This window comes from Anomalospiza imberbis, chromosome 6 (genome assembly GCF_031753505.1).
Source record: "Anomalospiza imberbis isolate Cuckoo-Finch-1a 21T00152 chromosome 6, ASM3175350v1, whole genome shotgun sequence".
NCBI lineage: Eukaryota > Metazoa > Chordata > Aves > Passeriformes > Viduidae > Anomalospiza > Anomalospiza imberbis.
Window position 1 is genome coordinate 15045168 of NC_089686.1, and position 121896 is coordinate 15167063.

General features: G+C 39.7%; 5 protein-coding genes and 1 long non-coding RNA gene across 9 annotated transcripts; 5 read left to right on the forward strand and 1 right to left on the reverse strand.

Annotated features, from left to right (window-relative positions):
- The first annotated feature begins 39617 nt into the window (after window positions 1-39617).
- On the forward strand, window positions 39618-55096 carry LOC137475329 (serpin A3-4-like). Of its 4 annotated transcripts, none has more exons than XM_068192519.1 (6): window positions 39618-39910; window positions 40331-40398; window positions 42248-42893; window positions 49116-49386; window positions 51670-51817; window positions 53033-55096. In XM_068192519.1, the coding sequence occupies exons 3-6, from the start codon at window positions 42260-42262 to the stop codon at window positions 53219-53221; spliced, it is 1242 nt and encodes a 413-aa protein (XP_068048620.1). In that variant the 5' UTR covers window positions 39618-39910; window positions 40331-40398; window positions 42248-42259; the 3' UTR covers window positions 53222-55096. The 4 variants fall into 4 exon arrangements, with proteins under 4 accessions (XP_068048620.1, XP_068048621.1, XP_068048617.1 ...); XM_068192520.1 differs by having other exon boundaries at window positions 40334-40398; XM_068192516.1 differs by lacking the exon at window positions 40331-40398.
- Window positions 55097-64959: 9863 nt separating this feature from the next.
- LOC137475338 (alpha-1-antitrypsin-like) lies at window positions 64960-72211 on the forward strand. Its single transcript, XM_068192531.1, has 5 exons — window positions 64960-65208; window positions 67943-68605; window positions 69476-69746; window positions 70390-70537; window positions 71360-72211. Exons 2-5 carry the CDS (start codon window positions 67960-67962, stop codon window positions 71552-71554), a joined length of 1260 nt encoding a protein of 419 aa, XP_068048632.1. The 5' UTR covers window positions 64960-65208; window positions 67943-67959; the 3' UTR covers window positions 71555-72211.
- Window positions 72212-79944: 7733 nt separating this feature from the next.
- On the forward strand, window positions 79945-84847 carry LOC137475330 (alpha-1-antitrypsin-like). The gene is made up of 5 exons (XM_068192521.1): window positions 79945-80139; window positions 80876-81565; window positions 82015-82285; window positions 83017-83164; window positions 83897-84847. The coding sequence occupies exons 2-5, from the start codon at window positions 80893-80895 to the stop codon at window positions 84101-84103; spliced, it is 1299 nt and encodes a 432-aa protein (XP_068048622.1). The 5' UTR covers window positions 79945-80139; window positions 80876-80892; the 3' UTR covers window positions 84104-84847.
- Window positions 84848-98231: 13384 nt separating this feature from the next.
- Window positions 98232-104468, forward strand: LOC137475331 (alpha-1-antitrypsin-like). The gene is made up of 5 exons (XM_068192522.1): window positions 98232-98364; window positions 100000-100669; window positions 102112-102382; window positions 103043-103190; window positions 104174-104468. The coding sequence occupies exons 2-5, from the start codon at window positions 100012-100014 to the stop codon at window positions 104363-104365; spliced, it is 1269 nt and encodes a 422-aa protein (XP_068048623.1). The 5' UTR covers window positions 98232-98364; window positions 100000-100011; the 3' UTR covers window positions 104366-104468.
- Window positions 98629-100102, reverse strand: LOC137475332 (uncharacterized). Its single transcript, XR_010999823.1, has 2 exons — window positions 99962-100102; window positions 98629-99386 (listed from the first exon to the last, which is right to left on the reverse strand). It is a non-coding gene; the product is annotated as an uncharacterized lncRNA (long non-coding RNA).
- A 7227-nt stretch (window positions 104469-111695) lies between the features above and the next one.
- LOC137475333 (alpha-1-antitrypsin-like) lies at window positions 111696-116001 on the forward strand. Its single transcript, XM_068192523.1, has 4 exons — window positions 111696-112357; window positions 113000-113270; window positions 113814-113961; window positions 115678-116001. Exons 1-4 carry the CDS (start codon window positions 111730-111732, stop codon window positions 115885-115887), a joined length of 1257 nt encoding a protein of 418 aa, XP_068048624.1. The 5' UTR covers window positions 111696-111729; the 3' UTR covers window positions 115888-116001.
- The last annotated feature ends 5895 nt before the right edge of the window (window positions 116002-121896 follow it).

The window sequence follows — 121896 nt, forward strand, 5'->3', positions numbered from 1 at the left end:
TTATTCAGAGTTGTACACGAACTTAATCTTAATTTTTTGGTCTTTTTATCCAGCTATTTACCAAAAAGTTCCCTTTGAAAGAGTTCTTCTGCCTTTTTATGTTTTTTCTTTACTGTTGACATACATGAAATTATGTTGTCTTCTAATAGTGGTTCAGGTCTTACAGTATTTGTAACTAATATGTATTAAACTTCTGAAACTTATAAAAATCCATTATCCTTAAAATTAGCTGTTCTAAATTTCAATAGCTTTGTCTCTAGTATGATGGCCATTTTCAGCAGAAGATGGTTTCTTATTATTGTGAATGTCTCATTAGGAACTAATTCCTGTTTCACTGTAAATATGTAGTACTTTATTAATGATTTTGCAAGGCTGTGTGAAGAAATGAAAAGCAGGGCAGGTAGAGTGGGGAGGTGGCTCTATAAGGATATCAGCAGGACTCTGAGGACCCTGTTCTTGTGTAAAGCAACCAAATGTTGGAACACTCTATTCAGTTTCAAAACTACTGTAATATAGTAATAGGTAAACACTCATCAGTATTTCATTGGCATAAAATATGTTTGCTCAGAAGTCATTACGAACAATTAAAACTGATTTTTAATTGATCTTGACTTCACATCTGTCTGGCCTTCTATGGTAGCCACTTTGCTTTCACACACTCACAGGATTTCATAAAGTGTTTGGGCTGAAGCAAGGCCATGCTGCCAACAACATCCATGCCCAGCTTTGCCCTTGCCATTTGCTCCTGCCTCTGGCTTTACATCATTTCCACCTCTCAGGAGCCGTGGGAAAAGCTGAAAGCTCATCCAGAAGAAATTTAACTGAAAATTAAGAAGTTATTTAAATTACAGATATGATCTGATATGCATTGAAATCGAATAATTGCTAGGGCTGAGACAAAGTATGGGCCAGGACTGCAATAGGACCTGTAGAAAAGGGTGGGACTGACCCGTTTGCAGTAGCCTGCAGGCAGATCAATTTAAGAGTTGTCATTTTATTATGCCTATGTTGTGCTTAGCGATTTGCGTAATACACTTGGTAAATGACAAAAATTCTGTTTGAATTTCCTTTGCATGTGGGTGATTTAATTGCTGAGTTCCTCTGAAGGGTTTACATGCTTTTATAATATTAACCTTGCAATTTGTAAATAATGTTGATGGTTGGTTTTCATCAGGTAGGTACATCTCTTACCATACTTAAGTCTATCTTGTTTTGAATCTCACTTCCTTCCCTTTTATTCCTATTACTTGTTTAATAACTTAATGGATTAATGCTGTTTTATCAGGTATCAATGAAACTTAAGAGGTTGTATGAGGAATTGCTCATAACCATCACGTAAGAAGTTGGTGCATAACCCACCATTGTTTCTTCTCTTTTTGGTTATGACAAGTAGGATTCATTGCTTGGTCTAGAAAGAAAATGCATCACAGCTTATGTCTATCATGATTTCCTTCTGTTCTAAATAGCTGTGCTGCAGACAAGCACCAAAACAGAGGCGACTAAAGTACTGTGTAAGGTCTTGGAAACTTCTGAATTCTAGTTGTGGTGTAATATGTAAGTAACCTAGTGACTGAAATTTATTCCAGCTCCCTCTTCTACGTTGTGTGTTAGACTCAATGATTTTATTTATTTACCTGCTATACCTGCTTTCTCAGCAGCTAAAAATGTTGACACTATGAAGTGTTTTAAAGATGAAAAATGCAGTTATTGCCAGTCTTTTTTTTTTTTTTTGCTTTTTAAAGTTTAAAAATCTGTAATTGTTGACATAAATATTTTCTTTTCTCTATAAGTTCTTACATACAAATTTTTTTTCTTATCTTAGACCAAAGGTGCAACATAAACAAAAATTTAAGTCCTACTAGTATTGGTAACACCAGGGCAGGTATATAAGTGCTTGGCTTAGAAAGATCTCAGCTCAATTTTTGTAATTCAGCCATAGAAGTGCTTATGGGGTAGAAAGTCCCTTAGCAAGGGTCTGGGAAACATCACACTGAATTCCTCAGCCAGGCAATTAAGCCAGCCTAGAAAGCTCCAGACGAGAACAGCGTGCTTAACAGAATGCAAATTGCATTTCACAGATCTGGTTATTTTAATTCAGAGCAAGGCCATCAGTGTGAGTGTTTCCTTCAGCACACTGATAACTAGATGTCATTGCCTGTTGAACTGTGACTGGCATTCACCATTTGTGGTTTTAACCAAATTACTTTTTTTATATATCTGTCTTCCTTTTTTGTCAAATATTACAGCAGAAATATTTTAGTGGCAATATCTGCTCACTTAGAAGAAGGAAGGCCCAGGAAACTTTGAAAGGAAAAATACAGGCTCATTTTCGTATCTACTTTCCAACTTTCAGCAAGCCTAGTAAAACATGTGGATTATTAGGTATGTAATTGTACTAAAGCATCCTCTGGTATCCATGTGGCACCTCATTTCATGGCAATCATTTAAAATAACTGTTAATAGAAATCAGATGAAATTAAGCTAGTTTTTAAAGACATCCAATCTTAAGGCCAGGAACCCCGTGAATCTTGATTGTTATGCTGGTCTTTAAGTGAGAATATGAGTGAAGCTGAATGGCAATAATTATGTTATTTGGAAATATTATAATGTACTTGGATCTGTATGATTCCTGGAATGGTTTCTTATAGCCTTCTTTGAGTGCATTCTTTAGCAATTTCTGGTGAGGACTTGGCATTCCTTGTGAGTACAGTTAAAGGAACCAGTAAAGTACATTCAAGGCTCTTTGGAGATGATTTCCAGAGTCTACTATGCTGAAGCAATTTCTTTTCAACAGGTAAAAGAGACTTCAGCTTTTTCAAACAGGAAGAACTGGGACCTGAAAGTCAATGTCTGGAACATTCTGCAAGAAAAAATGGATACCGCTGATTGAGTGTCATGCATAAATAATTGTTTTGGAGAAAGGTTTTGAAGATTGATGTTCTTGAGATGGTAACCTGAAATTACTGTTTCCTGTTAGAAACAGTGGAAGTTGTTCTCTCTATGCAGAGAAATTACCATATTCTACTCTGTCAGAGTGTAAATTATGATGACAAGTGTAAGAAATGTAATATGCTGTTACATTTTCAATTTTCTTTGCTTGTGAGACAGAGACAGATTTTTCCTATTAAGTTCATTTGAAATTATTGTATATGCACCTCATATATGTGGTCTTTGTTTTGGGTTTCCCCCTAATGATCTAATCTACAATCTTCTATTCTGTGTAAATGACCTATGATTCACTGTGTGTATTTCAAAGATTTTAAGTCTAGAGCAATATATGTATCATAGATACAGATTCTCAATATATCTGTGTATTCAGGGAATATGCTACAAGTCTTCATTATAACTGAAGCTATTGTGTTGCTTATTTGAAAAGTATTTTGGATATGTTTATTCCCACCAATGTTACAGAATTTGAATACAGCAGTTGCTACAGGAATATCACCTGTGTCAATTGTGGAGAGAGTTCTTCCATGTAGTACCAAAAGAATAAACCTGAGGGATGTAAAACATTCTTGCTATTTCAGACATTTAAAAATGTGTAATTTCAAACTATTGCATAGTTCATGCACACAACAGCTGGAACTGTTGATATCTGTACCCTGGCTGCTCCTTCCCTAAGGATGAGGCTGAGTATTGTCTGATATATGCCCTTCTCTGAAACCCATGATGACCAAAGGCTCCAAGGCTGAGTTATCAGTCAGCATCCTCTATTGATACTGGCAGTGAAGATGTTCTGCTCTCACCTGGCAACAATTGCATGTTCTTACTACTATGTGCCTGTTCCCAGCTGGAACACAGACCTTATGTTTCTCAAAAGAGGGAGCATGGGGATCTGACACTGTTGTGTCACTGATCTTGTTGGCCTGAGTTCTCCTTTGCTGTCCATCTATCAGTTCATTTCCTTGGGTGTTACCTGGACAGGGCTTAAACTGCAGACAGAGGTGCATGCTGATGGAGTGCAGGGCTGCTGGTAGCTTGCACTCACATTCCTGATTTTAAGTATACTCATACTAATTGTGGTCAGTGGAAAGTGTGCAGTTTAGCTGGTCTCTCCTGCTCCCTGGCAGTCCCAGGCATGTATGCCAAGCTTAGTTGTGAAAGATTTTTCCCAGCAACAGCATGTGGCTCTCTTTGGCAAGCTCCCACCAACCATTTTGTTGGCAGCTGTTAAGTGGCCTCTGGATCTCTAATGCAGGAAGGCTGCTGATGGGTTTCTGATCTACATATTTTTCTGAAGCAATTTCTTTTGACATACCTTTCAGTTCTGCAAATGCTCACTTGCTCTATATTCATCTATTTGGTTCCAAACCACACATAAGCCTCTCAAAGAATATAGATCCACTTGCAGTTGAAAGAAAAATTTGACATGCCAGAAATCCATGCTGTCCTTTGCCCTTCCATTTTTCACTTGTACACCGTATTTTCATTGTATGTCTGTAAAAGCTCTGTGTTCTCCAGAATCCACGTCCTTGCCCCTTACTTGTTTGGATATATGAAATTGATGGGATGGATGCTGGCTGCCTTTGGGTATCAGTTTGAGACCTCAGTATGGTCCCTCAACTTTTCTTGCACTTCTACAGTGGCAAGCCAGATGTTCCCCATGACTATTAGCACAGCTAACCATGACTCCAGGAGGTGCCAAGAGAGATTCTTTCTGCGTGGCCAGTACTGACAGGATTGAGCCTGATGGCACTACACCTGTCTAGCAAGAGGAAAGAAGTTGCATTTCATACCCTTTCTCAGGAAACACTTTGTTTCCGCCTTCTTGGCACAGGGAATGCAAATGTAAAGCTAACTGCCCATCTCTTTTAAGTGCTGCCATTTGTACAAGCCTGTCAACTTGCATTTCCTGCTGGCAACCACTGCTCCACTCTGTGCTGTTACTTGTCATTACACAAAACAGTCACTCCATGACAGTCTGCTCCTTAGAAACACATGTGAATTAGACCTCAAAACATGTGACTTAATGGAAATAACTTATATATAAGGGAAGGTGGAAATATTGTGGAGGCACAAAATCTATATTAGACAGGAGTTCCAGAATAAATTTCTCTCTGGACAGAGCAGAGTTCCTTGTGTTTTCTGGCACTGGATTTTTAAGAACGAAGAAAATGAGGATGACAAGTTCCAAATCATGCACAGATTCTGTTAACCATAGCATATTGACAAAAAACCCTCATAAAAACCCTGTTGTGCCTTCCACCATTGCAGATAGTTTGTGTCATTTGTATAAGTACTGTATCATACAAGCTCTTCCTGAAACCATAAGGAGGTTCTGAAAGCTGAGAAAAGGATTCCTCTTGATAGAATTTCACTGTTAACTTGTGCCCAAAGTTCGAGTTACACTGCCACAACTTCTCCAAAGATAAAAATAACTTATTGGGTGAAACTGTGAGTGGAATTTTGCCCCAAACTCCCATTAGGTATTGCCTGTTTATCATATCAATAACAATAGATGCAAGCATTTCTACCTTCTTTTCATTTTTTCCATGTGCTGGAAAAAGGAACTATGTCTAGTCTCAAAATGCATGTACATATGGAAGAAAATGGGAAATAAATGGAGAAAAAAACCTCAGCAAATTGTGGGTTTGGATGGAAAATACTGTATCTTTCAAACACAAATTTCAAGGTGAGTGAAGTCAAATAATACCATGCCAGCATTTTAGAGTTTATATATTCCTGCTGTTGACTTTTCTCATGTAGAAACAAAGTTCTCCACTGACTTTTCATGAGCTTTAGATGTGTTGAAGGCATAAAGCAGATCTGTCATATTTTCCATTCATCAGTGCATAAGTTCAATAGAGTAATTATGTAATGTGATGTTGTTTAAAGTGATGCTGTCAATAAAAGTCCTCTGTCTGGAGCACTTAGCCTCCATGGTAAGCCTTGAATTCTCATTAACTGAATTATCTTCCTTATCACTGGCCTGAGTGAATGTGCCAGTATTACCACTAAAGTATTTTGGTTCAATTTGAGTATGCTTTTGTGAGGTGCGAATTTCCATTCCTTAAGATGCAACAGAAATGTGAAGCATCAAGATTTCTCCTGTGGCAAAACACACAGAAGAGAACCCAGCCATCAAGCTCCCCTCTGTATCTAGTTTTGCAGCCTGTCTAGATGGGAGTGCTTTGAACTGGTGGTTGCAAATGCTGTGGTTACAGTGGCTACAGGGGAGCTGCAGCTCAGCACACGCCTCTAAATAGTGCACTGCAGCACCAGTGCTTTCTGCTTTGGTGCTGGCTGAACATCATGTACATCTGCAATCACAGCATAAAATAACTTTCTCCAGATAATTAGGAATCCTAACACACTCCCCTTCTCTGCCCCCACTGCCAAAGAATTGCTGCTATTCATGTACTTGGCTGGAAATCAGCAGTGCCTGCCAAGCTAAATCACTGGAAATTAATTATCTAGAGCCTGATCTGGAAGTTTTGACTCAGCTTTTCAGTAGGTCCATTCAATCCAATGCATTGTTTTGAATAAACTCGGATTTGGAAGCTGGGTTTTTGCTTTGTCAAGCTCCGCCACTCTGTGTGGAGAACAGCTGCATTACACCCTCACACGCCAACTTGGCTTTCTGTCCATGGCTTAAATCATAGGCTGAGAACATGTAAGGCTAATGAATTTCATTAACTTTCATGTCCGTATTAAAGGGAGAGAAGGTGCCATCAAGCAAACCTCTCACTGACAGGAATCCACTGACTGCCACTCACTCACATTGCTGTTGCTTCGTGTAGACATAAAGCAGCTGCTACATATAGTTCAAAGTACAGACAGTCCCTGTTAGATGGAATATGTCCAAGGAAAATTTTAAGTGGTATCTGCAGAGATATTATTCAGAATATTTCTCCTCTCTACATGCAGAAATGTTCTGATGGGTTCTAAATTAAGTAAATGCTGGAAGAGAGACTTACCTGTGGAGCTATCTCCAAAACACCCTGGTCCCATCAGGAGTACTGACATTATGCTGTGAATATTTCACAATGTTTGTATGTACCTTAGTATCTACATCGTGCTCAGAGCTGGGACGCCAAAATGTGTGTGGTTTTTTTCTGAAACAACACTGTGAATGCACTCAAAAACTACGATGGCAAAGAGCAGAATATGTATCATGTGGAAGGGTGCTTCCTTTGCATTAGAAACTTTGTGCCTCCTGGAAAGAGGTGAGTGCTCTCTGTAGGCATAGCCACTGTATTTATACTGCTTAAGAGTTTGACCTGTTTTTGTCATTGCAGCATTCTCTTTCTAGTCTATCTTCTCATTTTGTGTTTTGCCAGAATCTATGCTTTAGCTTTTAAGAAATAGAGCTGCAAAAGCAAGCATCCAGAATTGCTGTTGATGAGATTTAAGCCATATTCTTCCATCTCATAGGAAAAGGGTTAGAAGCAAAAGATCAGGTAATGTAGTGAGTGGTAAATTGTTTAACTGGAATAATCCAATTGCTTTTGATCCAAGATTACAGGGTCCTAATATCTGAAGTGCAAAGCAGCATTATTGAATTAGGGGTAAAACCTAATTTAGTACTGGAATAAAGAAATTCAAAGTTAACATTTGAGACCTCAGAAAAGTATCTGTAAAATGCAAATCTTGAGTTTCCTTCAGAACCAATAAAGAAAAAGAAAACCCACACATATTTACCCATTTTTGCAATTGCACAGAAGTAAAAAAAGCAAGCAAGCCATAAAGTGGGAAGCTACTGTTATTGTGGTCATAGCATGGAAGTGAAACTAATGGTTTAAATCTGTATTAAGTAGTAATTACCCTGGCTTAAGTTAAAATTATTACATTCAAAATAAAGGGCAATCACAGCTGCATGTTTCTTTTATTGATTTTTCAAATTGTAAGATCTGCACACGTGCAAGCATCTTTGGCACAACCCATTTTGTTAGTGGCAGGAACAATCTTCTAGGTTACTGTTGTACTAAAGAACAAGAAAACCACACTGTCAGCAACATCTAAGCTGTGGAAGAAACATCAAATTAAGCTGAGAATGGCATCATCAAGTTTTTGGGTGCTAAAGTCACAAAATCCAATATGCAAAGTACAATTAAATGGAAATCGTATTTTCCAGAATCTCATTGCTAAAGGTATTTTCAATTAATCATGCTACAGCATGTTTAGTAGAGAAATAAACAATTCCTGAAAAAAGAAAAAAGAGGAGAATAAATGATCATTCAAGTGAGAAAAGGTTCAGGGTACACTGATGGGAATCAGACACCTTATGCTTGAAATGATGCAATCTTATGCTTAAAATAAAAGAAGTGATATAACTTCTGCTGCCATCAGGAAGAAAAGAATATTAATGATGTGGCTTACTAATATCAGTCCTGAAATAGTTTCATATATGTTCACATTTATATTTGAACATGCTGCAGTGTGGTCTCATTTCCCCAACTGGTTGTTCTTTGTTTATTTTTAAGGATGAGAAGTAGAAGCATGGTAGAGTGAAGATTTTATTAATTCCTACATAAAGGTGTTTAGGGTTTTTTTTTAGATTCTATTGACCCTTTACAGAAGTTGATCTATGATATCATCTAAACACCAACCAAGCAGCAGTTCAGACTCATGTAATCTAAAATATCAATGAGCAATCCAAACTAACAATAATATATTCTGATTATTCTGGATAGGCCATCTGAATAAACAGAATACCAGTAGAAATGTTTACCTGTCATTTAGAAAATGTAAATGTAAAAAGTTTAGAACTTGCTTCAGAACATACCATATATAATTGATGGCTATATGAAAATAGCAAACTGTACATCTTCAGTGACAGAGGGAAACAGAGTTACAGAACCATTTTGAAAACCCACTTGGGAGCACTCCTATTGCCCACTTGTTGCCTGCATTATATTTCCCAGCAGCTTTTCTTTTGTTGAGTCTGAAGGGATGGAAGTAGAAACCAAGCAGGGAGAAATGCTGCAAGTTTGAAATTTTTACTGAGAAAAACATCTGCATTGCTCCCCAGAGGTTAAGACCAGGCTGGCATTAATGTCTTTATTCCTTTTATTGCCCTGGGGCAGCTGTGGTAAGGGTGTTGACCTTTGGGCAAAAAGATAATGCTATAAATTCAAGTTCTGCTTGTACTAATCTCCCCACTAAGTTTAGTGGGACTTTCTTGATGTCGCTCACTTTACTCAGGTAAGCTGTAAGTTTACACACCCATGTGATAGAGAGGTAGTGCCAGAGGACCTCATCTACAGCCAGTTTTCTTCTACCCCAAAGTATTCCACTCTGCATGGAAGGTACAGCTGGATATATCAGAGGAATATTTTTGTGAGATGCCTGATAGATTGTTCTTTCTGTATGTTCTGGCTGTTGAACACAGTCCAGCCAGCCTAAGTGTTTCCAAACAGCAAATCCGTCCTAAAAGGGTAAGATCAGCTAAATATAATTTGAAAGTGTATTAGGCTGGCTTTCTTGTATTTCCACTTTTCCTGATTTAAATATGATTCACTTGGACACCTGAATGAAGTAGTTCAAGTACTCTGACATTTTCCTACTTCAGGAAATGAAAATGAAATTATTCTCAGAGGATCCTCATAAAAACTTTTTGCTGTGTGTTTAGTCACAGAGAGCAGGAGGTGTAGAATTCCATCAGGTACCAGGGGAACTGCACGTGTTGTGTTTCCTCTGCTTTTTGTGCATGGGCTCACAGGCGCTCACACTTCCACATCACTTCCTGAGCACAGAGCAGCTACGTTGTTATACTCAAATTGTCTTTGTAGCAGCTGGGGTGAGTGAAATGGAAACCAAGAGAGAAAGGCAGAGTGCTGTTCTTAACAGTATCAACTGATAGATTTAACTATATGTTTATTTTAGAACTGAATTTTCAAAAGGGACATATAATTTTGAGAGTTCAGTTTGAGATATTTCAGGTATTTTTCTTCTGTTCAGAGGTCAACCAGTGTTCTCTGTTTCTGCACATTATGAGTGGAAGTTTGGGGGCTCAGCCAATTTCCTTCCTTTTAAACAGAGCATCATTTATGTTTAAAGCAACTATCCGATGTGTGCAGATACTGGGCAGTGTTTCTGACCCATTAGAGTCTTCAGTGTCTCATTTATATGGAAGCATACTCAAAAGCAACATGAGGTCACTTAGAAATAATCATCTTTTACCAAGGTACATTGCAAATCATACTTACAGTGACTTTCCCACCTCCTTTTTATCTATCATGGTGATTTCTGTGATTTAAAACAGATAATTGCATCTTAGTTGATCCTTTGGCAATTGTACTATAAAAAGGTTGGTTTTATTTAATTCACTTTTGATTCACCAGTTGCCTGCAGCCTACTATAAAAATGAATACAAACTATGTTTAAAAGCTTTAGAAGGCAGATCTGACAAATGCACCATAAGATTTAGAGACAAAAGGCAATTGGTCACTCCTACCAAATCATATCCGAACTAATGAGAGGGTTTGGGATCAACAGAACTATTGCGTGATTTGGAGCCTTCTGACAGGCAACTAAATCTACTTCTGTCAGAAGCTGGACACCATGTTGAAGTCAAAGCAGAGGAACTTTCTGGGAAATGTGGGAACAGAGGGCTAGCAGGGTTTGTCTGGGTCATCAAGTCCAGTTTTCTACTGTTGTAGACATCCATGTTTCATAATCCCTTTCATTAACTTACCAAGATCTATCTTAAAACTAGTTAGATTGTGTGCCCCCACCGCTCCCCTTGGCTGGCTGTCACAGAACCTCTTTCTTCTGATGGTTAGGAGCCTTCTAATTTCCAACCTAAATATATTCATGGCTAGCTGACGCCCATTTCTCCTTTCGCCACCACTGTCCTGAAGCAGAAAAAACCTCTTCTCTCCCTTTCACTTCCATCCCTTGATGTAAAGATAGCACGTCTCATTTACTCATTCTGCTGCACTATTCAAGTTAGGTCATTTTTATTTTTCTCCTATAAGGGTGTCGCTCTAGAGCAGGACGGTAACGAGATGACTCCAAATCAAAGGCTAAGAGAATGAACTCTGATTTATTTCAAATGCAAATGTTCTCAATTTATAGAGAACATCGTGTGGACTAATTTCATTAGTCTTAGAGTAAAAACATCTTACACCATTAGTGTACAGTGAATAACACACAGTGGCAGAACATATCTATAAACAATGTAAAAAACAAAATAAATTAGAGAATTATTTACATTCTTTCCCAACTGTCTCCCAGGCTCTCGCCTGGTTAGAAAACCTTCTCTTTTTCTCTCTGACTGAACTGAGAATATCCACATAAGGGCATCTCCATTCTCCAGGGATGTGCTTCTCTGAGGAAGGTGGTTAGAGCTTGAGTTCAGCCTTTTTGACAATGAATGGCGAGTTTTAACCACACTGTGCCAGTGTGAGATCTTGCCAGTGCCTTGTACAAGAGGCACAGCCCGGCCTCAACTCTGCTGTGAACACCTCAGTTGAGAAAAGCAGTTCACACTTGTGACTCAGATGTGTAAGAGCATACTTGCATTCGTCAGAACATGAACACTGCAATTCATAAGCAGAAAGATAGATCAATCTAAGAAATAGGTCTCACCCAGTATCCAGGCTTACAGGGAGAAAATTTTAGTTTTCAATGGTATCATAATCATGTCGCTCTAATTAAAGCTGCCCAGCTGCTGCTGTTGAGCAAATTAATTTGTCCAACATGGTTTTATCAATCAGCTTCACATAATGTGAGCAGTCTTCTTTACCAGATAGGGCATATATGAGATTGTTTGCTAAGAAGTAACACATTTGTATATAGTTAATAACAACCAAAACCGATTGTAAAAAGTTTGGTAGTAAATTTGAAGTACTTAGGAGTTGGAAATCCTTTTTTTACCAGTAGATGGCACAAATCAGCTTGGTTTGGTTTCAGATCATGCCTAAAGAGTACATTGAATAAAGGATGAATTGAAATAACAATCAAATTCTTCTATTTTTGGTATCTAGAGGAGTGCAAAAATTATGAACAGAGAGTAACATTTATATATTGTGTTATATTTTGCTGGCGGGACTTTCAGTTAAAATAATTTATCTGCCTATGTGTCTTAAGGGACTTTGACCAGATTTTGGCCTATTCAGACCTGAGCAGAAATGCCAAGGCAATCAGTGGGTTTGGATCTGGTCCTGGTTTCATGACTGCAAATCTTCTTTTTGTCTCTAGATACTTTGCCTTGCACAGAGAGCAGATTTGTGTTTGTTTATTTCGTTGGTAGGGTGGTTTGTTTTGTCTTGTGAGAGAGAACACACTCTCACACTAAATCTTTCATTTCAGCTGTTTAAATACCAGTTGGTGAAGAGTTTCATCCATTAAATTGCCAGTTCCTTTTAATTGGGCTGATTTTAGCTCAGGGCATTTGGTACTTTGGAGAATGGCTCTGTATCTTGGAAGGCTCATCCCACACTGAGATGTGGAGGAGTGATTCTGACAGAACTCTTGCCTCATCCTCCACCCCTCCCTTGCCAACCATGTGGCCAAGTTTTTCATGGGGAATCCCAGCCCTGGTGACTGGACAGATTGGCTCCTTACTTTGCAAAACAGGGCCATATTACAGAGGAAGAGGACAGTCCCAGGTCAGCCAGCTACCTCCCTGTCCTCTCAGGTGTTGCCTCCACCCTGCTGACAACCCACCATGGCCCATCTTCTCTCTGTCTCTGTCCCTCTCTTTGCTTTTTCCAGGTCTTGTCACTGTAGGTTTCATCCAGACAATATCACAGCACATTTGCTTTAGAATACAAGACTGAAGTTTTTGTATGACCTAATTGAAGATATGCCCTGAAACAGGAGCAGATTCTAAAAAGGTAAAAATTGGATATGATAATTGGCCTTGTTTGATACTTGATTTTTTAAGTGTGACAAGATTAATTTGATTCTGCTATTCAGCACATGGGAATTACAGTTCAACCTAGTTATTCTGTAAAAGGGAATCAGTAATTGGATGAAATAATTGTTTTGGTAAGAGGGCTTGGAACAATAACACAAGATCTTGAAACAGTTTTACTTTATTCACTGAAGGGCTGATCAATAGCTGCTTGTTTTTGGGGTAAAGAAAAAACCCTCGGCCAATTTCTTCTCTCATAAACAAAACTTTAAAACGTCTCCTTTGAACTGTAGTGAGTCAATATTACTTGGACAGACATTTATCCAGTTATGAGCTGCTAAATGAGGGCATTTTCTTACCAGGGAAAACAGTACGTCATGTCATATAATAAAAAAGGCAAAATAATGACCTTTCTTCCATTCCTTTAATTTCTTTGCACGTAATGAATATATTACACTTTGGCCAGGGAAGTCAGTGGAGAAAGCAGGATTTAGCCAACAGCATGCGAAAGTTAGGTTTGAGTCATATTCTAGCTTGAATGCTCTTTTATTCTCCAGTATAATGGAGAATGCTCCAGAATGCTCTTATATTCTCCAGGAGGGGGCTGTGCTGGGACCTCTGCCAGCATGTGTCACTGGGAACACTGCCCTGGAGGAGCTTAGGTGTTAACAGGGAGATGCTCAGGAGTAATGTTCATTCCAGAGAAACTCAAAAATCCCAAAAAAAACCAACACAGAGGTGAGGATGCTACTAACGCCACCATCCTTCAAATGATGTTGCTTCCCAATTCATGGAAGGTGACTCTGACTTGGTTCAGGTGTGGCAGATCAGAACTTGAATTAAAAAATAGATTTGTTTCAGGAGCTGCAAAAGCAAGAAGCAAAAGTCACTTCTCTTTGGAGGAGTGTCTTGGGTGGCTGGCAGATGGCAGTAGCACACATTTATGTTGCAGGTGATGTGTGTCTGGGCTGGCAGGTTTCCTCTGGGATTCCTGCCTGAGTTCTGACAGCACAATGTGATGGACAGTGTCTGCACATCTCCTGAGACTGACCTCCAACCTCATCCCTACTAGGGTGATTGGGTTTTAAGGATGGGAAAACAACTTTCCCTTCCTGTAAACAGAAGGTGCATTTCAGTGTTTTTAAAGTCTAAAGGTGCTTTGTGATTCTTTGAGGATGAAGGATTTTGTGCAAATTTAATTACTACTGTGACACTGCAGAGTCTGCACTGCATGGGCAAAACTGGCTTTAAACATGAGAACAACCTCTCAGTGCAAGGCTTTGGATATTTCTATGGATGAGACTATTTTTTAGATGTTCACAGCAAGCAGGGAAAATTAAATTCAGTCTCATGAGACTCACTGTGCAAATGGAGAGAGAAAACACATAAAATCCATCCTGGATGATCATCAAAGCTTGATAATTATTTTTGTTAGTTGTGCAGCACCATTTCTGATTGCATTGGTAAGCTCAGTAAAAGGCAGTGTGCTTTACAAGGGATTAAGATGAAAAAAGAGGGTGTCTGCCTTTCCCTGTCCTTGAGGTGGAAGGAGATTTGTATACAAGGAGCTGGTGGGAAGTGGAGGTAGAGGTAGTTCCCGAGGAAGCAATGGTGCCAGAGGCACTGGCATTATTATGAAAATGAAGAATAAGAGTAATTAAGAATGGGGGTGTAGAGCAGGGATGGATTTGTGCAGGGTCTGGAAGATTCCTTCTCTCTTGCTTCTTCTGATTTCCAGGCAAAGGCATTCTCATTCAATCTTTGCTAAAGAGTGCGAATATTGCTCTTAAAATTTCTGACTGTAAAAGTACCACCTACCTTCTTTTGCCACATGGCTGAAAATGCAAACTGGGCTATCCAGACTAGACACTAACTTCATTTTAAATCTGCTGCAGAGCACTTGCATTGTTTTTATACACCAGTCATGCATATATGCACCTTACACATGAAAGCAGAGCTGTTGGTACTTGAATGTTATGCTCACAGTATATTTGTGCAGTATATTCATGGGGTTTATCCAGATACAGGCAGCTGAATTGTTACTAGGGAGTAACAATTTAAAGGAGTGTATGGAGTTACAGTGACCATGAACTGAGCTCTGGTCTTTCCCAGAAACTGATAGGGCAACAAGTTTTGGAGGGTGGTGTGAGACTGATATAAAGATACCCTTTGGGAAGGTTTAATCTTTGACACTTCACTCAAAAGAAAGGATTAAAAAAGGAACCTCATGAGAGTACAAATACCATTTAGAAAACTCTTACGAGTAACCAAGGAGTTTGCCTCTTCAAATAATGCTTTCTCAGCTGTTCTTTAACGCCTCTGTGTACTTGCTGTCCAGGCTTCTGCCACAGGGCAAATCTGAGGAAACAGGATATCTCATAGCACTGCTGGATTTGTAGCTTGAGGCTGTCTGCATGGCTTTGGGTCAGGTTTATGGTAGTTGTAAATGACAACCTTAGTAAAGACACTTCAGGCATCAAGGAGCCAGTTATATGATCATGATAGGGTGGATTTCTGTGTGCTTTTAACAAATAACAGGTCTGGGATTTTTCAGTGAAGCTATATTGTTGCTGCTATTGTCTGAATATATATTGAAGAGTAAATAGCCAAGATGAAATACCAGGTCTGAAATCCTCTATATCTGAGTAGCCAGCCCGTTAATATCAACCACTCTCTTCCTAGGCACAGAAGGATGAAGCTTGCTAAATTACTTTCCAGAACTTCCTGATAGCAGTCACTCTACACCTGTTAGTTTATGATCATCATATCTCAAGTGAAAGCACAAGAGAAAATGACCTTAAGATGCACCAATGGAGATTCAGGTTAGATATTCATAAAATATATTCCCCTGAAAGGCACTGGGATAAGTTACACAAGGAGGTGGTGGAGTCAGTGGCTCTGGAAGTGTTTGGGAGGTCTGGATGTGGCACCTGGGGATATGGTTTGGGGTGCTCATGGTGGTACTGGGTTGGCAGTTTCTCTGGATGACCTTGGGGGTCTCTTCCAACCTTGATGACTCTGTGACTTGTTTCAAACTCAAACTCTACCAAGGCTGTTAAATGCAAGTCATGTTTTCAAAGCTTTCTCTCCTTCACCTGCCAGCAAAATGAGAGGTTTTTATAGAACCTGCAGTTAGCAAAAATTCATCTCCATTTACCTGGTAAGGAGAGCGAGGGAAGTCCGGAAACAAAGTTTTGAGATGATGGCAGGAGTTATTTTTTTTTATACATGTGATCAAAATGCTGAAGGGGAAAAGAAATATATATTTGGGAGATGTTTCTCATTTAAAATGGTAGATAATAGAGAGTTTTCAAGTTTGTTTCACAAAATTTATTTCCAAATATTTTGAATTTTCTGTATTTTGGTATCTTGTTTTCTTCATATTCTCATTTTTGTCGCTTAGTGTAATAGGGCAAGTATTTTCAGAATATGTGAGCTTATTTTCCATTTTTCTATACCATGCCATCCTTTTTTTTTTTTTTTTTCCAGTTCCTCTCTTTATTTTAGCTTTCTTCTTCTGGAACATTCTTGGAACTTTCTAAAATATTTAACTATTATTTTATAGCTTTTCTGTTTTGGGAAAAAGTGTAGGGCAGTAAGGGGGAGTAGTAATTTTATAACACTCTGCTCTTATACCTTTTAAAATTAGTTTCTATTTTCTATATTTTCCCTATTATCTTATATTTGGTGGGTATTTTAATGCTTCCAAACTGAGAAAATATTCAAAATCTTTAATTGGCCTAAAAAGAGAAAAAGGAAGGATGAATCCCCAAAACTCATTTGTTGCATTCAGTTAGAAAAAATAAGGGGGATAGAGAAAAAATTAAAAGTCAACAGCCTTCCTGAAAGAAATGTGATACCTTGTGTGAAACTGTTTCATGTACGCAGTATTTTCTTGAATTTTGTGTTTTAAACATTTAGGTTTTTTATTTATATCTCTATTCCTCTAAGATTAAATCTATATATAGTATTTTTTTTTGGCTATGCTAGTTACAGGTATAATTTAAAATTAATATGAAATGTTAAAATTTGTAATGGTAGATTCCAAGTCAGAAGTTGCTTACAGCAGCAAAAAAATGTACTTCATCTGACAGCCTCTTACACAACTGTGTCTGATCTAAGGCTCTACTGGTATGCTTCAGACTACACAAGTTTACGTTGTGAAACAAATCTTGTGTTAGACATGCTCTGAATGTTCCCATGGTGTGAGCACACAAAATGCTTTTGCATAGCTTAGCTCTTAGGTACACACCTGGTCTGTTATTGGTGTCTAATTTCCATAAACAATTTTGTCTAATTATAACCTAATCTTAACCTATCTAATCTTAAATTGCATGTGATTTCCTTTAAGCATCTTTTTCTATATATTATTTTAAATTTATAATTTATATATTTATAATTTCTATATATTATATTTATAATTTATTTTTATTTATTATTATCTGTTTCTTATATCACAGTCTTTCTTGTGGATTAATTAGGGTAGAAAACTCCATGAATATTTTTGTGACTATGGCTGTAAATACTATGTGCTTACGCTTAAATATCAGTATACTTAACCAACTGAGATTAATAATATAACTTTCAATGTGCAAGGTTATGGTTTTTCATTGCCTGTATTTGGCACAAGGACCCTCCTAGGTACTATTGCAATGCTAATATAGTAATAATTGGATTGTACAAGTATTTAGAGCTAATATCTATATTATCTTCCAACACTTTTAGAAATCAATCAGATGCTGTTAATTCTAGTTATCTTTTGTGGAAGTAAATGTCTGTAATGAACCCATGTAAGTCAATGCTCCAGAGAGGACATTAGTAAATACATACCTGTTCTCATGCTGAAATCTGTATCTTTGAGAAAAAAAAATCAGTTGTGTTTGCTAGAGGGGTAGACTGCATCATTACTGTTAGTTATGTTGTTATTTGGTAAAGCCAACAAAGAACTTCTAACATAGAAAAGGAGAAGAAGTTGTTAATGAGAAAAAAAAAAATCTCTTCGGAGTACGATTTTTTTTTATTAGTTTTATTAAGGGTTGTATGGAGGTTCATAGTAAACATTTTGTTACCTTTTTATTGCCTAGCATCAAGAAAAGTTGGTTACTTGAGATCCAATCACTATTTCCATATGAAATTGTCATGGTTTGTGAAGAATTCACAGTACTTCAAAAAGCAAGGTGATAACTTGACAGCATACTAGTTCTACAAATGTCTTTAAGAAGGATTTAGAGAGACACAAAGGTAACGAGAAGAAGCTGAATCATATAAGAGGGAACAAGGACGGACAGAGAGAGAGAAGGAGCAGGTCAAGGGAGGTCATCCTTCCCTTCTACTCAGCACTGGTGAGGTCACACCTGGAGAACAGTTGTGGGTTCCCTAGTACATGGGAGACCTAGAGCTATTGAACAGTGTCCAGCCAGGAAGATGATTGAGGGAGTAGATCATCTCTTCTATAAGGAAAGGCTAAGAGAGATGGGATTGTTCAGCCTGCAGAAGAAGTGGCTCAGAGACAGATCTCATCAAGTGTGTAAATAGCTGAAGGGTACTTGTAAGGAAGATACTGGAGATAATTTGGAGATACTCAAAAGCCATTTGGCCATAGTCCTAGTAGAGCTTCTCCAGGTGACCTTACTTGAGCAGGAGGTTGGACGTGGTGACTTCCAAAATCCTTTCCAGTATCAACGATTCTGTGATTCAGAGTAGAGGAAAAGTGCATGAGGGTGGAAGAGGGGCTTGTTGAGAAGGTCTGCAACATGGAGAACATTATACATGGAGCAAGCTAACAGGCAGTCCTGGAGGGGAAGAATATGTCGAGTTGGAAGTGCAGAAAGTTGTCACGACATATTTTGATCGCCTCAGCCCCTCAGTACCACCAACCTCCATGCCTGTGGTAGTGCCTATCAGGTGGACAGTTTCTCTAGCTGAGGAGCTGGCCCCTCCCCAGCAACAACCTTCCCCCAGTGAATATATCCAGGGAGCAAGGGAGCAGTGCATTGGTTCCAAGTGCTTCTAAAATGGTGAAGTAAGGTCGAACAGTGCTTGACTTTCTGATTAGAACAGCTGTGCAGCGGGACACCAAGGAGCCAGCAGTTGCAAGTATGTAAGTCACCTGCAGATGAGCAATGCCAGAGTTTAAGAATCACAGTGATAAAGTCTTGTAGATAATCAGAGATGGGACTACGCCTAAAGGAGGAGAGAAAACAGGACGTACTCCTGGCGACAGTGGTGCTCCACCCAAAGGTTCCTGTTGAACAGGAAATCCCCAAGTTCCATCTGTGCTCTATGCAGCCAAAGAGTTTGCAAAGGGGGTAAGAAGGGGAATGTCACAAAAATTATCAGCAGAACTCATTGGAAGTGCAGTAGGAAGTGTATACATATGCGTGTGTGTGTATAAAGGTACGCACACATACCTGCATCCTGCACAGCAAACACCAAGAGATCTTAAGCAAAACTGAGCAGCAGTGGGCACAGGTGTGCCTGTGTGTAAGCATTTGTTGCAAGATGCAGGAAAATAGAGTATCGAAAACATAATTTTAACTGTGAGCACCATAAAGCAAGATATTATATTGATAAGAGCTGCATAGATGTTCTGTGTATACCCTCTCTCCTGGACTTCAGAAACAGTAGAAGTGCAGCCATCTGACAATGGTACCACATATTACTGATTACCAGAAGGTTGTTAGGAGTAAACCAAGGGATGTATTGGTGACAACAGGATTCCTCTCGTGCAGTCCAGCTCCAATTAGTTCATTCATACTGTGACTGTGTGGTTATCCAAATGGAAGTCAAACTACAGGTGTGTGATCAGCATCTTCACTATTGTCTCTGCATTTATATTGTGGTCCAATGTGTCTTGCCAGATCAGATACTGGTTTCACAAAAGGCTGTGTATCACACATAGAATGAGTGGTGAGAGACAAATGAACTTAATATCCTCCAGCATATCTTTAAAAGCCTACTTTCTCCTGGGAACGCTTGCTGATTTTCTGTTTGTTCAGCTCATTCACTAAGCCACTGCTGTAGTTCTTTACCACCTGTAGTTTCATATTCTTGTATCAAATGGTTGTAGAAAATCTCTTTTTCACTAATGAAGACTGTGGTCACTCTGTGCAGAAGCCAGGTATCATCCTTTCACCTGACAGTGGCAGAATGCAGTTGCATCTCCTTTCATCACCTGGGAAGCAAAAGGGACCTTCAGAACATGCTAAGATGTTGGGAAAGTGGCCAGATAGCTTCTCCTACTGAAGGAAAGAACTGAGTACAGGGAAAAAGGGAAATGCTTCCATTGAACTTGCCTTACAGATCATCTTTCTTCCCACTGTTTCCCAGTGCAGCTCTCCACAGAGCCAGTAATACAAGATTCTGCTATCCCTACAGCTAGAGAAGATGTGAAACATTATGATAAATAGGATAAAGTAGCATACAAAGATTACTTTACAAACTGCAAATTGATTAATCTTTAATTGTTCTCATGGAAAAATGAACCTCTGGTGAATAGATTTTATATTCAGTCAGTTCATCTTCTTTGGTAGACAGGGGATATTCAGTAGATTATTTATTTTTCAGTAGGTATATGCAAAATATATAGCTTAATTTTGTGCATGGTGGTTAGCTCAGGTTGGTTTGCTTAAATAATATTGGTGTGTCCAAGATAAACATCAGTTGGTGATTACAGTGATTTGCTGCTTTGATAACTGCATGGTGCTTCACTAGTGACAGCCATAGCTCTTACCACCAGATTTGATTTGTTTCATGGCTTTTGATGATAATATCAGCAATGGAGATGCTGATAATTGCAAGTTTTTTCAAGTGGTATTGCTGGATGCATTTCATGCAGGATTTCAACCTACATCAAAATAAGGCTATTTAACAACATTTATTGTCTTTTTTATCCCATATCACAACATGTTCTGCAGTCAGTTGTTACAGCACTAAGCAGAAAAGTTAAAATTTTGGAAGCTAGTGACAACAAGACTTTGATTTTTTTTCTTAAATCTCAGAACGCTTTTGTTATTTGAAAGAGTAGAAAGAAATATTAAATCACAGATCTGTAGGTAATATGTAAGGATAATGAAAAATGGCACCCCTGGGGATAATTCTTATTATTAGGAGCAGCCTGGACAAGGCACACATTGCTCTCTTGCAGCTTTCAATTTGCTGTTCTCTGGTAGAGCAGAAGCAGGTGAAACATGTGGTGCAGGTGGTTGACAGCTTTTCTGAGGTTGTGACAGACAAGAAAACCCTCCTAATCATCCTAGAGGATCACTCTGGCTGCAACAGATGATCAGAAATTGTTTTGATGGCTTTAGGTGACTTTTATCCTTAAACTTCCACAAGCTCCTGTGTATGTCACATCAAGGTTTTTGAGCAAAGTCATTCAAAATGGGAGGTTTATGCATAGCTGACAGCGAATGGGCAGTCTCAATTAAGTATTTTTGTGACACTGAGAAAAGGTCTCTGAAGACGTAACCTTTTTTTTTTTTTTTTTTGCAGTAGCATAGTAGCGTGACCTTCCTTGTCACCTGTGTAATCATACATAACCCAAACATGAGGATAGTGTGTATGAAGTGACGAGAGCACAACCGGCAGTTTTACTCCCTATTGCAGACCATATCATTTGTATTGGTGAGAAATTCAGAACTGAATCACTCCTGTCCTCTACAAACTTTTGCAGTATTCCTTATTTGTAGTTGTTACATCCTACATAAGATTAGCATAGACCCACTTCAGGAAACAGCACAGTGACAATACAACACTGTTGCCGTGGAGTATAATGCTTACAGAGTCTGTGATGCTCCAAGCAGATGATTAATTTGATTTGAATTTGCTATAGAGCAATTATCTATATATAGCTGATTTGATGCAATCAGCTTCACAAGTAAAGAGCCTGGTTTCTTAAAAGTGATAAGACTCATTAACTTGTTGGTTGTTTGGTGTCTTAACTGCCTAAGAGAAAATGCACATAAAAAAATAAAGGACTTCCCTGGCATAGATGGTCAGTGGTAGGTTGTGGTTAACAAAACAGGAATGATGAATCTGTTCTCTGTAAGTTCCAAGCACATGATAGGATTAGTGTGTATCCTGAATGATGTATGGTTCCTTAACAACTGTAACTCAGCACCTATATGATGAGTACAACACACAACAGTCAGTCTGTAGACCCCTGTGTGTTGTCCCTCTGTTTATGAAAGGTTAAAATAACTGAACTTTACCCTGTTGTTCAGACACTGTTTCTCTACCTCATATGTTGTGGTTGCAGTTGCTGAGTGACATGCAATCTTTTTCTGTTCATTTCCACTGTTCCATTCAATTCTGGATGGAGTTAATGCTGTCATAAGACCAGTCATTTTGTGCATAAACAGTATTTTCATTCTGTCCAGTGAAACAGAAATGGGCACTTTCTTGGAATCATAAATGCCTCCATTTTATTGGTAGCCCCATCACCATTAAGAGCAGCCTGGATTTGGCTAATTATGGCACTGTCATTCACCCTCAAGTAATTAACAAATGTATTTGCAGTCTGGGGGTGGGAGGGAATACTACATAAATTTTAACTGATATTATTCTGAGGGAAGAGCTCCTGAAGCACCATTTAATTTGAATTTATTAGTATTATAGTGGTAATTGATGCTTATCATTTGCCTAGAATTTGTACAAAGAACTTGTCAAAAGAGGTGTAAAATATCTGACCCAGGGAATTTGTAAGCAAATTTTAAGCAGTCCAGCTTCTCAAATGAATTAGAAACAATTCTAATTACAATTAGAATTAATTCTAATTAGAAAGACAAGAGGTGAAAGGAATGAAAACATGAAGCTCATTATAATGACCATGTATTAAACAAGCTTTGTCTTAAATAGATGGAAAGTGTAGAAATGTTCTAAGAAAATAATGCAGTGTAGGACAAGGATGTTATGGCATCGCATCTACATGCACATGGAAAACAGCAGAAGTGCAATATATGAAAGAAAGAAGTATTTAGCAAACCACAGAGGAGGAGAAAGTGCACAGAAGTCAGGGTCCTATTGGAGGTCCATTGCAGCAACGTAAGAACTTCTCACATCCATGTTTTCTTTGACTGTCCTTCCCTCACTGTCAAGCCTTAGTGAGGATGGAATTCTTACTGATGTTTGGCAGAGAAGGTGATAATCACAATAGTGGCCTGTAAGATTCTTTATCAACAAGCAGGTAGGAATGAATCACAAAGACACTTGCTCATCTGGATGTTGTTACTGCTTTCAAGTGCTTAAGGATGCCATCTTGCAATATTGGTATCAGCAATTTCCCTTTCTGTCTTCAGTGAAATCAGGCATGGTTCTTGTGCCATAAGTATTTAACATAATAGCTCAAAATAGTTGCTCCTTGGGCCTTGCATCTTCTATTGAGTATCTCATCACTGTTTGGTTTTGACATCACTAATCACCAATAAAAAAAAAATCCCTGTGCCTACAAACTCTTAGTTAATTAGAGAAAATAAGAAAGATGAATGTAGGCAGGTTGATGAGCAGCAGTGGCAGCAATAAGACTCTGCTGGCCAGTATGAGTGGCACTGTTCTCATGGAGTGATTATTGCAACCATATGAACAGCATGATCCCTCTTCTCCACCATGGAAGCACCATAACAAAGGAAAATATAAGGAAGATTTAAAAAAGAATAAATAGAATAATAGAATGATTTAGGTTGAAAAAGATCCTTAGGATCAGGTCCAACCACTAAACTAACACTATCAAGTCTACCACTAAACCATGTCCCCAAGTGCCACATCCACGTCATTGAAATACCTCCAGGGATGGTGACTCATTCACTTTCACAGGCAGCTTTTTCCAATGCTTGACAACCCTTCCAGAGAAGAATTTTTTCTAATATCCAATATAAACCTCCTGTGGTGCAGCTTGAGGCCAATTCCTTTTGACCCATCTCTTGTTATTTGGGAGAAGAGGATGACCATCACCCAGCTACAGCCTCCTTTTAGCTGATTGTAGAGAGTTAAAAAAATCCTTTCCAAGCCTCCTTTTCCCCAGGATAAACTTCCCCAGCTCCCTCAGCACTTATAGGACTTGTGCTCCAGACCCTTCGCCTGCTTCACTGCCCTCCACTGGAGTTGCTCCAGCATCTCAATTTCTGTCTAGTCATAGGGGCCCAAAACTGAACACAGGATTTGACGTGTGGCCACACCAGTGCCAAGTATTTCTATCACTGCTCTTGGATTTGTTTAGCAAAAGACCAAGCGTTTGTGACCTCAGCTATCAGTTTGGTGAGTAGCCCAAAAAGAGTTGTTCAACTAGACTTAGTTACAGGATGTTGTCTTTGAGGAATGTATTGAAGAAAAAATTAAGGAGGTCAGAAAAGAAACTGATCAAGTCCTAGAAATCCAGGGAGAACAAAACTGTCTTTTCCCCTCAAGCCTTGAGATGCCCTGTCCCTTATATTTTGCTTAGTTTGTAATTATTTAAGGCTAAGTTCCTGCAGCTATGCAGAACACATTACTCCACTCCAAGGTTCCTGTTCATCACTAATGTCACTCTATCCAGCCTCTGAATATGATTTCCTTCCTTGAAGGCCTGGTTTCCTTTGTTCTGCTCTGCATTTCTTGCAGAGTAGTTACTCAGCTGTTTTCTTTAGACTTAATCCAACTAATTGTGCCAGAGGTTTTTGAAAAGGTTATCATTAAAGGTATAACAACTCATGACTGTGCTTTTTCTGGGAGAGATTTGATGCAGCCTTTGTAAACAAATGGTGAATTCCCCATATAATAAGGTCTTCCATGATTCAAGAGTTTTTAAACAACTGTATAACATCAACCTGAAGGAATATCTTGTACATAGACTCCCTCCCTCCTTTCCCATAAATCAGTGGTTATGATGTACCTCTAGGCTGCAGAAGAATTATTAGATATTCTGGTAAAAACATCTTCGTCTGCAAAGAGAAGGAACCAGACAAGCAGAGAAGGCCCAGATAGAAACTATAAAGGTTGTGTTCAAAGAGCTGCAGGAAGAGAAGATGGAGTGATACTGATGGAACAAGTTGTCTCAAGTGGGATGTTTTTATCATGGGAGTGGTCAAAGCAAACTCAAGTGAGGGGATAATCTGAGGGACAGTGAGAAGTTACACATGGTAAAAAGCAAGTGATGAGGAAGTATATGGTGGAGATCAGGACAGACTGGGCTATAAAAGCAGGTGGAGATTAGGGCACACAAAAAGAGGAGGCACTGCTTTCCAGGCTGTCCCGTCACACACATCGGTCTCCACCCAAGTCCAATAGATCTGGAGTTATCCCTGGAGTTGTCAGGGAGAATCAAGCAGTCCTGTGTTCCTTTGTGTTAGTAGGCACACGACATACTTCTGCTGTTACCATAATGCCAACAGGCAAATTAGGGGCATTTCTTACATCAGATGGTATCTTTGGGAATCGTGTTGTTTGTGCCTTACATTGCTTTAAAGTAGGCATTGGCACATATTTTAGCCATTTGTTTCTGTTATGGGCTTTATCTTGTGGCTTGACCTCTTTTCATGCTCTTTGGGCTGTGCCTTCCCCCATGACAAGGGTGTGGACAGGCCTGTTAACTTGTGCCATAAACACATTCCTTCAGGGTGGTACTGAGGATGAAGCAAGAGGTTAATAGGAACTTCTTCAAATAGTTACAGAGTTTTGTATGGCGGGATGTACACTGTGCTCTTGTATCCTATCCTGCCGTACTGGCCCTGCATGCCTCACTTAAGTAAATCTCTCTCCAGTCATTGATGTGGGTGTGTCTGACACTCTGGCATTGGGAGGGAGTTAGGGCCAAGCCTTATACACAGGGATTGTTTAACTGTAGAGCTTGAACTGGCTCTGTGCTTGTTGCTTTATGTCCTTACATTGACACGGAGCAGATTATTGTAGCTTTGTTGAGGTCATGGAAGGTGTTGTTCTCTTTGGCCTTCCATACTACGGATCTCTGTGTAGTTCAAAGTGGTTATTTTGCACTGCATTATTGCATCATGATGTTTCCTGAATGACCAGACATTTATTTGCTTTTTAAGCCACAAAATTCCAACACAAAATGAGAGAGTTCTTGGAGCAGAACAAACTAATCTGCATGGAAAAAAATTCAAGCTAACAAGTGAAGGTAGTGATGTAGTTAGTCAGCCAGTTTAAGACTGTGTGGGCTGGAAGATTCAGGCATTCAAATAAATACTCTTTTACTTTTCTGCTAATCCCTCTCTCCTCCCTCTTACTTTTTTCCCCCCCAACTTCCTCCTCCTGTGAGCTACTAATTGGTGTAATACTCTACAGGGTATGTCTTTGATCTGAGATATATATCTTAAGTAGGAAGAGTAGCTAAAACATGGTAACATGTCGCTCCAAAACCTTTTGGAGTAGTTTCTTTCTGTGATTCTACTCTATTTTCTACCTCAAAAATATCCTTTAAAACTTAAGATGATTCCTGCAACACTTACTGAGATGAGGTGATTGCCGTTCCAAAGGTAAAATCTGTCTAAAGAATCATACTTCCAAAAGGCTGGCCACTGGCTTTTGATCTTTAAATTTGATCTGTTTTTATAACGAAATATCAACTGAATATAATTTGAGCTTTGTGTGTCAAAAAAACTTGTCTGCGGGTAAGTGCAACTGCAAAGTGAGTTAATCCACAGATGTATGAGCATCTATGCTGATAAACATTCTAATTGTGTGCATGACAATATTAATTTGGTAATCTTTCACTTACAAATACAACTATGTTTGGAAAACAGAGCCTTTTTCAGAGCCATGAGATTGAGTATAAAAACCTAACCCCTCAAATCCCAAGCAGATAAAAAGTACTCTCTCATTTATATCTACTGACTCATTTATATGATAAATATATGTATAAATGATAAGAAAAATAAAATATATTTTGCCTAGTTAACAGAGTTCCAATATGATAAACTTGGTTTACTACAGAGGGTAGTGCTTGGTCATTTAGGGTATAATTTTGAGTGATTTTGAGGGAGGGAGCATCATCGGCCTCATATATGTAAGTTCTCTTTTATGCTAGGGACTTCTGAGTCCACAACTGTTTCAAAATCTAACATTTACTTTTGAAAATCAGAATGTGGAAGATACTAAAATTGGTTTTCAATTTCACAAGAATGGAAGAGAATATATTGTCATAAGTTAGTTATAAGTAGCTGTCTGCCTTGAGCTAAATTTTCACTTATGACTTCTAACCTCTCACTTTTTAGCAAGTGAAGTGTCTTGCACTTTCTATAAACATTTCATTTTGTCATTCATCAAGTACAGTTTCCTTGTTTTCTTTGAAGAGTGAATGAACATCCATCTCCAAGCAACCCGAAGGATACCTTCATGGACAAATTACCATGAAGCAAGTGAGGGTGTGGATTTACAGCGTGTTACCTACTCCACCCAATGGTTTCTCTTTATGGTGTATGTAAGGTCTTTGCCTCCCATCTGTTGAGGTGCAAAATGCATTATCCTCAGTGAGGCTGGGATTACATGGGCATCCAAGAGAAGTTGCTGCTGTGTACTGTAATTTCACAATCTGTGTTATCTCTTAGCAACTTGTTTGTGTGGTACACTCTTGCCATAGCAAAAGGTTGCACACAAAGAGAAAGGGAGCTTAGAAGGATATTACTTGCAACCCAGCACGGAGTATCGCCTTAGTAAGAGGCAAAGCATGTTTGCATTTGTGTGTAGTGTAGCATATTTGTTATTGTGAAACTCCCTTGTGGGGTGAAATGTCCACGAGGAGAATTTTAGGAATAGCCAAATAGTATTTTATATTGACTTGTTACTGAAATATTTTTCTACATGGATTAAAGACATTGAGTTATTCAGTTATTGCAAGAAGACAAGGAATGTATTTAATATGATACGTAATGGATAAATGAGAGATTTGGAGAAACTTGTGCATCTTAAACTGAGGTGGATCTTTTTATCTTTTACAAAGTTCTTAATTAGATTTTAAGAAAGCAAATAACAGTACTATGAACAGTTTTAAGTTATCTGTATAGATAGAAAATTGACTATATGACGTGGCTAACATATTTAACTTAATTTTCAAAAGACCCTTGCTTTCTCTGTTTCTCCCTTCCTTCTTTTATCTGATTTTTCTGTTATTCACTCTAAATTGTCACTCACCTTTTCAATGGTTTCAGTTTGTTTCTCCTTTATATATGTATATAACATTTTCCTAATACTGTTTGGTTTCTCAAAGAGAACAGCAGAAATTATATAATATAATAAATCAAATCAAATCTATAACTATAGTAGTTAGTACTGAAATATCTGTAACTATGGCTTAATTATCAAACCCTATGATCAGTGGGTATCTAATTACTTAACTGTATTTGTTACTTCAGACTTCCTTTCTCTTTTTTCTCCTTTACTTCTGAAAAATAAAAAGAAAAAATCTCAAAATATTTGTGAATCCGTTTTTTAAAGCATTGGAACTGCAGTTTTCAGGGAATGGGGTTTTGAAAATGTTTATGCATATAGAAATAACTGTCCTTTGCTTCTAATGGGCTCAAATTTGTTACAAGCCTCCATATATGCTGATGAAAACTTGAATTTTTTTTATTCTAAATACCTTTGAAAATCTAGCATTTAAAAGTTCATCCACATTAGAAAATGGGACATAGGCTCTGAAAACATTATTACATTTTTGCAGGATGTCTTCCCATCAAAATTTATCATGTTGAGCCAAACTGCAGAGACTGCTGACAATAGTTGCTCTATCTGGAGAATGTGTACTTTGGCAAGCCCAGGTTTTCTTTTCTAAAACTTCAATAATTGGAAGAGTATTTTTAGAAGGGTATTTTTAGAAGAAGTATGAAAGTAATCCATTTAAGCTTCCAGACCCGTTGGAATAAAACTGGCAGAGGACAAGAACAAAATGTGTCTTTTAGTATTTGGAGTTATTTGGAAATATGTATTAATCATGACATGATGTGAAGAATAGCACTGCCATACCTTTTTATATGTAATATGCAGCCCATTTTCTCAAGGAGCCCATAAGAACTGCTCCAGTAATCTTGGAACTGATCTCACCACAAAAACAGGAGCTGCTGTCTGCATTTTTTCTGTGTTGCAGTGTTTGCACTGGAGTATGAGAACCAGTTCATTGGACTCTGCCGTATTTATATTTGCATGAGTGACCATTGTTACCCTGCAAAGAATGATAGGTAACCTGCACCAAAGTGAAAGCACAGGAGATCTAGTGCATTTTTACTGCTGGACTTGAGCACATATACAGGAGCTTAGCAGAGAGTAGCAGGTGCCTAGAAACTTCCTGCCTTGCTTATCTTGCAGTAACCTGTTCTAATTTCCATAGGCTCAGGAAACTATTGAAATGGGCAAAACTGTAAGTAAAGCTTGTGTTACGTGATGGAAACTCCTAGAGATTTCAACATGTTTCCCTTGAAAGTCCTCGAAAGGCTGTAACAATTGGTGTTTTCACTGCTGACTTCAACTTGAGTTTGATTTTGTCTTTCAGCAGCAAAAATAGGATGATACAGCCTTGCAGGTTTTCAGGCTGTGAACAGCTGAGGCAAGTAGTAAAATCTCAACATAATTTTGGCATCCCACAAGCTGCTTTTCATCCTGCACTTTGCCCTGCAGATAGCTGGGCAGCCAGGGAGCGTGCAGGACATCAGCAGGACCCAGTCCAGACCCTCCTGAAATCAGGGACAAGGGAGGACACTTATTAGGTTGTTTGGATGAGAACTTCTCCAGGAAGAAGCAGCCACTGCCAGATGAGTCCAAAATGCAATTTTTAAAATTTATTTTCCTCTTCTGCAGTTGCCAAAGCTCCTTCTGCTTTAGTAGTGCTGAAGTGTCTCTCCACTTAATAGCTCTTGTGCAAGTGTTGCATTTTTCCTTTCCTTTCCTTTCAATGGGCCACAGCCCATTATTAAGCAACTTTTAAAATACATAGATCTATAATATATACATTCTTTAATAACTGGCTTATACACTGATTGAAGGGGAAGAAGAGGCAGTTTTCTGTGGGAGGTTTCAGTCTTACTATGACTTGAGGAAAACAAATTTACTGGAATTTCTTGTTGTTTTCTTTCTCTAGAAGTTATGTCATATCTCTTCACTTCTGATACTTCAGAATTTTTTCTAGCCAATTCACCTTTCTGGTATTCCCACATATTCTCCTGTGCTCAGGAACCAACTTGGCACATAGGGGAGGTGACAGAGGAAGGTGCCCAGCAAGACAAGGTGGTGCCTAAGAGCTGAAATACTGTGGAGAAATGGAAATGTCCAGAGTAAGGATACTGAATCCTTCTCCCAGCAGCGCAATGGGAAGCATGGCAGCTGTGCTATGCTGCTGACCATGTCTCTTCCAAAAATCCCAAGTCACCCAGCTTTCCCATGCCCAGTGTCAATGCAGTTATAATCTCTTTGCTTCCAAACAGGTTTAAAGGCATATTTAGCTTCTGAAGATTTTCATAGATTACTGTAAAAAAAAAAAAAAGGCATTTGTGAAATAATTGAGCTGAATCATTTGTGACATACACCACCTAGTGTGTGTTACATGGCAATTATTGTGAATGCAATTCCTTTTCCTTTTAGTACCACAGTTATAACTCACATTGCTTGTTTGGTGTTGCAGCCCACACTTTCTGTGTCCATCGAGTTAAACTATTAAAAGTAGAATTTTCATCACTAGACCTATTCTTCCCCCCCTCAGATGTATTAGCCATGGTGCAAAACAGATCTAGTCAGCCAGAAAGAATTTACTAGCTGCCTGACTAACCAAGTGCAGTGCACCTCTGAGGTCCTTTGTCTTCAGGACATGTAGCTCCCTCTTCCAATATCATTACTATTTATTCCCATTTTTTATTTTCCTAGACTTCATTTTCTTTGCTACTGTCCAAATTGCCTAACAGAAACATTTTCAGGCAGAGCAACAAATCCTATCCCTTTTTCTTTCAGAATTTGGAAATATGTTTTAAACCTCAGCATATCGCTCTGTCCTTGGATGATGATCTCCATGTGCACCACTGAATGTGTGCTCATGATCATTAATTTCTAAGTGTGGTTTTCATCATGATCATGAAGAGAGGGATGCACTCAACATCCCAAAAAACAATTTAATTTCTTCAGAGATGTGTAGGACTAATGTTTCCTTAGCTATGTCTTAAAGATATTAAAGGTATTCAGATTCTTTGTTTTCTGCTAAATCAAATATCTGCCCCGAAAAATCCCATTTTGCTCATTTGCTTGCTGATTGCTAAGTGCAAAAGTCCAGAGCAGAATTAAATTTTTCAGTCTGTCAGAGCTGATGTAATGGTGTTCAGTCTTCTGACTACAATGGCAAATTGTTGCAACAGCATATCTGAAAACAGCATAACTCCTCATACAGTTGGTGTAATGGACCAGTAGCACAACCATATGTGTAGCTGTAATATTTCACCCTAAGGCTATTTCAGAGGAATGAAAATAATACTTTGGGAAAAAACTCCACATTATTTTTTCAACCAGTGTGAATAAATCTTTAACTGCAACTTTCCAAAAGGGAAGAAGTTGCTTCTTTTGAAGTAAAAAGTGGGCCTTGCTAAGAATTATGTTCTTTTAAGTCCAAAGTGTGTCCTATTGAGAGGTCAGCTCTCAGATATAATCTCCATTCCAAGGAATGTTTTGCTCAAGGACACAAGCTCACGTTTTTGCTCAGTTGTTTTATTTCCCTTTCCAATTAGTTCATTGCCCTGAGACTGGAGATCAAGGATATTACATATTTTTACAGACCCTGCTTTCAGGAAGGAGTACATTTTTTTCCCACAATTAATTTATCCATACATGTAATTCATATATTTCATCCCTGCACATCAGTTTGTTGGATTTCACTTGTATGATTTCCACTCCACAAAATTTTTTAGTTGCAGTTTCAGAGTTTTAATAATCAAATGGGTCTATGCACCAGGATCCAATTTGCAAAGAACAATGACCTCTCTGTTTTCTAATTATCAGTAATTCGTCTCCTGCTGCAACATTGCCTAGTGCTTCTATGAAAAAATCCTTTGCATTAGAAGTCAGCAAGGACAAGGACCTTACTATGCTAATACAACTGCTGTGGCTTGTAAATTCTTGCAAAGTCATATAACCAATTACATTCTTGCTTCTTTCTGCATTGCCCTGGGCTGGTTGTCACAGGAGGCATCATGAGCTAGATTTTCTTACTTCCCAGAGTATGTTTACTCTGTGCAAAATAGCTGTTTGAAGGGATTTCTGAGGGAGCAAGCAGCATGTTGTGTAGAGCTCAATTGTCACATTTGAGCAGTAGTGCAGCTACATCAGCATAATTAGCTTGAAGTCCAGAGGCCTGCACCTTTCACTGCCTAAGTTGCCTCGCTTTCAGTTCTGGCATTACAAAGTGATGTGTTGCACAACATAGCAATCTCAAGGGTAAATTCCCCAGGTGGGAAAATTTACATTTCAGCCACAATTTCTCACAGCTGTTTTCTTATTTTCCTTTTCCCTTTGATCCCACAGTAAAAAGTCTCCTTTTCATGTTTCAGTCCTACCTGGAGAGCACTATTTACTTTGTGAGACACAGCTTCTTAATTGCCCTCATCAGCTGGTAATCTCTGAGGTATCACTGCATGTCTGGAAGAAGTAGTTCCAGAAAATATGATGCTGAAGTCCAGATTAATTTCTGACGTTTCCCTCCTGCCCCCATGTCAAGTGCTAGTAGATCAAACAACTTCAAGTATACTGCATGAGCAATAGTTCATAGCTAAATTCTTACACCTGTTTCCAAAGTAATTAGATAATTGACTCTCAATGGTATTCAGATAACTCAACATTTAACCAAACTCTTCAGAACTTGATCTTGTCCCTCACAAGAGAAAGGAGCTCTTATGATGACTGTCATCCTCTTCCTTGGTTTCTGTTGTTTGTGCTAACAGAATAATGTTGTAAAGAACATTTTTTCTGCATATTCTTCAAGAACATTGGTGTTTCTTTGACTTGAAATGCCTTGAGATATATTGCTAGTATCTGGTGCCTGTGTAAACACTTTTTTTTCCAGGTGCATGTTTCTAATGTAATTGAAGACTTTGGAATGGCCTCCAGTCTGATTATCTGTGAAGGACACAAGACTCATTAGCTTTGTTTATTTTGAGAAAGCCATTCAGAAGGGAGGTCAAAGCTGGAGAAAGGAAGTAAGAAAAAGGAATCAAGATATTCTTGGTATGATAGTCTATGTATGGTTTATTAATTTAGTATTGGGACTTTTCTCTGGGTTGTCAGCTAACTTTGAATATAGGGGATTTTCTCTGTTGTGTTTTTGCCTCCACGTTTACTTAAAATGTCAAGAGCTGGTGATAAGGACTGACACTAGAAAGCCAACAGCCTTAGTGTCAGCTATCAAGCCATTATGGGACAATGAGATTGTTGAAACAAACAGGAAAAAAATATGCGCATTTTCTCAGCAGATAAAAACTTAAGAGCTGTAAAATTTCACCAAAGGCAAATCAAAGAGAATTTGCAAGATCAAGCCATTTAAATAGCAAAGGATATGAATTGTGGGTCAGTGTTACAGACCTCTTGGGAAGAGAAACATTGTGGGATTTTTTTTTTTTTTTTGTTTGCTTGTTTTAGGTTTTTTGTGATTTTTTTGGTAGCTAGACAGTCATATTTAACTGAAGGTTTTGCTGAGGAGAAAGGCTGCTAATTTCATGGGAGAAATAAATCCCGGGGCTTTGAGCAGAAGTTATAAGTAAACCAATACCAGTTTGTCAATGTGATGATTCTTTAGTTTTCTTGAGGCAAACTGCTGCCCACATCTTGTCCTCATCTTTTGCTCTTCCCTTTGTGTAACATCTATTCTAAAGGAGATGCTGAAGCTGAGGGTAAAAGGTGTCAGTGGAGCCAAAGGGAACTTGGTAGTGAGTCTTTTAAGGAGGTAGTAACTGGAGTGGGTTTGGTGCTTGGAGAGCTTCTGGTAGTGGGTGGGGGATTTAAAAGGGCATGAGAAGAGAGGACTGGAAAGATTCAATTTCAGGGGATGACTGTGTGAGGGAGTGTGAGATTTTCTCTCTTACTCAGTAGAAGAGGTATTATAGAGAGGAGGCCAATTGTATCTAGAATTTCTTCCTTATTCTTCCTGCCTCCTTCCCTGTTACCCTTACTTCTGGCTAGGAAAGTAAGAACAGCCAAAAGAGGATAGAGGAGTCAGGCATTCCTGGAAGAATTGGCTGATGTAGTTGTCAAGCCACTCTCCATGATATTAGAAAAGTCATGGCGGTCAGGTGAAGTCCCAGGTGACTGGAAAAACAGAAACATTGTGCCTGTCTTTTAAAAGGAAAGAAAGGCAGACCATGGGTACTACCAAGCTGTTAGCATCACCTCTGTGCCTGGGGAGGATCACAGAACAGATCCTCCTAGACATTCTGTTAAGGCACATCAGGGACAGGGAGGTGATTTGGGACAGCCAGGAGAGCTTTACCAAGGACAAGTCCTGCCTCATCAGCCTGTGGCCTTCTATGATGGAGTGACTGCATCACTGGGTAAGGGAAGGGTCACAGATGTCATTTATCTGGACTTCTGTAAAGCCTTTGACATGGCTCCCCACAACATCCTTCCCTATATATTGGAGAGAGATGGATTTGAGGAATGGGTTGTTAGATGGATAAGAAATTGGCTGGACAGTCTGATCCAGAGGGTCATTATCAATGGCTCAGAGTCCTAATGGACCTAAGTGACAAGTAGTGTCCCTCAGGAGTCCATACTGGGACCAGTTTTATTTAATATCTTCATTAATGACATGGATGGGGAGATCAAGGGCACCCTCAGCAAATTTGCAGGTGACACCAAGCAGAATGGTGTGGTTGACACACCTGAAGGATGGGATGGCCATCCAGAGGGATCTGGACAAGCTGAAGCAGTGGGCCCATGGGAATATCATGATCTAGTTCAAGGTGCTGCACTCTGGTATCAACACAGGCCAGGGATGAACAGATCAGAGTAGCCCTGCTTAGAAGGACTTTGGGGTGCTGGTGGATGAGAGGTTGGATATGACCCAGCAATGTGCACTTGCAGCCCAGAAAGCCAAACGTGTCTTGGGCTGCATCCAAAGCAGTATGGACAGGAGGGCAAGGGAGGGGATTGAGATCCCACCTGCAGTGCAACATCCAGCTCTGGGGTCCTCAGCAGAAGAAAGACATGGACCTGTTGGAGTGAGTCCAGAGGAGGGGCACCAAGATGATTAGAGGGATGGAGTTCCTCTCGTAAGAGATTCTCTCACTCAGAGAATTGCAATTGTTCAGCCTAGAAAAGAGAAGGTTCTGGAGTAACCTAATTGCAGGCTTGCAGTACCTGAAGAGATCCTTCAGGAAAGACAGAGGGACGTTTTACAAGAGTATGTAGTGAGTGTACAAGGGGGAATGGATTCAAACTAAGAGAGAGTACATTTAGATTAGATATTAGGAAGAAATAGTTTACTGTGATGATGGTGAGGCACTGAAACCTGTTGCACAGAGAAGTTGTGGATGCCCCATTACTGAAAGTATTTAAGGCCAGGTTGGATGGGGTCTGAGCAATCTGGTGTAGTGAAAGGTGTCCCTGTCTGTGGCAGGAGGGTTGGAGCCAGATGATCTTTGAGGTTTCTTCCAACCCAAACCATTCTATAACTCCATGATTCTATACTGTATGTCTCTGTTGAATCCTCTGCAGAAGAAGAGATGACAGGAGAAGTTGGGTGGAATTCTTCCCTATGTCCTCTCCACGGAAAGAAAGGTGAGAAGCTGCGCAGGAGGGAGAACAGCTGCCATGCCACAGCCACTTCTGCTCTGTTCCTGAAATATAGTGTTTTGTTTTCTGACAAATGACTGCTGAGTTTGCAATTAGTGACCTAATTCAAGAAAAAGCTTGTGGTGGTGTTACAAGAGTGTTGCATGTATTTACATACAGCCATGCACTTCCAGTAATAGGTAAGGTATCACTAAAAGTATTCAGGAAATATTGAAGAGTAAAATGTGTTTATTTGTTCACGTAGAGCACAGGTCCTTGAAGAGAGAATGTAGGCAAAATGTGACTTTTAATCTGCTCCCTAAGGAGAAGGAAAAGCCTAGAAATTAAGGGAAGCATTGACCAGGATTCTGGGGACAACATATTCTCTCTTTCACTGAGTGATGAAAGAGAGGATTGAGAGACTGAGAAAGGTCTTGGGAAAAAAAAAAAGGACTTTGAAGGGAGAAAACATTTAAACCTTTGGGGTGTTGGGGGTAGTGTTTGTTAATTATTTGGATTTATGTTTCCCTATAATTTCTTTTTAAGGGAGCTTAAAATAAGAAAACTCATTCTATTCAACTCAAACAGCATGGGCCTGTGAGAATCTTGCCCAAACAAATGCTGTCAGGGAGAGGCTCTCAGGTGGAGAAACGCTCCAGGTAGTTGTGGGAGCAGAAATTGTGGACATGCCAGCCAATTCCAAGCTATCACAAACTTTGATAGTTTGGTGAATTCTTCAACCTTTTTGTTGTGTAGTGTAATAGATTTACTGGTGGGAAATCCTAGGACTAAGAGAATTATGAAAATTCCCATAACAAAATGGAGATGCCTTGCAGTACTTACTATCTCTGTAGGTCATCTCTAACAGTGCTCTATTTAATAGGCAATAATTTTTGAGAGATTCCTCAAGACCTGAGCTGTTTAGATCATATTTACATTATTGTAAGGAAACAGATGCCCTAAATCAGATTGATTGACACCTCACAGTTTACAAAGACTGCACACTCTTCCCCTTTTCAGGAGAAAGTATTACTAGGTTCAGAAAAGAGCAACAATACAAATTTGTTTTCTAGTCCATGTTGCCTCCCTTTTTTAATTATGGCTATGAGGAAGTGCTTTAGTTTCAATGAGACAACAAATTAAGAAATTCCTCCATCTCTTTGAAGGTATATACACACCTGGTATCTGTGGTTAAGCACAGGCTAAGGAGAGCCTCTGAGGCCTTGTTTATGCAGTAGAACACCCTGCTCATGCCATCAATGGTTACTATATATAGCAGAGAGAAAAATCTTGCATAAACAAACCTCTTTCAGCTTCTTAGCTCAAAGCACTTATATTTACATTAGATTTTGCCAGCTGAGGCTTAACTACCTGTGAACAGTTCAGTGCTAGCAGTGTAAGAGCTGTAGAATCTTTAGAAAAGTCCCCAGTGTGAGTGCAGAAATTCTCTGTTCACTATTTATATCACATCTTCAACATATGCAACATTACTCTGAAATAACCCAATCTTCAAAACTCAGCAAAATGGCTAAACTATTTGCAAATCAATATTCTGTTTAATAAAAAAAATATCCTTGTTTATGGTTGTTGAAGATTTCTCATCAAATACAGATACTATACAGCTGGTTCTAGACCTGTTACCCTTTCCTTTACCTTCCTTCCTGTCATGGCGTGACACTGGAAACATATGAAAGAAAATTTTGGACTTTCTTTAATATTAATGTCCAGAGATTCACATTATGAAAGTGTATTGATTTTTTTCTGCTTTCTTTCCAATCATAGGGCAGCTTTCCCATGTTCAGCAGCAGGCTTTCTCCTGCAAGTGTCCTGAGGTGTGGTCTAGGTGTGTTCAAATCTATCTTAGTCATTTGTCTGTCACCTTGTCATTAGCATGGCGTCTGTATTTAATTGGGCTTCCTTCCTTCATCAGAAATCAGTTTTTATATACCATGAAAACTGCAGGCCATTATTAAAAGCCAGCTCTAAGCAAGATTCTTGGCTCTTATTTATACAAGAAGCAGTGAAAATAGTATCTCAAGTACTCCTTCAGGTGAGTGGTGTATGTGAAGAACACACTATGTGTGAATCTGGTATTGTGCCTCAAAGCCACCTATTTCTCAAGTTTTACCTCATAAGCAACTTGGTTAAGGGGTTTTCTGCAATCTGTCGAGCCTCTTGATAGGTTGTAATCATCAACAACTTTCACTGGTTGTATCTTTGCCTCACAGAAAATATTGCTGTATTGTTGTTGTGGTTAGTGTTTCAATTGTCCTTAGAAACAGCATTGAGATCAGCACTCTATTTGTGTGTAGAAAGGGTTGATCCCTCCCTGGACATTGTTGCATTTTGGAGGGAAAATGAGAGAAAACATTATCCTCATTTTAGAAAGTGAGATGCTGTGCATGGGGCTAGGAGGCTCCTGGTAGACCAGGACCCAGTAAGTTCTTGCAGGAAATGCAGACTACACCACCAAGCTGAGTGGTGTGGTTGCCATGCCTGAATGATTGATGTCATCCAAAGGGACCAGGACAAGCTTGAGCAGTGGGCCCATGGGAATCTCATGAGGTTTAACAAGACCATATGCAAGGGTCTGCACCTGGGTCAGGCAACCCCCAGTATGAACACAGGCTGGGGATGAACAGATCAGACCAGCCCTCCTGAGAAGGACTTTGGGGTGAGGGTGGATGAGAGGTTGGACATGACCCAGCAATGTGCGCTCGCAGCCCAGAGAGACAACTGTGCCCTGGGCTACATCCAAAGCAGTGTGGGCAGCAGAGTGAGGGAGGGGATTCTGCCCCTCTACTCTGCTCTGGTGAGATCCCATCTGGAGTGCTGTATCCAGCTCTGGGATCCCCAACATTTCTTATGCTGTGGATCTGTCTAGAAGAGCACCTGTCCACAAAGATGGTCAGAGGACTTGGACATCTCTCCTGCCAAGACAGGTTGGAAGAGCTGGGATTGTTCAGCCTGGAGAAGGCTCCATGGTGACCTTATTGTGGCCTTCTAATACCTAAAAGGGTTCTACAGGAGAGCTGCAGAAGGGCTTTTTACAAAGACTTGCAATGACAGGACAAGGCTTTAAACAGAAAGACAGTAGATTTAGATTAGATACAAGCAAGAAATTCTTCACTATGAGACTGGTCAGACATTGAAACAGATGACCCACAGAAGCTGTGGGTGCCCCATCCCTGGAAGTGTTCAAGGTGAGGTTAGATGGGGCTTTGACCTGCCTGTGGCCTAGTCGAAAGTGTCCTTGCCCATGGCAGGGGGCTTGGAACTTCATTATCTTTGAGATCCCTTCCAACTCAAACCATTCCATTATTCTATGAATCTGATTCCATGTACTTGAATTGCATTAAGGAGAACATTGCCAGCAGGTCACCACAATCCTTTCTCTCTACTCTTCCCTGCTATGCACATCTGGAGAGCTGCAAGCATTGCTGGGCTCCACAGTGCAAGGAGGATGTGGACATGCCAGAATGACTTCATTAAAGTGCTAGAATCATCATTGAGGAATTGCAGTATCTGACATATGAGGAAAGGCTAAAAGAGTAAAGGTTAGTAATATGTAGCCCAGAGAAAAAAGACCTGTGTAGGTCTCAACAATGTATAATCACTCAATTTCTGATAAGACGAGTAAAGACAGAGATTGTGTCTGCTCAGTGGCATCTAGTGACAAGACAAGAGGCAATGAGCACAAATGAAAATACAAGAAATTCCATTTAAATGTACAGAAAACCTGTTAACCTGTTTTAGTGTCGGTGTTGTCAAACACTGCAATAGAGAGATTGCCCAGAGAGCTTATGGAGTCTCCATTGTTGAGGGAGTCAAAACCCAGCAGGACACCATCCTGAGCAACTCAGTGTAAATTACCTTGGTTTGAGCAAGGGTTTGAACTGTGCGGTCCCCAGAGTTCCCTTCCATGATGCTTTGGTCATTCTGCACCCAGGAGTAAAGCTGAGCACAGGATACCAGGCTGTCTGATCTGACCCAGCTGAACTTGGCACACGATCAGAGGGGATTGCTCCCCACATCCCAGATTATAAGATAGTAAGCTGATCTAAAGACTTGCTCTATTTAACACCCATGTTCCTTGGCTTCCACCCCCTGTCCCCAGGCCATGCTTGTAACTGCAATCACCTGCATACAATGTCATCCCAGCTGCATTCTTCTTCTCTGGGCACAGGGCCATACGAGTGACCCAGGAGTCAATATCACAGCTCTTGCTGCCAGTGGATTCCCCATCTGGGAGTGGATAGCCAGGTACACATCTGACAGCATTTGCTAGTGTGGCACAAGAGTGTTTTAAGCCCTGCATCTATTAGAATCGTCACTGGCTTCACCTGGAGACAATCAACCCCAGCCATGGATATGCAGAGACAAAGCAAGGTAGATCACAAAAATTCAGATTCAGATTGTCCTGGTGCATCAAGCCTTGCCCTCCTGTCTTAGTGGCAGCAATGCTATTGGAAATTCTGGGAATTATGCAAATGATGTTCAAAATATTTCTCTGTGGTTGCTGCTTCTCGTAACTTGTTCATAAAATAGTAGATTCAGGCAACTGAGATGTGTATGAATGTTTGATATTAAGAAACAGTAGGTTCAGTTTGAGGAGAATGGGTTTGAATCTAACCAGAGTGATCAGATAGTCATGAATAATAAGAAGTCACATGTGAAACATATCCAGTAAAGTTAAGTGTCCAGTAAAACTAGTTTCGACATCATACTAATCTCTAAAATTATAATGTGTGAGTCACGGCCCTTAGATGATCTTAACCTTTACTAGAGGATACCCTGCTTTGTGTTCAGCAGCATAAACAACTGAGCAAGGACCCGTGCAGACCAGGTGAATACAACAGGACCCTTTTGAATTCACTGTAAGTAACATTTTGGGGTTTTTTTAATGTGGGAAAATTGTCAAAAATATATTCAGGACAAAAAAATTTGAATATTCAACTGAGAAATTATTATGTTCACATTCAAGTTTTGGCTTAAAGATTCTTGGATTGTTTAATTATGATTTTGGGGTTTTTTTAAAATAGAAAATCCTTTGTGAGATTGGCACATTTGTACGGCATGACTCTCCTTAGGAAATCTGCATTCCTAAGTGTTTTAAATTAAGTACATTGATGATAATAACAAATGTAGGGCATGAAATGAAATGGAAGTGGGGTCTTAAAGATTGCTCTCTAAAGCAGCTAGACAGCATTAAAAAAAAGAAGCTGGCTAAAAGAATTAGTGTAAGAGTGGGAGAAGTCACAAACAAATCAGAGCTTAAATTTGAATGTATTCTAGATAGGAAAGTGTACTGTCTAAAAATGGTTTGTCATGGGGTTCAGGCCCTTCCTAGTGATAGTAGTATTTCTATGACCATGATATTCAGAGTGTGAATTATGGAATATTTAGAGCATCTATTACTAAAGCCAAGATCAGCATTCTGAGTTCGCTGGGTTTTGGAGAAACAAAATGATGGAAAGTGGAGAACAAAAATGTGGGATCATGGTGGGAGCTGAAAAGGATTCAGAGCTTTTACAAGGCAAAGGCTACATTTCTCAGTGCAAGTCAAAAACCTTAGATATTTTTCCCCTAGAGAGAGCTTTGTTTTATAAAAGGTTTGGCAGGTCAAATGATCACATACCACTGGAGGATGTGTTGGATTTCTAGATATTCCACATCTTTACTTCTCTCTATTGACAGAAGTTGTTGAACCAATTGTGATACAGTATTAATTTCTAGAGGTGAAAGTATTGCCATAGACGTGGAATTAATGGTTTCCATGCTTCTCTGGAAAAGGCTTTCCTGTTCTATCTCTATTTTTTGTGTCTTTGTTCCTCCAGAATTCACTCACTCATCTTCACTTTCAGCCATTGTACACCCTTTTCTATCTTTCTGATGATAAAGACAGTATTGCTCTAGAGTTTCTCTACTTTTTTTTTTTTTAATTTTGTTTTTAGGTGATTTGATTCTGTCACTGGGCTGGGCATGTCTTTGCATGCAGCAGGCTCACTTATTTCCTTTTGGTGCTCTATGTACATACTCATTTTCCCCATCTTTGTAAGCAGCACTGTATTCTGAGGGTTTTGACAACATCCTATTTGCTATTTCTTTCATTATTTTAGTGGAAGTTGTTTTTTTCTTTTAGTTGTGCTCAATTGTTCAAGCTTTATGAAATTACCATATATGTCCATCACTTCTTCATTAACAAGTGCATTTGCATTCTCTTAGGTGCCTGCATATGGGTTTATATGCAGCCTATTCAAAGACGTATGTTTTAATTTTCACAAAAGAGGTATATTGTGCCTTTCTTCTGTTTTGATTTTTCATCAGTTAAATTTCCAAATTTAACTGATTAGCCTTGACTGTCTCCCTTGCTTTTTTCTCTATAAACCTGTGCTTTTGACTGTTTCATCACTTAAAGCCACTTTGAAAACAGAATATTGGGAAAAAAAAACAGTTTAAAATGAATTGTAGCTTAACTTTAATGAGGGCGTATTTGGAATTACCTCATCCCTCTTTGACTTTAATTTTTATTATTTCATAACCTCTTTAGTAGGTTGAGCAATTTTCCAGAGTCTGCTTCCTTGAAATAGAAAGCTCATTTCCCCCAATTCAAACATCTCAGAGTCATTGGTGCTAAGCTAACTCTGTATAGTGAAGAAATTGGTGTATTGCTAAAAACAAGTTGAAAAGATTTGTAAGCCAAATGTAACTTTTCTTCTATTACAGAATCACAGAAATATGAAGATGTTGCTTTTCCTGTGTCTTTTACTTGTTGGAATCCATTCCAACATTTATTGCTATGAGCCTTATCAACAAGGGGTAAGAAACCAGAATCAAAGAGCACAAGAAAATCAAAACATGCCATTGCAGAGTGTAAGGAACAGCGTTTGTCGATTTGCATGTTGTTTCTACAAAGATATTTCTTCTCGTGAAAACAACGGAAATGTTTTCTTCTCTCCTTTGAGCATCTCTACTGCCTTTGCAATGCTGACTCTGGGTGCCAGATCAGACACCCTGACACAGATTCTTAGGGTCCTTTGCTTTAACCCTCGTCAGATTTCTGAAAATGACATACATGAAGGTTATCGTCAACTCATGCAAATGGTAAACAGAAGGAATGGGGGGCTACAGTTGAATATGGGAAACGTTCTGTTTGTGCTTGATCAACTGAAGCCACAAGAAAAATTTTTAAGTAATCTCAGAAACTTCTATGAAGGAGAAGCTTATCCTATGAACTTCAAGAAGGCTGATCAAGCCCAGCAAAAGATCAATGAATATGTGGCAAGAAGAACGAATGGAAAAATCAAGGACCTTGTAAATAACCTAGATCCACTTACTGAAATTCTCCTTATTAGCTATATCTATTTTAATGGTAAGATATACATATCATGTTCTTCTACTCCATAAATTACTTCCTCAGGTCAGCCTTGGACTCCATAATTTTTTGCTATATGGTTTTGCAGGTGGACTCATATCTTGTTTCCCTTTTGGTCCTCACTTACATTTAATTAGAAAAAACAAAACTATTGGAAATTATGTTCTACTTGACACTGATAATTCCTAGCAAAATGTATGGCAAATTTTTCCATATCTTTTAATATATTAACTTCTTTCCTTCAGAAGATTAAGTGAAATATATGTTGAGGAAGGCATCTCTAGGCAGTAAAGCATCTAATCCTATACAGTCTAGTAGGATTCGAGCACTTTCTTAAATCTTGGCTGAGATCCATTTCTGTGAATTTCAATCCAGCTGGTTTTTTGTTCATCAAGTTCAGAGTTAAATGCAAAGAATGCTATTAAAGGAAAAGTTAGCATCTTATCAAACAGAATATGTTTAGACAACAGCTTTGCTGTTACTGTGTATGTTTATGTATTGAAAACTGAACATGCTACAATAGCTTTAGTTTCGCACTCATGCTCTCCTTATTTTTTCACTAACTGCCTTTGCCGATAGCATGTCTGTAGTCCTGGTGTGCCTAGAGGCATAGGTTTCAACATTTTTTTTTTGATTTGCAGATTCTAATATTTTCCAGTGGAGAGATGGACCCACCAGTATCAAATACAAGCCTATTGACAATAAGCTTGTTTTTCTTAATTAACTTGTGCAGTCTGCTTAGATACAGTCTTCAGATCTTCCCAGAGCTTTTCAGACTTCTGATCTAATGAGAAGAAGAGGATCAAGGCTGTAAGACTCAATCAGTGGTCTGATAACAGATATTGCATCTTATTTCAAACTTTCTCTCTCTTACTGATTATATGCTGAAAGCAAAGTATTTGTAGTCAGAAAAATAATATTCTGTAATTTATCTGATAAAAATATCATCAAGCTTTTTAATTGAAATGGAGATGGCATATTAGATAAGTTTTTAAAACAAAAGCTATCCTTTTAGAACTGTTAACCTGGATGCTTGCACTTTCCAATATGAAGCTTCCCCTGAAAATAATTAAGAACTATATTTCTGTTTTGCTTTGCTTTCCATCTCTGCTCCTTGTATTAATGTCTGAAGATTTGGCCACAACTAAATGGCGCTAATTGAAATGATGACTAATGTTTCTTAGTTCTCTTGAAAACCTACTTGCTTATCTCAAATAATGTTTCATTTAGACTTTTATTAAGCATCAGGTACATCTTTCAAAACAGGCAAAAACTTGATTTTTCTTTTACTGAAAGGTTTGAAGAATGAGCAGTGAATTTAGTAGCACAATGGGGACAAAAGTCCAAGAAACCTTGTATTAAAGATTACTTTGTATTACAGTTAATTTTCACATGTTCTAACAGTAAGGATTGCTGTTTTTTTTTAAGAGATGTTCACTTTACTTCTGCAAAGATTTCCTAGCTCCTCTAAAGTTGGTGGAGTTTCAGTTTAACTCACCAATTTTAAAGTAGATGGATGAAAGAATAGCATTAATCACAATAATATAATAACATTTTTTCAGTCTTGAGATCAAGAGTAGGTTAATTATCTAGACCTGGGATTAATCTGGAGAGGATTTCTAAACCTCCCTTAGCTGTATAACCAGTCCATACTTTCAGGTGGTTGTCCTCTTTTTTGTGCATTACAAACTCCCTTGCACATTACTGGTGACAATTTTTTTCATGGTGTAGCACAGTACAGAATTCCTTCTTCAAGGACAAAAGTCTGGCAATGTTTTCCTGACTTTGATCTACAAGACACGTTATTCCACTATATTACACCAATCCCTTTTCATGCCTTAGTCAAGCTGGTAACAACAAAGAGTACTTCAAATTTCATTTTGCCACTTGAGCACTGTGAAACACTTGAGGAAGATGCCAAGAAGGTCCCTTCTGTTCTCACCCCCTAAGACAGAAGTGAGAACAGGAATAAGAGTGCCTTTGAAATAGGAGGAAAGTATTAGTGAATATCATCTCTGTCTAATCTGCGCATTAACTGATAGTCATGGTTTGGGACCTTAATGATCATCTAGTTCTGATCCCCCTGTAATGGGCAGGGACACCTTCCACTATACTAGAGAGTTCAAAGAACTGTCCAACCTGGCCTTGATCATTTCCAGGGCTGGGGCATCTACAATTTCTCTATTCCAGCCTCACAACCCTCATAGTAAAGGATTTCTTCCTTATATCTAATCTAAATTTAAATTTGCCCTTTTTCAGTTTAAAGTAATTTCTCTTTGTCCCTATTGCTATCTGCCTGTATAAAAAGTCTTCCCCCCTCTATAGGTACTTCCCCCCTTTAGGTACTGGAAGGGACTCTAAGGTTTCCCTGGATCCTTCTTTTCCCAGGCTGAACAACCCCAGCTCTCTCAGCCTGTCTTCATAGGAGAGGTGCTCCAGCCCTCTGATCATTTTCATGGCACCCATCTGGAGTAACTCCAACAGGTCTTTTATTGGAGACCCCAGAGCTAAATGAGAGCTGAATGCAGTACTCCATGTGGGATCTTGCCAGAGTGAAGCAGAAGTGGAGCTGGCCACACTTTTTCTGATTAAGCTCAACATGTGCTTGGCTTTCTGGACTGCAAGCACACATTGCTGGGCCATGTTGAGATTCTCATCATCCTGTAGGACCAAGTCCTTCTGCTCAGGTCTTTTTTCAACTCAAACCATTATTTTCCCAGCTCGTATTTATGCTTGGGATTGACCCAACCCACATGCAGGACCTTGCACTTGGCATTGTTGAACTTCATGATAGTCTAATGGAGCCACCTCTCAAGCCTGTCTCACTCTCCCTGCATGGTATCCTCTCTGTCTGGGTGGCATCCCTTCCTTACAGCATGCCACCATCTTGGTGTCACTGGCAAACTTGCAGAGGGTGCACTCAATTCCATTCCACCGTTCACTTTACCAATAAAGATACTGAACAGCACTGGTCCTAATACCAACCTCAAAGGATCACTAGTCATCCCTGATCTCCTCTTGCAAAACAAGCCATCGACTGCAAGCCTTCAAATGCAAACATCTGGTCAATTCCTTATCTACTTAGTGGGCCACCTCTCACACCCATCTCTTCAGTTTAGCGTCAAGTGTGACAACCGACATCTACAACAGTCAAGGGGGACATGTGGACATGTCATGCGGGACAGTGTGAAATTCTTTGCACAGCTCCTGGTGGATGACATCAGTTGATCTTCCTTTACCACAGTTTACCCCCTTTGTGAAGTCATGTTGTCTGTCACCAATCACTTCCTAATTTTCCATGTGTCTTAGCACAGTTTCCTGGAGGATTTGCTCCATATCTTGCAACTCAAAGAGGTGAGAAAGACTGGTAGTTTCATAGGTCTTCCTTTTCTTCATCTTTTAAAAATGAGAGCTCTAATTTATCTTTTTCAGTCAGTGGAAATTTCACTGGACTGCCATAACTTCTCAAATATGATGGATAGTGGTTTAGCTGTTCCATCTATTTCCCTAATGATCTGCAGGTCCCATGGACATGTTCATCTTCAGGTTCTTCACATGTTCTTGAACCTGACCTTCTTCTACAGTGGACTATTTCTTTCATTCTCCCAGTCCCTGCACTTGCCAGTAAAGATTAAGGGAAAAAATGTCATTGAGTACCTCTGCCTTGTCCATGTTTTGTGCAACCAGGCTTCACATTTCCTTCTAGAGGAAGTTCACATTTTCCCTAGTCTTCCTTTTATCATTGTCATAGAAGCTTTTCTTGTTGCCCTCAATGTCCCTAGCCAGATTTAATTTTATCACACCTTAAACTTTCCTAATCTATTCCTTGGAGGCTCAGAAAATTTCTTTTTATACTTCCCAGGTTACCTATCCTTGCTTCCACCTTCTGTAGGCTACCTGTTTGTGTTTGAGTTCACCAAAGAGCTCCTTGCTCATCCACCCAGGCCTCTTGGCTTTTTTACCTGACTTCTTCTTTGTTAGGATGGATCACTCCTGTGCTTGGTGGAGGTCATTCTTCAATATTAAAAGAATCATAGAATCAGTAAAGTGGGAAAAGACCTCCAATATCTTTGAGTTCAGCCTTTGACTGAACACCACTATATCAAACAAACTATTGGCGCTAAGTTCCAAGTCCAGTCATTTCTTGAACATTTCCAGTGATCATGAATCTACCGTATCCCTGGGCAGCCTTTTAAAAGGTTTGACAGCCACTTCAGTGAAAAAATTCTTCCTGATGTCCAACCTGAACCTCCCTTGAGGCCATTTCTACTTGTCCTATCACTTGTTGCCTGGGAGAAGAGACTGACCCTGACCTGGCTACAGCCTCCTTTCTGGCATTTGCAGAGAGCAGTGAGGTTCTGCCCCACAGCCTCCTCTTCTGCTGCCTAGAAAACCCCAGTTCCCTCAGGTGCTCCTCACATGACTGACTCTCTAGACTCTTCCCCAGCTCTGTTGCCCTCAATGCTCCAGCACTTCAATGTCTTTCTCATTGTGAAGGTCCCAAAACCAGATCTCGAACTGAACTTGAGGTGTGGCCTCACCAGTGCTGAGTACAGGGGGACAATCCCTGCCCTGGTCCTGCTGGCCACACTATTGCTGACACAGGCTGGGATGCCATTGGCTTTCTTGGCCACCTGGGCACAGCTGGCTCATGTTCAGCTGCTGCTAATCAGCACTTTTATGTCCTTTTCCACTGGGCCACTTTCCAGCCACTCTGCCCCCAGCCTATAGATCTGCATGAGATTGTTGTGACAAACCAGCTTTCTTGGGGCCCTCATCCCTCAATGGCTTTATCCCAAGCAGATCTTTGAAGACAAGTTTGCATTCCTGAAGCCCAGAGTAGTGGTCCTAACATCCTACTCAGTTTTCAAGTAAAGTTCTTCTTGAAATCAGTTGGTGTTCCCTGAGTTGAGCACTAGATAAATGTTGTTTTTCAGGACTGGTGTCATTCATGCTTTTGTGATTCATTCTGCTTTTTTTTTTCCCTTAGACATAATAATGTAAAAGTCCTATGTGTTATATATCTGATGATAGAAGTCACTATTAATAGAGTATATAAAAGTATATGAAATGCATAAAAGTAGCAACTTTTCCCTGTTCAGAGCATTGCAGTTATCAATCTATGCTTTCAGAGACCCAAGACATGCACTGAAGAAGTTTAATTTCACTTTTTTGAAAGCTGTTTAGTAATGCAGGCTATGTCAGATGGTGGAGTCAGCAGATGATAATTATTTCATTTGTAACAAGTTGCCCAGTAATCAGTATTCAAATCGAAATCAGAAGTCAACAGGGGTTGCACCTTGTTTCATGGTTTTCTTGATGTCACTTATTTTACTTAGTGTCACAGCTCTACTTTTGCCCATTACATTTGATAAAATGTTAGTTTTGCTCTAGAAGGCAAAATTTACTACAGAGCAATAAGATTTCTTAAAAATTAAAATAAAAACAACAAGAAAACTTTTCCAAAACTCCACAAATTTCCCCTTTTTAAAAAATTTGCTCAGCCTCTGAAACATATGACGTGGATACCTGGAATTTGGCTTTGAAACTCCTCTCCACTAAGGATAAAAACCTTTCAGAGTTTCAGTGTGGATAGTTTGTTTCACCATGACTAAGTGAGGAACATTTGAAAATTTAATATGGTGAACATGACATTGGAAAAGTTTTTTGCTGTTGCTGTTTTGTTTCCTAACTCAGCAGTCTGGTAAAATTAAGCTCCTTATGACTCTACACATCATCAGCTAATATGAGGTATCAACACCTCTCTGCAAGTAACACAAATCTCTTAATTTCTCTGGAGAATTCATCCCTCGTGTCACCCTTTACTTGCCTATTTTGGTTTGGGAATAAGAAAATGAGAGAATCTTCTTTTGACCTTAGATAAAGGCTGCTTTATATGAGGACTTTATAGGCTCCTCAAAACTGTTATCATGGAGGAAAAGTGCAAGTTAGAACCCTTGATAACTTATCTAAATGAAGGATTTTACAGTCTGCTGTAGGATTTGAGGGAGTGTTTTACATCACATTCTACCAGCTGTGGGTTGCTATTGAATTATTCTGAGTATTTAGTAAGATCAAGTGCTCGTTGCAAATTGGTTTGTCTTTGAAGCTGATCCACCTGTGCCAGTTTCTGTCATCTAAGAATGTGTCCTATGATAATATGTCCTATGGTTTCATGTCCTCAAAAATATCCTGTAACTCTGTCTCTTATATTTCAAGCTGAATGGGAAAAACCTTTCGATCCAAAATACACTAAAATGAGCAAATTTTTTGCGGATGGGAACAAGGTTGTTGAAGTCCCGATGATGTTTGGAATGGGCATGTTCAAGCATGGCTATGATGAGCAGCTGTCTTCCACTGTGGTGCAAATGGATTACAAAGGAGATGCTTCAGCATTTTTTATTCTGCCTGATAGAGGAAGAATGAGGAAGCTGGAGAAAAGATTGTCTTGTGAACATTTGTCAAGGTGGACGACATTAGTCACAAAAAGGTAAAATTCTGCAGTTCTTGGTTCAGATGGTAGCCAAGGAAACAAATGTGCTGGGGTATGACACAGAATTAGTATGCAATTTTTAGTTCTGCTTTAAGCAGTAGAAGAAATTTCCTGACCTAAGTTGGATCTGGCTGATTTAGTGTCCATGTGTTTTCACATTCAGTACTTCACTCACTGAAAACCTTCACAGATTACGACTTTTGCTGTTTCTGCATTTTGTTTCCCGTCTTCAGCTCTTAATAAGCCCAAGTTTTATGACTTAGACCCCTTTTCACTTTTCTGCCTTCTATTTACAAGTAAATAAGAGGGGAAAAGGGAGAAGTTTTCTGCCTTCTATTTGCAAGTAAATTCCTACCACTTCAGCCTCTTGTCTCTTTCTTAATCTTTGCCTATTGAAATTAACAGCAATTGTACAGTTAATGCTGAAATAACAACTTCCATTCAGCAATTGTGAGGGCAAAGCTCAATATGTGAAAAAAACCAAACCAAAACAAAATAAACAAACAAAAAAACCCACCAAAAAAAAAACCCACCCAAAAAACAACAACAACCAAACAAACAAACAAAAAATCCCAGCAAAAACAATGTAATTCTCTGTGCACCTTTACAGTTTAGAAACTTCTGGGAACAGCTATGTGGTTTGTGCCTATAGGACAACAAGATGGTGAATCAAGATACTTAGGTATAATTTTTGCCAAAGAAACAATTGCCTTTACAATTATCAAGATGAATGCTAAATACAGTTGGAGGAATTTGTATTTCCTCTCTCCATCTTATAATATGAAAGAGAATCACAGTCGAAGACTAGTTTGTTTCATGCTGCTCCCCATTTTTCATCATAATCATTCTCTCCTACAAAATAATGACACAAATTCCTCCTTTTCCCTTTAATCTTTAAAACAATTGATTGTATCAGCTATTATTTGGAGTCTCTGGGAGGTCTTAATAAAGGAAAGTATTAAATGGAATCATGAAAAGGCTGTGAGCTACCTGTTTGTCCCTTCTCTGTCTGCAAACTGATGTTGATATTAGTGGTAGAAGTGTTGTGAAGAACATCTTTCATTTCTGGTGGCTGACAAAAAGGATAGTGCTGAAGTGTCACCAGTACAGACAGCTGAGATGTTTTAAATGGCTGAACTATGGAGAAAACCTCACGTTCACTTGTGGAAAATGTATCCCACTGCTCCTTTCCTGGTTGCATTGCTACTGTGTGTCTGTGGCTTCCCCTTCCTCTGTACTGGAAGCAAGTGGGGGTTTGTGAAGGAGCTCATGTAGGTAACAGTAAGGCAGATGATTCAGTGATAGCTGCATCCTCATTCAGGGCAGCAATCAGCACGGACTGAAACCAGGAAGTAAGAGGTCAGCAACCTGATATCAATCCACCAGCACTTTTGTTTTTGGATACAGCCAGAGCTGGTATTAGATGCTGTGCAATGCTGGAGGTATGGGCCTTTTCCTTTCCACCTGCCCACTGGATGACTTTCTCTTTGGCTAGATTCATTGAGTGCTCCACATCTCCCTGACCTAAAGCCCTGGAGAGCTGTCCCGATTTCTCACCAGAAAATAGCACTTAATGTCAGTGCTATCACTAACCTCTGTCTCATTATGCTGCTTCTAGATGTAAATGTTGGGCTTAACCTTTGAAAAGTAATTGTTAGATACTTAGGGGAAAAACAAGGAAGAAATTATTCAGAAACATAGAGCTTTAGTTATTTTACAGAAATCAGCAATCTAGTCAAAATTGAGTATGTCAGACACTGGGCTTGACACAGAAAAATAATTATCTATTAATATGTAATAGATCTAATAATATATCTAACTATATTCTGTAAATTTGCTTTTGTCTTTTGTTTTCCCATGCCTTCAATAACTACTTACTATTGTCCTGCTTCTTCAGTCGATATAGTTCCATTTTATCTGTCCTGTTTTATATGATAAATACACAAGGTCACAAAGCCTTTTTTATCCAAAGGTAACATTCAGTGTACTTGAATGTGTTGGATTTTTTTTGTGCTGAGCTTGAGACACTAAAGGAATCTCTTTTTCACAAGGTGAATCCTCTGCATCCTCCGTAATGGCTCATGATGAAGGTGCTTCCAGCAGATTGCACAAAAGATTTCTAACTTCAGAAAATTTACATCTCCTGCATAGGCTAGAGAGAGGCTACAGGCAAAATGTCTTTAGGGAGAAAGTAAAATCAGCTTTTCTCTTATGAGTCTATGTTATTCTGTGATAACTGATCAAATGTTTCACCGTATTCTTGCACTTCTTTTCTGGCAGCTCAGTAAATTTGTATCTTCCGAAATTCACACTTTATGGGACGTATAACCTAAAAGATATCTTATATAAAATGGGCATCATGGATCTATTCACGGATAAGGCTGACCTCTCTGGGATCACTGGGCAGCCCCAGCACAGAATTTCCCAGGTAAGCTTTAACTGCTTTTTGTTTTATGGGCCCATGGTTACTGATACTTTCATCGCTTTCTGCACAGCTATTCATGGTGCAAAACTCATGTAAATAGGCTTTGCTTCACATGAAAAGGCAGCTGATGGCATACAGAGTATTTTATCCATGTTAGTTGCACTGTATAAGCAATTGGGTTGGAGCAAGTTACTAGTCTGTAATTTTTTAATCTATAGATTAAAAGTAGAAGGCTATTTTGACCTGCATTGTACAACTTTATAAAACACATATGACCATCATGTATCCACACCTTGGTGCCTTCTTGCAGCATGTTGTTACAGTCACCACTGGCTGCTTCTGTTTATATCTGCCTTCTCTAGCCTGCTTGTGGGCAAGTAGGGAGCTGTAGGATGTATCACTGCTCATATTTTATGGAGGTGAGGGAAGAGAAAAAACCCTGCTTGTTTTTAAACTGTTTGGGGGAAATTAAAATGCAGTTACTACAAACATTTGGCTTTAAGCATATTAACAATGACTGCCAGGCTCAGGCAAAAGCTACAGATAGATCATGCTTCAATAAACCTAGAGTTTAAAGCTGATAATCAGGCAAACTTAATTGTCTAATGAAGAAAACAACTGCCCTCATGACCCCAAGTGGACATTAGCGAATCAGGATCAGTCAGTGGCTTGATTTCGCAAGGTCAAACTTTTGTGTTTCTGTGCTTCAACCCTCCATTTCTGGCCCTTCATCTTTGTTCCCATTTTTCCCAAAACATGAAGGAACATAGGAAACATAATTTAAGATTTCTATTCATTGTGCTAATCTGCATGTTGTTTCTTCAACTATATGAACTTCTAATACTCAGTTAAATACAAGTAAGAGTTACTCTCTTAACATTTGGTCAAGCTGTGCAGATCTCCATGGATCTGGAGTGGATGCAAAGAATAAGAAAAGAAACAAAGCAAATGTTTTCACTAGCAGGGACATGCCCCTCCAGTGGAGAGTAACTTTTCCTCTCTGGGGCTAGAAGCTTGGGGCATGTAGCATGTAGCTTGCTGATTTTATTCTCCCCCCACCTCGCCCCCAACTTTCCTCTCTTTAAGCAGTGGACTCACATCTGTCCATATGACGCTTGTTTCTTACCAGTAACTACTTCAGGCATTTTTAACTCTCATTCTTATTTAGATGACTAGTTTTGTACCCCCTTGACTTGTAAAATTTTTGTTTCTTCACAGGCTATTCATAAGGCTGTGATAAAGGTGGATGAGACTGGCACCGAAGCCGCAGCTGCCACAGGCATGGAAATAGTGCCTATGTCCGTTCCAGTTACCATTAGATTCAACAGGCCCTTCCTAATGGTCATAACTCTGGAGAACACTATACTCTTCATGGGAAAAATTGTGAACCCTCTGAAAAAAAATTAAGTTAATGTACAAATTAGGTATGTGGTGATGACCACTCTTAGATCAAGTATTAGACCTGATGAGTATGGCATGGCTACAGAGGGGCTCTCCACCTCTTAACTGATGTTATTCACTGATGTTTTTTGTAGATGAGACTCTTCATCAATTTAAGTTATAGATGCATGTTTGTTTGGGCCTTGCTTCTTTTTTTTTTTTTTTTTTAAGAAGGTTGCATTCATGCAGAGCTGTCATTAGCTCTGGGACAAAATAGGCCTGTGTGATACTGACAGCATAGATACATCTTCTAGCAGGGAAGATGAGGAGCGTGTGGGTGGAGAGGGTTTTGTATGTCTGCTTCTTCCCTCATGGCTGCCTTCTCTCCTATCTTTTTTATGTTGACTGACAGGTACAAGTTATGTCACTTTACTATTTGTATCAATTTTCCTACCAACGTGAAATTCATAACTAGCATAAGCCTTAACATGCACAATGCTTATTACCTTGCCCAGTACCATTGTTGTCCAGTGAGTCTATTACACCCTTGCCTGTAAGCTGTTGTCCCAGCTCAGCTGCTGCAAAGGGGTCTCAAAGAAGGGGTGTTTTTCCCCTGCAGATATATACTGCCCTGCCTACTTTTCTGTATAATCTATAGTCCAGACTCATTCCAGGGCAAACTTCAGAGGTTCTAAGAATTTGATCAAAATAAAAAAGAGATACATCTGATCTCTTCACTTTGGCATCCCGGAGCCAACCGTTGTGAATTAAATACACAGCTCAGAGCAGTCAGAAGATTACTTCTAGCTTTTGCCTGCTCCTAAAGTAGCTCCTAGAAGTCCCCAGGCAGCAGGAAGCACAAGCCATGTCCCCCTGGTGCCAGTGTCTGTACCATTACTGTCTCTACCTGGGAGATTACCCATGGTAGTAAGCGCCATTCCAGTATTGTTTGTAGGATCAGGCACCCTACCAATAACACCCATACCCCATCAGTGGTGCTTGCCATGTCTCTTGATATAACCCCTTCTGTTCCCAGACTGTCTGGTAATACAACATTGGTACTCTTTTTCTCATCTGCTTCATGGTTAGTATAGCCACAATATTATAAAGCTGTTTTCACTATTAAGAGACACAATAACCAATCACATTCATAATGAACATGCTTATTTTATTTCCTTGTTTTCTTTCCTATCTATTTTTTTCTTCTGGTTTTTAAAACATCTATCATTATTTTATTTCTTCGCTTATGTTCCTGGTATATATCTGATCTCTGGTTGCAGGAGGGGTCAATTATTGACTAAAGGGGGTTACTCTGTTAATAGGTATTAAGCACTTACACCAGTCTTTGTACAGCCTTGAAATATGCAGACAAATGTACTATGGGAGAAAAACAACAATTAATAAACATGACATTAAAAAGTTTCTAATTTTGCTATTTTACTTCTATAATTCAGAGTTAAGAAATAAGTATGGTTCAAGCAGGTTTTTTGACTAGTGTTAACAAGTAATTATTAATTTACTGCCCATATACATTAGATTAGCACAGTAATGTCAGTAATGAGTTTCAGAAAGCCCTTTGCCTTTAGCCTGAGCAATAAATAGTAGGTTATCTCTGCTAGGCAGAGAACCTTTTGGGAAGGCTGGGCATTAATTTCATGCAAAGATGTTTATTTCAAAACCTTTAGAAAGTGTGCTGCTTCTACTCTATCAAGTGTGTAGCTTCCGTGTGTCTTTCATCACTCTTCTAAAAAGCTCTCTCTTGACTCCCTCGAATAGCTCTATTATCAGTCTTGGCAGATTTTTGAGCCGAAGTTCCTGTTACTCCATAAACAAAATACAGGCCATCTATATCATACCTTTTTGAGTTTTAATAAATTAGGACAGGAAACAAAAAAATAGCTTAGAAGCTTTTTGTAGAGAAACCCACTTCCAAATTAAAATCACAACAAAAAAAAAAAAACAACTCATCTGTGGCATTCAAATAATGCAATAAGAAAAAATAAATTTAGTGTTTCCTAAACTGAAAATTAGGTGTACTAAACTTGCCTACATCACTGGATCCATAGCAAACCTTGACAGGGTACTTTCTTCAGGTGCTTACAGATATTCGTAATCTACATCAATTTAAAAGCACTGCATATTTTCCTAGGTCACAGATAGTTTTCTGACAAAACCAGATCTTGCAGCTTGCATTCTTGTAAAAATGTACAGCAATGCATTTGGAAGTAAATCCAAGAAACCCTAACTTGAAAAGGGGAAAAAATAGTATATTCACACAGAAAACTAAACTAGAATTAAGAAGAAAAATTTGAGAAATTGAAGTCATTATCAGTTTAGGGAATGCCCCCTTGCCAAAAACAAGAATTCCAGAACATTAAAACTGCAATAAGAAATGACAAGGAGAACTTTGAGGGAAATGCCACAAAATAATATATTCTTTTTAAAAGAGATCATTTCAAAGAGCCTGAGGGATCAGTAGATGTTCAAAGTGTAGAAGTGTTCAAGGGGGGCACTGGTAAAACAGAAAAGCTCAATCCATTGCACATGGCTGAGCTTAAACCACTGTTCCAAGTTGAATTAACAATAGAATAGTATTGGGAGGGGGGGGGAAGTAGTCAAAGAGCAAGTAACAACAAATTACTCTGATTGTTTAGTATACATGCAAGGGCTGTTAGCTGTTCCAAGAAGAAAAATGTTAAACTTTCCACACTGATGCAACAGTTAAACTGTCTCTGTACCACACTAAAAGGATGTGACAAATGTGATGTTCAATTTTTTTCAAAAAGATGTAAGCAAGCATCTGGAGTGCAGACTAGTTAGATCAACTTCAGGTTTTTTGAAACTGCAGAATTTTTAGTTCTAGGAATAAGTAGGACAAAACATTAAATAATAAACATGGCTGTCATATAAACATAGAATCTTTTAGGTTAGAAGATCAACCCTTAAGATCAACTGTAGCCCTTAACCCAGAACAATCAAGTCCAATCCTCTCCTTAAGTGCCACATCCACACATCTTCAAAATACCACCAGGGGTGTTGACTGAACCACTTCCCTGGGAGGCCTGTTCCCATATTTGACAACTCTTTCCATGAAGAATTAATTCCTAATACTCAATTTAACCACCCCCTGCCTCACCCCCCTCCTCCCCCCCCCACCCCCAACCCCAGTGCAACTTGAGGCTCTATTTCTTCTTCCATCACTTGTAATTTGGGATAAGAAACTGACCCCTACCTGACTACACCTTCCTTCATCCTTTTAAAGAGTTGTAGAGAATGATAAGGTCTTCTTTTCTCCAGGCTAAAAACCCTCAGCTCCCTGAGCCACTCTTCATATGACTGACTATCTGGACCCTTCCCCAGCTCTGTTGCCCTTCTCTGGACATACTCCAGCACCTCAAAGACTCAAGCAAGTCTCTCTTGTCCTGAGAGGCCCAGAAGTGAACACAGCATTCGAGGTGTGGCCTCACCAGTGCTGGGTACGGGGGGGCAGTCCCTGCCCTGGTCCTGATGGCCACACTATTGCTGACACAGGCCAGGATGCCATGGGCTTTCTTGGCCAGCTGGACACATGTTGGTTCACATTCAGCTGCTGTCAGATGGCACCTCCAGGTCCTTTTCCTCCAGGCAGCTTTCCAGCCATTCTGCCACTGGCCTGTAGTATTGCAGGTGGTTGTTTTGGCCAGATGCTTTGGGATACAGTATCAAAGGCTTTACTCAAGTCCAGGTACACAACATCCACAGCCATTCCTGTTTCACTCAGCTGGTCACCTTGTCAGAGAAGGAGGTCAGGTCGGTACCAGTAGCACCTGCCTTTCATAAACCTGTGCTGGCTGGGCCTGATCACCCAGTTGTCCTCTGCATGCTGTGTCATGGCACTCATGAGGATATGCTCCATAACCTTCCCTGGCACTGAGGTCAGGCTGAGTGTACGGTAATGCCCCAGATCCTCCTTCTGGCCCTTCCTGTAGATGGGCAGCCCATTTCCAACCTCCATTTGTCTGGGACCTCTCTGGTGAGCCAGAGCTGCTGATAAATGACTGAAAGTGGTTTGGTGAGCTCTTCCACCAGCTCCCTCAGTACCCTTGTGTGTGTCTAAGTGGTGCAAGAGGCTGCTGACCATTTTCCCTTGGTTTATGAGGTTTTCATTCTTCCCCCTGTGCCTGTCTTGCAGCTCAGGCGTCTGGATACCCTGCAAACAACAGTCTTACTATTAACAACTTAGGCAAAGAAGGCACTGAGAATCTCAGTGTCTTCCTCATCCATTGTCACAATCTTCCTTCTTGCATCCAATAAAGCATGGAGATTCTCTTTAGCTTCTTATTGCTAATGTTTTTATAGAAACTTTTTATTGTTTTTTACAGCAGTAGCCAGAACCCTTTGCCAAAGAGCTGATATGTCCACATATTGTAATGGTTTGGTTGGTATATGCCACATACTTCTGAAAACTTATAAAACTCCTCAGGGCAGGACCTAAACCAATCATAAACTAGTAAGGAGGGAATACCCTTTATAAGCATAGGTGTGCATTATTCAGAGAAGTTAGAGATGACATGGGACTTTAATAAATTTTGACATTACACATATTTCTGGTGGTTTCACCTTGTTCATTGGGAAAGATCTCACAGCACTCAGTGGCCAGCTGATCAGAGGAGAATCACTAAATACAAGGCAAAGAACACAAGGGTAAAAGCCCTTGGTTTATACTTGGCATGATGGACTCACATTAGTCATTGCCACTCAGGACAGAGATTTTGCAGTGATGCTGGATAGGCCACTGAATATGTCATTTCTATGTTCAGTGACAAGGAAAAAGGGAACCAAACAGTGGGAGATGTGAAGAATGGGAAAGAGAGAAAGCTTCTGTATATGTCTACACTATATATGTATTCTACTGTGTGTAGCCTGCCAAAGCCTAAGTGCTCGTTTCCTCTTGCTGTGCCCAAGGCTGTCCAAGACCTCTCAGGGCATTTTCATTTCCTCAATTAACAGCAATACTTCTATCAGCTCAATGGTTCAGTAGGAAATTACTAAAAATCTAAGCCAACTTATATGACTCAGTACTTTAGAAGCATTCACTATTGAAAAAAAAAAAAAAAAAGACGTGGGTATTTCTGAGAGCTTAAAAGGGTCTTTTTATCACATTGAATGGTTGAAGTAGGTCAATTTATGTTTGCCTTCATATTTGCAGTTTTGTTCTTTTTGCAACCATTAATTATACTTCTTACAATCAAATTAATGCCTTGCTATTTACCAGTGAACCTTCACAAAAATTCTAACCAGATCTCATATCTCTTTTTTAATGTTTCTGGGTTTTGTTCTTTTGTTAATCTGTTAAATGTATATATATATTTATTTTTAAATGAGAATATCTCACTAGTAATATTTTTTTCCATCAAAGCAAAATTGAATAAAATTAATTTATTAATGTTAATTAGCTCTCAGTATACCAGTTCTAAACTGTTTTTCCTCAACATCTATTTCCTTAGAGTATATGATAAATCTGGTTTTAGTTCACAGGACAAGGCAAATGAGACTAAAACTCTGAGTGGCAAAATAATGACATCCTGATTCCTCAGGTCCTCTACAACTGATGCAGAGGATTTTCCATCCTGACTTGAAGAATTGAGTGCACGATCAAAACTTTCCTGTAAAACAATTGTTTTCTTTCCAGTCAGACTTTTCTACGATTGCCTTTAAGTAATGTTCATAGTCCCTTATTTTTATTATTTTCATATAAAATAAATTACCTTTCTCTCCCAAGAGAAGTTTCAATACATTGAATTTTTCACAAATTGTGACAAAAATTTTAATTCTCAGCAAATTGCCTAAAATGGTTTTGAATTTTGCTTTCCATTTTATTGTTAAATAGCAGAAAAATCGATGACTTCATATTATCTCATAAAATAAAAATTAGCATGGAACATTTTCATCATTTCTCTTTCAAAATGTTGAAAAAGTCAAATATTCATGAAAATGTTAAGGTTTCTCTGACTCTGCTTTCTAACATGGAAACTTCTCTTTCAGACAACTTCCAATAAGTTTTTCTGAGAAAGGATTTTTGAGTGGAACATTAAGGGCTACAGGGAGAATCTGGATACTTGTGCAATCTAGGAAAATTTCTCAGGTGTGGGAAAAACGTTGAGCATTTGTGAACTAGGTTGTAAGTAATAGAACACTGAAGTTATAGCTTGGGTATAACCCTATTATTGTCAGATATAAGCAGGGGGGCCTCCAGCTCAAAGGATTTAGGGACTTCTTAGCTTTGGCTGGCCACTGAATGCTATAAAGCAGAAGTAAAAATAATTGACATTAAACTGTGAACAGAAATATCTTTAGAACATGCTGGTAAAAAATATCTTCCTTTGTAGACAGTGAATCCTCTTAGACATAGTCTTGGCTTCCAGGATTCTGTTTCTGGTGAGGAAACCCTATTCACTGTTCAGAAAATACTTCAGGAAGGATCCCAGTAGCTGAGAGATTTCCGGAGATCAGGGAAAATTAAGTGCCATCTCTGCTGTAATATTTGGGTGTTGGGTTTGGAGCTATAGTAATTAAGTGTGTGGAGGCGAATTAGAAAAACAAACGTGTTTGTTAAGAGATTAATTCAATCATCATTAGTATGAGAGTCGGTGCATTCACAAAGGCCAAAGACTGGTTCAAACTGGTTTTCATAATCCCCACCCACCTAAGTTCTACCAAAGGCATTAATTTAAAAACATTGCATCATCAAGAAAAATAAAATACTCTCACTGGCTGATCAATGAACCTAAGAGCAGGACATCATCACCTAGAAGTTTTTGTGACCTGATTAACCTTTTTGCTCTCTACAGCTGAGCCCCATTCTTGCTGACCCCAGCCCTAGAAGTGCCATAATGCTGTGCTGCTCTATCCAAAAAGACACCTGGGTATTCTGTGAAAATCAGTCTGGGCTCTCCCTCATCCCCAGAGGTTAAGTTTCAAGGAAGGGTCTTACTGCAGCTCCTTTGGGAATGCCTTCCTCTATAATATTCAACAGGCTCTATTTGCCCTCACACTCCAAGATAATAGAGGAAGCAGGAGTAGAGGAATGATGTGCCAAGATGAGAATGGTCTGCAAGTGACTGTGTGTGATGTGATGCAAGGCAGGAAAAGAATGTCAGGGGAGATATGAGTATGTAGGAGACAACACAAGACAGGGTATTGTCAAGTTTGGATTAGGGAAGTTTTGTCACAGTTCCAACAGTTTTGCTGTTAAAAGTAAGATTTGAGATGCTTGTGTAATAGTTGTTACATAGAAAAATGGCTTTGTTTAATTTGTCTGCATATTGATCTAGAGCAGGATTTTTAAAAGCTATATGGTGTTGCTCTAAATCTTCTCCCAGCATGGTTAAAAGCAGTAGCCACAGCAAAATTTAATCTACTCTATATCCATTTGAAATAAAATTGAAACCTGCCTTCCCTCTGTACTTTTTCCCTGATGTATTCCTGTGTTTGTACCCTTATTTCCAACAGAGCTGTTCTGACAAGGTGTAATAAAAAAGGCAAATTTACTCTGGCTTGCAAGACCACTTTCTGTGTCCTTTCTTTGAGAATTAGCCAAAATCCATATGGTGCGCATGGACAGCTGAGCTTCTGAGTCACAGAATAATGTTTTCACTGTTTACTTCAATCCACTTTGACCAACTTTACTTAATCAGCTGTGTGATTAGACATTTGATTCAGTATCACTCAGGAGTACACAGGAGGTAAAGAAAGCAGTTAGGATGAGATGGTCCCAGATAGCAGGGTCAGTAGACCAAATGGGAAGGTGAAGAAGAACTTTTTAATGAAGGCTTTCAGAATAATGTTAGTTGCTTAAGTCTTGAATTACTCATTGGGATGGTTCTTGTTAAGTATATTTTCATGTTGTATAGACACACATTTATTAAAATTTTAAGTACTATATTGCTGTTGGAAACCCATAATTAATTGATTAATTCCTTTCTTTCTTTAACGCAAGAACATTATTAGGAAAGAAGGACAGACCAGTAGTTACAACGCATTGGGTTGGGACTTGGGAGTTTCTGCTTCCCTTCCCAGCTCAGTCACAGGTTCACGTTTCAGAAACTTAGCTTCTTGGCTGCTTATAGCTACCCACTACGACTGACCATCCTTCTTCTCTTAGCCTACATAGTCTGAGCAGGAGTTAGGTGCCTTACCACAGGTAAATAATATGATTTTTAAAACACAACACTGGATGGGCAATAGATGAAGATGTTCAGGTGAAACAATCAGTGCTGGCATGATGCTTGGGTCAAACTGAAAAACAAAAAAAATAATTCAGTAAGAGCAATAGTCTTATCCTTCTCTATTTTCCTGTATAAGATTATTACGCTGTAGGTGCTGGCAACAGATATTTGCATTTTTTAGACATGAAAGAAAAATATCTGGTAAAATGATTGGCTTGTGCAGTGTCATGTGGTGCATAAAGGTGCAATACTTGCAATATTTGGGTGTGCTTAATTACCCATCCCCATGCTGTAATGTACCTCATAACTACCACCCCTTGAATACAAGTGCAAAGCTTACCAGGAAAGAAGACACTTTCTGTAAAGTCCAGAGGACTTTTCATGGAAGCTTGCAATTGAAAAAAATTTCAAATTTCACTCTGAAGCTGTATAAAGCTGCATCCTGCAGACCACAGATTTTCAAATTGTGTACCACTGTTACCAAGGAAGGTGTCACGGAAAAAAACTGATAAAAATGATCCTGCCTTCATCAAACTCAATAAAGAAATAAAGTAATGCTCAAGACCTTTGAAAGTAATTTTTAATTTTCATATCATCTAATCTCAGTGAGGAAGTTAGATGTGTAATTTTTATATTAAAAATGAGAAATCTGAAGCCTATTAGTGTTAGTAATGTTCTCAAGGCTGAAACTGAGTTGCTAAACAGAGAAAGCCACCTATCCTGAATTTTCAGTCCAGCAGTTCTCTCATCAGGTGGTCCATCCCAATCTGAAATCATTCCAGTATCCTGAACAGTACTTGGCCAATGAAAGACATTATTGGAGATTATGGTCAATAATGGTCAATAAGATTATTTTGTCATCTATTTTGGCAGTTAGAAAGAAAAGAAAACAGAATGCATACTATTTTTTCACAATATCCCAGATGGAAATCACCTAGATATTGAAATCTTAGTAACTCTTTCATTACTAATATATTAGTGTTAGAGAAATACTCAGGTCTGAAAAGAAAATCCATGATAAAGCTGTTACATGTAGAAATAATAAAAAATCAGCCTTCTTTTGAAAGATTCTAGGACCTAAATAAAGATTTCTAATGCTAGAGTAATCTGCCTATTCTCCTGCCCCTTTTATATGAGATTATGGTTCCTGTGTCCTACCCACCATCCTGCACACACTAAAGCAGCAATAGGGGATTCAGGTGTTCAGCTGTTACTGGTGCACCATACACATAACACACCTGCTACATTTAGTGTATGATTTGCAACTGAAATTGGTTTTTCAACTGAAAAATGATGATGAGTGTTCACTATTGGTCATTGCCATTGGCAATTTTTTTTTAAACTCTCATCCCTTTTCTCTACTTAGTTCATATGAATGATGCTAATTCAAATGAAGAAAAGTTCTCTGAGCAGAACTTAACCCTCCTTGTGCAAGTTTTCTTCACTATATATAGACTATATTTTATTCTAATTTCACAGTCCTTTCAAAACTACTGAATTTTGTCTTTCTGACAGGAAAAACAATAGAAGAATACTTCTCCAAGAAGTACTGAAAGCATGGCATGACCACTGTGAGCAGATTGTGCCTTTATTCTTCATTATATACCTCATCCAGAATAGAAAAAACAGAGTTCACCAGATATGTGTACATCTCCAATCTTAGCAACTTTTCTGCACTCTGAGTGCCTGATCCTTCCCAAAGACATAACTCAAGGCTATCAGCAAGGAAATGGAGGGGAAGGGAGTGTCCAGTTCCTTCCTAATTCCATACTCAATTTCCTTCAATATTGCTGCTCTATCAATATGCTTGTGGTCTGTATTCTTTACACTAAAAAGTCTTTGTTTAAGTTACGACACAATAGATTAATATGTATAATTTTTTTATATTTGAAGTAACTTGTGTGTTTGTAAGCCATAATCCCAGAAGAGTTTTATTGTTGCTAAATTGGCAAAAAAACTCTAATTTCCTTACCTAAGGTATAGAAGCATAACAAGAACACTGGACAAGTTGAGTCATTCTCTTGTCATTGAATATACCAGTTAATGGTTAATTAAGAACTCTTTAAACCTGCTTTGGAATATTCTATTCAAAACAAACTAAACTGTCAGGAAGATGTTTGCAAGGTATTAGCAAATGAAATGAATATATGGCTCTATTTCTTCTAAAGACATCAAAATGTGAGCTGGGGTATAGAAACTGACCTACATGAAGAGCAGTGACATGGTCTCAGGCAATGTAGACTTTGTCATGGTTTTAATTATCAGAAGGAATAAAACACATCTATTTTGTTATTTCCATGTTCTGTATTTTTATTCCTATAAAAATAAATAGTAGAGCAAAATATCTAGTTCATTAAATAAATGATCAGTATAAAGCTGGTTAACATGGTTTCATGACTTAGAGTTGAAACTGTGGTCAGCAGGGAGGTGGGACTGTAATGGCTTGTGGCAGTGCGTGGTACACCTGGCATGCATGTGTCTGTCTGCTCATTGTTTTAGTTTCAAGTTGCTGTAGTACCTTATTTCTGCTGCTATAATGAAATGGCAAGGAAATGCCTTGTTAAAGTTTAGCTTAAGATTATTAAAAACAAAACAGTAATTACAAGGCATCACAAATGAAAGAGAAAACAAGAGGCTTATAACCATTTTGTAACACAGTTCGTCCTTGACCACCATGACCTGTTATTCACTTGGGCTTTGATGAGTAAAATAATCTCTGTGTTTGTGATCTTTACAGCCAGAGTTAGAAGGAGCAAGTAAAAAGGGAATGGGGGAGGGGGAGAGTGGAAGAAATATAGAGGAAAACAAAAAAGGGGAGTGTCCAGACAATGTTTATCTATGTTCTGTCTCCATGTTTATCTATGTTTGTAACAACAAAATTATACATGTGAGTAAACAAGTACAAAGAGTCATCACAAATGGGGAAATGTATTTTATGTCACCACTCAATCATGGTCTTTATTGTTAACTGGAAAAATTCAGTCATCCTGATCCATCAGCATTTCAATCCTATTGGGAAAAGGTAATAGAAACAAACAGCACTTGTTTTCATTTGAACAATTTTAAAGTGTGTGAGAGGGCAAGGAGAATGAGAAGTGAATGCGCACATGCAGTATGCCAACATGTAGGAGTAAACAACCTTCTGCTTGTATTCCCACCACTTGAATTCCTGCCCAAGGCAGGAACTGAGATGCACACAGAACTGAGAAAATGAAAAGGACCACATCAGCCAGGGTGGGACATCCATCATGGAAATGTGTCTATCACATACCCCCGCAGTGGTATAAAGCTACAGAGTGAGAAGGTACAGGCAATTACTTTGTCATCCATATACAGGCTGAGGATCATGCAGAAGATTTGCCTCTGGGTAGATTTTGGAAGAGTACCAGCCTGATGTGATACGTGACTGTCAGCTCCATGTGTGCTTCATCGCAACACAGAAGGTCTGACTTCTGGCACCAAGAGTTAGTACCTGTTTCTAGTGATTCCAGGCTCAATCTCTTGGTTTCCAGTAGGGTCCTAATCACACATTTGCACTTAAGCTCCTCCGCACGGTCAGAGGCAACAGAGAGAATGTCACAGCTACTATCAAAATGGCTGAAGATTGTCAGCTTCTTTGGCTGAATAACAGTGATGATCCTTGTGAACACTGTTTCATCAATATTTGCTTTTTTTCCTCCTTTATTTTGGTTGGCTCTAATTTTTATCAGGTCTGTGTAATGTTTAACATCTCTAATTAAACAGAAGATGATGAAGGAGTGTAAGTAACAGTGTGGGTCAGCTGAATGCAACAGGGCTTCTGATTTTGTAAGTACTACACACTTTTTTTAAAGAGAATTGGAGATGATGCTTTCTGCAGTAAGTGGAATTTTAATATTAGGTTAATTTCATTTGTCTGTTTGTGATTTGGTTCTGTGTGGATGTTGCAATGAAATATTAACCAAGCAGATGTGCAAGGGACCAGTGGGACCTGCTGTTCTTGGGAATATGCTTAGACTGAAATCAAACTAAAAAACCCTTTGAAGTCATGGTGACTTATTAAGTACTTGTTAAAAGAGAATACTGATGTAATCACCTTTCAGATGGGAAACAGCCTTCACAGTGACTCAAAATTAGTATAATCCCACTAGTGACTGAACAACCAGGTCCAATTTAAAAACTCTTCTGGTGACTTAATTTATAAAGCAACAATTGAATTGCTAAGGCCAGGCTCTCTAATTAGGACTGGGGTGAGTGTAGGGGGTAGATGGAAGGCCACAATTTAAATTTAATTGCCCCTTTTCCTCCCATAGACAAACTAATATGTGGTCTGGAAGAGAATTTTTTCTGAATTTCTGATTTGCATAAAAATTGCTTCCAGATTTACAAAGCCTTTACAATTTCTTCAGCTTTGAAATGTTAACAAAAATATTGGCGTCAGAAATTTTCTAATCTCAAAATGTTGAAATTAACGTGGTTTTCATCTCTGAGAGGTAAAGTACGTGAGGAAAACTTAATGACAATATGCAGTGTTTTCCAGCTTTTGATAGAAGTACTTCTTTTAGATTTCTGTAAAGAGTTATGATACCAGGAGAAGTTTTTTAACTGATCTGTTACAGCAGAAGTTAAAAACATGCCTAACATAAGTTTGCTGCAGAAAAAAAAAAACCCAGAACCATACTCTCTGCTTCAGAAATTCTTTAAAATTTAGGCTAAGCTCTGTACAGACACAGGAAGTGAAATAATTTCTTTCTTTCTCACTTAAGTGTCCAGTATCTCAAATAACTAGAGAAAAATAGACTATGACATGTTTAACATCAAATACTTTTGAAACACCTTTCATACTATATTATTTCTTCTTTTTTCCATGGTGTTTGGGTTTGTATAAGGGGTGTTTGGGTTTCGCTTTTTTTTTTTTTTTTTTTTTTTTGGCTATGAAAAAGAGGCAGAGTTCTGCTTAAAAGTTTTCTGGAAACATTTGAATCATATTCCTATCTAGGGCCATACTCCAGCTTTTGTTTTAAGGAAATTCAAGTTTAGTGTTACCACTTGTTACTGTGGGTCACTGCAGTGGGCCCTGGCTGATGTCAGGCAGAATCAGTACACCCAGATCCTGGCAAATATGAAAACACACAGCTATCTATATGTTTGCTATGAAAAAAAGAAAGACCAACAATACAAAAACAAAACAATGGGTTAATCACCAAGAATCCTTGAACGTGGGCTGCCATCAGAAACTCTAAATCTTTAGATAGTATATACAGTCATCTTTCACATCTAGGAATGAATGTAGGACCAAGAGAACTTTACCACAGACATGGGAAAATACATTCCTGAAAGAAAAGGATATAAATAGGCTGTATTGGCTGAAAACCAGAAGAGGACTCATGACAGTAGAAAAGTTCTAGAAATGTTTTCATGCTGAATATGTGAGGACAAAAAGCTTATTTTCATTGATAGCTTGTTACAGTTCTGAAGAGGGTTTATATGAGATTCCTCCCCAGAACTGCAGGGAACTGAATTCAGTGAACCAGAGATTTGTTCCAGCTCGTGTGGAGAGCAGGTGGCTCATGTGAAATATATCACGTCAGTTTTAGTAGAACAAGTATAATGAAGAAACTTGTAGTCTCCAAGGGAATTAATCTGTGTCCTTTGATGTCCAAATGGGATGAGTGCTTCTCTCCCTCTTTGACCCAGGTCCTTCCCACACACCATGCAGGTTTAACCCATGGTGAGGGGAACACCACCATTTAAGAAGTAACAAACACTCGTTGCAGCTCCCCCAAAAGGAAGATTCCTTCATTCCAAACGTGCACCTCATTATCTGATGCAAACCTGCTGTTTGCCACACGTCATTGTGCCCACCTCTCTGTGCACTGCTGTCATGGCACAGAATTCTCCTGGATTTTGCTTTGAAGTTCATGTAGTTGACCTTCCATCACTTACCAGTTTTGGCCAGCAACTGGCCATGTGAGTAAGTACATGAGTGAAGTAAACAGGGGTGTGAATTTAACAAGCACAGGATAGTCCATGATAGCTCTCTGTCCATGTGCTGCTGCCCTGAGGAAAGTGAGGGAATTTACTCAGTCCCAGTGAGTAGTGTGCTGCCTCACATTTCCTTACATATATCAAATTACTTTTGGGCAGGTGCTGTGGAGTATTTGACATCTTTGAAACCCACACCCTGTCTTACCTTGTAACAACTTGTATGTTTAGATGTACCCTATAAGAGACAGTGTTTTGGGAAGATAGTGTCATTGTTAACAAAGATTATTACGGTCTGTAGCTTTATATTTTCATTGCCAGTGTAAAAAAGTACTGTTTTTTCAGAGCAGTTACCATGAAGTATTATGAATTTCTTATGCCTGATATTTTACTCTATAACTTATTAGAATTTGTGAAATAAATTTGACATTGTGCCCATGAGAACTTTAAGCCTGCTATGTATGTAGATATTTAAAGTTGAACTATGCAACGTTTATGCTAACAAACTATTCATTATTTCTTGCTAACAAGCACATCATTACCATCTGCTCATTTAATGACTGTTTATTTTGGACAGAATAATTTGAAAAGAAGATGAAGTGTCTCCTGTGCCTGTGTTTCCTCCTTGCTGTTCTTTGTGCTGTAACCCATTGCTGCCCTGAAGACATTTGCCATGAAGTCAACATTACTAATCTGCAGGATGGAAGAGAAAATTTATTAACATATAGCTGTGACAAGAAAGGCTCTAACTATGCAGATTTTGTATTTAGGTTTTACAAGCAGGCTTCCTCAAAAGAAGCTGATAAAAATGTGTTCTTTTCTCCTGTGAGCATCTCCACTGCCTTTGCCATGCTGGCTGTTGGTGCTAAATCAACCACTCTCTCTCAGATTTTTGAAGGACTGGGCTTTGACAACCTGACTGAGACTCGCATAAATGATGTACATGCAAGTTTTCACAAAGTTTTGTCAATACTGAACTGTGCTGATGTTAATATCACATTAAATATCGGGAATGCCCTTTTTACAGCTACTGGGTATGAACCACAGGAATCATTTTTAAAAAATACCAAAGAATTTTATGATGCAGATTTTTTCTCCAGTGATTTTCATAAACCAGAAGAAGCTACCAAGCAAATCAATAAATATGTAGAGGAGAAAACCAAGGGGAAAATTCCTGAATTAGTTGGTCATCTTGATCCAAGTACTGTACTGGTTCTTGTTAACTATATTTACTTTAAAGGTAAGATACTTAATATTTCAATAGATAGTTTTGATACAACATAAAAATTTTAGGGAACTTCTGATGATTTATTACCAGAGTGACAATTTATGAAAGAGCCAAACTGTGCAGGACCTTTCAAGTAATGATTAGATCTGGCCAAAACCAGAGTATCTGATTGTTGAGAAATACGAATTTCTTTGTTTTGACTCAATTTGCTTGAAAGCTGTGGACAGAAAAGTTCCACCCTAATGGATGCCTCACAGACAAGGATCCACATAGTCTCACAGGTTGAGGCCATAATGACTAAAGATGTGTCCAAGATCTCTATGCTGACTGTACATGCCAGTCAGACTTGGTGGACTGACATCCTTGCACAGGGTCCCCAGTTCTATGGTAGATCTACTAGGTGCTCTGTGTGAAAAGCTGGGACATAGCATTTTGAGGGCCTGTGCTTCTGGAGCCTTGCTCAAATGTTAGGACTCTTTAATTGCAGATGAATTCTACACCAGGCTGAGTGCAATCAGCTTGCATAGAGTACGGCCTAACAGAAAAGGCATAAGAAAGTCCTGTGACTGAATGCTTAAGTGATTGCTTTTTAATGGTATGAAAGGCATTACATAGACTTACATTTGAAGAAGGACTCTCAAGTGGTCATCAGCCTTTGGTTGTTTTTCAGCAAGACATGATGTGCGCACACAAAATATGATAAGCTTACTGCACAGCTAGAATGCTTTATTGTGCATTATGGAGGAGGTTGAAGTGATTTAGTGAGCCTCTTCTCCCATCAATATGCCTCCAGTGTCCTACATTACAGCTGGTCTAATTTAGATGAGCTATTCTTCATGATCTTCACATTTGAGTGCAACAACATCTCTTTTTCCCCATTAGCTGCCTGGGAAAAGTCTTTCGATCCGTTGCGTACATATGAGGATGATTTTTTTGTGAACCCAAATGCATCCGTTAGAGTCAACATGATGCAGCATGATGGTATCTCAAATGTTTACTATGACCAGGATCTTTCCTGTGTGGTGGTAGAGCTGCCTTACCAGGGCACTGCACGAGCATTGCTTATTCTGCCTGATGATGGAAAGATGAAGCAAGTGGAAGATGCTCTCTCCAAGGAAATGGTTTGTAAATGGGATAGCAAACTTGTGACCAGGTAACTCTAAGTGTATGGATTGCTATATTTGAGCATTCATTACTCTTTTCAAGGGAAAAAGCCAATTTCAGATCACTTCCTGCTGGACATAATGTCCTGATTGTATAAAGGGAAGTTTAAAGCAATTCCCCAAATGAGTCAGAGCAGAGCACAATCACTAAGAAACTGCAGGCTCTGTGACCTGATAGAAGGGATCACAGCATTGGAACAGCTGCCTCAAAACTTGCTTGGCTACGTTTTGACTCCTTACCTCTTCTTTCATGGTGTTAACATGATTCATTTCCTTCACCATGTCTTAGATTTTATCCTCCTTTTCCCTTACTTTAGGCTTTCCACTGTCCAGCAGACCACTGTCTACTTATTCTCTAACCCTTTAGCCAAAAAACTCTACTAGCTGCGCATGTGGCACTGGGATGAAAGAGCAACAATGAACAAATTTGTTTCTTTTCCCAAAATCAAGTAAAGAATGTAAATACAAGAAGGTGGTGCGTCTCTCAGGATGCCAAAATTGCTCAAGGAATACAAAGACTACCATCAAACAAATATGCAATCAAAAGAATGCTTTCAAGTGTTGCTGAGTTGCATACTATCCGCCCTGGAGGCTGCAAGGGCTCACTGCTCTTTTGTTTTCTTTGATCAACAGGAGATTAAATCTGCAGTTACCAAAGTTTTCTATTAGTGGGTCTTACGATGTTAAAAACCTGTTTGAGCAAATGGGCATTACTGAAGTGTTCTCAGGTAATGCTGATCTGTCTGGAATTACTAGCAACCACAATCTCCAGGTTTCACAAGTAAGTAGACAGAGCTGGTGATGGGATGGTGGTTGGTTGTTTTGATCAGTTGTGTCTGGGATTTTTAAAGACTTTATTTCCCTCTTTATATTACTGAAGTTAAAAGTGAAACTCACAGCGACATGTAGGGGCTAGCTCAGTAATTGTGTTTTTTTACAGAAAGAATCTGCTGGCTTACTTTTGTACTTTTTTAATGCTGTTATTAAAAAGCTGGATATTAAATACATAGAGAAATTGGGTAACATTTTAAATAAATTCTTTGTACTGGAATATAATAGGTTACATGAAGTTGTGTCATTTGTAAACTACAAATGAGGAGTTCATTATGATATTTCTGTTGATTTATACCTCAATTTTTAATATTCCCAAAGTTTTCAGGAAATCACCAGTTTGCAGTAGCAGAATTTGACTATGTCAGTTTGAGCTATGATTTAATGCTAAAGATGCCAAATACTGCCTCATATTAGCATTTAAATAGCAGTTTTTAGTTAACCTTGAAATAAGAGAAAGTCTTGCTAGTGGAAGTCCAAACCATCTAAGAAAATAAACTAGTTTGTTCATGGGGTATTTTTATGCCACTCTACTCAGCACTGGTGAGAATGCATTTCAGTGTGTTCATGCTAATTTTTGGCCCTCCTTGCTCAGTCCTGACATATGAAATACTCCTGTTTCAAACTGTTGGAGATTTAACATTCAATAAAGTTTAATCCACTGGATTTATTACTCCTTTCTTCTCCTAAATGTTCCATAAGAAGATAATTTACTTTACTCCTGCTTCCTGTCCCATATATAAACCACAGTGTTTTCTCCTATTCTGTGCAGGCAATTCACAAGGCCTTGCTGGAAGTTGATGAGGCTGGAGCTGAAGCTGCAGGAGCCACTGCCATAATTGTTACCAGAATTTCCTCTGCTTCTCACACCATCAAATTCAACAGGCCCTTCCTTATTTTGATCTCTGACAAACAAACTGGCACCACACTTTTCATGGGGAAAATCGTTGATCCTACTAAGGAATAATAGCTGGGTTATTTGGCACGCTGATATTGGGTATGGGTTACAATGGCTACAGCGTTTGCAGTTTTGGGCTAGGTAGTGCTGCTAACTAGTCTCTGATTGATGGATATTCAGAAGTAAATGAGAAATTTTCTTATCAAATTAGTAAGAAATAAACATTGTAAAAATCACCTTCAACTGACACTTTTTAAATGTAACATTTTTCCCAATTTAATAATTGTATTGGGTTTGCATGACAAGGTTTTGGTAGTGGGGGCCTGTGGGGGGCCTGTAGGGGTGACTTCACGAAGAAGCTGCCAGAAGCTTCCCCAGTATCAGACAGAGCCACTGCCAGCTAGCTCCAAGATGGATCTGCTGCTGAAGGCTGAGCCAATCAGGAATGATAGTAAAACCTCTGTGGTAACACATTTGAGAAGACAATAAAGTTATTTTGCAGAAATAATTAAGGCCAAAGGAGTGCAGAGTGAGAATAAATGACAGAAATAATCCTCCAGACACCAAGGTCAGTGAAGAACTATGGGAGGAGGTGCTTCAGGTGCCAAAGCAAAGATCCACCTGCAGGCTGTGGTGCAGACCATGGTGAGCAGGCTGTCACCATGCAGCCCACAGAGGTCCAGGGGAGAGCTGAGATCCACCTACAGCCCATGGAGGAGGCCCACTCAGGAGTAGGCGGATGTCCAAAAGAAGGTTGTGACCCCATGGGAAGCCCACACTGGAGCAGACTCCTGGCAGGACCTGTAGATCCATGAAGAGAGGAGCCCACTCTAGAGCAGGTTTGCTGCCTGAACTTGTGACCACATGGGAGACCCATGAGGGAGCAGCCTGTGCCTGAAGGACTGCATCCTCTGGAAGGGACCCACAAGGGAGCAGCCTGTGCCTGAAGGACTGCATCCTCTGGAAGGGACCCACGAGGGAGCAGCCTGTGCCTGAAGGACTTCATCCTCTGGAAGGGACCCACGAGGGAGCAGCCTGTGCCTGAAGGACTGCATCCTGTGGAAGGGACCCACGAGGGAGCAGCCTGTGCCTGAAGGACTGCATCCTGTGGAAGGGACCCACGAGGGAGCAGCCTGTGCCGGAAGGACTGCATCCTCTGGAAGGGACCCACGAGGGAGCAGCCTGTGCCGGAAGGACTGCATCCTCTGAAGGGACCCACGAGGGAGCAGTTCATAAAAAACTGTAGTCCATGGGAAAGACTCACACTGGAGAAGTTCATGGAGGACTGTCTCCTGTGTCAGGGACCCCACACTGGAGCAGGGAAAAGACTCCTCTCCCTGAGGAGGAAGCAGAACCATGTGATTAACTGGCCATGAGCCTTGTTGCCCTTCTCCCTGAGTGGGGGCAAAGGTGTTTTTAAGATTTGCTTTCTCATTATCCTGCTCTGGTTTTGATTGGTAATAAATTCAATTAATTTCTCCAAGTCAAATCTATTTTGCCTGTGACAGTAATCAGTCTGTGATCTCTCCCTATCCTTATCTCAACTCATGAACCATTCATTTTATTTTCTCTGAGTTTTCCAGTTGAGGAAAGGAATGATGGAATGACTTTAGTGGGCATTTGTCACTCAACCAGGGTAAAACCACCACAAAATTTCAACTTATTCATGCATATTCCAAATTTTCCATGGAAGATAACTTTTTCTTAACTATGTTGTTATATTTAAAAATGAATTATCTCTGCTAAGGAGTTTTGTCCTGCTTTCAATTCTGGATTACTCACCAAAAGTTTTATCCCAATAGGTAACAACTCTTGTCATTCTACTATGTCTTCTCCAGTATTCACCTGAGCTGGTCCCTACAGAGTCCTTTCCTCCTTACATCTCTCTTTGCTGCCTAGGCTGCTGTTTATCCACAATCAACCTGTTCTTTCTCACATGTTCCAGCTCTTTGCCTAGGACATCTTAAGAAATCATTGACAAAAAAAGAAAGAGAATAATCCCTGAAACAATAGACTTATTCTGATGTAGCTCTTAACTGCAAGTGCCTCTTTGCACTCCACAAGGTCAGCAAAAAACTTTAAGAGACAGTGACATTAGGCATAGCAGAAACAGTCAAAGAATTGTCTGTGAAAAAATGTCATTCACGAATAATTGATCAGCTGTGCATGATCAATAAAATGTACAATGTAATTTAAGTATTATTAATAATAATACTTAATAATAATAAATAATATTAATTATATTTAAGTATTAATAATAATACTTAATAAAATAATAGTATTATTATTTTCTTGCTGTTGTGGGTCTGTAGAGCACCCACTCTTATTGCAGTGGAACACTGGGACTAAACTCTATAGCAAACCTTGAGGCACCATTGCACAGCTGCTGCCTCAAGGAGAGGCTAACTTTGACAGCTTCTATGTCACTGCACTGCTCTCATGATACTGCATATTGATCCTGGATATATTTTTTGCAAGCGGAGTTGAGTCCCCAACCCTAGGAAGATGAGGCTTCTGAATGTACACTGCTCATTCCTACTGTCTGTTTTGAGCACTGCAAAGGTAGTGCCAGCCCCAAATCAACAAACGAGCTCCCGACCCGTGACATCTCTTTGGCCCTCTGACCTGTTCTCCCAAACTTGGCCCACCTTACACAGAGGTGCTTTACAGGGGCCCATTGGTGTTTGTAGGATTGGGTTGGTGTATGGGGAGCTGTGCTTCTGACTCAGGGGGTCTTGGAGATTGCTGCCTTGTGTGAGTCCCTTTGCTCCAAGTGGCAAGAACTCAGTGGAAGCTCTGAGCTATTGCTCCTCATGAGGCATGATGGCATCACTCAGGGAACTGGGAGAGACCGCGCCTCTGTGCAAAGCAGCAGCTTTTACAGAGTTAAGATCAATGCGAACTTGCCGTGGTGTGAAGCAGCCTGCTCTGCAGTGCCTACACAAACTCAACATGAGCTGGGAGCAGTTCTCGAGAGATCCCATCCAGATAAATCTGTGCACCAGGACTGATTAGAAGGTAGGATGGTGAGATTTTTATCAGATCAACGAGAATTTTATCAGAGTGTGGTGGCAGAAAAACAGGTTGTTGGCCTGTTGCTAAAGGGAAAGAAGTTAGGAAAAATTCCATAGTTGCTAGGACAGAGCAAAAGCTTTGGGAAATCACACACAGAGCAACTTCCTTTCCCATCTACCTCCCAAGCCTTTGGGTTTGAGATGGCAGGACAACAGTTGCATTGGTAGTTTGCCTACTGGACTGTGAAAAATGACTGCTACTAGCAGAAGTATAACATGGGATAGATACCTCTGAATGCTGGGGGTTATCTGCCAAGCTGTGGGGCATCTCTACAATTTTTCTCCAGCTGAACAACTTCATGTGCCAGACCAGCAGGTTGACCTGATTTGTAGCACGGACTGGGAGTAGGGAGAGGGGCCATCCTAAATCCTTCTGGAAGAAGAGGATGTGCAGAGGACAGGAAACTAATACATCTTGTGCCAAACATACACCAAAACCAGAAAAATGCCTACAGTTCACAGTATGAAGGTCTATAGAGCCTGGGCACTGAACATACCTCGCTGATGTTACTCTCAGCACAGTTCCGATAATATTCTTTAGGAACTGGATGATTCTGGAAAGCTTTTGTAGGGAGATGGAGTATTTTTTCCTAATTCCAAGAAAATCTGTCTTGGTCTACTTTGCATCATTTGTCCTTGCAGCTTTCTTTTGTTTTAATATGTGATAGGGAATCCTCTTCATTCTATTGGTGTTATTAAAGGGAGACAAAAAAAGAAGGATTCTTGTCACACTATGACACAAAATAACTCACACACGGACGTTAGATGCAAAAGAGGAAAGAAAAGTACTAAAAGAGCAAACTTTATTTTCTGACTCTACTATATATAGAATACTAAAAGTGACAGTGGATTGCAGGGTGAAATTGCTACCTCTCCAAACACACTGGTTAAAATAACAGTCTATCAATTCTCTCTACTTACAAAGAAGAATGTAAAACAAGCATTGTTTATATTAACAGTGTGAGAAAATTCAGTAGAAATATGTAAACATCAGAAGGCATAAAAAACTTTTAAAAGAACTTTAAAACTCTCAAAAAACCTCAACAGATTCTGATAGACATAACTAAAATTTTCATTTAGGGACTGTATTTAATCTGTGGTAAACACGTGTTTTACAGTGCCTCTCATTCATCTGGAGATGTTTTTATTCCTCTACAATTCCCACTCATGCACTCTCTCAGCCTATGGGGCAGCTGGATCCAAACTATTGCCTGAAAGAAAGCTAGACCTTCTTTATAAACTAAAGGTTGTATCCTTTATAACCTAATCCACCTGACTTCTTGCAGTGACAGTCAGCAGAAGGGGATAATACAGTTTATAGTGAAGCATGTGACCACCTATCATAAACATCCAACATAAATGGCCCGCTTTGGGACTGGGAGCCATGACCTGATGCACTTACAGGAAGTTATGAGGAAAAGGACTTACCTAGAGAGAGTTTAACTCAGCTGAGAACCCCTGTGAGGGAAGATAGACCCACAGGGCTGGGTCCCTGGAAGGCAGCCTAGCTGTGCCCCAGGAGACCCGAGTGCCAAACTTCTCCTGGCAGCCTATGAGCCATGTGGGAGACTGTAAGTTTGTTCTGTCTGACCTTGCTGATGGTCCAGTGGAACTCTGCTTTATGACAGGATATCTTTTGTCAGTAACACTCTGTTTGCTTTGCCACATGGCAGAGTCCATGTAGAATGTTGTTACAAAATATGAAGCAGTGGAATTGCAGGGCCACTGCAGCGTGTGTTCCTTTCAGCAGTAAGGATAGGTGCTGACAGTGCCAAAAGGCACAGAGCACTTGGATAGTTACAGAAGTACCAGTTGCTCACATAAACTCCGCTGTTCAGATGATACCAGTACTTTGGAGTTTCTTGTTCCCAGCTATGCAATTTGAGCTTCAGCCCTGGTATCTGGAATGCCTTGAGTGAGCACATCCACCCTCTCCACACAGTCATGTCATCTGCGCAGCCTGTGATCACAGCTGTTATTGCAAGGAAATGAGAATTTGGACAAGTTGTAAGCCAACCCTATTCTAAATGTTTCAGTAGATGCAGTGCAACAAAAGCTGCAGGCATTTTCCTTGTACTCATACTAATTCCAAGCAGAAAATCACTAAGCTCTTAAAACCAGATTGTGATAGTTCCCAGGCAGTGTGGGTTTTGAATGGGGATTCTGAGAACCCAGCTACTCACCTTTGACATGAGTCTTGGTAGTTTGGAAGGTAGGAAAAAACCTCAAACAGTGTTAATCCCTAAACCAGCATTCAAATCATGTCTCCAAAGCACAGAGGCACTAGGATTTCTAGCCACAGAAAAAGTGCAAGAGAAACACAAACATTCTGAAATGTGTGTTTCACTTGAAAACTCTAAACACTCACTGCAGTAGGAGTTAGAACAAGTGCAAATTATCAAGAGCAAAAAGGCATGAAGACCCCTATGGGCTATGTATCTCTGAATCCTGTAACACACCCTTCAAATCTTACCCATCCAAGCTACATTCCTGTCTGGTTGCTGCATATCTGCCCTTACTTACTTGGGGCTGTTTTCATTAGATGTAAACACAGCATATATATGATATAATTCATTCCCTTCAAACTGTTAGCCATCAAAGGCCAATATGGAAAGATCCTTCATTAAGTCTCCAGTCCCAGTTATAACAGTGAATCCATTTTAAATAATTTGGCAATTGTACTTTCCTCAGACTAACAATTTTAAAGAAAACTAAAATTCATCCATTTCATGTAAATGTCCTTGATATGACTAACACCCTGGTTACACAGACTTCACTGATGTTGCAGCAAATTACTTTGGTGGTTTCTTGCAAAAAAGAATTTCATTGATGAAAGTACAGTTCAGTTCTAGTGCTGGAGATTAATTTATTACAAGTGAATAAACCTTAATTATATTGTCTTTATTTCTCTAATTTTTTGTTGCATTCAGTTTCTTTTCCATAAGCCATCTGAAAAAAAAATTCTTATGATTTATTACTTTACTAAACAAGAATGTATTCTTTATCATTGGAAAACTGTTAACAGCAATGTGATTCTCATATGGAAGGCCTGAAGGATACTGTCTGACTTAAGTAAATATCTTGTTAAGGAAAAGTTACTATACTGTTTACTATGTTTCATGTCAGAAAAACAGACCACGTGGAAGATGCTCTGATGAAGGAAGAAGTTTGAAATGAAAAATCAGTATAAAACAAGAACACAAAATCATTAAGGCTGGAAAAGACCTCCAAGATTATAAAGTACAACCTATGTGTTATAGTCACCGTAAGATGGTTGCAGCCAGGAAAGAACCTCATAGCAGGAGAAAACATCTGTGCACAAAGGAGATGAAAGATGTAATAGGTTCTAAAATGTGTATGAATGCTGTTAGGTTTGCTGCTCTTGCAGATGCAGATTTTCTAGCCATCAAAAAAGCCATACCATAACCTATATATTCAAGGGATGGTTACTAGAATTTATTGTCTGTTCCTCTACCTTTCAAGTGAGAGCTGTGTCTCTTGGTAAATCTTATAGGTAAAATTTAAAGATATTTTGTGTCTCAGTGGCCCAGCCACCTCATGCCCATGCCTGTGATTGTGCTGTGTGTCATAGCCCTGACATATTCACAGTGGTACCAAAGGTGACTGAGAAGAGGCATCTAACAGCAGCAGATCTGCTCCAGCACTTCTGTACCCTCTGAGATTGGCATGCTGAAAAAGATGGTGCAGCAACCACGGCAGAAAGCCCATCCTAGATCCCAAAGTGTCCTGTGGAGCCATGATAATGTAAGTCATTGATGGAAATGGAATTGTGCTGACCTGCCAGGCTGTGATCTGCAGAGGCTAAGGGCAACCACATTGTCTCATATTTTGCCTCCATTGAAACTGGGAAAAGAGTTGCTGCAACATCTCTGATCTGTCAGAATCCTCAAAATCCTAAAATCTTAGAGTCTCAAAGACTTGTTTAAAAAAAGGGAAATTAGCAAAAGAATTATACAATAAATTTCATTTCATTGAATATATTCATTTAGCTAGTTGATCTTCCTTCTGCTTCTTCACTGAGGCCAACAATATTAAACTGTTGTACAATAACAAATGGTAGCACTTTGCAAAGTTTAGCCCTAATACTTTCTATCTGGCTTTGGAAGCAATAAATTTTAAGTGTAATTCCAAAATATCTACATAAGGGATTTTCTCAGTGCTTGATTAAGGCCATGTTTGCATCACAAAAATATAGAATGTAAGACATCAATTTAAATTTAATTTAGCACCAAGAGATTTCTCTGGGTAGACAATTTCATTTCAAAATAAGAACTTTTATTTTCTGGTGAACTTGTTATACTAAAAGTTGTTTGCATAAGAAAGGCTCTTTTAGACCAAGAGAAAAAGGTTCATAGGGCAAATTCCACTATTAAAATGTAATTATTTTAGTATATTCAGCTTCCTAAGCACAGCTCCTCACCAGTGTGCTCTTATTCAGAGATGTTGAACACCTCATGTGGGGCATTTCAATATCTGATATAGTGTGAGGCTCCTGCTCAGAAACCAAATGCCTGGGAATTTGCAGAGAGGGACATGCTGGCAACCAGATCTCTTTAATGAAGTTCATTTTCTGTCTGAGTTTCTCCTTCAGTGATTTTTTCATATATTATATTCAACCCTGAATATCATCCAGTGATGCCAGCATGATTTCTTTAGTACTGGATGAAAGGTGAACTGGCAGCCTGTTCTGTGTCCTCATGGTGTCCATTTCAGCTGTATATGATACAGAAGATAAACCCAAGGAAAGGAGGTGTCTGTTTCTGACCACATGTTTCTCTTTGCAGTCAGTGCTGCTTCTCAGCAGTAGTGGTTTTGTTGTATATTTTCTACAAAGCCAGGTGAAAACTCTTCTCCAGTTCCCCAAATACCCAGTCACAGGTGATGGCCAACAGCAATGAGTAAACAAATTTATTGGTTGTAAATGTCTCGCTAGAGTGATAATGTCACATGTTATTCTCCTAAGAAACTTACAGACTGTTCACCAATCATACATAGTCTTCTTTGCAGAAGAAAATCCCCAAAACCACCAAGCGTGTTGAAGGTTGTTACTGAGGTATATAGTAAGGCAGAAGGACTTTCTAAATCCAAACCCTGTTTTGAAATCCTGCCAGAGAGGTTATGGCTCTGGCAGTGCCCCCAGGACGAATCAAAGAGGACATTCTGGCAGGGACTCCGTGATCCGTTTTGAGGGGTGCTGAGACTCAGCAAGGGGTGGCCCTCACGCCAAGTCACAGCTTTCAGCTCCAGCCACGGTATGGCTGTGGTTCTCTTGCCAAACATCCACAGCAGGAGGTCCCTCCTGTCAATCCGCAAGCATGGAAGATACAGAGATACAGCCTCTGCTCCATTCCTTCTTGTCTGCAGCCCCATCACCCAGCACTGTTAGCATTTGTCTGCATTGGAAAAATTGTCCAAAATAACCAATGTCATTACAGGTTGTTGTGCATCCTCACTGGCAACTTTTATTTGAACTAATTAATGATTAACGGAGTGCTCTGATTAACTCTGTTTAATGGTACTGAAGAGAAGAATGAGCAGACAAGACCAGACTGTGGCAATGTAAGTACCCTTTTAGTTTTCCTTTGGATCTCTTACACTTCATTTTGAGGGGGTTGTTGCATGGGAGTGGTGCCTTTGTACATGTAAATAGGGAATAAACCTCTTATGAAAAAAATCAATACATTTCAAAAGCCAGAAAGAAGCGATACTAAAGCAGATTCTTCACATAATAAAGTAAAAATTTGATTTGGAAACAATAGAAATTACTATAGACTTTTATACCACAAAGACTAGTGATCTAGTCTTTCACTTTTGAAGAAATTGTAAGAGTATTTTATAATTTTGGTTCTAGATAGTATAATCTACACTTATATCACATTTTTGTTTAATACAGATTAAATTCTTTAATTATTTGATGAATTGAGGAAGGCTAACAGAGCTGCTGTAACCCCCGTGTGGTATTGAGTACAAAGCCAACTCATGCCAGTTACTCTTGGGAAAAGGTCATAAGCTTCCAATTATTTACAAATTTTAAAAGAATATGCTAATATTAAAGTTAATAAACTTTTTAAAGTTTTAAACTATGTCTTTTGAAATAGAACTAGACTCTATATATATAAATAGTGGAGGTGTATTCTTTCCAGAGAACACTGGCATGCATCAGAAATGTGAATTATAAGTGTGGGGAACTTTGGAGAACAGGTATGCTCTGAAAGCATCATTTTACTTTACTGTAGGACACAGTATGAACAAATTAGTTTCCATGATGTGTTTTGCATGTCTATTTCTTTTGCAGAAATAGCTGAAAGCAAAATGAAGACCACTTTCTCCTTGTGTTTATTGCTGGTTGGTTTGCATACTGTTGCCCTGCGTCATCAGCATCCTCGCTACCGTAATAAGCAGGATGATGCTAAAGGTGTATATTATCCAGGACATAGTTCTCAGTGGGAAGAAGCTTCTCCACTTAAGAACAAAACCTTTGTCAAACTAGTTCTCAGCAATGCTGACTTTGCATTTTCCTTTTACAAGCTGGTTGCATCTGAAGCAATGGACAAAAATATTTTCTTTTCACCCATAAGCATCTCTGCTTCCTTTACAATGCTGGCACTTGGTGCCAAGGCTGGGACACTGACACAGATTTTGGAAGGGCTTGCCTTTAACCTGAAAAAGACTCAGGAGCAGGAAATACATGAAGGTTTTTGCCAACTCCTCCACATGCTGAACCGTTCAAATAGTGAGTTCCAGCTGAGCCTGGGCAATGCCCTTTTTATAGAAGAGACACTAAAACCACTACAGAAGTTTTTAGATGATGTCAAGAGCTTTTATGAATCTGAAGTCTTCTCTACTGACTTTAACAACTCTGTTGGCGCTGAGAGTCAGATCAACAGTTATATTGAGGAAAAGACAAATGGGAAAATAGTTAAACTAGTGGAAAACCTTGATCCTCTGACTGCAATGGTTCTTGTTAACTATGTCTTCTTTAAAGGTAAGATATATCAAAGGGTGCAACGATTAAGCTTATTACAAAGAATGAAAAGAGAAAAAAAAATTAAATAGAGGAAATAATGTTCAATATCTGGAAGGTATCGCTATAAACCCATGTATATTTGTTGCCAGTAAAAATATATCCTCACCTGCTTTAATGAAATTTTAAATCAAATATCTTTATTGAATATGGTTAATTTTGTCATGTGATCATAGACTCATGCTGTAGTGAAAGATGGTGTTTTCAGTATTATCTGTCTGTAATTGTCTTTAAGCACCTAAATATATATATATATGTATATATATACAATGCTGTAACACCTGAGGATGCAGTAACATGAAAAGGATATTTGCTCTAATGAAAGGAAGGCTGTGGAACTAGGTTCCATTTTATTCACTGTGACCATTCCTCTTTGTATTCCACTGAATACATTTTCTTTTTGTCGTAAGCCCATTGGGAGAAACCTTTCAATATGGCACAGACAAAACAAGAGGACTTTTTTGTGGATCAGAAAACATCTGTAAAAGTTGACATGATGTATCGAAAGGGTTACTACAGAAATTACTTTGATGAAGAGCTGTCCTGTTGGCTGGTTCAGATACCTTACAATGGAGATGTTGCAGCATTATTTGTTTTGCCTGATGAAGGGAAGATGAAGCAGGTAGAAGATGCCCTCTTGAAAAGAACTGTAACTAAATGGGAGAAGTCCCTCCAAGACAGGTAAGATTTTTTGCTAAGGTGAGAGGCGACCATGTTACAAATTAATTGTGTTTATCTCACCAAGACAAAACATTAAAGGACAGGTTATTTGACTGAACTCTATACTCTTGATGTATAGACTTACTTGACTCTATGATGGACTTCCCTTTTCTTAGCTGGAAAATGAAAAAGAGCTATGGCTAGTGAACAAATAGGTCACTGAGCTTGGGATTCTTCTTGGGTTAAATTCCTGGTTCAACCAAAAATTACTTAGCACCATGATGAGGTCAACAGACCTTTGTTTCATACAAGCTCTAGGAAACTATAACGTAGTAGCTGTTGGGTGTTATGCTGAGGGCATTCTGTGTAAAAGTGGATTAATTCACCATTACTGTATCTATTTCTGTGGTGGCCAAGGCCCTGTTGCATATTTGAACAGCCTTAGGTCGGCTAGCTACAATCTTTTGAATAAGCCCTCCTACCTGGCAGTAGTAGCTCTGTTTCCCACTGAGTTGGTCTAGCTGCATCTTCCACCCCACTCCTCGAACCCCACTGTAGAGGCAGGAGCTAGAACTGACTTATTTTGTTCCAATCCTCCACATTAAGTAGCTAACCTGATCAGAACTGCTATCTGAACACTGAGAGAAGGCTGTAAGTATTTAGAAAAACAAATGTGAAGTGTCAATATGCTGAAGCCATTAAGGAGTGTTGCCTAGATGATGATTTGCCCCTATTTGTGTTGTTTCTTACAGAAAAATACATCTGCACATTCCAAAATTTTGTATTTCTGGTACCTATGATGTGAAAAATATAGTCAAACAAATGGGTATGGTCAATCTGTTTACTGAACAAGCTGATCTCTCAGGGATTACTGAGGAGCCTGGACTGACGGTTTCAAAAGTAAGTCAGCATGTGAAAGCAACCACAGGATTTGCCTGTTCCCAGGAACCTGACATTAATACCCCATGAAAAGCTTATCCCAATCTCTCTGAAGCATCACTCATTCATCAATAGCTGTCAGTTTGGAGCCAAAGAAAGCCCTATCTTTCATAAACCTGAAGCCAAACATGCTTACAAGGAGTTAGAAAGGCATGGTTGGAGGACGAAGATGAAAACATACATATAATTAAATGTTCTTTTGGCTACTAAACAAAATTATCTAAATGTAGTGCATTAGCTTTGGTAAAGCTTCCTCTAATTCTTCCTACACAGGGCAAAGGGCTGTTATCCCTGCCCTTCTAGTGTTCTCAAAAAGTTATTTTTTTCAGCTAGATGACAGGGTAAATTCAGAATAATACATGAAGCTGCCAAAGACAAAATTGAATCTCGGCTAAATTACCAGGTTTCTTTGCTTCCAGATTTTCTTGTCATCAGTCATCTTGAGTGCTCTTTGGCTGCCTGCAGTTTGAGGGTTACTCTCTGCACAAGCAGTGAAGGAGGATGGCTTGAGTGGTGTGATGGCTGTTGGGGCTGTGGTGGGAATGGGAGCAACTGGTGATGACTTCTGGAACTGCTGCTGCTCGGTCTTGCTCCAGGCAGGGCTCCCTTTGGCTTGCCAAAGTGAAGAGGGCGGCAGGCTGCTCTCTTCTTGCTGGATTGTCAGCTGGAGGCTGTTTGCTTTGTTCCTTGCAGGTGATCCACAGAGCCATGCTGAATGTTCATGAGAATGGCACTGAGGCAGCCGGGGCCTCAGTGAAGGAGGTTACCTGGAGATCTGGGGATTTTCCTCGCCCACCTCGAGTCAGATTCAACAGACCATTTCTCCTGCTGATTCTGGATAAGTTCACCCACACCATCCTCTTCATTGGGAAAATTGTAAACCCTCAGAAAAATGGTTAAATTCCTGTGATCCAGTGAAACACTTATGTATGCATACCACTCTGTGCTAGTGCTCATCTTTCAACCATTATCATTAGAGACCTTATTAATCCCTTAAAACTCAAAAACTATATTTCCTAGTCCAAAAATCACTAGGATTTCCCACAGCCTACGCCTGAATATAGCATGTAGTGTTAACAAAATACAAGTCACTTTTCACCAGTTTTCTAAGAAGTCCTTTCTGACGTGCTCCTGTGGGGTATTCAGTTTGTTCAAAGTCTCCAACTGATGTAAGTATTGCTGTACAGTCACAGGGTGCGCATATGAAAGGAGAAACAGGAAAAATGAGGTGCAAATTGTAAGTCCTGTCTGTTTAATCCACTAATCACTGATGAATACTCTTAGATGCAGATTTCTTTAATATTGGAGTGAATTTTTATTAATTTCTTTAATTTTTGCAACCAAGTATGGTATGAAACTGCAGGATCAGTGACTGAAACGTTGGAGGACACCACCAATGTAAAGGGCTGATGAGTGCAGCTGTTTTAGCTTGCCTTCCTCTGTCTCCTCCTCAGCAGAAGCCCTCTGCCTGGAGACAAGAAAGCAGCTTTGCTGTACAGATAATTTTAATTCTACTAAGGAAGGAATGCATAGCAGAAAAAAGACTTTTGTTTTATCCTACTAATATAATAATTGTTGCTAATGCCTTGAGATAAAAGCCTGATGGAGTAGTCCATGACATAGCACCAGTTTCCTTTTCATAGATTTGTTGTCACTGTCATTTCGTTTCTACTGATGCTGCCTTTGGTATTCATTTTCCAGCTAGACTTGACAGACTGTGGTAGAAAAAAGGAGGAATGCAAATTATAACTCCAGAAAGTTTTCACTTCCTCAGTAAGAACTGCAGAGCTTTCCGAGGGACTGTTAACTTGGTTTAAGCTATCATAAACACACATAAAAATAAAGAAAATATTTCAGAAGTCAATTTTCTAAATGTTAGTAGTGGATTACTGTTATAGAGTAAAAACAGACTGGGAGCTGACATTTTTACCTTTTCTTACCTTGAGGTTCCTTGAATCCAACTGCACTAGATAATTGCATGGTTATGAAAGAAATATAACTTCACTTACAAAGCAATAAATATTTAAATTATTTTATTATCTTTTGCTTTAGATTTTAAATCAAAATCTTCAGCGCATCTTATTAAAATATAGAAAGCCAACGAAAGCATGTAAATTATAGATTGATTAAATCTTTTGTTACAGAATATCTCAAACGGGTAGAAAAAATTATAAATGATAGTGTTTTAGACCTTAGTTTCTTAAGATGTCTGTGAAAAATATAACATAAAAACTGTGGTGAATATTTCTAAAACAGAATTCTTTTTTTGATTTGGAGATCTTTATTTTCTTTCACATTAAATCAGTGTCATCAATATGAGTAAATTGCAGCACAAGAATACCAATAAGGAATAGAAAAAAAACATTCCATGTGTATCTACAGACAGGTAACACTCAATATTAACTTTTAAAGTCCTCCTCAAAATCACATAAATCAATGACAAAAGTTTCTTATTCATAACTGTATTCAGTATGTTCCGTATTTAGTAACAAGTAGTTGCCTTCATGCCTCTAAATATATAAGGACTTGGTCTAGGTGAAATACAGATAAATTTATTCTACAGAAGATAATTTAAAACTTCTTGCCAAATCTAGGGGCTAACTCAGGATAAATTGTCAAAGTTCAGCTTTGCAAGGACAAATAACTCTGTAGGTAAATATCAAGAGATTGTGTTTGTTGTTTCCTCATGGACCTCAGACCAAGAGTTTCCATTTGTTAGTAGGAAAAAATATCTGAGTGCTCTTTTGCCAATTGCATCTCACTTTGAGAAGTAACCTTGCCTCTTAACTCATTTGAAAGTGGTTAGACAAAAATGAAGCTGATTTAAGAACTGGATGACCAGAAAACATCTTGGTAAGGAACCATCTTCAGACAGGTGTAGGAACCATAATATCTTGCCTTGGTTTTCCTTCCATTTTGGCAAAAAACAGGGCATGCCTCTCACTACAAATGTGCAGCAAATTTGTGTAGTAAATAACAAGCCCAGAAGGATTGCACAACCCCCCACAAAAATGTCAGCATTAAGGTTGTCACAAACCCACTGCAGTCATGGTCTGCTCAGGACAGTGTTTCTTCTTTCAGTCTGCTTCTTTTTTGCTTCTTCTCCCATGGGTTTTTGTTTCTTGGTTGGTTCTCTGGCTGTGAGTATTGTGACCAAGAAACCTCAGAGTAACCAGGGAAGAAGGACTTTCATCCTAGCTAGTTGAGAGTTGCTGCTGCTGTTGCATGCAAGCACTGTGATGGGCCACTTCGGTGCAGGGCCATTGCTGGAGGATCGAGCTGGTGTGATGAGCCACATGAGGGACAAAGTGCAAAGGACATCTTCTAATGCAGCCTGCACTGGTGTCTATACACAGACGTGATGTGGGAGTGCATGCAACCATGCACACGTGCAAGCTGCAGCCTCAGCACTGCCTGTGCAGACCCTGAGGGAAATCAGGGATGGTATGGATCAAAGCAGTCTCTGTAAAGGTTGAAAGCAGTCTTCTCTTGTAGGTTAACAGCCACAGAAAAAGAATTGCCAACATGGCAGAAACTTTGGAACAGCACACTTTAAAATAAGGAGGAAAGGAAAACAAGCAGTGTGGAAATAGCAGAAAACTGCATTTGTTGTCATATTTAGGAACCAGAAGTGAAACAAAGGCTAAAAATGTAAATGAGGAGCTCAGAAACCTATGGTGGAGATAGATTTAACTGTTATCTACAAATCATGTGAGGTTCAACAAACACTGGAAGAAAAATAAAGGCAGTTTTGAGTAGTGTTAAAGATCATAAAAGGAGGAACAAGCAAAAGCAGGAAATTGTATATTGTTGTGGGGCCAGTGAGATGGCCCCAGTATGCTTGAGGTATAAAAAAATTACATATTTCCAACAGCCAGTGGTTAGTGCCTGTGCACAGGTCTGTCATTGTTCCCAGTGTTGTACAGCACCCACTAGGAAGAATCTAAAAGCACATAAAAGAAGCAACAGCCTTAAATGTCATGGGGTGAAAACAAATTACATATTCTGATGGAAAGACCAACTAATACTCTGTTAAAAGCACAAAATAAGGATGGAACACCTCTCCTCTGAAGAAATGCTGAGAGAATTGGAATTGTTCGGCCTGGAGAAAAGAAGGCTTTGGGGTTACCTCATTGCAGCCTTGAAGTACCTGAAGAGACCCTACAGGCAAGATGGAGAGAGAATTTCTAAAAGGGCCTGGAGTGGCACGACAAGGAGGAATGACTTCAAATGGAAAGAGGGTAGGTTAGATTAGATATTAAACTGGAATTTTTTACTGTGAGGGTGGTAAGGCACTGAAATAGGGTGCCCAGAGAAGCTGTGGATGCACTATCCCTGGTAGTGTCAGTGGCCTGGCTGATGGAGCCCTGAGAAAACCTGGTGTAGTGGAAAGTGTCCTTGCCTATGGCATGGGTTGGGAACTAGATGATCTTCAAGGTCCCTTCTAACCCAAACCCAAATGATTCTATGATGTCATGGATTTAATTTTGTTTTCTGATCATCTAGTCACATAATTAGTAATTAACAGATATTCCTGGGAAATACTATGTGATTTTCTCAGTTTTTAAAGAACTTGGTGATTAATTGGGGCTGAAAATATGGCTTCTATTTCCATTGGGAACTTGGCAGATAGAAAGGTGCCATGGCCAAGATCCTCATAGCTAGCATCCATCACCTGCTAACCACAATAACCTCTAGGCTCAGGAAATCCGTGTGATAGATATATGCCTCAAAGTAGTGCTCTCCCACAACCTTCAAAGAGCATTGGTAACCTCAAATGCCCCCTGCATGCTCCTAGCATATTAGAATGAGTTACCAGCAGCAGAATCACCTATGCTCAGAGACACCTGAGCAGCAACCCAGGGCCCCTCAGGACCCATAAACTGCTGTGAGCCAATCTGGTGAGGAGGGGACAGGGCAATATAAATGGCTCTGGGAGTGCGTGACCAGGGTGTGTCACATCGGATGCGGTGCAGCACTTGGCACGGGCAAGGCGTGCAGGGAGGTCCATAGCTCAGGTAAGTGCTAAGTGCTCTTGGTCTCTGTACAAAGGTGGGCTCTTACCTCGAAGCCAAAACCAGTGTGTCAACTGAGACAGCCCTGAGAAGCCTGGAGCTTCCACCCAGATGGGGCTGGTAAGGAAGGAGATGTCAGCACAGGTGGTAGCTTGCAATGGATGCCCAGATGCTTCCCCTGGAGAAAAGGAAACTGCACAAAGTGTGCACAGGTTGATGACCTGTTGTGGCACGTAGATGAATTCCAAGAGACAGTTAATAGGCTTCAAGTATTAGAGGAGCTGAAACTGAACTAGATAACCTGGCTTCTGGAATGGGGTGGATTTAATTGTAGCACTGGCTACTAGGAGACCGTAAAAGGTGAAACTCAAAACAAAACAAACAAATGCATTTCTTTCAAATATTTCCAAGCTTTCTTAATGGAAAGCCATAATATTAACTCAGTATTCTTCTATATATTAGATTCCTGACTTGTGTTTTGTTATTTGGCCAGGAGACAAAAAGATCTGTGGTTATTTGACTCCTGCAAAGGCCTGGAAAATATACTCATATTTCTCTTCTTCAAATACAACATGGTTTGGTAATTTTTGTTATTTCATCCGGAAAAAAATAGGCTTACAAATCAATCAGAAGTGGATGGCTCTATAAGCAAAGCATGCTCTAGCTGAGGCTGCTGGCTTTCCAACCCATTCATCAGATCTCTTACTCCCTCTGAGTAGCTGACTTTGACATTGCTTATGAGATTTCTGCAGTTTAAATGGACCTACAAGAGCCTTTTTTGTATTAACTGAAACACACATCTTCGACTTTTATCACAATACCTTTAAAGGACCTAAACTACTAGCTGCCTGCATTGAAAAAAAAGATAAAAAGGAAGTAATCTGCCTCAGAAAATTATTTACAGCCTCCAGGACTGTTTTTACATTCTCATTCAATTGTCTCATGCTGTGTGAAGTGCAAGCAATAAAAGAAAAGGCAGTGAGGACACCTTGGCTAAGGGGGCATCTTGCAAGTGGTGTGAACATGAGATAAGACTCATATGAGAGCTCATGTTATGTGTTACTCATGGTACAGTTTCCTAAGGGTGGGTTTGATAGTGGTGCTAAAGGACATCACCTCTCTGCAAAGGAAGGACTGGGAAAATAGCTGCTCTTGTGAAATGGTGAGAAAACAGAAATATTCTTGAACATACTGTGGAGAAACATGTTATGTCTTGAAGAGACCTGTTCTTTCCCAAATAAACAGCAGAGGTCCATGGGGAGTACGTGTGAGGAAGAGGGGAATTACCAAGACAGCCACATTTTGCTGTGAGAAGCAGGAACTTCAGCTTAGGTGCCTCTTGCAGCAGCCATGACACAGGAAAGAAGGAAAACAAGAGCAGCCTGACAGTGCACTGGGCCTCATTAACTCCTCTACCTGGGCACCATGCAATATAGAATTCTAGTTCTTCTAAGGCTTGACTGTAACTTAATTAGCAGATATTAAAGGTTTTGGCATAAATAAGCCAGAAAGTGATACCAACGGAAAGAGAAAAAAGCAAATTATTGTAGGAGAACAGATTTAACACTAAAGTTTTCACCTCTATCAGTTAGATGTTTAGTCACAGGGCAGAGACTCAGACCCATGCAAGTGGAACTGCACTGCTGCTTCTCCCTTGCTGGGAGATCAGAGTTTGGCTGTATGTCACATGCTGGCCACATAGGACCTTTAAGGCTTTAAAACTTGGAAACACTCAGAATGAACATTCTGCCCTTGTGATAACTTTCCACTCCAGTGTCATTTTGTGACACTTTCATTTACATAGACTTTTATATACTTCAGAGCATATAGAAGGCTTTAGACTTTTGACTCTCACATGTCCTTGAGTCTTTGGCACTGGCTTCCTGAACTTTTTTCCCCAAGGCAAAGTCATGTGTAGGAGCTGAACCTGTCACACAGCTGATGTGACATAAACACTTATTGCTCCTTCTTCCTTATTTTGGGAGTGCAAGGGTCTCTCCCTGCACCAAGCCATGTAGCATTTGCAGAGCACTGCAGCAGTTTCTTTCTTGACACATTTATATCTATTCTAACTGCCAGCAATTTCCACACCATTATCTGCTCAAAGACCGCTCCCTGCCAGGCTTAGTGAGGTGATGGCTCCCTTTCTCTTTATTATTTTGTACATCTGGTACGGTAGGGTTAAATCCAGTCTTTCGTTCAGGCTCCAACTCATTCTATTCACTGCTATGATTCATAAGTGAAACTCAGACCTATTCCAATATGAAATTACTCAATTTTTGGCCAGTTTTTGGACAGTATAACATGGGGGTTCCCTAAAGAAATACTTCCATTTCTGTACTAGAAAGAAATTAGGAAAAAGACAAGTCAAAAAACACAGCTGGGGTAAACACAGTTTTAATTCTTATTTCTTTAAAAGGTGTATTTTTTCTGTACTTTTATTACTGTGCAGATGAAAGCACCATAGATGTACATCTTAATTTAATTCAACACAGCAAAATTAGAAGAGCGAGCTAGTTCAGAGGCCGTAAGAACAGTCAGATATAACCTCTATATCTATATTTAAAAGCAAAATCTATGTTTATCTATTTTTTTCTTACTGACATTGATTCTCAAAATGTTCTTCCCTTGATTCCCAAAGAAGCCCAGCTCCAATTTCTTTCCAAGGCACTCCAGTTGGATGTGACATATCTGCCTTGGATGGAGGTGGAATTTGGGTGGGGGAAGATGATGAATGGTCAAGAGAAGTTTAAGGGGAAGATGATGAATGGTCAAGAGAAGTTTAAGGGGAAAACAGCCTCTTGAAACACTTCAATATTCATGGAGCCTGGCAACACTGAACTGACCACTGAGATCTAAGTCCTGTAACTCATTTCAGTGGGAAAAATGAGGAATTATTTTTGGCACTCTGTGGGTTTTTTGGGTGTTCCAATCTTTCTTTAGAAACTACTTCAAAGACATTAATTAAAACAGTTTTTTTCCCCTCATTGTTTTCACTCTGATCTTTGAGTTCATAGATCTGAACAAGGATAAAATTAACCTCTGTAACAAGTATTTATGCTTTTCTTTGCAGAGGTGGGAAATTTTTGTTATGCTTTCTCACTCAGATGTTAATTCCCTTCCTCATTATCTTGTAAATGACAGCCAGCAAATAAAAAGTCCACTGTGTGACTAGGTTTCTATCCCATGAACTAACCAATCACTCCACTGAATAGTAGCTCTCAAGATCTGTAAATTATCTACAACTCCTGGAAAGCAGCAGTGTAGTCAAAACCTGACTCTACTCAAGGTAGGCACCAGCAATTTTGGCTTTACAAGCAGATCTAGGCAATAGCAGGTGACAAGAACATTTAATTTTCTCCTTTGAGTCTTTTTGTGAGGCCCTGTTTTGGGGGGGTGGGGAGAGGAGATAAAGCATCCATGTGGATTTAGCTTCACAAAGACCTCCCCTGAGATAAATGCAAGAGCAGAAGATCCATGGAAGTTCTCTCTCAATTAATGCTAAGCAAGGTTCAGCTCAGAAAATGCTGTTGTATTGCATTCTGTTCTGCCTATGTTTATGAATGGTTTATCCCTGTACCCGCTCTTTACCCCTATGGTTTCACCCATGTCAATCCTTCCCAAGCCTGCCCCCTGACTCAGCTTAACTGCTGAGTCATTCCTGTATTCCCTCCCTGGTGCCTTGTCCGTCACCCGGCGTCCCATCCCAACAGTCTGGAAGTTTCCATCAAGGGCGTCGAGTGATTGGACAAGGACCAGAGGCCCCTCCCCTGACCTTCCCTAATACGTTGTTATTCTTATCTGTCATCCCAAGAACCACTCCCCAAGTTTGCCCTATTGGTTGTTAAGCCTTCCCTTCCCCTTTCCACTCCCCCGTTTATAGACTGTTGTTGAGACCCTCTCAGGGCTCTTGCTGGTTGGTGTTACTGGAAGTAGTTTGGGCTCGTAAGAGTTCCAAATAAACCTCTGGACTTTTACCCCCGACAAGAGTCAGCCTCTTTCCTTCAGTGGACCTGCTGTCTGCCACTCTTCCGGAGGCACTCCTGGAAAACCCGAGGGATCCCAAGGGACTGCCCCCTGCCACTGTCGTGCCTGTCTAGCCAGGTCACTCAGGTGGACACTGAGTGGACATGACAACAAAATGCAATGGCTTCTCTGCAAATAACAATGCAAAAGTACCTGGATGGTGAAAAAGATGTATGATGCTGGAACGGGAAGACCCTGAAGATCAGAGAACAGAACAGTTTGAATATAAAAAAATCTAATGAGGAACATGTTTTTACCATGCAGTGGTTAAATACTGGAAGATGTGGTCCAGAGAGGTTGCAAAATACCTGTGCTTGAAGACACTTACCTGAGAACCTGATGTTTTGTGCAAAAGGCTGGACTAGATGGCCTCTGGAGGTTTTTTCCCATCCTGGATTTTGATTCTAAGATTCTGCTGCAGAGGCACAAAACATGTGGGGAAAACATACTGGGACACTTGTTGATGATGTTTTCCCAAAGAGGAAAATACTTTATATAGAGGGACAGTTTTAGAAATATGTTTTAATGTCTGATTATAATCCCTGAGTTTTAATGTTCCTCTGCTATACTGATTATAAATTTGCTGCAAGAAACCATTGGACGTAGGTGGACAGAAGCTGAATGAGATTTTATTACTAAGTGCATACATGTGTTTGTTAGAGAAGCACAGAGCAGCTCCCTTGGTTTTTCACTTCATCCTCTTTCTGGTATTTCCAGTTCCCTGCCCTCCACTAGGGAGGTCTGTTTCCAGTCCCTGGGCTGGGATTCCTCAGATGAAATCGCTCCAGGGAGCCACTGGATCAGCAACCTCCCTTTACACTTTTACTGTCCAACCTCTATGAACTGAAATGAAATTTGCCCACTTTCTTCAGAGGATTTCCACAAAGACCTCCTGAATTTTGCTGGGAAGCACACTGAGGCTGCACTAGCTAGAGCTGCTGAAACTCGTGTTCTCATTACTCAGTGGTTATCATTGATTACAGCTGTAATCTGTCTGTATCAAAAATCACTGATGATTCCTTGGTTCAGAGTTTTGAGTTTGTAAATCCACGTAAGGCATGATGAACATCAACATCATTGAAAAAAAAAAGTATAGATCATACTTTCAAAGTATAAAGGAAGATGCTGTAAACTTTAATCCATTATTATCTCTGTGCAGTCCTAACGCTGTCTTAAGCAGCCTGTGTGCTGTACTCAGAGCTTTTGCACCCTGAAACAATTTTACATGTTGGATTTAAGGATTAGGGGCTTGGCTGCACAGATTTTGGTTTCTTGTGCGATCCAAACCTTTGCTGTGATTAAACAACAAGAATATGAAATTTGTAGCTTGAAAATAGCCTCTATCGAGCTCAAACTGAAGAACATGTCAATTTGCTTAACTGAGACCTGCTTTTGTATTGTACAGAGGGAAGCAGAGAATGTAGGAGAAGACAACTTCAAATTCAATTACACAATACTAGAAGCAAAGAGGAATTTCAAGGAGTGATCTTTATTTCATATGCATGCATGCATCACTAGCCAGCTGCACAGACAGATAGTGTGCCAGCAGCACACTGTCAGATTAAGTTGGGCTAATTAAACATTATTACTTTGTTAGGCATGGCTCATTGAACAGCTACTGTGTAACTGCTTACAGAAATTCAGCAGTGCTAACAGTCCAAGCCAAGTGAAAACATGAGGGGAGAGTTATTTTAGTATCAATGACAAAAATCAACATGGTTGTCTCTCTTGAAAGGATAAACACAATACATCAGATCAGAATGACTTTGCACACGACCTGTGTTCGTATTAGATCTAAGAGTAAAATTATGTTTCTTTCACAAGTGTGCTAACAAGAAAAATGAAGCAGATCACTGAGAGACATTTCAGTGCATGCAGAGCCTGTGTTTGCACGTCTTATGCTGTTTTTAAAGTCTCTTGTAAGCCAATCATTACTACTACTACTACTAAAAAAAAAATACATAACTACTTAGGAGCAGTAACACTTTCATTGACAAACTTTCCACTATCAGAACTAGAGTTTTCAAAGTTAGAGTTTTAAAATTACACTCTTTTAGTAACAACAGGGCTCTTGGATAAACATGACTTGGCCAGCACATATCAAACACCTTAACATTTATTTCAAACATCTGCCAAATCCATGAAGTACAGACTGATTATTAGGACATTTTTTGTTTGGTCCATAACATGGATTTAAGAAATCTGTTTCCATACTTAAGAAGTTCACTTTCTACACAACATAGAAAACTCTGTATTTGACACACAAATTCTGGTTCTTCTCAGAGTCAATAAATACAATTCATAGAAAGGAAACTTTTGAGAGTTTAATGAATGAAACAAAATGGCATCATCTCCTTTCTTTCCTGAGGCTTTAATTCTGAGATATTATTTTCAAGGCTTTGAAATATGAAAATGGTAACACAGCGATTTTGCACATCTCTTCGTGTTTCTCACTGCGCTTCTCTAATTGAGATAGCTTTTTACATAGATAAATATTAAAAGAAAACTAGTGAAAATCTTGAATATATTTTAAAATTATTAAATACAAAATTTATTATCCTGAAGTAATGATTTTAATATCAGTCAGAAACTGAACTCCTACTATATTATGTTTGACTGACATGTGAGTCATAGCTCTATGTTCCTCTCGGATAATTTCACAATACCATTCATCATCTGTAGCTTCTATTATCATCATTTGAAATTTATATGTTTGCCTCTCAAATGATGCAAATTACTAAAGACTCATTAAAGCAAAAAGTTCCTGACATTAATCTCCATCTACACTATAAATGAGCACGTGGGTTCTGTCAAATGGGATAACAGAGCTAAGAAAAATATTTGTGGGGAAACAAGTGCAGGAAAAGTCATATGAACCATGACAAAACAGCGTGGCTTGCCTTCCATGCATCCCTCTTCCTTCCCTGCTGACTGGAAGGCCAGGGCTGGGCAGACCTTTCAGTCCTGTTGCAAGAATAGCAATTAATGGGAAAATCTGACTGCAGCCATGTATGCCTTCAAGACATACTTTAGGTAAGTTCTTCAAACTAACTCTGACTACTGCCCCAGAGCCACCACCCCTTGGCTCCCCCACGGTCACTGCATCCTCTCAGCTGGAGTCTGGGGCCAGGGTAAGCAATGGTGAATTTTGGTATTGCAAGTACTGTCTTTGTGGACAGGACACAAAGACAGCCTTGGGCCAGCCAACAGAGTTTCACATCTACACCAGATATGTATTCTGTCAGGTGGATGTTTGTCTGGGGTGGGGTAGCTGTGACTGCTCTGCAAATACTTTGTCCAGGTCCCTTCTCAGCTAAGGCTGACATTTTGCTGCTTTGAGACAGTGCCATTACTTTTCCTTCAGAGTGCCCAGAATTACAGGAGAGTTTTGTAACAGCCTGAGAAGATGTTTCTATAGAGTGATGGTCTGCATTGCATTCAGCAGGGCATGGTTGGGACTGCAGGCAAGGCCTGCTGAGTATTTGCAGATGAAAGGAGCTAGATAGCTTTTAAAAAAAGTATTTTGAATAAAATAGTAGGAACAGAATCATATTTTTAAGACGGAACAAAGGTGTAAAACAAAGTAGCAGTGTAGGCATGTTTTATGCATTACTGTCTCCAGAAGCAGGCCCAGGGGTAGAGCAGCTGCTGGCTTGGAGAACCTCTGCTGACCTTCCTGGTAGGATGATGAACCTCTTCTTCAAGCCACCACCTCATGACATCAAGGATAGTTGAAACAAAGAGAAGCAAATTTTGAAAGAGTTTCAAAAATCAAACCATGCTGACTTTTAAGAAGAGGCTAATACAGATGAATGTCTGAACAGCAAAAAAATTTGCGTTTGTGTCTCTGACAGTTTTCTCACTGTACTGAAGCATGTTTTGGTTCACCTCAGAGTCACAGAGGGAATCCAGAATTAGCCCCAATGCTTGCAATATCATTCTTTACAGCATTGTCTCTTTCCTGCTGCCTGCTGCTTCAGCTGGCTCTGCACAGTGGAGTTCATTGCCCAGGGCTCCTCCTCTGTTGTGACCAAACCAAGGCTCAAAAAAAGCCTCTGAATGTAGGACAGTTTCTGAACAGCTGCCAAGTTCATTTGTGGGGAGAAAAAAAACAAGTTATGTGTTAATTACTTCTTCTGATCTGCTTTTCTTAGTACCATGTTGAAGCAGGTGCCCAAGCTGCATGATCAAAAATCTAAAGCCCCAGTGCAGGCCATAACACACTTCAGGAGATGCCTTAGCACTTGTGTCACTAGCTGGCAATAAGCTAGGGAGGTGCATCTTGTAGTACAGCTGCTCATGGCCATGGACCTCTCCTCTTCCGTGTGTTTGCAGATGGCTATTATGCATGTTTAGGGACAACAAACATTAAAGCCAGCCAGCCCAGAGAGCACTGACTTCTACCTTCTTTGCATGGCTACATCAGCATTTATCTGTGTCCTCAGACAGATGGAGTTTTTTATCCATGTAATGTTTAACAGAAGTGTAAATATTTAACACTGCTCACCTCTATGACTAAAGAAGTGCCCAGAACCACCAACAGCCTGTCTTGGAGCACCACGAGCACCTCTCTCCTTTTCCCTGAAAGACTGCACTTGTACCATCAGGCATTCTGACTTATACATTCATTCAATTTAAATGCATGAGTGTTTGTGGCCGGCAAAAAAAGAAAACAGGCTATTCCATCAAGCCTCCCCTGACCTTCACAAGTGCTCCAAGGGACAACAGCAATTGGTACTCTAATAAGAAAAAATACAAATTCAAAAATCAAAATACTTAACCTTGGCTAAGGCAAACTAAGGCAAACCTGCAGTGTTAATCTATATTCTGAAATTAAAAAAAAAAAAAAAAAAAAAAAAGGAAAATTAAAAAAAGGGTTGAGCCTGTAAATACCATGCAGGGAACCTATCTGCATGACCAAGGCCATGAATTCCAGCAGGTAAAGAATGACCTCTGAAAGCAGCATAGCTGGGAACTGCTGTGCTTACACAGTTTTACATACACAGCTCCTTGGTTCTACAGTATCAAGGGGATTGTACTGTCTCTTGCTGAACAAGTCCTGCAAAGTGTAGTAGAGGCATAGAGAGACTAAGCAGGCATTCTCCTGGCTAGCTGATCAAACCATGCATCTGAACAGCTCATCCATTGGTGAATGGTGGTAAACCTGCTTCACAGCACTTATCTTCATCTTCTTTTGGAAGATTCCCAGGAAATTAATCTTTATAAGAAGGGTGAGACTCACAGTTTGAGACTACCTTTATTTATTACTGGTTAATATTTCTGGGTTACTCTCTTCCATCATTTGCTATTGTTTGATGCATTTGAGACTAGGTTGCTGCTCGTATACATTACAGCAGTTGCATTTGTCCAGTATTGTCTTTGGGCACTTGCAGTAATGGCACGTATTTTATACAGGTTTTTCAAGTGCTGAAGTCTACATTAAGTACTTTTCAGATCTTGATAGGCTAGGTGGTCCTTAATAGAGATACAGAAAGGATCATTTGATTGTGAGTAGACCATTCAATAAATTGCCACAGACCTAAAATTCACCATGCCTACAAGACTGAATGAGGTACCCTCTTTATTTAGGAGGCCAAGGGGACTCATTGACTTCTGAGTAGCGACCAGTGGGGTTTCTAATGTGTAGAAATAAAAGATGAGATGTTGACACGTAAGTGGAGTCCAGTAAGCTGGGTAGCATGACTGAGGACAAGTGGTGCTTGTAGCTCACTTGTAGCTCGCTCACCCTGGCCTTCAGAGCTTAGTGCTGGGCAAAATTGTGCTTCCAGATCAACATTTATATTCACCTCAGGTAGCACACAGAGCAGAGTAGCTGCTCTTGACACCAAAATATCATTTCCAATAAATATTTGCTGAGGAGTTGCATACCCTTTGGGATGTAATACTGTATTCTACTGACCAGCCTGGGCCCAGTGGTCTTTGCTCTGTTTGGAGTGAAGAGATGTGGACATAGGCATACAATTCATCAGCATTTAGCTTTGTTCTTCTAGGTAATATGTATCTGAAGCCATGTAATGTTTAACAGAGGAAAACAGCAGTGCAAGTAAAGCAGCAAGAAACAGCACAGCCCACTGAGAGCACGAGCCCTCTGAATGTAAAGTAAGTACCCAGTTATCTTTACCATAATGATTTTGACCCAGCTGTATGGTATTTAACTAAGTGAGTAATAAAGGGCATCTGCTTTCAAAGGTGAAACCTATTTTCTAAGTACTCAAATGACAGCTGAATTTAATTTCAAGAAATACTGAATAGCAAATTCTGGGGATTCATTACAGCAGCTCCACAGAGTATAACTCTGCTCTGAATATTTATCCCAAATAGCTCAAAAACACCTAGAAAAAATATGCTTCAATAACAGAAGTATTCTGACTTCTCAACTGTCAATTTTATTTATCTTTACTAATTTTCCTTAAAGCTTACAATCAGATAACCAAAACTGAAGTGAATGAGTAAATGTCTTGTATACACTAAGATGACCCAGGCAGAATTCACAAACTGATCTTGCTATGCACCAATGTCCTCTGTAAATTCCAATTTACCCAGATCACAGAGAGCAAAGCTGCAGAAAGACAGGCTGGCTCCTTTTCACCCAAATCTTAGTGGGCAGAGTGCTGTCCCAGGGTGGAGAGAATCCCAGTAAACATCTCATCTGCTCTGCTGAATCCATGTCTTTGAGTGCCTTTACATTGAATGGGGGTAAGCAGGTAGCTTGTGAGCTTCTGCCTGAAGCTGTTCTGTTTCAAGCAGAACATTAGGTGAAGACTACCTAGAGCTTTTCTAGTCACTGGTACCATATTTTTAATGGGAATAGCTCTTACTTGTTTTCTGAGAGGTAAAGCTTCTTAGACACCACAAATCATCCCAGCATGTTCTTGGCTGAACTGGAAAAAAAGAAAGCAGTAAACAAAGAAAGACAAAAAGTGGTCACACTCACTACAAATGTCCAAGATGCCCTGATCCAGTCTTGCTGCTGAGCACTACTCTGGCCTTAGGCATATTTACCTTACAAAAGAATACTTTCCTGCCGATAAGAAGCTTGGAAAGACAGGAGAGGCCAAGTCCACACTAATGGTCTCACCTTCCTATAACTAGATGTGGGATACACACAAGAAGGAACCCATCTGGAAGACAAGTGGCACACGAGTGGTCATTTGAAATAGACAAACGTATTCTGATTTAATCAGGTATTGAAGCAGAAAAATTTTACCAGCTCTTATGATTAGCTGATTTGTAAAATGAGTCAGAAATAAGAGAAAATAGGACTTTTGAATTCTGCAATCTTGTATTGTTTTCCTTTGATAAAGTAGTGTAGCACTGTTTTTTAACATAAACCTCATTCACATGCTAATAGCATAATAATCCCCAGAGGTCTTAGGAGATAAGCACAAAATAATTCATCATAAGGCTTCTAATGTGTTTCTTTGCAATTTAAACAAAAAAAAAAAAAGCACCTTTTAAGACTCTTATTTTTCTTTATCAATCACATGTTTCTTTCCCCACTAACAAGGAATTTTTGTACCTAGAGCAAAGTAGAACTGAAGTAGGCAGCAATGGATAGGAATTACAGGTAAACTCAGAAGCACAAGAATTTAAAAAAACACTTCCATAGCAAAGGAGGAGGTCAAGACAGAACAGTGATTTCCACTTGAAGGCAGTAGCAGACAGAAATGAAAGATGAGGTGTCGATACAGCCAACCTCCAGCATCCAAAACCTTTTGTTCTTTGTCCACGCAGTATCCGTGAAGAATGATGAAGGCCATGGTCCCACTGTGCTTGCTGGTGGCCATGCTTCACCCCAATGTCTACAGTCTGACCCAGACAGATCACCACACGGACCAGCCTGAGGCAACTGACACCCAGGAGCAGCATTCTCTTGAGGTAGATCCTCTTGAGTCCTGCCAAAGGATAATCGCAAGCAATACAGACTTTGCCTTTCAATTTTACAGGCAAGCAACCACTCAAGAACCTGACAAGAACATTTTCTTTTCCCCAGTCAGCATCTCTGCTGCCCTTGCCCTTCTGGCCCTGGGCTCCCGAGGCAGTAGCCAGGCTCAGCTGCTGGAAGGACTGGCCTTTAACCTCACCAACATCCAGAAGGAGGAGATACATGATGGCTTTCGTCAGCTCCTCCGCTTGCTGAACCGCCCTGGCAGCCAGGTGCAGCTGAACATGGGCAACACCCTGTTCATGGACAAACACCTGAAACCAATGAAAACATTTTTGAAGGACATCAAAAAACTGTATAGAGCAAAAGCTGTCTCTAGTAGCTTCCAGGATTCCACTGAAGCTAAAAAAGAGATCAATGATTATGTAAAGAAAAAAACCCATGGAAATATAAACCAAATACTTGAGGACCTCGATCCAAACACTCTGATGGTAATTGTTAACTACATTTATTTCAAAGGTAAGTTACATAGATGCTATTTACCGCATCTGTTTTGTGCTGTTTCACCTGAAGTAAAACAAGTACACCAAGTTATTTTGGAATAATTTAAAAATAAATGTGTTTAGATGAGACTATTATGAAAAAAAACCCAAAAGTTTTCAACTCTGAAACCTCTTCCACATCTAAATTTTTCTAGCATATATTTAGACTTCTAAGCATAAAAGTTCATTTACTTGTAATATTCAGGCTCAGGGAATTGCCAGGGAATTTGTGCATTGTTAAATTATCCTGTCAGACTTCATCTACTTATTAGTTTAAAAATCAAAATGTTTTCACAGTGTATGTGTGAATTAGAAAACTAAATTCTGAAGATGATGATGATTAACAAAAATTTCCAAAACATTTAATTTACTTACAGTCCATGACCATTACATGGGTAGGTACCTCTGGAGCTGTCATCATATTACACACATCCCAAGAGGTATTTGAATGTATTGCTTTGGAAATAATTAACTTCTTCTTGGGTGTTCATTTGTAGCAGCATGGAGGACATACACTGAATTTCCCACCCAGAAAGGAATATTTGGAAAATATTTTGAAATTATGAACTTTTAGCAAAATAAAAAAAGATTTTATTTCAAATACTTTATAAATTTGGGTGACCTAATCTCAGGTTTCCTAGTCTGAGCACCATACCAGAGTAAATTTCTTTCCTGTAGAACAAGGGAGAAGGCTTAAACTTATAAAGTAACCAGAATATTGTGGCATTTACATTCCATTATTTATTTTTCAAATTAGGCTATTTCTATTCAACATTAAAAAACAAAAAAAGCCAAAAAACATACTTACAGAATGGCAAGCTGTAATCCCAGTCTATTTGTTTAGTGAATTATCTTTTTATTACAAAATAAAATATCATAGAAAATTCAATTGAATAAAGACCAAAGCATTTTGAGGACTAAAGAGCTTGAGGCCCTATTCCATTTACCATACTGCAGTTATGTTCAGGTCCAAAAGTTTGTGTTTCTCTAGCATGTAAGCTTTTCCTTAGTGCTACAAGGTGAAAAACATATAAAAAACCATGTGAGGAGCATAACAAGATACCTTTTAAAAGTTAGACATCTGCTGTGAAACTTGCTTTATAAGCAATATTCAGAAAACAGCAAATCCCTGGATTCTGGTCAGTTTTCATGTGCTTCAAATAAAACATAAGATAATACGATGAAGTTACTTCATTTAATTTATCTGACTTAAAAGAGTGTGTACAAATCCATACAAAATTTAACCTGTGGTATTTAATTATTACAGAGAATAAGACATTTAATAAACTTTGAATACTTTTTATTTCCAAGTGTAAATATTCAGATATGGTTTTATTTATTGTACTTTAGTCTGGACAATATTAATATATCCTCACTGAAATAAGTATTAAATTCCATTCTTTCTCTTTTGGTTTTAAGCTTACTGGGAAAATCCTTTCAATATTAAGGGGACTCACAAGGACTTTTTCCATCTGAATGCAAAGACCTCAGTTGAAGTGGAAATGATGATTCGAGATGGATTTTATAAAGCCTACTCTGACAGGAAGCTGTCTTGCAAGGTGGTGCAGATTCCTTACAAGGGAGATGTTACAGCATTGTTTATTCTGCCCAATAAAGGAAAAATGAAAGAGTTGGAACGTGTCCTGACCAAAAACACTGTTTATAAATGGGAAAGATCTCTTCAAAGACGGTAAATATAGAATTTTGATGAATCGAGGTAGTCAGAATCCAAAGTCTGAATGCCATAGTCAGGTGTTACAGTTACTATTTTGTATTTTTGATGGAAGGTTTAAACAATAGAAGTAGTATAAAGGATCAGACCAAATTATTTGATACTTCAGCAAAAATTAGAATCAGAAAAATTTAGAAAATTGCCTTGTTATGAAAGAAGAGATCTCTGAGGAAATTTAATTCTTTTTCCCTCATATATTTTTTAGTTGATGCTAAGTATCACCATTTCCTTTGCCACAAGCAAAATATTTTGAGTGGTGATACTGTGACATAGCAGTCAGATCCCTCAGAGGGAATGGGGTGTGAAATCCAAAAGCAGAACCTTCAAGGTTTGAAAAAGAAATCAAACTTTGTCTCAAAAATGCTGGCAGCACTACTGTTTACTGTCTCATAAAGTGACTGTGTTGCAGAATTATAAAATAATTACGAACTGATGTCTTTCTCCTTCCATACTTTTCTATCCTCCAGACCAGCATCTTCCTATCTTCTTTTTCTTGCCACATTTCTTAGATGAAAAACTAGCATTTTAGCACAGAAGAACCACCATCAAGTTAGGAATCTTCAGTCCAAGGCATGTTCTGATTGCAATAACTACCGTAATTTACTTTTAAATTGACAGGAGGATGGAATTGCGTATTCCAAAACTATCAATTTCAGGCACCTATGACTTAAAGAGGATCTTAACGAATCTGGGTGTAACTGATGTGTTTTCTAATTGGGCTGATCTGTCTGGAATCACAGGAAACCCTGATGTGAAGGTTTCAAAAGTAAGTTTATGAGCAGAAACAACCATCTATGGATTCCTTAACAGCCAATTGCCTTACCCTAAGCTCACCTGGGAAATTTTGCTTATTGCTAGGGCTAGCTAATACTTGAAATAGAACATTTAGCTGATTAAGTCCCTTTAAACTCCCTCGGACTTCTCCAAGATCTGGAGATAAGGATATTTTCTTTTGTCTAACAAGCAAAGGTGGAGGGTAGATGGAGGGGTGGGTTTAGCATTTAACCAGGAAACTAAACACAACATATTTTCTGCATGTAAAAGAAGTGCCTATGGGTAACTGTGTTGTGCATGTCTTGCATCAGCATATCCACCAAAAAAGTGGGCTTTTTCTAACATGCATTCTATAATTTTAAAGGATTTAGAAACTGCTGTCACCATTGAAGGCTCTGTTGAGTGCTAAAAATATAAAATGGACCAGACTTGAGGAAAACATCCCATTTACTGAAAATAATGTGAAGATAAAAACTAGCATTTTTACAGCCATTCTGAAAACATCACTTACATTTTTCTAGCATTTTGGGACTAGTAAAAGAAAAGGATTAAACATGCCCAACAATAACTTTACAAAAAATTTGGTAGTCAGGTTGAATTTCTGGCTAAACTGTAATGCATGTGCTGTTAGGAATACTTACAGAGCAGTTCTGGAGCCCCATTTCCTTTCCCTTTGAAACTGACATTCCCTTTGAATTTGCTTGGCTATTTTACTTTCAATTAATTCCGCAAGGTGTGCAGTTGCTAAGCTCTGCATTGATCACAGTTGTGGTGAGGAACACTGAATGTGTAAATATTTGCTTATTGAGACAACATTGCTGAAAACCACACAATGGGCTGTAGTGCCCTTCTTCCTGGTTCCTGGCTTACCAGCAATTTTTGTGAAAGGCAGTAGTTGAATTAACTTTGTGTTAATTTGAATAATTTCACACCACGTCTTCCACATACATTAATTCTTGCTGTATTTTATTGTAGGCTACTCACAAGGCTCTGCTGAAGATTCATGAGAATGGCACAGAGGTTGCAGCAGCCAACAGCATAGATTTTCTTCCTCATTCTGCTCCTCCCATTGTTAAATTCAATCATCCATTCTTGCTGTTGATTGTTGATCAGTATACTCAGACCATCCTCTTCATGGGAAAAATTGTAAACCCAGCTGAAAAATGACTGGTCAGTGGCTGGTCTTATTGATTTGAATTGCATTTTATGGAATTATTGTCCATTATCATTAAAATTATATCCCAGCAGTTACTAACAATTTTATTTTTCCCTAAAAAATCAGGAAAGAGTGCAGTCTTTCTTAGAAACATTCTTTTAGCTTTATCCTTCCATAGAGAATAACCTGAGATAAACCTATTAGTGAATTGTGAAGCATTTGATAAATCAGCCTTTTAGTGATCAGTGCCATCTTTGAAAAGCAAGGTAATATCCAGCTGAGAGACTCAGTTGAAATACTGTAAGTAAATAAAATTTCAGTGGATAAATCCAAATGAATTCTCTGCAAACTACACGTTGGCTTCTGACATTGGTAGGGTTTTCAGTAGAAGGAAGGATATCTGCAAATTACACTCTGGGAGAGTCAGTCACTTTAGACCAGGCCTAGGCACTTCCTTTGAAGGTCAAGTCTTATTCCATACTCTCCTTTAGGACATTCACAGCTGATGGTATCCACCCACATTGTGTTGGCTTCCTTGAGATGGCCATTAATGAAAGAAACTCTACACAAACATCCTATGTGGAAGCACTGCTGGTAATTGTTTTGGCTAGATATCCAAAAGTTTCTACTGTCATTGCATTATAGATTTAATCTTGTATTTCTTGTAAGTGGATGTTCAAAAAGACAGGATATGAATACCTGGAAGGGGAAGAAACCAAACATTGAAATTAATCCTATCTCCAGAGTTTATGTCTATGCTGGTAAATAAAGAACCCCAAGGTCTGTTCTCTAACCATGAGGTCAGCTGCCTCATCACAGGTTGTATCCACATTGCTTAATTCTGACCCTGCAAGTCATTCCATCTACTTCTTGGAAATGACCCTTGGCCTATGCTGACTCCAGACACATGCTTAGCACTTGTTTGGAAGAATCATACGGTGGCATGTGTCTGAACTGTACTAAAAGTATAAGAATGTGTCTGCAGGCTGATGGCCAGGTCTGTTCTCCAGAACTTCTCTGTGTACTGGGACAAATGGAGCCAGAGTGAACAACAGGGGAGTGGGAAAGTGTCCCTTCATCACTCAGCCCTACAAGCTCCCTCTCCGCTCTCAATTTGCATTTTTTTGAACAACACTAAGTTCCAGGTGATGCTGATAGGCCTTCACAACTACTTCTCAGAAAGGAGGGAACTGGAGACCATGATGTGGAACAAGACTAGGCAGTTCAATAAACGCCCTTCAAAACTACATCAAGTCACAGACTGCGAGACTCCCACGTACTTAGCACAGATGTGTTTGGGTGGTCTCTCCTGATTAGTCCTGTGCCTTTGCTGTAATTATGTATGCTTATTTTCACAGTAAATGTGAGTGCTTATTTTCAAAAGGCTGCTCCTCATTAAGGATTTGTGCTGTTCCTTAGATGATACCGCAACACTTTGATGATGCAGTTACCAGAAACACTTCAAAGCTGAGCACATAGAAACTACCATGAAGAAAAAAACATGAAAGTTTAATTCTATTATGTGTAACTTAAGTGAACTCAAATGCAATTTAAAATGTTACACAACTTTCTGTGGAAGCATAGGCATTGTCCATCATCTAGATCCCCTTTCCTCCTTAAAAATATTGAAACCAAGATTTTTCTTATGATCCAGAAAGTCTGTCGCTAGGTCAAGGACCCAGCTGCTTGCTAAGTGTGGCCTGATGCTGCAAACTGGAATGAGCTGGCATAAAAAGGCCATTGGAGAATCTCCTTTGGCAGGTGGACCCCTTGTTAAGAAAGGCTCAGCACCCAAGGCCAAAATCATGCAGCTATCCTTCCAACAACTGTGCAGGGGCAGGCAGAGAGAGCAAGCAGAGATGGAGGTGATAAAGAGCATAGCTCCCCACTCAGACCTGGCAGTGATGTTAAAGCAGAGCACGACTGCAGTAATACTACTGCCAAATTAGTGCTGGGCCAGAGAGATGTAATCAAATCCTAGGTGATCAATTCATTCTCAAAGACAGTGCCAGACCAAAGGGAAATTCTTTTTTTTTTGATTGCTAAAAATGTTTAGAAGTTATTTTACTGACAAATCAGAATGACAAATGTGGCTATAACCTGATAAAGTAATAACCATAGAAGTTCTGAATTCATCAATTCAGATGGATGAATTTACAAGTTGTTTTTGGTATGGTACCCAGATATGAAATCTATTTACAATTTTACTTTTTCTTTATCCATGACTGCATGAAGTGCTCCTTTGCTGCATGTGAGCCTGTTGTCCTTAACTGTCTACAGCTCAGTGGCCACAAGAGTAAGAAAACTAAGCTCCACAGGAACAGCAGGCCCACAATGGATATCCTTTTGGGCGCTGCCAATGGATAGTCCTCAGAAACACACACTCTTCCTTATAGTTTTACAGGCAACTGACTGCCCAAGAACCTTGCGAGTGTTTTCTTCTCCCTGGTCAGCTTCTATACTGCTTTTGCTCTGCTCTCCCTGGTCTCTGGAGCCACCAGTCAGGCTCACGTGCTGGAAGGGGTGGCCTTTGACCTCACTGGCACTCAGGAGGGCACAACAATTTTCATTTTCTCTCATTTATTTTAATTCTGGGAGTTATACCTGCCATCTCTAAGTTCTTGCACAATTGTTATTAATTTAGGGCTTTGGTCTGTAGTCCTAACTACTTGAGTTTGATGTATCTTTTCAAAAGAGAAAGTCAAGCTAAGATACATTTTGAGAGCAAAATTTTGGTCTTGAATTCTACTTACTATTACTTATTTTCATCCCTGTTTTAATTGAGTGTTTTTTATAAAACTTCTAACAACTAGTTTTGAAAAGCTTTGGTAGTGTCAGGTATGTCTACAACTCTACTATCTGGGAACTTAATGAAAAATGTATCAGGAAAATCTGAGATGAGCTGTCAGTGACAGATCACCCATATTGAGCATTACAGTGCTGGTTCATTGACTTCAATGGAATTCACATCAAGCCCTAAATGTTTCTATGCTTTTGGAAACACTTTTTCATTCAATGCTAGGAGATTATTTTCTGAACACTAATGAAATAATAATCTGAAGTAAAATGTCTGTTAAGAGAAAAGGAATCACACCTGATAAAAAAAGGACTTTATTTTCTTATGAGATATAGCCCAGAAGGAAAAAATAGAGTACTTGGTTCTGCTTATATGGCTTTCTTCTAGCAGACTATGAGTTTATATGAAAATTCAATTCAAAGATTCCTACTGCATTGGGGAAGGAAGCTGAAAACAAAGTAGGAAAAGTCTAGTTTCTATTCCCAGTTCTGTCACAGATTTTTGGTTAGCCTTCAGCTTTTTTTTCTTTCTGTTAGTCATGCTGGTTTTTGAAATGGGAGCCTAAAGCACTTTCATTATTTGAGGAGAAAAGTATTAAATATTTGTAAGACATGTAGAGTATATTTGAGATGCCCTCTACAGAAAAAGATAAAATTACTGAAAGGAGTTGATTTTTATTCTACTTACACCAGTTTTGCAATGATACCAATCTCCCAATTTTAACGGAGTTACGTATGTCAAGAAGTAAATTTAGATGAACTTTTGTAGATATACCTTGAATGATACATCTTTATAGGGGAACAAGAAATAGCTGCATGATGATTTATCGTGCAATGTACACATTTATCTTGCTGATATTTTGTTTATACAGTCAGAAATCCTTTGCCCTGGAAAGCCCTCAAATATAACAAGCAAAGCCAGCATATAAGAATCAGATGACCAAGCAGCAACTGAAATATGATAATCTGATGACCAAGCAGCAACAGAAATAAGTTAATGATATGGGATGAAACTGCTCCTGAAAGGAGGAGCCAAGACACATTGCATAACTGAGCAGAGTCAGGAAGAGAAGAAAGAGAGATAATTAAATTATTCCTTAATTCCTTCCATATAGACCATTATCAGGCCAATGGGAAAAGCATGTTTGTCAGTCCTTTATATGACTGCCCTGGTTCCTGGAGCAAGAGTCCCACTGTCTGAACCACTACTTATCTCAAAGCATCCAGGAATCCCACACTCTCTTCTGTGCAATTCCCCTGGATGGCTCTCCTTTGCAAAACTACACAAAATTTCTAGTTTGGCCTTGCATATCCCCATGTTCTGTGGACACAGCCATTTTCAACAATAGGAATGTGCAGTGAAGTAACAAACTGCTTTCTTCTCCCTGTGTTTTTCCTGGCTGACATGCAGGTGATATGTGTGACTATGTGGTAATTCACCCTCATTTTCCATTGCCTTCAACAGAAGCAACATATATTATCCAAGAGTCTCTATTTCTGGCACCTACAACCTAAGGGAGATTTTCAAAGTTCTGGGAGTGACTGATGGATTCGCTAACCATGCTGACCTGTCTGGAATTGCTGGGAAGCTGATTCTTTGAAAATGGTCATTTGTGGGTCTTAACCTTGTCTAGGAAGACACTTGGGCCAGGGTCAGAGGATCTGGTTCCTGGGAGTTGTGAGCAGCGACAGAATCAACTTTCCACTCTCTCCCTGACATGCTGTGTGCTGCTGCATCTCCTGGGAGAAAGGAGAGGAATTACTGCAACAGCTTTGCCGTTCCCAGAAATTCTTCTCAAGAAACAGTGGCATCCTTTAGATGGTTAGCCAAGCATTAGGACTGGGCTGAAAGACTAATGTTATCTATGTAGGCAGGCCTAGGCTTGAGAGAAATATCTTGTCTTTGCTAGAGTTAAGCAACAGCATACTTGCTAATCCTGAGACTTGGTCATTTTTCATGAAAAATAACCCTCTCTGTAGGAATACATTCTGACCAACCCTGCCTCTGTCTTGTAAGAGAGAGTAGTTACATAGCAATAACAATGATGATTGATTCCTATGTGTAGATAAATTGTAAGTTTACCTGGGGCGAAATCATGTACATTCAATGGAAATAATTAGTCATTGCTAATTAGGATAACTGCCATGCACCTCATCCTTAAATAACCTTCTAAATAACGAAATTGTGCCTGTTTCAGCTTCCTCTGAGAGGGATCCCAGTGTAGGATATGTATGATATGTATGTAATTTATGCTGATCCTATGCACATGAGGTTATGGTCTTCTCTCTTCTCCCCAGTTAACATTTTGCTATGGAAAAGTTTGCCTATTTCATTCTTTTATTTGTTTTCTTATTTCAGTTATTTTTCAAGCTATGCTTTGCTTTTCACTTCAGTAGTTTCTAAAATACTCATCTATGGTGCCTCAAAAAGCTAACCAGTGTTCTGAGCCCATCAAATAATGCCATTTATGGCAGGGTGGAGCTGTACCTGAACAAACTTGCTGCTGCCTTGGGTACTCAATTAGATGGCATTGTTGCATCAGGGTATCCTGTGCAGAAAGTTCAGTGGGACAGGGCATCCATGTTCTTGGCCTTTTCTTAGCTTTCCAGTTCTTCTCATGTTCTATTTTCAGGAACTGATTTACAGTTATTGGTAAAGAATTTTTACATACAGATTAGCTTGAGCCAAAAGTAGCAAAGTCTCTGATCTTTCTCTCCCTTTAGAGCCCTAGGTGCTGGCATCATTCTGGCTGTGTGATGGGAAAAAGACTTTAAATATTTGATATCCAGAAAAAAAATAGTTTACTTAATCTTTGCTTTGCAAATAACTCTTATTTGTCCTGTTTAATCTTTACCAGGGGACATTAACTTAATACTAGAAAGCAGATGAATGAGGGAAGAAGCACTGTGAAAGAAAAGTCCAGCACAGTAAGTACCATACTATACTTTCTTAGAAGTCTTTGAATTTATGCTGTGTGTGATCCCTTCTGTTTACTGCTGAGATTAATTTGTTTTGTACAGTAATTGGAAATTATTTTAGCTTCTGAAAGCATTTTCTGAATGTTTGAAACAAAATTCATTCAGCAATCCATCTCCTAGCTATAGTGACAGGATGATAGGGATTTGAAGTCCAAAAAGAATACCCAACAATCAGTACCAAGATGAAGAACAAAGCCTTGTCTCTGCTCCCAGAGGAATAAATTTAGTTGAAATCTCAATGTCCCAACTATTCCAGGCTGATGCAGGGCTAAGGAGAGTAGCTTCATTTCTGTCTAGTATGCTTAGAGAACAGGCTACTTGCAGTCAAGTGGCCTGGAAGAGAAATCAGTCTCTCTCAAAGGCAGATTTGGGGGATTATTAAAAGAATCGTTACCAGAACAGAATGAATTGCTGAAAGCTAGAATGCCTTTTTTTCCTGAGTCAGTGTTCATACCCAACATTTTAGACATGTGGAGTATAGCTCCCATACTCAGTACTTTAACAGCTTATATCTTCAGTTTTTCATAATGGATATCCAGAAAAGGGGAAACCTGGAAATAACAACTCCCCAGAATAAGTCTGGTGCAAGACCTGAACCTGGCATTAGACACACAGCCTGAGGCAGATTCTGGGTAGAATCTCATTCTCCAGGATAAGTATACAGCTGCTATGAACAGTATTCAGACTATCTCTATATCCCTGAGGGCCAGTGCTTGCTTCATGGGTTTGAGTTTCTGTCGTTTGAGATAATTTAGGTATGGCACTACATGGAGAGCATTCTTCTCCAATATGTTGCAGTATTCCTCCGCCAAAAGGACAGAAGAGAGATTGTGGGGTTATGTAGAATTTGCTTCTAATGTTGGTTAAAGGAAAAAGAAACATTATCAAATTACATATACACAGCAAGGCAGATTCTATTGTAGCTTTCCTAAGCTCTTGAGTCTTGAGCTTTGCAATTTTATGGATAGTTTATGTGCAATATAGAGTGTAAAAAAAATTTCTTGATTTAGCCTCAATTTGCTGAAACACTTAAAGTAAAATCTTGAAATAATATAGGTGTTCAGTCAGAGCTGTTACATAAGAGGCAGAAATATATAAACAGTTTAAGGGCTGAGTATTTAGGTGGATTTTATAAACTGCTATAACTATCTCTGCAAGGCTTGAAAACCAAAGTCATACCAAGACCACGGGTACCACAGAAACATATAAACAAAAGTTGGTCCCTCTGCCACAGTACTCACCAGATAGATGGGTGCCAATACATGAGTTCAGCCATGTACCCCAAGGCACTGAGGAATGCACTGAGGCCATGCTAGTCAGAAGCAAGAACTATTTCACACATAATACCTCAGAAAAGCTTATTCTTCCGTGGTAATACCACATTATTGTCTTATTTCCTTTGCTCCTTGGTCACAAACTAAGAGAACTGACTAGAAATAAACTGTAGGCCAGACCATTCCAGAGGCCAAGTAGAAGAGTAGTTCTAATGACTGATATCTGAAAATCAGTATCTAGAATACAAAATCTTTTATCCAGTAATGAAAAACTTCTCCAGATCTAAAAGTCGGTCTGTTCTTTCTTAACAGGACTGTTCAGGACAATGAAGTCTGCATTGTATTTGTGTTTGCTGCTTCTTGGACTTCAAGTCCAGGGTCAACAGCAGGTACAACAAATACCACTCCCAGAAGACCAGTCCCAGGCTAATTATGAAAACTTGCCTTATGTCAAGCTAGCCCCCAGCAATGCTGACTTTGCATTTAAGCTTTACAAGCAGATCAGAGAAGAGACAGGCAACGGGAATATTTTCTTCTCTCCTTTGAGTATCGCCACTGCCTTTGCAATGCTCACCCTGGGGGCCAGATCAAACACGCTCAGAGAGCTGCAGAAAGGCCTTGCCTTCAACCTGACACAGATGGAGGAGCAGGAGATTCATGAGGGATTTCAGCATATTCTCCAGATGCTGAATGACCCTCACCGAGAAGAGCAATTGAACATCGGCAATGCCCTATTTGTAGATAGCCAAGTGGAATTGCTTCAAAACTTTTTAGATCGTGCCACAAATTTTTATTATGCTGAACCTGTTTCTAGTAACTTCCAGAATATTCCACAGGCTATAAAGGAAATCAATATGTACGTGGAAACAAAAACACATGGCAAAATTGTTGATTTAGTCAAGAGTCTTGATTCGGAAACAGTGATGGTTCTCATTAACTACGTTTTCTTTAAAGGTGAGTGACAGACATGGGTAGCAGCTATACAAATAAGCTCTGGAAGTTCTAAGAAACAAAACTTTTTCCCATTGTGAACACATCATCTAATTTAAAACACAACTTTCTGATTTTAAATTACACAGGAAAATACTTGAAAGACAGGTATGAAGAATCATTTTCTATATGAGAAATTTTTAGAAAAATGAAAAAATATCAGAACCAGCAGAAGTACTGATCAATGTCATATAAATTTTAAACCAGGTTCAGAGCTGAAGAATTCAGAACTTATGATCATTTGTTGAAAGGCACAGGTATTTGGCTGTGCAGGACATGGTCAAACACAGATGACACTTGCATGAAAGGAATAAGCCTGAAGCTTGTATAGTTGGAGTCTGTGAAAGATTTACCATTATCTGAACAGGCAAAGATTCATCTCTTTTCCTCTGCAAGCCTCAACCTATACTTTTCTTGTGTGATTTTTATTAAAACCATTGAAAAGAGATGAAGCTTCTTTCCATGGCCAGGCAACAAGCATCCTTAAATTGAGATAGGCTTGCTGCTGTCTCTACAGTTCAAGTATATTATTTTAAGCATCAATTAATGTGACATGCCTTTATTAGTCCCTTTTTTTCAATTCTATACTCATTCTTTTTTTCAAAGGCACCTGGGAAAGGCCTTTCAACAGTTTAAACACGAGAGATGGTGACTTCTTTTTGGATGCCAAGAATTCTGTTAAGGTCAAAATGATGCATCAAAAGAAGAAGTATAATGTCCACAGGGATGAGAAGTTGTCTTGCTGGGTAGTAGAGATCCCATACAAAGGAAATGTCACTTCATTGTTTGTTCTGCCTGATCAAGGGACAATGGAACAGGTGGAAGATGCTCTGCTAAAAGAAACAGTGTCTAACTGGTTGAGAGCACTTGAAAAAAGGTAATATTTTAATTGTGGCTTTGTTTAAATATTGAATAGGCTAAAACTACTCATCCAGGAAAGGTAAAGCTTAGGATACCATGATGAGTTGCTAAGTACAGCTCCGAGGAACAAGAACTACTCAGCTTCTTTAACTCAGACAAGCTAACATGTGATTTCATACCAAAGGGGAACCCTCTCAGCTCCCCCAGTCACAGCTCCCAGTTGTGAGGATCCTGCACACAGGTAGATTGCCCTCAGGAACCTGCCTTCAGTAGGAGGAATCCAGTTAAAAAGAAAATACAATTTCTTTTTCTCCAGTCTGGATGATACCTTCCAGTCAGTCACTTTCATAAACCATCACTCCAACCCTGCACCACAGATCAGCCTGTGGCTGGTGGGACAGGTACCTCAGTTTCTGCTTCTCTAACATGAGATTTATCTCTATCTTAGAAAGCCAAGCCTTATCTCCATGGGTATTTGGGATGGATATATACCTGCAACAGATACTGCATCAAGGGATCTTGCAATAACAAACTCACATTTTTATTTATTTTTGAAAAGAGAAATCTACTTGGATCTTCCAAAATTCTCTGTCTCCGGTTCCTATGATGTGAAGAGCCTGTTTAAGAAAATGGGTGTGACAGAGGTGTTCAGTGATCAGGCTGATCTCTCTGGAGTGGCAAAAAATCTTCTTCTGAAGGTTTCCAAAGTAAGTATGCAAGCAGGGACGGTAATCAAGAGATTTTTCTGCCTTGTTTGTATGCAGGTTTAATCCTACAAATAGGCTGATCCTACCCCTGAAGTGTAGTCATTGTTTAATTATGGCAATAAAGGAAGGAAAAGGTTAGGCATCAAATGGCTGCTGTTCCTACATTTAATATTAAATTGTTTACTGCACAGTGATCCTGCAAACTTTGCTGAAAGTCTCTGAAGGAGAAAACAACTGGAAAGCACAGCAGGAGTAATTTCACAAAAAGCTGGTGTTAAAGAAGCAATGCGTGACAAAAATCATAGTTACAACATAAGTCTGGGAATAGTCATTCTTATACTATGTATAAACCTTCATTATTACATTTTCTGAGCACTTCAGAATTTATATGGACAACAGACTTGTGGGACAGGGATAGCCCCATTTCACAAGCAAGAAATGACAAAACAGACAAACAAAATGATTTCTCTAGAGTCCCAAGGAGTATATGCCTTGTGTCATGAGGGAGGTGAGCCTTCCCTCTATCCTTCGCTTGTGAGACCACCTCTGCAGTTCAACACATCCAGTTTGGGGCTCCAAATACAAGGGACACATGGATACCCTGCAGCAGAGTGATCCAGAGGAGGGTGAGCGGGATGGCTGTGTGGCTGGAGCCCTGGATGTATGAGGAGAGGCTGGGAGAGCTGGAGCTGCCAGTCAGGAGAAGGGAGGGTGAAAGGGCCACTGGCTGGAGATATTTATTAGAAAGGTAGAGACAAGATGGACATAGACTCTTCTTGCAGATGAACTGTGATACATCAAGGGACAACACACAAAAGACAGAAAATGGGATATTCTGATTGGGTTTTACATAAAAAAATTCACCATGAGGGTAATCAAAAACTAGTATGGGTTATTTATGAAATTTCTTCCCTTTGAAATACTCAAATCCTGACTGGATTAAATCCTGAGTAACCTCATTTGGTGTCAGAGGTGACACAGTGCAGGAGGGTTGGTGGCATTCAATGGCCTCTAGAGGTCCTTCCATCACATATTATTTGTGATTCCTCACATTCCTCCCTATGTCATATGGAAACACCTGGATTGCAGATATGGGATTGATGCCTGGAAAGCCAAGTAAACTGGTGAAGGGTAAGCAGAGACTCATGAGAGGAAATTTTAGATGTGCTGCAGACAATGAAGGAAGAAAACAGAGGACTGTCCAAAACCAATGTAATAGCTCATGTGAATTCCTAAATACAAATTTGCTATACCTACCACAGAAAGTCCTGTAAAATCTTATCCATTGGTTGTGTTACAGAAAGACACTCTATAAAGCTTGTCACTATCGTTTTTGCAGAGAGAACTATTTTTCTTACACAGAAATTGATGCAAAATGAAAAATTTCTTCTTTTGTGTTCAGTATGTGTTCTTTTGTGTTCTTTTGTGTCTCAGTTACTCTGAGAAACAACAGAATAATAAATATCCTCTATGTTGCTCAGTCTCTGCAAGCAGGCATGTTTGAATCTGACTGTTGAAGAAAACTTTTCCTGAACTCAGAGCAAACTTTGCTTGTCTTGGAAAGGCTGGACACTAGTATTTTTTTCCCCACAAGTTCTACATTCATTCTGTGTTTTCTTTTAAGGATTACCTTCTCACAGTGTTAAAGCAAGCAAAATTTCCCCTAGCTGCTTCTTTCTCTTCTGCACCTAGATTATAATCTCTGTTATCTTGCAGGCAATTCACAAGGCTACAGTGGATGTCAGAGAGAATGGCACAGAGGCTGCTGCAGTGACTATGGTAGAATTTGTACCACTGAGTCTACCATTGCCTCCTCCTCCTCACATCACCTTCAATAGACCCTTCCTGGTGATAGTTATTGACAAAACCACTGACAGCCTGCTCTTCCTGGGGAAAATTGTCAACCCAGCTGCTAAGGAAGACTAGGCCAGAGCACTCATACTCTCCAGTGCAGAGAGAAGAGCTTGTGCACATCCCAGGAATTTCTTTGCAAAGTAGGACTAGAATTGATCTGATGCATAATTAACAAATAAATAAATATTCTGTCAAGTTCTTCTCTACTTTAAAACCAACATTCGGGTACAAACATTATAGGCCATTCTTATAAAATTACTCAGCCCAAATAGGCAGCCATGGGATCTTCAACATATACACATTTTCTGTGTAGTTATCATGGTGTCAGGGTTTTTTGTATGTAGGTACAACTCCCTGCTGTTGGCTGAGAAACTTCCTGTGTCTCCCATTTCCTGTCCTAGCCTCACGAACCACAAGTCTATCCTTTTCAGCTGGGGAACCCTTCTTTTCCTCCCTCTCATTCCACTATGAATCCCAGGAAAAGTCTCCTTCCTCTTTGAAGTCCTTCCATGGAAAGGGAAACAGAGACATAGAGCTGTTTTACCTTTCCTCTCCTAGATGGTGGATGCTCCTTGGTAAAGAATAATACTTTTCCTTCTAGCTTGACAGCTGCTTTCTACCAGCTTCAAACCTTGCTCCCTTCTGCACTTCTCACTTTTTGCTCCAGAATAAGGGGCCCAACATTTCTGGCAAGGCAAGAATTTAGCTTTTGTGTCAGTGAAAGCTGTACGTCATTGCACAAATTATCATCTTTAATGGTCTTGTGCATGCACAGTAAAGCATGGGATCCCTAGGAGAACCAGATGTGGTGAAACCCATCCTCTGGTTCCAGAAACTGGTGACTGTATCACTGCTCATGTCTCTCTTGTCCACATGCCAGCTGAGCATATTGACCTCTACTTGCTTCAGCAAGCTCAGGCTGCAGAGTGCCTCCAAGAGGATTCTCTCCATTAAGCTGATGTTCAGGATGCAGAAAGGTAACTTGGGCACCCTCCTGAGTTATGAGTAGGCAGAAGCCAACATTACCAACAGCCTTATGTGAAGGGAAAGTTGTGCTGCAGCAGGTTAATTTCATTAACTATCAATTAAAAATAAAGTAGGATAGTTGTAAAGACAGTTGAAAACACCTTCCCCTGACCCCTTCCTTCCCCTAGGCTCAATTTCACTCCTAACTCCTCTACTCCTCTCTCTGAGTGGTGCAGGAAAGCAGACACAGGGGCAGAGGAGTTCACAGAATTCACAGAATGTCTGGGTTGGAAGAGGCCTTCAAGATCATCGAGTCCAGCCCATGCCCTAGCACCTCAACTAGATCATGGCATCGGGTGCCATATCCAGTCTTTTTTCAAACACATCCAGGGACGGTGATTCCACCACCTCCTCAGGCAGTCCATTCCAGTACTTTATCACCCTTTCTGTAAAAAACTTTTTCCTAATATCCAACCTATATTTCCCTTGATGCAGCTTGAGACTGTGTCCTCTTGTTCTGTCAGTTGCTGCCTGGAGAAAGAGGTCAACCCCCACCTGACTACAACTACCCTTCAGGAAGTTGTAGAGAGCGATAAGATCACCCCTGAGTCTCCTTTTCTCCAGGCTAAACAACCCCAGCTCCCCTCAGTCGTTCCTCACAGGGCTTGTGTTCCAAGCCCCTCACCAGCCTCGTTGCCCTCCTCTGGACGCACTCAAGTGTCTCAATGTTCTTCCTAAACTGAGGGGCCCAGAACTGCACACAGCACTCAAGGTGCAGCCTCACCAGCGCAGAGTACAGCGGAAGAATGACCTCCCTGCTCCTGCTGGCCACACTATTCCTGATACAGGCCAGGATGCCATTGGCCTTCTTGGCCACCAGGGCACACTGCTGGCTCGTGTTCAGCTGGCTGTCGACCAGCACCCCCAGGTCCTTTTCCGCCTGGGCACTGTCCAGCCACACCGTCCCCAGCCTATAACGTTGCAGGGGATTATTGTGGCCAAAATGCAGTACCCGGCACTTGGACTTATTAAACTTCATCCCATTGGACTCTGCCCATCCATCCAACCGATCCAGGTCTCTCTGCAGAGCCCTTCTTCCTTCCGGTAAATCGACACAAGCTCCCAGCTTAGTGTCATCTGCAAATTTACTAATGAAAGACTCAATTCCCTCATCCGTGTCATCAATAAAAATATTGAACAGAACTGGTCCCAGCACAGACCCCTGAGGGACACCACTGGTGACTGGCCCCAGCTGGATGCAGCACTGTTCACCACCACTCTCTGAGCCTGGCCATCCAGCCAGTTCCTAACCCAGCAGAGAGTGCTCCTGTCCAAGCTGTGGACTGCCAGCTTTTCCAGGAGTGTGCTGTGGGAGACAGTGCCAAAGGCCTTGCTAGAGTCCAAACAGACAACATCCACAGCCTTTCCTGCATCCACCAGGCAGGTGACCTGGTCATAAAAGGAGATCAGGTTGGTCAAGCACGACCTACCCCTCCTAAACCCATGCTGGCTGGGTCTGATACCCTGGCCATCCTGTAAATTCTGTGTGATGACACTCAGTACAAGCTGTTCCATTACCTTACCAGGTACTGAGGTCAGGCTAACCGGCCTATAGCTACCAGGGTCCTCCTTACTACCCTTTTTGTAAATGGGCGACACATTGGCCAGCTTCCAGTCATCTGGAACCTCACCAGTGAGCCAGGACTGTTGGTAAATGATGGAGAGTGGCTTCACAAGCTCATCTGCCAGCTCCCTCATCACCCTGGGATGGATCCCATCTGGTCCCATAGATTTATGAATATCCAAGCATCCCAGCAGATCTCTGACTGCCTGCTCCTGGATAACAGGGGGACCATTCTGGTTGCTGACACTATTAACCAACCCAAGAGGATAGCTGTCCTGAGGACAAGCCATCTTTCCGCTAAAGACTGAGGCAAAGAAGGCATTAAGTACTTCTGCCTTCTCCTTATCTGCAGATACTAAGTTCCCTCCCTCATCCAATAAAGAACAAAGGTTGGTCTTACCCTTCCTTTTACCATTTATATATTTGTAAAAACATTTTTTATTATCCTTTATGGAAGCCGCCATCTTAAATTCAAGCTGAGCTTTAGCCTCCCTAATTATTTTCCTACATGCTCTAGCAGCCCTCTTAAATACTTCCTGAGAAACCTGACCATCCTTCCAGAGATGATACATCCTTTTTTTATTCCTAAGTTCCTCCAATACCTCCTTGCCCTTCCAGGCTGGACGTTTACCTCATCGACTCATCTTTTGGCACACAGGAATAGTCTGTTCCTGTGCCCTCAAGATCTCTGTTTTGAAGTATGCCCACCCTTCCTGAACTCCCTTGTTTTTAAGGGCTGCTTCCCATGGGACTCTCTGAATAAGTCTCCTAAACAGGCCAAAGTCTGCCCTCCGGAAGTCCAATGCAAGAGTCTTATTAATGCTCCTGTTGATATCACCAATTATTGAGAACTCTATTGTTTCACGATCACTCTGCCCCAAGCAGCCTCCAACCACCACATCTCCCACCAGCCCTTCTCTATTAGCAAACAACAAGTCTAACATAGTCCCTCCCCTGGTAGGCTCACCCACCAGGTGCAACAAAAAGTTGTCGTCTATACATTCTTTCCTGCAGGATCCAATCCATCAGGAACAGACTGCTCCAGTGTGGTCTTCTCTCCATGGGGTTGCAGGTCCTGCCAGGACCCTGCTCCAGGGCCAGCTCTCCACAAGCTGCAGCTTCTTCTTGGCCACATCTACTTGCTCGGGCATGGAGTCCTCAAGCTGCGTGGGCTTCTGCTCCACCACAGTCCTCCACAGGCTGCCCCTAGGGGCACAGCTGCTTCACCAGGGGCTTCTCCAGGGCCTGCAGGGCAATCTGTGCTCCAGAGTCTGGAGCACCTGCTGCCCCTTCTTCTGCATTGATCTGAATGTCTGTGGGGCTGCTTCTCTCACTTGTTATTTTAGTCCTCCCTCTCACAACTGCTACACAATGTGTTTTCCTTTTTCTCAACTGCATTCCCCAGAGGTGCCACTATCTTGGCTGCGGGGCTCAGTTGTGTTATGTGGTAGGTCTGTTGGAACCCTCTGGAATGGGCTGGAACTGGCCATGTCCAGCACAGGACAGCCCCAGTCTATCCTCACAGAGGCTGCCCTGCAGCCCCCTCTGCCAGCACCTCTGCACAAACACCAGATACACAGAACCCAGTCCTCAGCTGGGGTTCACAATGGGTAATGCCATTTAATGGATGGGTAGAACACTTTGATGGTGCTAATGAACTGCCAGAAGCTCCTTCACAGTGTCCTCTCAGCATCAACAGCTGGAGGACACTTCTCCACAAGCCTGAACTGAGCCTCAGGACAGCTCAGGACACTGCTTCCTCCTTGGGTTTCCAGATTCATGTCTGCCCTCCTCCTTATGAGGAGCTGGATTCAAAGAGTCCACTGAAGGGGCCTGGGACTCCCTGACTCTGCTGGAGGGCTTTAGCTTCTGGCTAGGCTGGATCTGAGCTGCTAAATGCTTCTGCAATGTGGTTTGGTTTCAGAAAGCCCTGGCAGGTCATGTAGTGGAGAGAAAACCATAGTGTGCATTTTTGAAGTGAGAGATAATAAAGCCTTTCATGTGAGCAAGCACAGACCTTTTCCCAGTCCTATGGGAAAAAAAACCCCTCAACCTCTAGCCAACCTATTCACACAGACCTAGACTTGCTTAATGCAAAATATTTTCTCTATAATCATCCCCTTATATCCCCCATCTCCAGATTTTAAAGAAAGAAAACTAGCAATGCTCCATGGAAAATCTGAGTCAGCCATACCTGTTTAACGCATTTTCTCTCTCGGGAAAAGAAAATCATTTCAGCATTGCTTGAAGGGGGAAACGTCTGTTGTTGGAGACAAGCCAAGGATTTTAGCTTTGCACAGGGCTGCCAAGCTACAAGTCTCTTCATCCACAGCTACTAATACAACTTGCTCAGTCATGGCTCCCTGTTTTGGGAGTGGTGAGGTTTAAGGGAGCAGTTAACTGTGCACTACTTGAGACACGTTAAAGGGAAGGCAAGAAAGAAAGTAAATAGGAAACTGTTTATATTGCCTCATTTCTTCCCTTCCCCTCTGCCCAATTCTGCAAAATGAAACCTAGGGACAACCTCAGTTTTATTGTTTACTAGTAAATACTATACAACAGAAATAGAAACCTCTGTAAAAATTCTTAATTATCCTCTTATCAGAATTGTGACATTTTCTTACGGAAAATAGTGCAAATTCACTTGGTGTCTAATGGGTTAAATGCATTTTTTTGAGGGTGGAAAAATTATTTCAGCTGAGAGGATAGTTCCCAGCTATGCTTCTTTAACTTCCCTGCAACTGCAAATAAGAACAATTTTTTTAAAGAAAAGTTTTAAAAGGCAGACAGTGATTTCTCAAATAAGCAGTTAAGTTCAAAGACTTTGTTGGAAACTTAGATGGATTTTGGAAAGAAGATTAAAGAGTTGGAAGAGAACAGGAGTGTTGAGCTGATTTGCTCAGTTATTTTAGCTCCATGGTGGAGCTAGGGGGAATATAGCAAGAACATGATGATTTATCAGAAAAAGTGAAAGATTTACAGATGTTCAGAAAGTCTGCCTTAAAACCAAAAGCAACACATTGGCCCAGCTGTAGATACCCTGAATCAGCTCTGGCTGAAACTGAAATTCTACCAAGAGGAAAATATCCTGAGCCAAAGTAACTCCAGCAGACTGAGAAACTTCACGTTTTTAGGAGCAACATGGAAGGAAGAGAAGAGGGAGAGTAAAATCTCTCTGAAGAGTACAAGGAACCCTTGGCCACACTTCAATGTACCAATGCCCCCATACTTCAGGCACACTGACCCAAGGGAGAGAAAATGTGGTGTCAGCACATGGAGTGGACTGCCCATGTGTTGTGGCCTGGTGTAATCAGGGATAACTAGCCTCACCTCAACCTCCACCAGCATAGCACCTACAGGTAACTAGTTAAAATCTCAAGGATATGCATTTTGATCCCTGATGACTTCCCTTGTTAACTAAAAAAGTAGCATCTACCCCTACCATACTGGAATATTTGGCATACAGGAATATTGGGCATAAAGGATGCACA

What these genes read in the sequence shown, in the direction of transcription:
- LOC137475338 (XM_068192531.1), top strand. Translation starts at nt 67,960, where the DNA reads ATGAAGTGTCTCCTGTGCCTGTGTTTCCTCCTTGCTGTTCTTTGTGCT. An exon ending in TAACTATATTTACTTTAAAG is followed by an intron (nt 68,606 to 69,475) that starts GTAAGATACTTA and finishes TTTCCCCATTAG; the next exon opens with CTGCCTGGGAAAAGTCTTTC. An exon ending in ACAATCTCCAGGTTTCACAA is followed by an intron (nt 70,538 to 71,359) that starts GTAAGTAGACAG and finishes TATTCTGTGCAG; the next exon opens with GCAATTCACAAGGCCTTGCT.
- LOC137475330 (XM_068192521.1), top strand. Translation starts at nt 80,893, where the DNA reads ATGAAGACCACTTTCTCCTTGTGTTTATTGCTGGTTGGTTTGCATACT. An exon ending in GAGAAGTCCCTCCAAGACAG is followed by an intron (nt 82,286 to 83,016) that starts GTAAGATTTTTT and finishes TGTTTCTTACAG; the next exon opens with AAAAATACATCTGCACATTC. An exon ending in CTGGACTGACGGTTTCAAAA is followed by an intron (nt 83,165 to 83,896) that starts GTAAGTCAGCAT and finishes TGTTCCTTGCAG; the next exon opens with GTGATCCACAGAGCCATGCT.
- LOC137475331 (XM_068192522.1), top strand. Translation starts at nt 100,012, where the DNA reads ATGATGAAGGCCATGGTCCCACTGTGCTTGCTGGTGGCCATGCTTCAC. An exon ending in GAAAGATCTCTTCAAAGACG is followed by an intron (nt 102,383 to 103,042) that starts GTAAATATAGAA and finishes TTAAATTGACAG; the next exon opens with GAGGATGGAATTGCGTATTC. An exon ending in CTGATGTGAAGGTTTCAAAA is followed by an intron (nt 103,191 to 104,173) that starts GTAAGTTTATGA and finishes ATTTTATTGTAG; the next exon opens with GCTACTCACAAGGCTCTGCT.
- LOC137475333 (XM_068192523.1), top strand. Translation starts at nt 111,730, where the DNA reads ATGAAGTCTGCATTGTATTTGTGTTTGCTGCTTCTTGGACTTCAAGTC. An exon ending in TAACTACGTTTTCTTTAAAG is followed by an intron (nt 112,358 to 112,999) that starts GTGAGTGACAGA and finishes TTTTTTTCAAAG; the next exon opens with GCACCTGGGAAAGGCCTTTC. An exon ending in TTGAGAGCACTTGAAAAAAG is followed by an intron (nt 113,271 to 113,813) that starts GTAATATTTTAA and finishes ATTTTTGAAAAG; the next exon opens with AGAAATCTACTTGGATCTTC.
- LOC137475329 (XM_068192516.1), top strand. Translation starts at nt 39,887, where the DNA reads ATGGATATGCAGAGACAAAGCAAG. An exon ending in TAGCTATATCTATTTTAATG is followed by an intron (nt 42,894 to 49,115) that starts GTAAGATATACA and finishes TTATATTTCAAG; the next exon opens with CTGAATGGGAAAAACCTTTC. An exon ending in ACGACATTAGTCACAAAAAG is followed by an intron (nt 49,387 to 51,669) that starts GTAAAATTCTGC and finishes CTTTTCTGGCAG; the next exon opens with CTCAGTAAATTTGTATCTTC.